The 140285-nt window shown below is 38.3% G+C and overlaps 8 protein-coding genes and 3 long non-coding RNA genes across 20 annotated transcripts in view; 5 read left to right on the top strand and 6 right to left on the bottom strand.

Moving 5' to 3' along the window:
- LOC145237173 (coronin-7-like) overlaps window positions 1-18587 on the top strand; it is a 61023-nt gene extending 42436 nt beyond the window's left edge. The window contains exons 8-23 of the mRNA XM_080099941.1: window positions 6450-6504; window positions 7645-7702; window positions 8489-8634; window positions 9186-9281; window positions 9475-9715; window positions 10194-10372; window positions 11679-11868; window positions 12537-12649; window positions 13094-13228; window positions 13295-13380; window positions 14295-14436; window positions 15215-15421; window positions 16190-16325; window positions 16862-16953; window positions 17174-17257; window positions 18121-18587. Of these exons, the coding sequence (XP_079956067.1) occupies window positions 6450-6504; window positions 7645-7702; window positions 8489-8634; window positions 9186-9281; window positions 9475-9715; window positions 10194-10372; window positions 11679-11868; window positions 12537-12649; window positions 13094-13228; window positions 13295-13380; window positions 14295-14436; window positions 15215-15421; window positions 16190-16325; window positions 16862-16953; window positions 17174-17257; window positions 18121-18132 (1972 nt within the window). The 3' untranslated portion in view covers window positions 18133-18587. The remainder of the gene's footprint in view (window positions 1-6449; window positions 6505-7644; window positions 7703-8488; window positions 8635-9185; window positions 9282-9474; window positions 9716-10193; window positions 10373-11678; window positions 11869-12536; window positions 12650-13093; window positions 13229-13294; window positions 13381-14294; window positions 14437-15214; window positions 15422-16189; window positions 16326-16861; window positions 16954-17173; window positions 17258-18120) is intronic.
- Window positions 18588-45232: 26645 nt separating this feature from the next.
- Window positions 45233-47161, bottom strand: LOC145238496 (uncharacterized). Of its 2 annotated transcripts, XR_013862133.1 has the most exons (4): window positions 47016-47161; window positions 46821-46890; window positions 46668-46744; window positions 45233-46509 (listed from the first exon to the last, which is right to left on the bottom strand). It is a non-coding gene; the product is annotated as an uncharacterized LOC145238496 (long non-coding RNA). The 2 variants fall into 2 exon arrangements; XR_013862132.1 differs by lacking the exon at window positions 47016-47161 and having other exon boundaries at window positions 46821-46953.
- A 1185-nt stretch (window positions 47162-48346) lies between these two features.
- LOC145238555 (uncharacterized) lies at window positions 48347-49963 on the bottom strand. Its single transcript, XR_013862143.1, has 2 exons — window positions 49762-49963; window positions 48347-49261 (listed from the first exon to the last, which is right to left on the bottom strand). It is a non-coding gene; the product is annotated as an uncharacterized LOC145238555 (long non-coding RNA).
- A 1022-nt stretch (window positions 49964-50985) lies between these two features.
- Window positions 50986-58492, bottom strand: LOC145238105 (laminin subunit alpha-4-like). The gene is made up of 13 exons (XM_080101168.1): window positions 58397-58492; window positions 58148-58281; window positions 57848-57994; window positions 57312-57482; window positions 56931-57085; window positions 56220-56354; window positions 55498-55612; window positions 54355-54604; window positions 53805-53973; window positions 53439-53588; window positions 53169-53306; window positions 52337-52462; window positions 50986-51845 (listed from the first exon to the last, which is right to left on the bottom strand). The coding sequence occupies exons 3-13, from the start codon at window positions 57982-57984 to the stop codon at window positions 51700-51702; spliced, it is 1692 nt and encodes a 563-aa protein (XP_079957294.1). The 5' UTR covers window positions 57985-57994; window positions 58148-58281; window positions 58397-58492; the 3' UTR covers window positions 50986-51699.
- Window positions 58493-59225: 733 nt separating this feature from the next.
- On the bottom strand, window positions 59226-85912 carry LOC145238103 (laminin subunit alpha-5-like). 6 transcript variants are annotated; one of them, XM_080101159.1, is made up of 65 exons: window positions 85635-85864; window positions 85299-85555; window positions 84239-84475; window positions 83705-83875; window positions 83535-83629; window positions 83341-83456; window positions 83059-83268; window positions 81821-81955; window positions 81657-81680; window positions 81363-81500; window positions 81101-81273; window positions 80927-81029; window positions 80731-80851; window positions 80382-80601; window positions 80135-80278; window positions 79694-79896; window positions 79322-79478; window positions 78778-78937; window positions 77512-77631; window positions 77248-77434; window positions 76810-76959; window positions 76607-76739; window positions 76310-76473; window positions 75791-76006; window positions 75302-75513; window positions 75101-75228; window positions 74888-75028; window positions 74522-74647; window positions 74220-74419; window positions 73990-74149; window positions 73760-73902; window positions 73542-73656; window positions 73291-73440; window positions 73096-73189; window positions 72815-73006; window positions 72551-72711; window positions 72081-72219; window positions 71770-71937; window positions 71355-71558; window positions 71048-71224; window positions 70797-70934; window positions 70402-70553; window positions 70211-70324; window positions 69748-69849; window positions 69172-69318; window positions 69037-69054; window positions 68625-68766; window positions 68054-68263; window positions 67382-67596; window positions 66855-67007; window positions 66562-66705; window positions 66391-66487; window positions 65975-66139; window positions 65560-65720; window positions 65287-65472; window positions 64855-64994; window positions 64515-64692; window positions 64167-64297; window positions 63580-63618; window positions 63059-63233; window positions 62503-62690; window positions 62018-62110; window positions 61706-61838; window positions 61441-61578; window positions 59226-60201 (listed from the first exon to the last, which is right to left on the bottom strand). In XM_080101159.1, the coding sequence occupies exons 1-65, from the start codon at window positions 85750-85752 to the stop codon at window positions 59692-59694; spliced, it is 10131 nt and encodes a 3376-aa protein (XP_079957285.1). In that variant the 5' UTR covers window positions 85753-85864; the 3' UTR covers window positions 59226-59691. The 6 variants fall into 6 exon arrangements, with proteins under 6 accessions (XP_079957285.1, XP_079957288.1, XP_079957290.1 ...); XM_080101162.1 differs by lacking the exon at window positions 78778-78937 and adding an exon at window positions 78175-78298; XM_080101164.1 differs by lacking the exons at window positions 78778-78937; window positions 81657-81680 and adding an exon at window positions 78175-78298.
- A 39-nt stretch (window positions 85913-85951) lies between these two features.
- Window positions 85952-95377, top strand: LOC145238104 (uncharacterized). 2 transcript variants are annotated; one of them, XM_080101167.1, is made up of 15 exons: window positions 85952-86356; window positions 86715-86850; window positions 87100-87225; window positions 88223-88349; window positions 88844-89162; window positions 89670-89831; window positions 90352-90630; window positions 91108-91295; window positions 91373-91439; window positions 91791-91891; window positions 92484-92653; window positions 93860-93984; window positions 94046-94115; window positions 94466-95005; window positions 95303-95377. In XM_080101167.1, the coding sequence occupies exons 1-15, from the start codon at window positions 86253-86255 to the stop codon at window positions 95375-95377; spliced, it is 2589 nt and encodes an 862-aa protein (XP_079957293.1). In that variant the 5' UTR covers window positions 85952-86252. The 2 variants fall into 2 exon arrangements, with proteins under 2 accessions (XP_079957293.1, XP_079957292.1); XM_080101166.1 differs by having other exon boundaries at window positions 89655-89831.
- On the bottom strand, window positions 95000-99015 carry LOC145238107 (fatty acid hydroxylase domain-containing protein 2-like). The gene is made up of 8 exons (XM_080101170.1): window positions 98626-99015; window positions 98290-98381; window positions 98076-98179; window positions 97678-97799; window positions 97322-97524; window positions 96938-97043; window positions 96420-96586; window positions 95000-95907 (listed from the first exon to the last, which is right to left on the bottom strand). Exons 1-8 carry the CDS (start codon window positions 98629-98631, stop codon window positions 95748-95750), a joined length of 960 nt encoding a protein of 319 aa, XP_079957296.1. The 5' UTR covers window positions 98632-99015; the 3' UTR covers window positions 95000-95747.
- A 1281-nt stretch (window positions 99016-100296) lies between these two features.
- On the top strand, window positions 100297-105287 carry LOC145238106 (fatty acid hydroxylase domain-containing protein 2-like). Its single transcript, XM_080101169.1, has 8 exons — window positions 100297-100693; window positions 101054-101145; window positions 101426-101529; window positions 101684-101805; window positions 101950-102152; window positions 102419-102524; window positions 102778-102944; window positions 104167-105287. The coding sequence occupies exons 1-8, from the start codon at window positions 100667-100669 to the stop codon at window positions 104333-104335; spliced, it is 990 nt and encodes a 329-aa protein (XP_079957295.1). The 5' UTR covers window positions 100297-100666; the 3' UTR covers window positions 104336-105287.
- On the bottom strand, window positions 101370-102842 carry LOC145238108 (uncharacterized). Its single transcript, XR_013862080.1, has 2 exons — window positions 102776-102842; window positions 101370-101822 (listed from the first exon to the last, which is right to left on the bottom strand). It is a non-coding gene; the product is annotated as an uncharacterized LOC145238108 (long non-coding RNA).
- Window positions 105288-112326: 7039 nt separating the features above from the next.
- LOC145238280 (uncharacterized) lies at window positions 112327-124400 on the top strand. Its single transcript, XM_080101403.1, has 7 exons — window positions 112327-112538; window positions 118599-118912; window positions 119530-119656; window positions 119916-120017; window positions 121300-121401; window positions 121798-121899; window positions 123046-124400. The coding sequence occupies exons 1-7, from the start codon at window positions 112499-112501 to the stop codon at window positions 123075-123077; spliced, it is 819 nt and encodes a 272-aa protein (XP_079957529.1). The 5' UTR covers window positions 112327-112498; the 3' UTR covers window positions 123078-124400.
- An 875-nt stretch (window positions 124401-125275) lies between these two features.
- Window positions 125276-138736, top strand: LOC145238267 (uncharacterized). 3 transcript variants are annotated; one of them, XM_080101384.1, is made up of 16 exons: window positions 125276-126144; window positions 126575-126770; window positions 126828-126905; window positions 127440-127507; window positions 127572-127687; window positions 127957-128165; window positions 128337-128552; window positions 129089-129226; window positions 129596-129931; window positions 130379-130574; window positions 130921-131816; window positions 133196-133337; window positions 133521-133625; window positions 137127-137181; window positions 137853-138147; window positions 138557-138736. In XM_080101384.1, exons 1-16 carry the CDS (start codon window positions 125456-125458, stop codon window positions 138641-138643), a joined length of 3822 nt encoding a protein of 1273 aa, XP_079957510.1. In that variant the 5' UTR covers window positions 125276-125455; the 3' UTR covers window positions 138644-138736. The 3 variants fall into 3 exon arrangements, 2 of the variants coding, with proteins under 2 accessions (XP_079957510.1, XP_079957511.1); XR_013862093.1 differs by lacking the exons at window positions 137127-137181; window positions 137853-138147; window positions 138557-138736 and adding exons at window positions 134457-134531; window positions 134890-135042; window positions 135549-135613 and having other exon boundaries at window positions 125282-126144; XM_080101385.1 differs by lacking the exons at window positions 137127-137181; window positions 137853-138147; window positions 138557-138736 and adding exons at window positions 134457-134531; window positions 135549-135738; window positions 136303-136654 and having other exon boundaries at window positions 125296-126144.
- Window positions 138737-140285: the final 1549 nt, after the last annotated feature.

The following is a 140285-nucleotide window of genomic DNA, read 5'->3' as shown; positions in this document are numbered from 1 at the left end:
ACAACTTGAAATTGTCTGCATTGGCGAACTTGTGATTGCAAATGCAACGATGTGGAGTTAATGGGCCCACAAAGTGTCCAAAAATTTGGCATTCGAAAACACATACGATTTAGCTTTTGATTGAAAAATCTGTTTACAAAAGGTTGCTGAAAATGATCCATGTCAAATGCATTGGTTATTAACATTTAACAAATTCATGACGGAGTTATTACAGCGCAGGAGCCGGTACTTTAGCTAAACATTTCACTTTAATTTTTGTACGCGCCGTATACTGTTACCAAACACCTAAACAAAAAACTAACACCAGGACCACTGTCCCAAAACAAACACACTTTGGGCAAGAATCTACCATTTTCGGTGCAACCATTATAACCCATGGCTGTATGTTACCAGCGTAGCTGTTAGCGTTGATGTTGCTTTTGTCAACATGGGCGCACGGTTTTAGCCCAGACCTGTTGTTTATACTGAACACAGTCTCCGGGGGTCTTGGCTGTTGTTTCAACGTGTTATGCTTGAGCCACGTGTTCACAGCCGACTGCCTTGCTTAGATTTCCCGCCTTTTTTCTTAGTTAATCTTCGTCTCGTGTCTGGGCGTTGGAATTTCTTGTCAAGGCAAATGACCGACTTTTTGCATTAACAGATCCTTAGGTAAAAGTAATTTATGTTTTGTTAACATTCGACTTGAAACGTAAGTAAATCATTTGAATATTGTAAAAAGCTTGTGAAGTGAATACATTGTAGTGCTATTTTATTTCTGTTTACGATACTCACTAAGATATGTCCAGCGTCTCTGTTTTAAGAAAGTTTGCTTGAAAAGTTGTCATTACTAATTGTCGTGGATGACAATGTCATTGTCAAAAACGGATCTTCTGACCTTCTTTTAAATCATTACATTAGGAAGGGTTTGCTACCGCCTTGGCCTTTCGACTTTCCTGTTTTTTCCCTGATTATGTCCCTTTGACCCATTTTTTGACATTTTAAACGCCCGAAGTGAATCCATCTTTTTGTTCGCCCAAATGTACTGTTATATTTAGCAGCTTCATACAATAAGGCAGGGGTCCGCAAATAGTGGGTCGCGACCCAAATTTGGGTCGCGAGACCTTCCAGTCTGGGTCGCGAAATATTTCAAAATTTCCCATGAATATAAGCATCGCATCTACAGTATTAATGAATTTCAGCTTTTTTAACCCCCTAATTAGTATTGCATTGTTACATATGACTACGTACAGTCTATGTAACAATGCAATAAGTTAAGCACTATCTTATATTAAAAGCTAATACAGATCAAGATTAGAAGTAGAGGACGATCTTCGGCTTACCGTCTCTCAAATTAAAACTCGAATTTATTTGCTGTGTTCTCAACACAGAGCCCACCGTTCTCATTTGTTAGAATAAATAGGTTCGTTTACCTACTGTTTTATGTGAAAATAGCAACTGACAATAGCATAATAGCAGTCCTAATATTGATATTTAGTTGCATAGTATTTTTCACAAACTTGCATGCTAACAAAATGCTTGGGTCGCGAGAATTTAGAGCAATTTTTTTAGGGTCGCGCCAAAAAGTATTTGCGGACCCCTGCAATAAGGTATCGGGTTTTTGGGCAGTAAATACCAGCTTTGATTAATCCCTGTCACAAGCAGAGACTGCCCAGCTTGGCCTTCACGTGGTCAAAGAGGTAAAAATCCCGTCCACACCTGCTGCCAAACCCATCACCTGTATCCGGGTTCGTTATTATATCATTTCTCACTTTAGATTATCATTCCAGACTTGATGGTAACTGACTGGATTGTCATATGACAACGTGCAATTTAGGTCGGGTTGTTATCGTTTGGTGACCTTTTGTGTACGTTTGCAAGGACATTGAATTTGATCAGTGTTTTTTATTTTAGTCGAAATCGGAGAAAAAATTTTTGGCAAACGTTTTGAAAGTGACAGAAAGCGACAATGCTTCTGAAAATCAATCAACAAAAAACGTTTAAAATCGACGTTTCTCTTTCAACTGTAGAGGCATCGCCAGTCTGTTTTCAATTTTATTAAATAAAATTTTTTTTATTGAAAGTCAAGTGTAATGTCAAGTTTTACTTCAAATCGTTTTTTGGGAAAAATTTTGTATACTTAAGTTTAAAAAAACTGGCTTTGACAATCAAAACTGAAATAAGGCATTGCGATTGAGGAAAGATATCATTATGTGCAATAACACACACATTCATTCTTTGAATACGTTATTGATGCACTTCTCTGAAACCGGAATGAACCACTTCCGATTCAGGCTGCGGCGAGTCTATATTTGACTTGCGGTTGGCGGGAAATTTAATCACAGCTTTCCACGTGGTGGTTCGGCCACCACAGGAACCAAACGAAATTGGCTGCCAACCAATATTCATGAAATATTTGTGTGAACGCATTCATTTGTGGGTGGCCCACCAACCACGATAAAGATGGTTTAAATAGTGAACTGAAATGCTTGAACCCGGAAATGTGGAAGGATTTGACAATCGAAGTTGTACATTGAAATCAAACCGTCACGTCGGGTTCGGTTTCGACTCGCCTCTAGTTTAAAAAATACTTGATTTGGGCCTGACTTTATACACTCGGTGTTTTTTGTGCCGCAATTTTACCAATTTTTGGTTCTAATTCGGGCCTTGTTTCAAAAAAACAGTTTGTGTTCCGGGTTTGGGGCTTTTACTCTCGAGTTTGGGCCCAAATTTTAAACCTGCTTACAACTTGTGAAGTATTTTCCATGGATAATTGTGTGTTTTTAACGGCAGTCTTTGGGTAATTTGTACCGTCGAACCTCAAGACTTTTACATTTTATTCATTGGACTGAAATGTCAGCAAAAAATAGGAATAATTTGGATCATTTGTCAGATTTTAATGATACGCCCTTTCTTGTTTATCAGCAAAATCTGTTCTTCAAGGTTTAGCTTTGAAGTATCAGATTTTTATTATCGCAAAGATCTGAGAAGCCGATCGTTTATGTTCCTCATGGGATTTGACCTCAATTATTTGCCCTGAACGTCCAGATAGGAAACGCCAGTCTCGAAATACCGGCGCCCTGGCCCTAATATATTACAACCAGGAATAGACAGAAGTACAGACAATATCCAATGATAGCGTTGATCCATTAATCGCTCAGTGAACACTTTGAAAAAATATTTCTTTTCTGATATTTAATTTGTTCTAAACTCGTGCAAGTGGTTTACCCTTAAGAGGTTTTTTGTAACTAACCGCTTAAGGTGACAGTAAATTTTTGAATAGTTTATATTAGCAACCTAATTTGGACATAAGCCTTTCTGCGAAGTGTTGATTTGGTCGTAGATTTTGGTTGTTTGGTTAATGGTGTGAGTGAGGATATGTGTGATGGAAACGCTCAATGAGTAATACAATTTTGTCTCATGGTAAAAAAAAACAGTTACAACTATTAATGTAAGGTTTTGACAAAGCATGACGATAACAAAAACAGGATAAGTTATTTTTACGCAAAACGCCACGAAGACATCAACAGATACGTTTAATGCCATCGGTTCTCAGTCTATAAGGCAAAAATCCTCTTACTGTGACAAATGGCCCTGCATATTGTGGATATCGCCTAAAACGGAATTTTCGAAATCGATATACAAGCAAAATGACCGTTGGTAACCTCGCACAGGTTTAAAGTTACTTGGTTAAATGCAAGCACATTACTTAGCGCACCTGTACGTTTTCTCTCCCGCTGCGCCCAGCCTGCTAGCGATAAAAATAAACAATCTCCAGTGTAATCTTACCGTCCAAAGAAGCGATTTCATAGAGACAAAGTCGATCAAACCCGCTTCAAGATGTTTCACGTTTGTGTTTTGTCTGACATGACCTGATTGGGCCAGCTGTGGTATAGACACGGGACAGCCTATTTTATTGCCGACTAACGATGACCTATGGTACATTACGAGGTGTGACGAATCAAAATGATGATGCCTTATTGTCGTCACTATGGGCGATGACGTCATGATGGACGAGCTACGATATTTTGATGAAACGTTTTTAGTCTCGATTTCGCTTTTTCTTGAAGTTTTTCCGGGCCCTTTGTGTTAAAAAAAAATTTGCATTTTAACATTTTATCCTAATTACTTTAAATACGATCATTGTGCTTATTTACTTTTCAGATATTGTATAACCTGTTAGTTCTCATCCCTAAATTTAAAGATTCAAGTTTTGTGTTAAAAACATTAGCATATGACTTCGCCTTTTAATTTTTAATTTGTTATTTTGCACCAATGTTAAACACAAGGCAGGTTCAGAAATTGATTACCCTCCCCGCGGGACAAACATTGCATCCTGCACAACAAAGGCGATTCCAAAAACCGTTACCCTGAGAAAGCGTTGTTTCAATACCAGGTTTGGCACGAGCCGTAATTCTACACCGAGAATGGGGTCGTTGAACCGTTACGGCATTCCGTCATGCATGACGACGCACGTGACCGTCTGCGTTACCGCCGATCGACCTGAGGGTGGAATTCGTAAAATGCGATCGAAATTTTCCAATTTTATGTTAAAGTCAATTTGCCATTAAGTTTTGTTTGAGCAGCTTGGACAGTTAATTAGACTGGCTTATAAGGTGGTCAGTTATTACAAGATCTTATAATTAAATGTGACTTTTTGAAAGATTTTGAACAATCTCTCGTTGACTTGAGTCCTCAGATCTGGTATTATTACACAAGGCAATGTTTCCTTCAAATTTGTGTGTTGACGTTATGCACGCAGGCACGCTCTTGGGTAGAATGAGGACTACTGTGAGCAGCATATGTTGATTTAATTGAATTATAGTTCGTGTTGAGTTTTATTCTTGTGTGTTGAAATGTACAAATGAGCCCAGCTTAAATAGAACATTAAATTTTGATCGATGGCTTTTGGTCTTTTGTTCAACATGTTTTGAAATTTTATTTACTGTTTAATGAACAAAATTTGGTGCAATTATTGGAAACTTATGAAACCAAAAATCTGTCCAAAAACTAGTTTTTGGTGCATTAGCAAAAAATTCAACTACTTGGTACATTAGCAAAAAATTGTCCAGGTGAAAAAAAGAAGTTCCACCCATCAGCATTTCGAAGAAGTTGACGCATGATTAAACCCAACTTGTGTTGAGTTAGTTCAGTGCTTGTGTGTGTTCCTGTATCACATTTCCTCACACCTGTCGCACGCAGCATCCCGAAATTCACGCATCGACGATAATCGCCTCCACTCCCCAACGCTAAAAATGTTACTCTTTGTTGCCCTTGTGTGGATTTATATATTTTTACCACCTTCATAGTATTTGTATGCAATTATAGTAGAAGTATAACTGCGTCTTGCGCACCCAAGGACAGAAACAATTCGTTAAGTTTGGTATTGAACTGTCAGGATTTGAACGCCTATTATTTAGTCTTTTCGAAAGCAAATTACGACGTATTTGAAACTGCGTTTGTCCCAACGTTACTGCCAATTTAGTGACCTTCAAATATTCCCTGAAGTGATGTTCCATTTTTGTTTGATTTAGGACATTTTACTTTGTACAATCGTCATCTGGATTTTTTTCAATTTATTTCTACTGTGCACAACTTGGAAAGTTCACAACCTGCGTTTACATTCTTGGAAGAGCTTATTTCTTTGCGAACTGTTTCCATCGAATTTACTAAGAGAATTCAAGCTTGATTCCCGATCAAACTATCATTTGATTAGAGCCCCACCCATTTGAACAACTTTTCGTAGCATTTTAAACCAGTTATCTCTTTTCCGAGAAACGCAATCCAACGAACCAAAACCTGACGTCCGAAGCAGACAACCACTGACTCTGAAACCGCAACCAATTTCATACTCGACTGGTTAATATAATTCGGAGCCGGGCATACCTCGTAATGCATGGTTGCTTCCATTAGCCCTTACAAAGCACAGACGGACTTGAGACCGCAACTATATGGAAGTTCACTTCACCTTGCCTGAGGTTTGCGTTACTGATTATCGGCTGTATTCATGTTGATGAAAGAAACAATACCGAAGGCTTGGAGCAGTTGAGCTTCCCTCATCGTCTGTTAAGTCGCGGTTATGTTCTACAAAAGCGCGTTTGTTGTTCGTCCATCAAGCAAGGGGAATGGTATCCTTCAAATCTAAATACCAACTTTTCGTCGGGTCGTTTTGTTCTTTGCTAAAACCCACATCACATTCCGATTTGCAGCGGCCTTAGCGAGTATTTACGGCTACACAGAAATCAGCTTTTGAATTTAGAAACGATTTTCGGATTTCCAAAAACAGTTCCTAATCACACTCACGCACCGTTTTCAATATTTCTCAAATACACTAAAATTACAATTGTTTTAGGCATCAAACGACAATTGTCGTGCACTTTTGAAAACAAAACACAACAAAGTGTATAAATAAGCCTTTTATATAACTTTTGTGTCGTGATCCAAGTATTTTTACAACGATTTGTTTGTTGCAGAGTTTTGATGCCATTCTATGACCCCGACTCACGCCTTATTGTAATTGGAGGCAAGGTAAGACCCAGTTTTGTTTTTAAAAAACGCTTTTGTTGACACAGCAATTTTGCAAAATGGGATAAGTTGAGTTTATTTTGTTTCGTGAAAGTGCACATAGCGACACCATTCCACTAAAACAGGGGTTCCCAACCTTTTTACGATCTCGTACCACTTGGACGCTCTGTACTGCCACGCGTACCACTTTGTACAGAACAACTAATTTGATCGAATCATATTTAATGGAGAAGAATAATATTGTCCTACTAAAACAACACTAACGCACCACACCTAAATTTAATGAGATTTTTGCTACATGCATTTTCGCTGCTTGAGATAATTAACGCCTACTGTCCAACAGCGTTGAACGGTTTTTCAAAGCAACTGTGCTTCTTGTTGACAATTGACATAACCTGTATTTTGAATATCCTAATGATACGAAACAACAGGAGTAGTTACGTAACAATGAGAATAGGCTTGGGAAATAATTTTGGTAAACAAAACCAGATACCGTAAACAAAATATGAAGTTGTAAATCCAGGTTTTTGTGAAAAAAGCAGAATCTACTTGCGTACCACCTGAAAAACCTTCGCGTACCACAGGTTGGGAATCCTGCACTAAAATAATCACCAAGTCGTAAGTAGCAACACAATGTTGAAAACGTTATGGAATGCAAAAAATAGGGTGCCAGTGGTTAATAATGGCGAAATTGCATGTAGTTTGTGGTGAAATTAACGTCTACAGTTGCAGTTTTACGGTGATAACTGTTCTTTCCACAAGCTTAATCTAAAACCCATTGCACCTATGCCATACAGAATGGACCGTTAGCACTTTTTTCAGCATATATCTTTCTCCCAAGTTTTAGGCATCTCTATTTCCTTATTCAAATAGAATCTTTTACATTGATGTATATGAGTGTACATATATTTGTTTAATCGTGTTTTTCGTTAATGTCTAGACTAGACATTTCAAAATTGCTGTGGGAAATGTATAGCACGATAGACTGCGCAACAACAGCTAACCACTTTGTTTTGCTACCTCCCTTAACAAATTCTTTCGCCCGCCGTAGACACCCAGACACCGCCAAATTCTCTCCACTCTCTATAATTAGTTGATTACCTGCTCAATGAAGCGCTAACCACATGCTATCTTCCACCGCAGGGCGACTCGTCCCTGTCCATCTTCGAAGTCACCGACGCCGCCGAGTGCATCAGCAAAGGTAATTACCACCTTTTCGGGATGTAGGCCCCACTGTTTGGGTAACATGCTACACTGCGTTCAAATTGATCGCCAAACGAACCGACCTCTCTGGCTCGTGTTCGTCGTTAAGGTTAAATGAACAAGTTCAGTAGTGGCTGCCGTTGTTCTAGTGGTCATTGTTTGGTTCGGAGTGATGTATTTTTTTAGTTCTCCACAAAAATTGCGGGTGTTTTTTTCAATCTCTTAAGTACAGGGGTCATTAGAATACTGCCTTCGGACAGGGCCGCAAACATATATCACCCGTGCCCGAACTTGTAAAGTAAAGCGTTCAGACCACCTTGTGGCACATCATTTTTCCATAGAAGCTTAGGGAGACTGATGCTTTAAATGTATTACGTATATTTTTGGCTGTAAAGTAAATTCTGTGAAGCCGTTGATAGCAGTTACTGTATTCTGCCGAATATTGAGTCAACTTTAATCCATAGTTTCCTGAACAAGCATTTATACCAGAATTTTAAACGGGTCTGTTTGGGCCCGAACCTGAAAGTACAAGCCGAAACCCGACCCGAACTCGAATAAAATAAAAACGAATTAGGCCCAAGTGTTGGCACGAATAAGGCCGAATGTGAAGTCAGGCCTGAATCAAGCCCGTTTTGTTAAAACGTAAAAAAGATCGGCTCCACTAACAACTCTGATTTAAAAACAATGGCGAAAAAAAACGTTGAAAGCTACATGCAAGCATCACAATCCAAACTACTGGATCGAAACCGACATGTCTCATATTTTTTTACTTTTTTGTACAAAGCAAACCAGATCATGCTTCCCGACCAAACTAAGGGAATGGGAATGGTGCCTAAGCTTGCCGTTGACGTTATGTCTTGCGAAGTGACGAGATTATTTCAACTCTGCTCCAAACAACTGGTCCCGATCAGAGTCGAGGTTCCGCGCAAGGTACATATCGTGAAGGTTGAACCTTTGTTGTTTTCTTGTAAAACTGGTAGAAGCTTGTTGGCAAACTTGTATTGCGACTTTGGAAGGCGGCCTATAAATTTTACCTGCTTTCGTGTCTGGCATAGATTTGCAGGACCTATATTTGTTTATACTCGTGTGTTTTTTGTCGTATAGTTGTTTTTATCTGTTGACAAATCGGCAAACCCATATTAACTGTAGATTTATGCATAACATTATTTGTTGCAAACAAATTTATGAACAAGGAACAGTAGAACTTTAATTTTTAAGCAACATAACTTTTTCAAACCCAATCGGTTCAAAAATGTTTTTGTTTTTACCTTAAAGCGCAGCCATTGGTAACTTGTGCTGAAACAATAAAAACACTATTTTAAACAGAATTTGCAAATTGTGGTTTAAACCCTGTAATACTATAAATTTCTTTTTGTTAAGAAAACTTGTCCAGAAAAGTTTGTTACTGGGAGATTTATTCCCAAGTGAAACCGTGATACACCTCTGACCTCTCAATAGTTTTCTAACAAATTTATTTTCAGTCGCATCGCGATTTCGCCTCTGATCTGTTTCCTGATACGGATTCGGATGAGATCGTGCTCACCGCAGAAGACTGGTTAAACGGAAAAGATGCACAGGTACTAAATTAGTCATATTAGGATAAATGTTCTATTGAAAAACTCGCTTTTAAAATCAGTAATACACCAGACAAAACGGTGTAAATATTTTGTGCAAAAAAAACATATTTAATCTTCGCAATGTTGAATGCCTTTGAAACAGTTTAGAAATTTGTAAAATTTATTTAAACTTTCAACCTTCGTTTATTAACAGAGAACTAAGTGTAGTTTGGATCCGGCGAAGCGAAAGCCTTTGGCCGGTGAAGCGCCCACGAGTGTGACGTCAACAACTCAGAGTGTGACGTCACCTACTGACAATACCAAAGAGGATGACGCAGTGGCAGTTAAACCACAGACTGCAGAAAAATCAAAACCTGCTGCAAAAGTTCAAGAACCTGAGAAAGACAGCTCTCCTAACGGTGTTGCTGCGGCTCCTGTTGCCAAAACCTTTCCTGGTAAGAAAAGTTTTGTTTTGTGTAGTTAACGGAGTTATGTTTATTTAGTTGCACAAGAACAACCACTATGGTAGGAATTAGTTGCGCAACATTGGGACGTTATGAAACGCAAAATACCAAAGGGGGCAATTGGTGGATCGCCTAATAACGCTGCAGACATTTTAACATTTTTTCCAGTTAACGTAAATGAGGTGTACTTGATTCACAAACTTTTTAAACAGTAGGTTAGTTTTCTTTGTTGTCTACATGAATTTTTTTTTGTCCCAAGATCTTCCTAATTTTTAAGACAATTCTATCATGATGTTAAATTACTTGTATGCTTTTAAGACCCAACCTGTAGTTCTAAATGAATAATCGCCCAAATTGAAAAATAATAGTGTTTTTTTCATATTGTCAAAAAGGTAACCATGCAACTGGGTTGACCCAAACTATTGTCAGACTTCCTTAAAGTTTTTTCAGTAAATTTGTTTTGTGCTAGGTGTTCGTCAGTGCAAGTTCAGACACTGGACCTCCACAACTATGCACCCCTCCACTCACGTGACAAACATTCAAAACCTCAGCAAGTCCTTGCCGGGATCATGTGACGGTTTCCATGTTAACGCCAAATTTGCCGCTGTCCCTTTGTCGACATCTGGCGGCCATATTGCAGTGATAGATGTAAGTGGGAAAAATTGTTCCAGTTGTTTTACTGGCGACCATACCATTAAAACATATTTTATGAAGAGTTTTTAAGTTCATGTCAATGTAAATACGTTCTTGAGGCAGTGGTTTTCTACGATATGCCCTCGAAGGTAGCCAGCTGCGTATTAAGAAATGGGAAGAACTCTTAATATGTGATAATCATTCTATTTTATGACTTTTTCCTGTTTATGTCATCCGTGCGTCACGAAATTGTGGAGATTTCGGAAGCGCATTGTAGGGTAAAAACTTTTTAACCTGCCTAAAGTCATAGATTTTGATCGATCGTTTTAGAATCACAACCTAAAAAAGTCAAAGGACATATGGCGCAACTAAGCCAATGTTTTGGAGTTGCTTTAGTCCGCGACACTATTTATGCATGCTTCGAAATAATTTAGAGTGTACAGTGAATCTCAGTTAATCCAGACACATTTGGACCCAAAAAATTGTCCAGATTATGCGAAAATCCGGATTAACCGATGTCGATTAATTAAAGCCTACCACATTACAAATCATTTGCAGCTCGAATTTTTTACGATTTAGGCGAAGATCCGGATTTACAGATGTCGATTAGTTGAAGCCTTAACACATTACAGATCATTCGTACCTCATGTTTTGTCCAAATTAGCCGAAGATCAGGATTTCAGGAAACCAAATCCGGTTTAATCGAAGTTTACTGTATATCAGGGCTACTCAAATGGCGGCCCGCGGGCCATATCCGGACCTTTGGGGCGTTGGATGTGGACCTCGACGCTCTTTTGATTACGGCAACATTTAGATACATATTTCATTTGTGTGTTAATTACTTGAACATTGCTATGTTCAAGCAGTGTAAAGTGTTTCCAAAATCTCATATGAGCTCAGATTGTCCAACTGTGACGAAAAAAGGGTCGATTATTCCACTATACAATTGACGATTGTTCGCACGCAATTGTATTTGTGATGTAATAAACTCAATTTAAATCATTACCTTGTGAAACAATACTGCAAATTCAGATAAAATGTATTCTGTATGACCTTGTGCCAATCTACTCTCGCAAGGAGTAAATTCACGTTTAGTGCCTCATTCAAGCTTTAATCTTGGTCCGCGAATCTCCCCCTTAGCTATAACCCAAACCGGCTCTTGCATTTGCATTTTCGACAGAAGTGTCCGGACCTTTAGTAATTCTTACCTTTTCCATCGGGACCCTTGGCAAAAGTAATTGAGTAGCCCTGCTGTATATGCTAAAAAAACGCTTTGGCCTTTCATACAGTTCTGTGCATTTGTGTTATGTTTCTGGTTCAGGTAACCAAGCCTGGTCGCATCACCCAACCTTGCTCGTTGCAAAACACCGCCAATCCGACTGACTTCAAGTGGAATCCTTTCGACAACCATCAGTTGGCTGTAGGTCTGGATGATGGTGTGGTAAAAATCTGGAATATTCCGGAATCGGGTTTAACCGAAACCGCTTCGGAACCAGATATGGAGTTAAGAGGTAGGTCATATATGAGTACTACATGATGAGTTTATTGCGCAGTTTTATGTATTTTACTCTGGTTGGGTTAAATCTCTATTTTATTGTGCGCTTAACAAACATGAATACTCATCCAAAAAATCAGTTTATGAACAAAATTTCGATACTGGGATAAGCCCTGAGTGTCTATGCAGACCAGCAGTAACGAATTGGCGACCCCTTCTACCAAGCTGACATATTGTAGCATACGGGATAGGAAACTTTGCTTGTGATTCGGCTTCCGATGGGCTCACCATTGGGCCTGTGTATCTCAATTGGTAGAGCGCGAGTCCCGGAAAGCCCCCTTTCGTGGGTTCGAATCCCGATGTAGGCTAGATGTTTAGATTTTTCTTGTCCATCTCTGTCATATCTGGGAATGCTTGGTGACCGACTGATTCGGTATGACACCTTCAACAGGCCTGGCGTACTATGACTTATCTATCTAATCAAGTAATTTTGGTTATTTCGACGAATGTGTGGGGTAAGGGTTTGAAACTGTTGTAAAAATTTCCGAATACAATGACAAATACTTCGACTCTTAAAACGCTAAAGATTCATAATTGGGCTATGATACTACATTTGTGTATTACTTAACTATTATTACTTAACTACTGTTTTCTGGCTGATTTATCATATGTTTATTTGGCCAGCTCATTACTCAAAAGTCGTGTGTCTCCAATTTCACCCGCTTGCCAGGAACATTCTCGCAACTGCCTCGTTCGACAACAAAATCATCATCTGGAATCTCGACACTGGGAATGAGGTAAGTTTAAACAGGGACCGATAAAAACTATGATGTGGGTTTAACCGACCAAAAAGGTTTAGAAAAAAAACGAAAATTAAACTATTAAACAATTTTTTTTTTTGTAAAATTCCGATGAAAGGCAGTTTAATATCCGAAATCGCTTGATAGTGGCTTTGTTTGGTCATTCTAAAAAATGTGCAGTTAAAAATATAATACAGAGTAAAGAGAAAGTTGGACACAATGCCTCTTTAAAAAGACAACATAAGCAGTTGGATGGTATGTATTGGTAATATTTTCTGCTTAAAAAAATAAATCCAAAGGTCATAAACCGGTGCCAGCGTATAAGCCCAAACCATAGTCGATTTTTATGTTAAAGAGTGCGTTTTGAACAACAAGCTGTCAAGGGGGTGGTACAGAAAATATTTTGGAAACACTGTTTAAAATGAAAAAGTTATTTTTTAGGAAATTACACTTACCGGACACGAAGAGGAGATATTGCACATGGCTTGGAGCAACGATGGAAAGTACCTAGCAACTGTTGCTAAGGACGCCAAGATCCGGGTGTATATGCCCCGGAAATCGACGACACCAAGCAAGGTTGTAGTTCGTGATATAATTTTAGTACTCCCAAATGTTGCGAGTTTAACTGAGTTACATACACAGGTTGGACCAGGACCACTAGGAAGCAGAGGGGCTCGAGTTGTGTGGGCTTGTGGAGACAAAATACTGTGTGTTTCCGGCTTTGAAAAGTAAGTTTTAAAGTGTAACGAATGTGCTAAAAAAAGTGTTTTTAGCTGCAGACAGTGTACATCTGAGTTCTATGCGGGCCTGACATTGGGCCCCAACTCAATATTTTGTTAAAACAAAGCCTGAATTCGGGCTAAACGTAAAGCTAAAAGTCCGGCCTAACGACCCTGATGCACAGTTTTAATCAATAAGGCCTCACCAGTGCAGCTGGTGGCAAAACATTGGTTGCAAGGCTAAAAGTCATCTCTCACGCCAGCTTTTCAAAGCTCATGTTGTTTTTTTAAATCTTCTCCAGAACCAACTTATTAACCGATTTATCTACATTTTGGCACTACCCATTTGTCAAGTAGCTAAGTTTCGGCTTGCTTTCTAGGACTAAAACTACACTGTACACAGATTCGAGTTTTTTTCAACTCTTCTGTCGGATAATAGGATTTGAAAAACAAATGTGTTTTGCAAAGCATAGCGGTTTGAAAATATCTTGGTTTAAACATTTAAAATATTTTTTGCTGATTCTCCTGGAAAAGGGACAACATGTCGACATTGAATGTTAAGCGACCTACTTTAAACAAAATAATCCTAGATGTTGAGATCTGTGGTAGAAAAAAATATGATTAATTATGATTTTTTCATAAATTATGTAAGCAGGTACACTATTCACGGTTTTGAATAATCCGAGCAAACAAATCAGAGCCAATATATTTGAGTAAAACATAACGACGTTTCGCTTTTAATTCTTATGACCTGATGATGTCAATATCATGTTGTCGAAACGTCGTTATGTTTTACACAAATCTAATTTTTTGCTCACATTATGTAAGTAAGTTAATAACTATTATCACAGTTCATTATCATATACTATAGACTAAAATCCTAAACCAGAGTCGATATTCAAACATATATGTTTCATTTGTAGAAGTGGCAAAAGAAGACTTGGCGTTCACAGTGTCGAAAAGCTGAGTGACAAGCCGCTAGAGGTCGTTGAGCTTCCGCAAGCTCCATCCACGCTAATACCATATTTGGATGTTGAAAACAATACAATCTTCCTCACTGGAAAAGTGCGTCTGTAAATTATACCAAAGCTTTAAGGTTAAACTTAAATCAGATTGAATTCTGCCAGTAAACGTTAAATCTTCAAGTGTGCGAACTTATTTAAGTCTTACTGAAAGTTATACTCTAAATTGGTTGTTTGTGCAATTGGTTATAGTCATACACAATGGTATGATTTCAATTTGCGGTTGTAGCGTATGTTTAAGCGACAGGCGACAACACTGGCGAAAGCTATTCAATAGTACGCGTCGGGGTCACCAGTTGTGGGCACACGTTGTTTTATGTCCGTTTATTGCGAGGCTCCAAATTTGAATGACGTGTACACTCAATAGAACAACGCAAGTGAAGGCATTGTCGTTTAAAGATACGCCACACGGTGATGAGAGCTTTCTTTGTCGAGTTAAAAAATGTTTGTTATATTACATCAAAGGGTTAGGCTTCGTGTACTTTCCGTAAGGTAGTGAATCGCGTATCCGCATTCCACAGTCAGGTGATTCGTTAATTGTGCTGCATTCATTACTGTTTTGCCTGTAGTGATTACTTTATGTAAATTGGCAGTTATCCAAGCCAAAAACGCTCGTTTCGTTTAATCGTTATTCATTCTATTTTACTCTTCGAGCGAACAACACAACGAAACACAACAAAAATCATGTCCAAAGAACTGCATCTAAACTGGCTAAAATTAATTTGTGGTATTTTGAATGTAATTTTGAAACTTGAATGCGGCCAAAATGCCTTCTAACTTCCACCACAAGTTCATTGACTGACAAAATTACACACACACAGGGAGATTCGACCATGTTCTCATACGAAGTCCTTACCGAGGAGCCTTACCTGGTTGCTATGGCGACGGCGTCGTCGGATCAACCGCACCAGGGATTCTGTTTTCTTCCCAAAACGGTCTGTGACGTCAGGAAAGTGGAATTCGCTAGAGCGTGGAGACTTGGAAAGTCAAATCTTGAACCCGTGTCGTTTAAAATACCCCGAGTTAAAGTGAGTAATCATGTTACTGTCCGAAAAATACACTTGTTATAATATGCAAGGCTATCACATATGTAGGATTTATCCAGTATAGATCAATTGGATATACTTTTAAGTTATGTTTGCTTGAAGTTATAGGTATTCTCCATGGGATAGGACGCATATTGTTTTCCTGCCTATTTTTCTGTCTAACCCTGGTTTGTTAAAGTTTGGTAAAAAAAGAGTGCTTTAAACTTTTCAAATTTACACACTTGATAGTTGGTTATTCGAATTTGATCCTCTAAACCGGAATGCTTTAAAAAAAAACTCTGTTGAGGTTTCTCGCGACCCTTGGATTTATTTAATAACGGATTCGGTGCATTATTAGCCAGACAACAAACAACGTAGACGTCACAAACGAAATCAATCATTAATACGTCAAAGAAAGTTGTTTTGAAATTGTCATTGTGCAACAGTTTGAAGCATTGGGAAAATAAAATAAGATGGCTCTTGCTAAACAAACAGGCGTTCCAAAAGACTTTTTAGGCAACTGAAATTTGGGTCGCGACCCATAGTTTGGGGAGCACCGCTCTAAACCCATCGGTTTAACCACATCAGGCCCTATACGCGAAAATTTTAACACGGGTCTACTTGATGAAGCACTTGATTACTACGTTTTACATATCGTTAGTCGGTGCATTACATAGTGATTCGATGCATTTTGTAACTTTTTGTTAAATTCACGCATTTGTTATCATATTTTTGTGACTGTTATTTTGAAGTCTGTCCCGTTTTTTGTAGATGGAATACTTCCAAGACGACTTGTATCCGAAAACTCGTGTCGTTGACAAACCATCCATGACGGCTGATGATTGGTTAGAAGGTTCAAACGACCAACTCCCATCGGTCAATCAGCGACCGTCCGATATGAAACCACGTAAGGACATTGGGGTTTTCTATTTCTTTCGTAAACCGTATAGTAATAAGCGTTTTATGTCTGTTGGTACTGCTTTTGATAACGAATGGGGCGAAATTCAATTGGCAAACGTTTTCAATGGCTGTATTTATACTTCACAATTAAACCAAAAGCCACGTTATACGTGTGGCCTTATCTTCAAATGAATATGATAAGATAAGGTATCTGACTGTTATTTGTTTATACCCACTGCTTATTTATTTTAATGCACTGGTTCTCAACCGGAGAGGATTTTTCTTAATTTGCATATGTGGTTTGTAAGTAGACACTTAAGCTATGGAAAAATGACCTGTGAAGTTAAACAAAGACTCAATTTTACACAATGTTTGTTGTTGTTTACCATCTGTGTATAAAAAAGATATTCTGGTCTCTTACGCTTTAAATTTTTTGATCTACCCAAAACGATTTACAAAGTTTCCAACTTATTGGTTATGTAAAATAATTTCAATTGTAGGGAACGTTGTATAGTGCCCAACTAATTTGTGTGATTTCATTAGTGAGCGAGGCGCCCAAGGAAGCACCGAAAGCGAGGAAATACGAATCTTACGATCGGGATACTTACAAAACTGATGAGCAAAAGAAGGAAGAGGTTTACGATTTAGTTTCACAAGTGTTATGTTTGTTGTTTGCAAAGTTTGCAACGAAATTTTGTGACCTAATTTCAACCTTGTGTAGTAACTATAGCGTCTGAGATTCAAGAGCGTTAAAAATAAACGTCCAATGACACTTATAAACGGGTATAAAAACGGGTAATTTGGGTTTCGCAAAATTCAGTGTCGTTATTACAAATTATACAAAATTGAATACAGCTTGTCTCTGCAATGTCAAACAAGTTGGATTTGGACAAGGAGTTGGAGCAGGACACCATGGAAGGGGTCGACGAAGATGAATGGGTAAAAATATAAGTGGTTTTGAAGAAAACATTAGTTAATAAATATTCATATGGTGGGGGGTGGGAGATAAGGAGATAACGGCAGGTTAAAAGGGGAAGTTGAAATAGGACGTACTGCTGGGTTGTGATTACGGCGAGTGTAAACTTACCGGTTCCTTGCGTTGTTTACATATCGTGGTCAATATTCACCCCCAAAAAGTTGCAAACCCTAAAAATAAATGATTTCTCTCACTGTTCGTCTTACATATAATACAATAATACCCACTACGGTACATTTCCATCGTGATTATTCATTGAAATATTGGAGAATTTCTAAGAAAGATAATAGAATAACATGAGAAAATCATTTTTACTCGTTAAGGGGGTGCATGAGTGTCAAAGGCTTCTTGGGGTTTTACCAAAAGTTGCAGTAGTATGGTACAAAAACTACATATGATAATTACATATGTACCACCATTCCATTACACTTTTGTTTTATTAAGTAATAACTTACTACTTTACATATGTGTTTTTAACCTGACGATTCTTTTCACGTCTGCAGACTTATCAAAATATCAAACCGCTTTAGTGTTAAAGCACAAGCATTTATTGATAGCAACATCTGTTGTAAGGGGTTAGAAAGCACAAAAATATTAAAGGGTACTGGGTAATACAATGTGAAAAACCACTGCATCGGGCAATCACAAAAATGGGCTGATCTGACTTTTCTAGGCACAAAATGCTTGACAAGTTTTAGTGGTTTAGTTTTCAACATTTAGAGCGCAAAGTGAATGTAGTTGGCGACCTTTTGCCTGTAATCCAAGATTGTACTACTAACCAATGAACGACAAAATTTAGCATCTAAATGTACTGTTTTTGTTTTAGGACGACTATTGAGGTTTTATGAAGAGTCCTGGCCGCGATGCTTTGGCTTATTAGGAATTTTTGCTGCCAAATATTATTCATTCAAGATCAGAGAGCTGACCAAACATTTGTAGTGCAATACAAACGTAGCGATCAATATATATTTAGTATGTGGCATGATTCTTGTGGTTTTGTGCGGCGATTGTTGATATCCTTTGGGGCTTATTCCTCTGTATATAATCAGTTTATTTGATGAAACGTTTACCAAATGGGGTAGAAATTCATTCAAGACTCCTTTTTGACTTTCTTGTTAGAATTTTTAAAACCGTGAATTGTGAGCTTATACCTAATTACATCAAGAAATCCCACAAAACTATTTTTAGGATTTGAAATTTACAAAAGCGTTTTTTGTCGATGGATTTTAGTGAAACCAACATTGATTGTACAGCGCCCACTGAAAATATACGTTAACTTGTGGCTGTTTTTTATCAAGCAGATATTATTTACGTACAGCATTTGTCTTTCAGTATCATACATTATATTCATAATATGTAGGTCAACATGTATATTTTTGGCATGCAGTTTTTTGTATCTTGTGTTAGATCAGAGAACAGCGCACTTAATTAACTTTCATCCATAATATGTTCCACTGCAAACAAGAATATTTCAAAAAATTTGTCTCTTGTCAAGTTGGTGTATTGTCACAACATTTGCGATTTTGAAGGAACAGCATATAAGCAGTTAACGACCTCCCAAATCGGATTTCGACGAGCCAAAAACAAAAAAACAAACGCTTCAGAACGTTTGCCAAACTGAATAAAACTTTGACTTTCCAAAATTCTTGTTTGGTCGATCGAAAGAAGGGAGAACCGACAAACCACGGAAAAAGAAATCGGCTTAAACCGTAATAGAATACATGAAATATTGAACTGATTATCAAAAAAAAAAAAAAAAACGGGATATGCGATTTTTTGGGCTCAAAAAAATCCAAGAAAAATTCCGTTTTCGTCGGAATATTCCAGTTTCAAACTGGTTTTGACCGGTTTCTGCCTCCTACCGAACCTCGAAACCGGTTTGAACCGGTTTTGAAAATCGAAAATTTTGACCCGATTTTTGAAAAAACCCTAAGGCTTTTTAGGGGTCAAAAAATCGAAAAAAAATCCGGTTTTCGGTGGGTTTTCGCCGGAATATTCCAGTTTCAAACTGTTTCAACCGGTTTCTGCCTCCTACCGAACGTCCAAACCGGTTCAAACCATTTTCAAAAATCGAAAATTTTCACTCGATTTTTGAAAAAAACCTAAAATTTTCACTCGATTTTTGAAAAAACCTAAGCCTATATCCTTTCCGTTTTTTCGATTTTTCGGGGTCAAAAAATCGAAGAAAAATCCGGTTTTCGGTGGGTTTTCGCCGGAATATTCCAGTTTCAAACTGGTTTTGACCGGTTTCTGCCTCCTACCGAACCTCCAAACCGGTTTGAACCGGTTTTGAAAATCGAAAATTTTGACCCGATTTTTGAAAAAACCCTAAGGCTTTTTAGGGGTCAAAAAATCGAAGAAAAATCCGGTTTTCGGTGGGTTTTCGCCGGAATATTCCAGTTTCAAACTGTTTCAACCGGTTTCTGCCTCCTACCGAACGTCCAAACCGGTTCAAACCATTTTCAAAAATCGAAAATTTTCACTCGATTTTTGAAAAAAACCTAAAATTTTCACTCGATTTTTGAAAAAACCTAAGCCTATAGCCTTTCCGTTTTTTCGATTTTTCGGGGTCAAAAAATCGAAGAAAAATCCGGTTTTCGGTGGGTTTTCGCCGGAATATTCCAGTTTCAAACTGGTTTTGACCGGTTTCTGCCTCCTACCGAACGTCCAAACCGGTTAAAAAATAGAAAATTTTCACCCGATTTTTGAAAAAACCCTAAGGCTTTTTAGGGGTCAAAAAATCGAAGAAAAATCCGGTTTTCGGTGGGTTTTCGCCGGAATATTCCAGTTTCAAACTGGTTTTAACAGGTTTCTGCCACCTACCGAACCTCCAAATCGGTTTTGAAAATCGAAAATTTTGACCCGATTTTTGAAAAAACCTTAAGGCTTTTTAGGGGTCAAAAAATCGAAGAAACATCCGGTTTTCGGTGGGTTTTCGTCGGAATATTCCAGTTTCAAACTGGTTTTGGCCGGTTTCTGCCTCCTACCGAACCTCCAAACCGGTTTGAACCGGTTTTGAAAATCGAAAAATTTGACCCGATTTTTGAAAAAAACCTAAGACTATAGCCTTTCCGTTTTTTCGATTTTTGGGGCTCAAAAAATCGAAGAAAAATCCGGTTTTCGGTGGGTTTTCGCCGGAATATTCCAGTTTCAAACTGGTTTTGACCGGTTTCTGCCTCCTACCGAACCTCCAAACCGGTTTGAACCGGTTTTGAAAATCGAAAATTTTCACTCGATTTTTGAAAAAACCTAAGGCTTTTTGGGGCTCAAAAAATCGAAGAAAAATCCGGTTTTCGGTGGGTTTTCGTCGGAATATTCCAGTTTCAAACTGGTTTTGGCCGGTTTCTGCCTCCTACCGAACCTCGAAACCGGTTTTGAAAATCGAAAATTTTAAACCGATTTTTGAAAAAACCCTAAGGCAATAGCCTTTCCGTTTTTTCGATTTTTGGGGCTCAAAAAATCGAAGAAAAATCCGGTTTTCGGTGGGTTTTCGCCGGAATATTCCAGTTTCAAACTGGTTTTGACCGGTTTCTGCCTCCTACCGAACCTCGAAACCGGTTTGAACCGGTTTTGAAAATCGAAAATTTTCACTCGATTTTTGAAAAAACCTAAGGCTATAGCCTTTCCGTTTTTTCGATTTTTGGGGCTCAAAAAATCGAAGAAAAATCCGGTTTTCGGTGGGTTTTCGCCGGAATATTCCAGTTTCAAACTGGTTTTGACCGGTTTCTGCCTCCTATCGAACCTCGAAACCGGTTCAAACCGGTTTTGAAAATCGAAAATTTTCACTCGATTTTTGAAAAAACCTAAGGCTACAGCCTTTCCGTTTTTTCGATTTTTGGGGCTCAAAAAATCGAAGAAAAATCCGGTTTTCGGTGGGTTTTCGTCGGAATATTCCAGTTTCAAACTGGTTTTGGCCGGTTTCTGCCTCCTACCGAACCTCGAAACCGGTTTTGAAAATCGAAAATTTTGACCCGATTTTCGAAAAAACCCTAAGGCTATAGCCTTTCCGTTTTTTCGATTTTTGGGGCTCAAAAAATCGAAGAAAAATCCGGTTTTCGGTGGGTTTTCGCCGGAATATTCCAGTTTCAAACTGGTTTTGACCGGTTTCTGCCTCCTACCGAACCTCCAAACCGGTTTGAACCGGTTTTGAAAATCGAAAATTTTCACCCGATTTTTGAAAAAAACCTAAGACTATAGCCTTTCCGTTTTTTCGATTTTTGGGGCTCAAAAAATCGAAGAAAAATCCGGTTTTCGGTGGGTTTTCGCCGGAATATTCCAGTTTCAAATTGGTTTTGACCGGTTTCTGCCTCCTACCGAACCTCCAAACCGGTTTAAACCGGTTTTGAAAATCGAAAATTTTCACTCGATTTTTGAAAAAACCCTAAGGCTATAGCCTTTCCGTTTTTTCGATTTTTCGGGGTCAAAAAATCGAAGAAAATTCCGGTTTTCGGTGGGTTTTCGCCGGAATATTCCAGTTTCAAACTGGTTTTGACCGGTTTCTGCCTCCTACCGAACCTCCAAACCGGTTTGAACCGGTTTTGAAAATCGAAAATTTTCACCCGATTTTTGAAAAAACCTAAGGCTATAGCCTTTCCGTTTTTTCGATTTTTGGGGCTCAAAAAATCGAAGAAAAATCCGGTTTTCGGTGGGTTTTCGTCGGAATATTCCAGTTTCAAACTGGTTTTGACCGGTTTCTGCCTCCTACCGAACCTCGAAACCGGTTTAAACCGGTTTTGAAAATCGAAAATTTTCACTCGATTTTTGAAAAAACCTAAGGCTATAGCCTTTCCGTTTTTTCGATTTTTGGGGCTCAAAAAATCGAAGAAAAATCCGGTTTTCGGTGGGTTTTCGCCGGAATATTCCAGTTTCAAACTGGTTTTGACCGGTTTCTGCCTCCTACCGAACCTCCAAACCGGTTTGAACCGGTTTTGAAAATCGAAAATTTTCACCCGATTTTTGAAAAAACCTAAGCCTATAGCCTTTCCGTTTTTTCGATTTTTGGGGCTCAAAAAATCGAAGAAAAATCCGGTTTTCGGTGGGTTTTCGTCGGAATATTCCAGTTTCAAACTGGTTTTGACCGGTTTCTGCCTCCTACCGAACCTCGAAACCGGTTTGAACCGGTTTTGAAAATCGAAAAATTTGACCCGATTTTTGAAAAAAACCTAAGACTATAGCCTTTCCGTTTTTTCGATTTTTGGGGCTCAAAAAATCGAAGAAAAATCCGGTTTTCGGTGGGTTTTCGCCGGAATATTCCAGTTTCAAACTGGTTTTGACCGGTTTCTGCCTCCTACCGAACCTCGAAACCGGTTTGAACCGGTTTTGAAAATCGAAAATTTTCACCCGATTTTTGAAAAAACCTAAGGCTATAGCCTTTCCGTTTTTTCGATTTTTGGGGCTCAAAAAATCGAAGAAAAATCCGGTTTTCGGTGGGTTTTCGTCGGAATATTCCAGTTTCAAACTGGTTTTGACCGGTTTCTGCCTCCTATCGAACCTCGAAACCGGTTCAAACCGGTTTTGAAAATCGAAAATTTTCACTCGATTTTTGAAAAAACCTAAGGCTACAGCCTTTCCGTTTTTTCGATTTTTGGGGCTCAAAAAATCGAAGAAAAATCCGGTTTTCGGTGGGTTTTCGTCGGAATATTCCAGTTTCAAACTGGTTTTGGCCGGTTTCTGCCTCCTACCGAACCTCGAAACCGGTTTTGAAAATCGAAAATTTTGACCCGATTTTCGAAAAAACCCTAAGGCTATAGCCTTTCCGTTTTTTCGATTTTTGGGGCTCAAAAAATCGAAGAAAAATCCGGTTTTCGGTGGGTTTTCGCCGGAATATTCCAGTTTCAAACTGGTTTTGACCGGTTTCTGCCTCCTACCGAACCTCGAAACCGGTTTGAACCGGTTTTGAAAATCGAAAATTTTCACTCGATTTTTGAAAAAACCTAAGGCTATAGCCTTTCCGTTTTTTCGATTTTTGGGGCTCAAAAAATCGAAGAAAAATCCGGTTTTCGGTGGGTTTTCGCCGGAATATTCCAGTTTCAAACTGGTTTTGACCGGTTTCTGCCTCCTATCGAACCTCGAAACCGGTTCAAACCGGTTTTGAAAATCGAAAATTTTCACTCGATTTTTGAAAAAACCTAAGGCTACAGCCTTTCCGTTTTTTCGATTTTTGGGGCTCAAAAAATCGAAGAAAAATCCGGTTTTCGGTGGGTTTTCGTCGGAATATTCCAGTTTCAAACTGGTTTTGGCCGGTTTCTGCCTCCTACCGAACCTCGAAACCGGTTTTGAAAATCGAAAATTTTGACCCGATTTTCGAAAAAACCCTAAGGCTATAGCCTTTCCGTTTTTTCGATTTTTGGGGCTCAAAAAATCGAAGAAAAATCCGGTTTTCGGTGGGTTTTCGCCGGAATATTCCAGTTTCAAACTGGTTTTGACCGGTTTCTGCCTCCTACCGAACCTCCAAACCGGTTTGAACCGGTTTTGAAAATCGAAAATTTGGACTCGATTTTTGAAAAAAACCTAAGACTATAGCCTTTCCGTTTTTTCGATTTTTGGGGCTCAAAAAATCGAAGAAAAATCCGGTTTTCGGTGGGTTTTCGCCGGAATATTCCAGTTTCAAATTGGTTTTGACCGGTTTCTGCCTCCTACCGAACCTCCAAACCGGTTTAAACCGGTTTTGAAAATCGAAAATTTTCACTCGATTTTTGAAAAAACCCTAAGGCAATAGCCTTTCCGTTTTTTCGATTTTTCGGGGTCAAAAAATCGAAGAAAATTCCGGTTTTCGGTGGGTTTTCGCCGGAATATTCCAGTTTCAAACTGGTTTTGACCGGTTTCTGCCTCCTACCGAACCTCGAAACCGGTTTGAACCGGTTTTGAAAATCGAAAATTTTCACCCGATTTTTGAAAAAACCTAAGGCTATAGCCTTTCCGTTTTTTCGATTTTTGGGGCTCAAAAAATCGAAGAAAAATCCGGTTTTCGGTGGGTTTTCGTCGGAATATTCCAGTTTCAAACTGGTTTTGACCGGTTTCTGCCTCCTACCGAACCTCGAAACCGGTTTAAACCGGTTTTGAAAATCGAAAATTTTCACTCGATTTTTGAAAAAACCTAAGGCTATAGCCTTTCCGTTTTTTCGATTTTTGGGGCTCAAAAAATCGAAGAAAAATCCGGTTTTCGGTGGGTTTTCGCCGGAATATTCCAGTTTCAAACTGGTTTTGACCGGTTTCTGCCTCCTACCGAACCTCCAAACCGGTTTGAACCGGTTTTGAAAATCGAAAATTTTCACCCGATTTTTGAAAAAACCTAAGCCTATAGCCTTTCCGTTTTTTCGATTTTTGGGGCTCAAAAAATCGAAGAAAAATCCGGTTTTCGGTGGGTTTTCGTCGGAATATTCCAGTTTCAAACTGGTTTTGACCGGTTTCTGCCTCCTACCGAACCTCGAAACCGGTTTGAACCGGTTTTGAAAATCGAAAAATTTGACCCGATTTTTGAAAAAAACCTAAGACTATAGCCTTTCCGTTTTTTCGATTTTTGGGGCTCAAAAAATCGAAGAAAAATCCGGTTTTCGGTGGGTTTTCGCCGGAATATTCCAGTTTCAAACTGGTTTTGACCGGTTTCTGCCTCCTACCGAACCTCGAAACCGGTTTGAACCGGTTTTGAAAATCGAAAATTTTCACCCGATTTTTGAAAAAACCTAAGGCTATAGCCTTTCCGTTTTTTCGATTTTTGGGGCTCAAAAAATCGAAGAAAAATCCGGTTTTCGGTGGGTTTTCGTCGGAATATTCCAGTTTCAAACTGGTTTTGACCGGTTTCTGCCTCCTACCGAACCTCGAAACCGGTTTGAACCGGTTTTGAAAATCGAAAATTTTGACCCGATTTTCGAAAAAACCCTAAGGCTATAGCCTTTCCGTTTTTTCGATTTTTGGGGCTCAAAAAATCGAAGAAAAATCCGGTTTTCGGTGGGTTTTCGTCGGAATATTCCAGTTTCAAACTGTCTTTGACCGGTTTCTGCCTCCTACCGAACCTCGAAACCGGTTTAAACCGGTTTTGAAAATCGAAAATTTTCACTCGATTTTTGAAAAAACCTAAGGCTATAGCCTTTCCGTTTTTTCGATTTTTGGGGCTCAAAAAATCGAAGAAAAATCCGGTTTTCGGTGGGTTTTCGTCGGAATATTCCAGTTTCAAACTGGTTTTGACCGGTTTCTGCCTCCTACCGAACCTCGAAACCGGTTTGAACCGGTTTTGAAAATCGAAAATTTTGACCCGATTTTCGAAAAAACCCTAAGGCTATAGCCTTTCCGTTTTTTCGATTTTTGGGGCTCAAAAAATCGAAGAAAAATCCGGTTTTCGGTGGGTTTTCGTCGGAATATTCCAGTTTCAAACTGTCTTTGACCGGTTTCTGCCTCCTACCGAACCTCGAAACCGGTTTAAACCGGTTTTGAAAATCGAAAATTTTCACTCGATTTTTGAAAAAACCTAAGGCTACAGCCTTTCCGTTTTTTCGATTTTTGGGGCTCAAAAAATCGAAGAAAAATCCGGTTTTCGGTGGGTTTTCGTCGGAATATTCCAGTTTCAAACTGGTTTTGGCCGGTTTCTGCCTCCTACCGAACCTCGAAACCGGTTTTGAAAATCGAAAATTTTGACCCGATTTTCGAAAAAACCCTAAGGCTATAGCCTTTCCGTTTTTTCGATTTTTGGGGCTCAAAAAATCGAAGAAAAATCCGGTTTTCGGTGGGTTTTCGCCGGAATATTCCAGTTTCAAACTGGTTTTGACCGGTTTCTGCCTCCTACCGAACCTCCAAACCGGTTTGAACCGGTTTTGAAAATCGAAAATTTTCACCCGATTTTTGAAAAAAACCTAAGACTATAGCCTTTCCGTTTTTTCGATTTTTGGGGCTCAAAAAATCGAAGAAAAATCCGGTTTTCGGTGGGTTTTCGCCGGAATATTCCAGTTTCAAATTGGTTTTGACCGGTTTCTGCCTCCTACCGAACCTCCAAACCGGTTTAAACCGGTTTTGAAAATCGAAAATTTTCACTCGATTTTTGAAAAAACCCTAAGGCTATAGCCTTTCCGTTTTTTCGATTTTTCGGGGTCAAAAAATCGAAGAAAATTCCGGTTTTCGGTGGGTTTTCGCCGGAATATTCCAGTTTCAAACTGGTTTTGACCGGTTTCTGCCTCCTACCGAACCTCCAAACCGGTTTGAACCGGTTTTGAAAATCGAAAATTTTCACCCGATTTTTGAAAAAACCTAAGGCTATAGCCTTTCCGTTTTTTCGATTTTTGGGGCTCAAAAAATCGAAGAAAAATCCGGTTTTCGGTGGGTTTTCGTCGGAATATTCCAGTTTCAAACTGGTTTTGACCGGTTTCTGCCTCCTACCGAACCTCGAAACCGGTTTAAACCGGTTTTGAAAATCGAAAATTTTCACTCGATTTTTGAAAAAACCTAAGGCTATAGCCTTTCCGTTTTTTCGATTTTTGGGGCTCAAAAAATCGAAGAAAAATCCGGTTTTCGGTGGGTTTTCGCCGGAATATTCCAGTTTCAAACTGGTTTTGACCGGTTTCTGCCTCCTACCGAACCTCCAAACCGGTTTGAACCGGTTTTGAAAATCGAAAATTTTCACTCGATTTTTGAAAAAACCTAAGCCTATAGCCTTTCCGTTTTTTCGATTTTTGGGGCTGAAAAAATCGAAGAAAAATCCGGTTTTCGGTGGGTTTTCGTCGGAATATTCCAGTTTCAAACTGGTTTTGACCGGTTTCTGCCTCCTACCGAACCTCGAAACCGGTTTGAACCGGTTTTGAAAATCGAAAAATTTGACCCGATTTTTGAAAAAAACCTAAGACTATAGCCTTTCCGTTTTTTCGATTTTTGGGGCTCAAAAAATCGAAGAAAAATCCGGTTTTCGGTGGGTTTTCGCCGGAATATTCCAGTTTCAAACTGGTTTTGACCGGTTTCTGCCTCCTATCGAACCTCGAAACCGGTTTGAACCGGTTTTGAAAATCGAAAATTTTCACCCGATTTTTGAAAAAACCTAAGGCTATAGCCTTTCCGTTTTTTCGATTTTTGGGGCTCAAAAAATCGAAGAAAAATCCGGTTTTCGGTGGGTTTTCGTCGGAATATTCCAGTTTCAAACTGGTTTTGACCGGTTTCTGCCTCCTATCGAACCTCGAAACCGGTTCAAACCGGTTTTGAAAATCGAAAATTTTCACTCGATTTTTGAAAAAACCTAAGGCTACAGCCTTTCCGTTTTTTCGATTTTTGGGGCTCAAAAAATCGAAGAAAAATCCGGTTTTCGGTGGGTTTTCGTCGGAATATTCCAGTTTCAAACTGGTTTTGGCCGGTTTCTGCCTCCTACCGAACCTCGAAACCGGTTTTGAAAATCGAAAATTTTGACCCGATTTTCGAAAAAACCCTAAGGCTATAGCCTTTCCGTTTTTTCGATTTTTGGGGCTCAAAAAATCGAAGAAAAATCCGGTTTTCGGTGGGTTTTCGCCGGAATATTCCAGTTTCAAACTGGTTTTGACCGGTTTCTGCCTCCTACCGAACCTCCAAACCGGTTTGAACCGGTTTTGAAAATCGAAAATTTGGACTCGATTTTTGAAAAAAACCTAAGACTATAGCCTTTCCGTTTTTTCGATTTTTGGGGCTCAAAAAATCGAAGAAAAATCCGGTTTTCGGTGGGTTTTCGCCGGAATATTCCAGTTTCAAATTGGTTTTGACCGGTTTCTGCCTCCTACCGAACCTCCAAACCGGTTTAAACCGGTTTTGAAAATCGAAAATTTTCACTCGATTTTTGAAAAAACCCTAAGGCAATAGCCTTTCCGTTTTTTCGATTTTTCGGGGTCAAAAAATCGAAGAAAATTCCGGTTTTCGGTGGGTTTTCGCCGGAATATTCCAGTTTCAAACTGGTTTTGACCGGTTTCTGCCTCCTACCGAACCTCGAAACCGGTTTGAACCGGTTTTGAAAATCGAAAATTTTCACCCGATTTTTGAAAAAACCTAAGGCTATAGCCTTTCCGTTTTTTCGATTTTTGGGGCTCAAAAAATCGAAGAAAAATCCGGTTTTCGGTGGGTTTTCGTCGGAATATTCCAGTTTCAAACTGGTTTTGACCGGTTTCTGCCTCCTACCGAACCTCGAAACCGGTTTAAACCGGTTTTGAAAATCGAAAATTTTCACTCGATTTTTGAAAAAACCTAAGGCTATAGCCTTTCCGTTTTTTCGATTTTTGGGGCTCAAAAAATCGAAGAAAAATCCGGTTTTCGGTGGGTTTTCGCCGGAATATTCCAGTTTCAAACTGGTTTTGACCGGTTTCTGCCTCCTACCGAACCTCCAAACCGGTTTGAACCGGTTTTGAAAATCGAAAATTTTCACCCGATTTTTGAAAAAACCTAAGCCTATAGCCTTTCCGTTTTTTCGATTTTTGGGGCTCAAAAAATCGAAGAAAAATCCGGTTTTCGGTGGGTTTTCGTCGGAATATTCCAGTTTCAAACTGGTTTTGACCGGTTTCTGCCTCCTACCGAACCTCGAAACCGGTTTGAACCGGTTTTGAAAATCGAAAATTTTGACCCGATTTTCGAAAAAACCCTAAGGCTATAGCCTTTCCGTTTTTTCGATTTTTGGGGCTCAAAAAATCGAAGAAAAATCCGGTTTTCGGTGGGTTTTCGTCGGAATATTCCAGTTTCAAACTGTCTTTGACCGGTTTCTGCCTCCTACCGAACCTCGAAACCGGTTTAAACCGGTTTTGAAAATCGAAAATTTTCACTCGATTTTTGAAAAAACCTAAGGCTATAGCCTTTCCGTTTTTTCGATTTTTGGGGCTCAAAAAATCGAAGAAAAATCCGGTTTTCGGTGGGTTTTCGTCGGAATATTCCAGTTTCAAACTGGTTTTGACCGGTTTCTGCCTCCTACCGAACCTCGAAACCGGTTTGAACCGGTTTTGAAAATCGAAAATTTTGACCCGATTTTCGAAAAAACCCTAAGGCTATAGCCTTTCCGTTTTTTCGATTTTTGGGGCTCAAAAAATCGAAGAAAAATCCGGTTTTCGGTGGGTTTTCGTCGGAATATTCCAGTTTCAAACTGTCTTTGACCGGTTTCTGCCTCCTACCGAACCTCGAAACCGGTTTAAACCGGTTTTGAAAATCGAAAATTTTCACTCGATTTTTGAAAAAACCTAAGGCTACAGCCTTTCCGTTTTTTCGATTTTTGGGGCTCAAAAAATCGAAGAAAAATCCGGTTTTCGGTGGGTTTTCGTCGGAATATTCCAGTTTCAAACTGGTTTTGGCCGGTTTCTGCCTCCTACCGAACCTCGAAACCGGTTTTGAAAATCGAAAATTTTGACCCGATTTTCGAAAAAACCCTAAGGCTATAGCCTTTCCGTTTTTTCGATTTTTGGGGCTCAAAAAATCGAAGAAAAATCCGGTTTTCGGTGGGTTTTCGCCGGAATATTCCAGTTTCAAACTGGTTTTGACCGGTTTCTGCCTCCTACCGAACCTCCAAACCGGTTTGAACCGGTTTTGAAAATCGAAAATTTTCACCCGATTTTTGAAAAAAACCTAAGACTATAGCCTTTCCGTTTTTTCGATTTTTGGGGCTCAAAAAATCGAAGAAAAATCCGGTTTTCGGTGGGTTTTCGCCGGAATATTCCAGTTTCAAATTGGTTTTGACCGGTTTCTGCCTCCTACCGAACCTCCAAACCGGTTTAAACCGGTTTTGAAAATCGAAAATTTTCACTCGATTTTTGAAAAAACCCTAAGGCTATAGCCTTTCCGTTTTTTCGATTTTTCGGGGTCAAAAAATCGAAGAAAATTCCGGTTTTCGGTGGGTTTTCGCCGGAATATTCCAGTTTCAAACTGGTTTTGACCGGTTTCTGCCTCCTACCGAACCTCCAAACCGGTTTGAACCGGTTTTGAAAATCGAAAATTTTCACCCGATTTTTGAAAAAACCTAAGGCTATAGCCTTTCCGTTTTTTCGATTTTTGGGGCTCAAAAAATCGAAGAAAAATCCGGTTTTCGGTGGGTTTTCGTCGGAATATTCCAGTTTCAAACTGGTTTTGACCGGTTTCTGCCTCCTACCGAACCTCGAAACCGGTTTAAACCGGTTTTGAAAATCGAAAATTTTCACTCGATTTTTGAAAAAACCTAAGGCTATAGCCTTTCCGTTTTTTCGATTTTTGGGGCTCAAAAAATCGAAGAAAAATCCGGTTTTCGGTGGGTTTTCGCCGGAATATTCCAGTTTCAAACTGGTTTTGACCGGTTTCTGCCTCCTACCGAACCTCCAAACCGGTTTGAACCGGTTTTGAAAATCGAAAATTTTCACCCGATTTTTGAAAAAACCTAAGCCTATAGCCTTTCCGTTTTTTCGATTTTTGGGGCTCAAAAAATCGAAGAAAAATCCGGTTTTCGGTGGGTTTTCGTCGGAATATTCCAGTTTCAAACTGGTTTTGACCGGTTTCTGCCTCCTACCGAACCTCGAAACCGGTTTGAACCGGTTTTGAAAATCGAAAAATTTGACCCGATTTTTGAAAAAAACCTAAGACTATAGCCTTTCCGTTTTTTCGATTTTTGGGGCTCAAAAAATCGAAGAAAAATCCGGTTTTCGGTGGGTTTTCGCCGGAATATTCCAGTTTCAAACTGGTTTTGACCGGTTTCTGCCTCCTACCGAACCTCGAAACCGGTTTGAACCGGTTTTGAAAATCGAAAATTTTCACCCGATTTTTGAAAAAACCTAAGGCTATAGCCTTTCCGTTTTTTCGATTTTTGGGGCTCAAAAAATCGAAGAAAAATCCGGTTTTCGGTGGGTTTTCGTCGGAATATTCCAGTTTCAAACTGGTTTTGACCGGTTTCTGCCTCCTATCGAACCTCGAAACCGGTTCAAACCGGTTTTGAAAATCGAAAATTTTCACTCGATTTTTGAAAAAACCTAAGGCTACAGCCTTTCCGTTTTTTCGATTTTTGGGGCTCAAAAAATCGAAGAAAAATCCGGTTTTCGGTGGGTTTTCGTCGGAATATTCCAGTTTCAAACTGGTTTTGGCCGGTTTCTGCCTCCTACCGAACCTCGAAACCGGTTTTGAAAATCGAAAATTTTGACCCGATTTTCGAAAAAACCCTAAGGCTATAGCCTTTCCGTTTTTTCGATTTTTGGGGCTCAAAAAATCGAAGAAAAATCCGGTTTTCGGTGGGTTTTCGCCGGAATATTCCAGTTTCAAACTGGTTTTGACCGGTTTCTGCCTCCTACCGAACCTCGAAACCGGTTTGAACCGGTTTTGAAAATCGAAAATTTTCACTCGATTTTTGAAAAAACCTAAGGCTATAGCCTTTCCGTTTTTTCGATTTTTGGGGCTCAAAAAATCGAAGAAAAATCCGGTTTTCGGTGGGTTTTCGCCGGAATATTCCAGTTTCAAACTGGTTTTGACCGGTTTCTGCCTCCTATCGAACCTCGAAACCGGTTCAAACCGGTTTTGAAAATCGAAAATTTTCACTCGATTTTTGAAAAAACCTAAGGCTACAGCCTTTCCGTTTTTTCGATTTTTGGGGCTCAAAAAATCGAAGAAAAATCCGGTTTTCGGTGGGTTTTCGTCGGAATATTCCAGTTTCAAACTGGTTTTGGCCGGTTTCTGCCTCCTACCGAACCTCGAAACCGGTTTTGAAAATCGAAAATTTTGACCCGATTTTCGAAAAAACCCTAAGGCTATAGCCTTTCCGTTTTTTCGATTTTTGGGGCTCAAAAAATCGAAGAAAAATCCGGTTTTCGGTGGGTTTTCGCCGGAATATTCCAGTTTCAAACTGGTTTTGACCGGTTTCTGCCTCCTACCGAACCTCCAAACCGGTTTGAACCGGTTTTGAAAATCGAAAATTTGGACTCGATTTTTGAAAAAAACCTAAGACTATAGCCTTTCCGTTTTTTCGATTTTTGGGGCTCAAAAAATCGAAGAAAAATCCGGTTTTCGGTGGGTTTTCGCCGGAATATTCCAGTTTCAAATTGGTTTTGACCGGTTTCTGCCTCCTACCGAACCTCCAAACCGGTTTAAACCGGTTTTGAAAATCGAAAATTTTCACTCGATTTTTGAAAAAACCCTAAGGCAATAGCCTTTCCGTTTTTTCGATTTTTCGGGGTCAAAAAATCGAAGAAAATTCCGGTTTTCGGTGGGTTTTCGCCGGAATATTCCAGTTTCAAACTGGTTTTGACCGGTTTCTGCCTCCTACCGAACCTCGAAACCGGTTTGAACCGGTTTTGAAAATCGAAAATTTTCACCCGATTTTTGAAAAAACCTAAGGCTATAGCCTTTCCGTTTTTTCGATTTTTGGGGCTCAAAAAATCGAAGAAAAATCCGGTTTTCGGTGGGTTTTCGTCGGAATATTCCAGTTTCAAACTGGTTTTGACCGGTTTCTGCCTCCTACCGAACCTCGAAACCGGTTTAAACCGGTTTTGAAAATCGAAAATTTTCACTCGATTTTTGAAAAAACCTAAGGCTATAGCCTTTCCGTTTTTTCGATTTTTGGGGCTCAAAAAATCGAAGAAAAATCCGGTTTTCGGTGGGTTTTCGCCGGAATATTCCAGTTTCAAACTGGTTTTGACCGGTTTCTGCCTCCTACCGAACCTCCAAACCGGTTTGAACCGGTTTTGAAAATCGAAAATTTTCACCCGATTTTTGAAAAAACCTAAGCCTATAGCCTTTCCGTTTTTTCGATTTTTGGGGCTCAAAAAATCGAAGAAAAATCCGGTTTTCGGTGGGTTTTCGTCGGAATATTCCAGTTTCAAACTGGTTTTGACCGGTTTCTGCCTCCTACCGAACCTCGAAACCGGTTTGAACCGGTTTTGAAAATCGAAAAATTTGACCCGATTTTTGAAAAAAACCTAAGACTATAGCCTTTCCGTTTTTTCGATTTTTGGGGCTCAAAAAATCGAAGAAAAATCCGGTTTTCGGTGGGTTTTCGCCGGAATATTCCAGTTTCAAACTGGTTTTGACCGGTTTCTGCCTCCTACCGAACCTCGAAACCGGTTTGAACCGGTTTTGAAAATCGAAAATTTTCACCCGATTTTTGAAAAAACCTAAGGCTATAGCCTTTCCGTTTTTTCGATTTTTGGGGCTCAAAAAATCGAAGAAAAATCCGGTTTTCGGTGGGTTTTCGTCGGAATATTCCAGTTTCAAACTGGTTTTGACCGGTTTCTGCCTCCTACCGAACCTCGAAACCGGTTTGAACCGGTTTTGAAAATCGAAAATTTTGACCCGATTTTCGAAAAAACCCTAAGGCTATAGCCTTTCCGTTTTTTCGATTTTTGGGGCTCAAAAAATCGAAGAAAAATCCGGTTTTCGGTGGGTTTTCGTCGGAATATTCCAGTTTCAAACTGTCTTTGACCGGTTTCTGCCTCCTACCGAACCTCGAAACCGGTTTAAACCGGTTTTGAAAATCGAAAATTTTCACTCGATTTTTGAAAAAACCTAAGGCTATAGCCTTTCCGTTTTTTCGATTTTTGGGGCTCAAAAAATCGAAGAAAAATCCGGTTTTCGGTGGGTTTTCGCCGGAATATTCCAGTTTCAAACTGGTTTTGACCGGTTTCTGCCTCCTACCGAACCTCCAAACCGGTTTGAACCGGTTTTGAAAATCGAAAATTTTCACCCGATTTTTGAAAAAAACCTAAGACTATAGCCTTTCCGTTTTTTCGATTTTTGGGGCTCAAAAAATCGAAGAAAAATCCGGTTTTCGGTGGGTTTTCGCCGGAATATTCCAGTTTCAAATTGGTTTTGACCGGTTTCTGCCTCCTACCGAACCTCCAAACCGGTTTGAACCGGTTTTGAAAATCGAAAATTTTCACCCGATTTTTGAAAAAACCTAAGGCTATAGCCTTTCCGTTTTTTCGATTTTTGGGGCTCAAAAAATCGAAGAAAAATCCGGTTTTCGGTGGGTTTTCGTCGGAATATTCCAGTTTCAAACTGGTTTTGACCGGTTTCTGCCTCCTACCGAACCTCCAAACCGGTTTGAACCGGTTTTGAAAATCGAAAATTTTAAACCGATTTTTGAAAAAACCCTAAGGCTATAGCCTTTCCGTTTTTTCGATTTTTCGGGGTCAAAAAATCGAAGAAAAATCCGGTTTTCGGTGGGTTTTCGCCGGAATATTCCAGTTTCAAACTGGTTTTGACCGGTTTCTGCCTTCTATCGAACCTCGAAACCGGTTTAAACCGGTTTTGAAAATCGAAAATTTTCACTCGATTTTTGAAAAAAAACTAAGGCTATAGCCTTTCCGTTTTTTCGATTTTTCGGGGTCAAAAAATCGAAGAAAATTCCGGTTTTCGGTGGGTTTTCGCCGGAATATTCCAGTTTCAAACTGGTTTTGACCGGTTTCTGCCTCCTACCGAACCTCCAAACCGGTTTGAACCGGTTTTGAAAATCGAAAATTTTCACCCGATTTTTGAAAAAACCTAAGGCTATAGCCTTTCCGTTTTTTCGATTTTTGGGGCTCAAAAAATCGAAGAAAAATCCGGTTTTCGGTGGGTTTTCGTCGGAATATTCCAGTTTCAAACTGGTTTTGACCGGTTTCTGCCTCCTACCGAACCTCGAAACCGGTTTAAACCGGTTTTGAAAATCGAAAATTTTCACTCGATTTTTGAAAAAACCTAAGGCTATAGCCTTTCCGTATTTTCGATTTTTGGGGCTCAAAAAATCGAAGAAAAATCCGGTTTTCGGTGGGTTTTCGCCGGAATATTCCAGTTTCAAACTGGTTTTGACCGGTTTCTGCCTCCTACCGAACCTCCAAACCGGTTTGAACCGTTTTTTGAAAATCGAAAATTTTCACCCGATTTTTGAAAAAACCTAAGCCTATAGCCTTTCCGTTTTTTCGATTTTTGGGGCTCAAAAAATCGAAGAAAAATCCGGTTTTCGGTGGGTTTTCGTCGGAATATTCCAGTTTCAAACCGGTTTTGACCGGTTTCTGCCTCCTACCGAACCTCGAAACCGGTTTGAACCGGTTTTGAAAATCGAAAAATTTGACCCGATTTTTGAAAAAAACCTAAGACTATAGCCTTTCCGTTTTTTCGATTTTTGGGGCTCAAAAAATCGAAGAAAAATCCGGTTTTCGGTGGGTTTTCGCCGGAATATTCCAGTTTCAAACTGGTTTTGACCGGTTTCTGCCTCCTACCGAACCTCGAAACCGGTTTGAACCGGTTTTGAAAATCGAAAATTTTCACCCGATTTTTGAAAAAACCTAAGGCTATAGCCTTTCCGTTTTTTCGATTTTTGGGGCTCAAAAAATCGAAGAAAAATCCGGTTTTCGGTGGGTTTTCGTCGGAATATTCCAGTTTCAAACTGGTTTTGACCGGTTTCTGCCTCCTACCGAACCTCCAAACCGGTTTGAACCGGTTTTGAAAATCGAAAATTTTCACTCGATTTTTGAAAAAACCTAAGGCTATAGCCTTTCCGTTTTTTCGATTTTTGGGGGTCAAAAAATCGAAGAAAAATCCGGTTTTCGGTGGGTTTTCGCCGGAATATTCCAGTTTCAAACTGGTTTTGACCGGTTTCTGCCTCCTACCGAACCTCGAAACCGGTTTAAACCGGTTTTGAAAATCGAAAAGTTTGACCCGATTTTTGAAAAAACCCTAAGGCTTTTTGGGGCTCAAAAAATCGAAGAAAAATCCGGTTTTCGGTGGGTTTTCGTCGGAATATTCCAGTTTCAAACTGGTTTTGGCCGGTTTCTGCCTCCTACCGAACCTCGAAACCGGTTTTGAAAATCGAAAATTTTAAACCGATTTTTGAAAAAACCCTAAGGCAATAGCCTTTCCGTTTTTTCGATTTTTGGGGCTCAAAAAATCGAAGAAAAATCCGGTTTTCGGTGGGTTTTCGCCGGAATATTCCAGTTTCAAACTGGTTTTGACCGGTTTCTGCCTCCTACCGAACCTCGAAACCGGTTTGAACCGGTTTTGAAAATCGAAAATTTTCACTCGATTTTTGAAAAAACCTAAGGCTATAGCCTTTCCGTTTTTTCGATTTTTGGGGCTCAAAAAATCGAAGAAAAATCCGGTTTTCGGTGGGTTTTCGCCGGAATATTCCAGTTTCAAACTGGTTTTGACCGGTTTCTGCCTCCTATCGAACCTCGAAACCGGTTCAAACCGGTTTTGAAAATCGAAAATTTTCACTCGATTTTTGAAAAAACCTAAGGCTACAGCCTTTCCGTTTTTTCGATTTTTGGGGCTCAAAAAATCGAAGAAAAATCCGGTTTTCGGTGGGTTTTCGCCGGAATATTCCAGTTTCAAACTGGTTTTGACCGGTTTCTGCCTCCTACCGAACCTCCAAACCGGTTTGAACCGGTTTTGAAAATCGAAAATTTTCACCCGATTTTTGAAAAAAACCTAAGACTATAGCCTTTCCGTTTTTTCGATTTTTGGGGCTCAAAAAATCGAAGAAAAATCCGGTTTTCGGTGGGTTTTCGCCGGAATATTCCAGTTTCAAACTGGTTTTGACCGGTTTCTGCCTCCTACCGAACCTCCAAACCGGTTTGAACCGGTTTTGAAAATCGAAAATTTTCACCCGATTTTTGAAAAAAACCTAAGACTATAGCCTTTCCGTTTTTTCGATTTTTCGGGGTCAAAAAATCGAAGAAAAATCCGGTTTTCGGTGGGTTTTCGCCGGAATATTCCAGTTTCAAACTGGTTTTGACCGGTTTCTGCCTCCTACCGAACCTCGAAACCGGTTCAAACCGGTTTTGAAAATCGAAAATTTTCACCCGATTTTTGAAAAAACCTAAGGCTATAGCCTTTCCGTATTTTCGATTTTTGGGGCTCAAAAAATCGAAGAAAAATCCGGTTTTCGGTGGGTTTTCGCCGGAATATTCCAGTTTCAAACTGGTTTTGACCGGTTTCTGCCTCCTACCGAACCTCCAAACCGGTTTGAACCGGTTTTGAAAATCGAAAATTTTCACCCGATTTTTGAAAAAACCTAAGCCTATAGCCTTTCCGTTTTTTCGATTTTTGGGGCTCAAAAAATCGAAAAAAAATCCGGTTTTCGGTGGGTTTTCGTCGGAATATTCCAGTTTCAAACTGGTTTTGACCGGTTTCTGCCTCCTACCGAACCTCCAAACCGGTTTGAACCGGTTTTGAAAATCGAAAATTTTCACCCGATTTTTGAAAAAACCTAAGGCTATAGCCTTTCCGTTTTTTCGATTTTTGGGGCTCAAAAAATCGAAGAAAAATCCGGTTTTCGGTGGGTTTTCGTCGGAATATTCCAGTTTCAAACTGGTTTTGACCGGTTTCTGCCTCCTACCGAACCTCCAAACCGGTTTGAACCGGTTTTGAAAATCGAAAATTTTCACTCGATTTTTGAAAAAACCTAAGGCTATAGCCTTTCCGTTTTTTCGATTTTTGGGGGTCAAAAAATCGAAGAAAAATCCGGTTTTCGGTGGGTTTTCGCCGGAATATTCCAGTTTCAAACTGGTTTTGACCGGTTTCTGCCTCCTACCGAACCTCGAAACCGGTTTAAACCGGTTTTGAAAATCGAAAAGTTTGACCCGATTTTTGAAAAAACCCTAAGGCTTTTTGGGGCTCAAAAAATCGAAGAAAAATCCGGTTTTCGGTGGGTTTTCGTCGGAATATTCCAGTTTCAAACTGGTTTTGGCCGGTTTCTGCCTCCTACCGAACCTCGAAACCGGTTTTGAAAATCGAAAATTTTGACCCGATTTTCGAAAAAACCCTAAGGCTATAGCCTTTCCGTTTTTTCGATTTTTGGGGCTCAAAAAATCGAAGAAAAATCCGGTTTTCGGTGGGTTTTCGTCGGAATATTCCAGTTTCAAACTGTCTTTGACCGGTTTCTGCCTCCTACCGAACCTCGAAACCGGTTTGAACCGGTTTTGAAAATCGAAAATTTTCACTCGATTTTTGAAAAAACCTAAGGCTATAGCCTTTCCGTTTTTTCGATTTTTGGGGCTCAAAAAATCGAAGAAAAATCCGGTTTTCGGTGGGTTTTCGTCGGAATATTCCAGTTTCAAACTGGTTTTGACCGGTTTCTGCCTCCTACCGAACCTCCAAACCGGTTTGAACCGGTTTTGAAAATCGAAAATTTTAAACCGATTTTTGAAAAAACCCTAAGGCTATAGCCTTTCCGTTTTTTCGATTTTTCGGGGTCAAAAAATCGAAGAAAAATCCGGTTTTCGGTGGGTTTTCGCCGGAATATTCCAGTTTCAAACTGGTTTTGACCGGTTTCTGCCTTCTATCGAACCTCGAAACCGGTTTAAACCGGTTTTGAAAATCGAAAATTTTCACTCGATTTTTGAAAAAACCCTAAGGCTATAGCCTTTCCGTTTTTTCGATTTTTCGGGGTCAAAAAATCGAAGAAAATTCCGGTTTTCGGTGGGTTTTCGCCGGAATATTCCAGTTTCAAACTGGTTTTGACCGGTTTCTGCCTCCTACCGAACCTCCAAACCGGTTTGAACCGGTTTTGAAAATCGAAAATTTTCACTCGATTTTTGAAAAAACCTAAGGCTATAGCCTTTCCGTATTTTCGATTTTTGGGGCTCAAAAAATCGAAGAAAAATCCGGTTTTCGGTGGGTTTTCGCCGGAATATTCCAGTTTCAAACTGGTTTTGACCGGTTTCTGCCTCCTACCGAACCTCCAAACCGGTTTGAACCGGTTTTGAAAATCGAAAATTTTCACCCGATTTTTGAAAAAACCTAAGCCTATAGCCTTTCCGTTTTTTCGATTTTTGGGGCTCAAAAAATCGAAGAAAAATCCGGTTTTCGGTGGGTTTTCGTCGGAATATTCCAGTTTCAAACTGGTTTTGACCGGTTTCTGCCTCCTACCGAACCTCGAAACCGGTTTGAACCGGTTTTGAAAATCGAAAAATTTGACCCGATTTTTGAAAAAAACCTAAGACTATAGCCTTTCCGTTTTTTCGATTTTTGGGGCTCAAAAAATCGAAGAAAAATCCGGTTTTCGGTGGGTTTTCGCCGGAATATTCCAGTTTCAAACTGGTTTTGACCGGTTTCTGCCTCCTACCGAACCTCGAAACCGGTTTGAACCGGTTTTGAAAATCGAAAATTTTCACCCGATTTTTGAAAAAACCTAAGGCTATAGCCTTTCCGTTTTTTCGATTTTTGGGGGTCAAAAAATCGAAGAAAAATCCGGTTTTCGGTGGGTTTTCGCCGGAATATTCCAGTTTCAAACTGGTTTTGACCGGTTTCTGCCTCCTACCGAACCTCGAAACCGGTTTAAACCGGTTTTGAAAATCGAAAAGTTTGACCCGATTTTTGAAAAAACCCTAAGGCTTTTTGGGGCTCAAAAAATCGAAGAAAAATCCGGTTTTCGGTGGGTTTTCGTCGGAATATTCCAGTTTCAAACTGGTTTTGGCCGGTTTCTGCCTCCTACCGAACCTCGAAACCGGTTTTGAAAATCGAAAATTTTAAACCGATTTTTGAAAAAACCCTAAGGCAATAGCCTTTCCGTTTTTTCGATTTTTGGGGCTCAAAAAATCGAAGAAAAATCCGGTTTTCGGTGGGTTTTCGCCGGAATATTCCAGTTTCAAACTGGTTTTGACCAGTTTCTGCCTCCTACCGAACCTCGAAACCGGTTTGAACCGGTTTTGAAAATCGAAAATTTTCACTCGATTTTTGAAAAAACCTAAGGCTACAGCCTTTCCGTTTTTTCGATTTTTGGGGCTCAAAAAATCGAAGAAAAATCCGGTTTTCGGTGGGTTTTCGTCGGAATATTCCAGTTTCAAACTGGTTTTGGCCGGTTTCTGCCTCCTACCGAACCTCGAAACCGGTTTTGAAAATCGAAAATTTTGACCCGATTTTCGAAAAAACCCTAAGGCTATAGCCTTTCCGTTTTTTCGATTTTTGGGGCTCAAAAAATCGAAGAAAAATCCGGTTTTCGGTGGGTTTTCGTCGGAATATTCCAGTTTCAAACTGTCTTTGACCGGTTTCTGCCTCCTACCGAACCTCGAAACCGGTTTAAACCGGTTTTGAAAATCGAAAATTTTCACTCGATTTTTGAAAAAACCTAAGGCTATAGCCTTTCCGTTTTTTCGATTTTTGGGGCTCAAAAAATCGAAGAAAAATCCGGTTTTCGGTGGGTTTTCGCCGGAATATTCCAGTTTCAAACTGGTTTTGACCGGTTTCTGCCTCCTACCGAACCTCCAAACCGGTTTGAACCGGTTTTGAAAATCGAAAATTTTCACCCGATTTTTGAAAAAAACCTAAGGCTATAGCCTTTCCGTTTTTTCGATTTTTGGGGCTCAAAAAATCGAAGAAAAATCCGGTTTTCGGTGGGTTTTCGCCGGAATATTCCAGTTTCAAATTGGTTTTGACCGGTTTCTGCCTCCTACCGAACCTCCAAACCGGTTTGAACCGGTTTTGAAAATCGAAAATTTTCACCCGATTTTTGAAAAAACCTAAGGCTATAGCCTTTCCGTTTTTTCGATTTTTGGGGCTCAAAAAATCGAAGAAAAATCCGGTTTTCGGTGGGTTTTCGTCGGAATATTCCAGTTTCAAACTGGTTTTGACCGGTTTCTGCCTCCTACCGAACCTCCAAACCGGTTTGAACCGGTTTTGAAAATCGAAAATTTTAAACCGATTTTTGAAAAAACCCTAAGGCTATAGCCTTTCCGTTTTTTCGATTTTTGGGGCTCAAAAAATCGAAGAAAAATCCGGTTTTCGGTGGGTTTTCGCCGGAATATTCCAGTTTCAAACTGGTTTTGACCGGTTTCTGCCTTCTATCGAACCTCGAAACCGGTTTAAACCGGTTTTGAAAATCGAAAATTTTCACTCGATTTTTGAAAAAACCCTAAGGCTATAGCCTTTCCGTTTTTTCGATTTTTCGGGGTCAAAAAATCGAAGAAAATTCCGGTTTTCGGTGGGTTTTCGCCGGAATATTCCAGTTTCAAACTGGTTTTGACCGGTTTCTGCCTCCTACCGAACCTCCAAACCGGTTTGAACCGGTTTTGAAAATCGAAAATTTTCACCCGATTTTTGAAAAAACCTAAGGCTATAGCCTTTCCGTTTTTTCGATTTTTGGGGCTCAAAAAATCGAAGAAATATCCGGTTTTCGGTGGGTTTTCGTCGGAATATTCCAGTTTCAAACTGGTTTTGACCGGTTTCTGCCTCCTACCGAACCTCGAAACCGGTTTAAACCGGTTTTGAAAATCGAAAATTTTCACTCGATTTTTGAAAAAACCTAAGGCTATAGCCTTTCCGTTTTTTCGATTTTTGGGGCTCAAAAAATCGAAGAAAAATCCGGTTTTCGGTGGGTTTTCGCCGGAATATTCCAGTTTCAAACTGGTTTTGACCGGTTTCTGCCTCCTACCGAACCTCCAAACCGGTTTGAACCGGTTTTGAAAATCGAAAATTTTCACCCGATTTTTGAAAAAACCTAAGCCTATAGCCTTTCCGTTTTTTCGATTTTTGGGGCTCAAAAAATCGAAGAAAAATCCGGTTTTCGGTGGGTTTTCGTCGGAATATTCCAGTTTCAAACTGGTTTTGACCGGTTTCTGCCTCCTACCGAACCTCGAAACCGGTTTGAACCGGTTTTGAAAATCGAAAAATTTGACCCGATTTTTGAAAAAAACCTAAGGCTTTTTGGGGCTCAAAAAATCTAAGAAAAATCCGGTTTTCGGTGGGTTTTCGTCGGAATATTCCAGTTTCAAACTGGTTTTGGCCGGTTTCTGCCTCCTACCGAACCTCGAAACCGGTTTTGAAAATCGAAAATTTTAAACCGATTTTTGAAAAAACCCTAAGGCTATAGCCTTTCCGTTTTTTCGATTTTTCGGGGTCAAAAAATCGAAGAAAAATCCGGTTTTCGGTGGGTTTTCGCCGGAATATTCCAGTTTCAAACTGGTTTTGACCGGTTTCTGCCTCCTACCGAACCTCCAAACCGGTTTGAACCGGTTTTGAAAATCGAAAATTTTAAACCGATTTTTGAAAAAACCTTAGGCTATAGCCTTTCCGTTTTTTCGATTTTTGGGGCTCAAAAAATCGAAGAAAAATCCGGTTTTCGGTGGGTTTTCGTCGGAATATTCCAGTTTCAAACTGGTTTTGACCGGTTTCTGCCTCCTACCGAACCCCGAAACCGGTTTTGAAAATCGAAAATTTTAAACCGATTTTTGAAAAAACCCTAAGGCAATAGCCTTTCCGTTTTTTCGATTTTTGGGGCTCAAAAAATCGAAGAAAAATCCGGTTTTCGGTGGGTTTTCGCCGGAATATTCCAGTTTCAAACTGGTTTTGACCGGTTTCTGCCTCCTACCGAACCTCGAAACCGGTTTAAATCGGTTTTAAAAATCGAAAAATTTAACCCGATTTTTGAAAAAACCTAAGACTATAGCCTTTCCGTTTTTTCGATTTTTGGGGCTCAAAAAATCGAAGAAAAATCCGGTTTTCGGTGGGTTTTCGCCGGAATATTCCAGTTTCAAACTGGTTTTGACCGGTTTCTGCCTCCTACCGAACCTCGAAACCGGTTTAAACCGGTTTTGAAAATCGAAAATTTTGACCCGATTTTTGAAAAAACCCTAAGGCTATAGCCTTTCCGTTTTTTCGATTTTTGGGGGTCAAAAAATCGAAGAAAAATCCGGTTTTCGGTGGGTTTTCGCCGGAATATTCCAGTTTCAAACTGGTTTTGACCGGTTTCTGCCTCCTACCGAACCTCGAAACCGGTTTAAACCGGTTTTGAAAATCGAAAAGTTTGACCCGATTTTTGAAAAAACCCTAAGGCTTTTTGGGGCTCAAAAAATCGAAGAAAAATCCGGTTTTCGGTGGGTTTTCGTCGGAATATTCCAGTTTCAAACTGGTTTTGGCCGGTTTCTGCCTCCTACCGAACCTCGAAACCGGTTTTGAAAATCGAAAATTTTAAACCGATTTTTGAAAAAACCCTAAGGCAACAGCCTTTCCGTTTTTTCGATTTTTGGGGCTCAAAAAATCGAAGAAAAATCCGGTTTTCGGTGGGTTTTCGTCGGAATATTCCAGTTTCAAACTGGTTTTGACCGGTTTCTGCCTCCTACCGAACCTCGAAACCGGTTTAAACCGGTTTTGAAAATCGAAAATTTTCACTCGATTTTTGAAAAAACCTAAGGCTATAGCCTTTCCGTTTTTTCGATTTTTGGGGCTCAAAAAATCGAAGAAAAATCCGGTTTTCGGTGGGTTTTCGTCGGAATATTCCAGTTTCAAACTGGTTTTGACCGGTTTCTGCCTCCTACCGAACCTCGAAACCGGTTTAAACCGGTTTTGAAAATCAAAAAGTTTGACCCGATTTTTGAAAAAACCCTAAGGCTTTTTGGGGCTCAAAAAATCGAAGAAAAATCCGGTTTTCGGTGGGTTTTCGTCGGAATATTCCAGTTTCAAACTGGTTTTGGCCGGTTTCTGCCTCCTACCGAACCTCCAAACCGGTTTTGAAAATCGAAAATTTTAAACCGATTTTTGAAAAAACCCTAAGGCAATAGCCTTTCCGTTTTTTCGATTTTTGGGGGTGAAAAAATCGAAGAAAAATTCGGTTTTTGGTGGGTTTTCGCCGAAATATTCCAGTTTCAAACTGGTTTTGACCGGTTTCTGCCTCCTACCGAACCTCCAAACCGGTTTAAACCGGTTTTGAAAATCGAACATTTTGACCCGATTTTTGAAAAAACCTAAGGCTATAACCTTTCCGTTTTTTCGATTTTTTGGGATCAAAAAATCGAAGAAAAATCCGGTTTTCGGTGGGTTTTCGCCGGAATATTCCAGTTTCAAACTGGTTTTGACCGGTTTCTGCCTCCTACCGAACCTCGAAACCGGTTTGAACCGGTTTTGAAAATGGGGGTCAAAAAATCAAAGAAAAATCTGGGTTTGGATGGGTATTAAGCGAATGTTAAGCGAAGGTATGTATGTCAAAAAGTGGATGTAGACATGAAGGTTGACGCAGCTAAATTTCTGATGCAAAATTATAATTTCTGTATGCTGACAAAGGAAGGATACATATGTTATGTTGTTGTTTTTTAATTCGTACTCTCTTTATTAAAACACTGTGTATCATGCCATGCGTTGCTTCACTGATGGAAGCATTTGTTTTTTCACATATTTTAATTACAAGATAGCAACATTGTTTTCATACAAAGTAAATTGCCTGCAAATTTGACAGAAGCAAATCAGTGGTAACTAAATGGACACAAACCATCTACGATAGATAATTTGGGGCACAGAGAAACAATAAATAGCACTGCTAGGTAAGTTTGGTTTAATATTAGCAGAAGAAGTGTTTAAGGATACACAGGGCTGGTTTGAAATATACTTTTCTTAAAACTTGAATGTTCAGAGGTGGCATACTGTTATTGACGGCAAAACCTTTTGCCCGTCTTTGATTATGCCATATATTTCACAACTATTTCCAGTTCACCACCAAATAAAATAAACTTCCTTTGGATAACCAGTAGGGCTGTTACAAAGAAATAATTATTTGATTAATTTGAATTTTGAATTGTTTGAATTTCAAATAATTAAATAAATTTTCTGTTTACAGCTTTAAAATAATGTTCATCGCCCAAATACCCATTCTACTAAAAATATTGGACAAAAAACATGCCAAGTTACTGTACATTCAGGTATTAGTTGCACCCAGCAGTAACTAAGGTTATTCAAGTAAGTGATTAAATTTTTATAGAGCACAATTCAATTCAGCATGTATCCAATAATAGCTGTTAAAATAAAGCGAAAAAATACCTAGGGAAACAGACATGGTTCTACCAAATTACGGAGAATAAGTGAAGCAGTTTTTTATTTTAAACAGAAAAACGATGTAGTCTAGATGTAATACAATTTTCGTTTAGCTATTTCAACTATCCTTATTTAATAACCGCCCTGGACCTTTTCCCCAGATATTCTAATTTATTTGAATTACTTGATTATTTGATTGATAAGGAAATATATTATTTGATTATTAGAAAAACTAAAAACCTTTGTTCGGTGACAGCCCTAATAACCAGCAGTTAAGAACCGTTGCTTTACAAAAAAACTAACGTTTTAAGGCATGTATTGCACCATTTAAACAAGAGTATTAAAACAGCATAAAGCAGAACTTGATTAAGATATAAACAGCAAACGGCAGAGTAAAAAATATGCACAAAGTTCTTGATATTGGATGCACAAATAGAATGAAACAGAAGTATACAAAACAACCATAAAAGCAAATAAATAGTACAATGAAAGCATGACTGTCATCTCAAGTCATAAAGTGCATTTAAATACTGCAGGATTTTGTTAAATTGTAAATACATTCAATGCAGCCCTTAAAAAATATGTTTCTTTGTTTTTACAATTTAAGGGCTGTATTGCATGTATAAAAGAGAAAAAACAAAAAAAGGCGAGTGAAAGAAAAAACATGCATGGCATTTTAGATGATTCTCAAGACACAAAAACACATTTAAACCAAAAACACAATTAATCACGTGATTAGCTACAGAGGTATTGGTGCTGTACATAAGTTAAATTATAAAACAAGTCACAAATATATCAGCACCACTAGAGCATGATATGCACTTTCGTATACAGAACATCGCGCGAAAGTAAAACGTTGGGCACTAATAAATTAAGCATGATTAAAAAACCTAATTTTTAAAACCTCTATAATTAGTATGTAACGCGGACACAAAACACACATAAACACATAGCGACACCTTGAAATATTGTGCTTTTGTTAAAATAAAATACGTCCGAATCAGGGTTGTAAAAGCAAGAAACCCGAAACAGTTGTTTTTTTAGAAAACGAAGCCTGAATCAGGCCCGAAAGTTAAATGAAAATGCAGCGAAAGTGATGCCGATTGTTAAAATTCAACCCGCATTCAACCCGAACCGAAAAGCGCAACTCAATTTACAACACTGGTCCGAATGTTACACGCCGCTGTGTTAGTGTTTGTGATTTCACGTGTAACAAGCGATAGCCGAAGTGTTCGGTTCAAAATTGTTGAGCAACAACAATTTCGCAACCTGCTCGTCAACATGACGTCAGAGTGATGTAGAAGCACAGTTCAACAGAGAAACGTCTGGGGCAGATCACCGAATAAGACCGTGACGTCACGATATTTACGTCATAGAGGCGTAAGAAGTTGTGAAGCCAGATACAATGCTTAGGATTGTCGGTGACGTCACTTGAGTTACGTCATTGTGACGCAGGAGGTTGCCATGGCAAAATGGAAAGACGAGTTTGATGTTGTGAGAACGTCGGTGATCACGTCCAGGGTGAATTCCCGTGATGATGGTTGCCTTTGTCTGGAAGCAGTGTGATATGCGGCGTCTGAAAAAAGAAAAGAAACTTGTTTTAAGCAACAAACCAAACAAAAACAAGCAAAGTAAGTTAAACACAAGAAATCGGCAACATGCAAAGAAAGCTTTTTAGGTTGGTTGACATTTTAAATGTATCCTTCAATAAACAATTTAGGCACATTCGGTCACCTTTTGTCTTCATGTTGTAAAGATGGCCGTCATGGTGGTTGTCGTCGTCGTCGTTATTTGCCTATGACGTCATTCTCCTCCGCGGTATCAGAAAAATAAACAAAAAAATTTACCATGTGAAAACTACGTAAATAGAAGTTTTAGCATACTTACTTTTGTTTTGTTTTTAAATGTCATTTTTTCCTTATTACTTGATTTCAGCAGTCAAAATTATATGTAGAACCTGTAAAAACAGAAAACCTAACTTTCTAACCTCTGAAAACCTTAAAAACGCTGAAAAACAAAAACAAAGTTCGGTAAAACCTGCAAAAGAATGAAATACGTTAATCATTAAAATACCTAACATACCAGAAATCATAAAAAACTGAAAAGTATCAGTCTACAAGTTAAACACAAATTTACTTTTAATAGTATTAGTTTTACTCCTATCCCTAAAAACCTAAAATCTGTAAACAAAACAAAATTTAATGTGAAACCTGTAAAAAGAAAACACATATTTTCCTATCACCTGCAAAACAAAAAAAAGTTTACTAAAATTTTTAAAACGTAAAACCCTAAACTGAAAAACAAAACAAGGTAAAAGTTAGTTCTGTTAAACCTGCAAATAATTCCCTAGTTCAAAAAAGATTTAAAATATCCTAAAACCTGAAAAACAAAATATATTGTTTAAAAAATTATTTTACATAAAAATGCTTCTGAAATCTGAAAAACAATAAAAGTGTTAAACATGTGAAAAAATAAAAAAATCTGAAAAACAAAACCAGATTGAGTTTAAACCTGTGAAAAGGGATGTTAATTGCTTCAAAATAGATAATATAATCACAAATTTCCAAATACCTGATAAACCCTAATTAGCATTCATGGCTTTGAAATTGTTGGTTTTAATTTTTTTTCCATAAATTTTACTTTAAAAACCAATATTTTGATGCCAAATCTGTAAAACAAAAACAAGTTAGATTCTGGAGGTTAACGAGATAAACAACAAAATACTTACAATTTAACATAAGCTGATTTGAAAGGGAACAGCAAAAACCTGACTACTCAACTTTTCACGTCCTAACACTTAACGATGGCGGTTCGCATGGTTAATGCGAGCGACGGGCGATAAAAAATACACAGCAATAACATGAAGAACCTGAGAGCTGATGTAAAAAGGCACAACACCCCCCAAGAACTGGTCTATTTAAAAAGAAAAAAAAGGATAGAAAAAGCGGACTCCGCACACAGTTTTGTTGATGAAAGAGGGAAGACGAAAGACTTATATACGATTTCGTAGTGGGTTATAAAAAATCACTAAATTTGATTATAATTGCAAAAGAAACGGCGGGAACTGTGCTTATCTTCGGCAAAAATAAAATGTTCATCTGCTTCATTGGATAAGTTCCTGAAAAAACGTTGGAACCGCCATCGTCCCTGCGCGTCCGACGTAAAAGTACGCAACACAAGCTTGCCTCAACTAATTGCCCTGCATACAGCCGCCGCAAATTAGCCTAGAAAAGTAGAAGGTGAGTCTGTCGTGTTTTACAACCACCCAATATGTCATTGCCCCATAATGACTAGATGGCCGGGTCAAGCAGGAAAAACGGAACTGGAGTTGTAAAATAAATAAGCCTAAATCCACACAAAAATGGGTTTGACCAGCAGAAAGGGAAATTTGGGGCTTTTTAATCGGCGAAATATTAATTTAATGTAAACACTATATTGCGAATATCAGGAGTTATTACATCACATGCCTGACATTCAAATCGCGGTCTCTTCTTAGTGAAGAAAACTTTGAAACGAATGTACAAGCATGGATAATAATAGCTGGTCAAGACCAAAAAAAATCCACAACGTCCCTAATTTTACAGTTAGCATAGGCGCAAAGGTTTGTTTAAAAGGGACAGTGACGATTTAGGGCGTATAACTCAACAACATTGTGTCACTGTCCTTTGCCCCCACGAGTCCCCCCTCAATGACCCAAGGGTTTTACGCGAATGCAGGGCTGGAAAATTTAGCAACAGTTTGCGCCCTATCAGGGTGGATCACGAGACTTTTCGGGCAAAATGCAAAGTCGGTCTCCTCTAGCCCACGAGCCTGGGCTTTCATTGGAAATAACGGTGTCCCTACTCCGTCCCGCCTACACCGCGGCCAATGCAATGCGGTGGAGGCCGTACCCAGGCCGTGTTTCTATGCGCACCTTATTTTAGCTAAAACCATTTAGCAGCGCGCCACACCTAACTAGAAATCGGTCTAATGTAAAGTCCCTAGGTGGCGCGCGGATCCCAAACGTACCCCACCTATGTTACCTAACCTAGCCTTAGTTAGAGAGTGCTACTCTAATTCTAACCCTAGCGCCAACTTGCTGGTAATAGCACTCCTACCGACTTGGACCATTAATTGAACGAGGAAGACAACCTCTATGGGTCCCCCTCGGACAAAGAATGGGTCACTCAGCCCTAGCGCCAGTTAACCTAAGTTAGGCCTAACAATTCCACAATCCCGGTTGACCCACGGCAGACTCCTATATGTTTACATACAAATTAATAATTGGTGTTGAGAAATATTGGTGATGAATAGGTTGGTGACATCGTAGAGCAGAAAAACTTTCCAATCTGTAAACAAAGTAATATTAACTAACGTGTAAAACGATGCAGCAACTGTGATTATAAACGTAGAAAAAAGTTCAATCCAATTACCCTAAGCATAAGCGCGGTGCAGATTTCACAAACGGCATCAATTTAAAAAACGCACACCCGCGTGTGTGACGTCACAATACCCAAAGCAAGTTGCGTTGAGTTGCGACTGCATCTTGTAGTAAACTGTTTTTTAGCTCTTATTGTTACTAGTTTAGTTAGGTTGCAAGCATAACTAAGCTTCAATTTATTTATTCATTGCCTTTAATGCTAGTTTTCTAAAGTGTTCTTAGTACAAATACGCACAGACACACATATATAAGTATAATATTTATGTATATTTATAAATATAAATGTGTATCATATGTATGTGAGCATGATTTAGTTTAAACATGCAAAGCAAGTTACTTTAAAATCGAATAATATGCAGATAAAATGTATCGGTTTGCAAAATCAATAAAAACATAACTTAGATTTACCTTGATGCTTCTAGATGTTTCCACCTCTGCACGTCACAAACACCACGAGATAAATGACTTTGTCAGGAAAGACTTTGGCACGCTGAAAAACTTGAGGATCGCTGATTGGTTGTGTCTATCCATGCGTGTCAATTGATGATGTGGCGCGGGGTTTGATTCAAAGGCAGTTTCGGTTTTTGGCAACATAAACTATTATCTCCTAGGGGTAATAATTATTTTCGAAACTTTTTGTCCCAAACATTTTTTCAATTAATTCTTCCTAAAAACGTGCAGTACCACGTTTGCTCCCTTGATTAAATATGTTTAGTATTAATAGGGAATGGAGTGTAATAACGGATTTTTTCAATTTTTTAAACTTCAAAACCAAAAATATGGAAAAAATTTCAAAATCTTCACTTCGTTTTTTTCAAAAATCGAGTGTCAATTTAAAGTTTCCGATTCCGGATTAAATCAGTTTGGAGGTTCGGTAGGAGGCAGAAAACAGCTAAAACAGTTTGAAACCGGAATTATCTGACAAAATCTACACTAAACTGGATTTTTCTTTGATATTTTCATTACCCCCCCTAAAATATCAAAACTGTTTTTTTTAAACTATCGGGTATAAATTTGTTCGTCCGATTCACGTTTAATTTGGTTTGGAATGTCGGTAGTAGGTAGATATTTGACTTAATGTTTTGAGACGTTTTTTTTTCAACTTTTCACAGTGTAAGCTACATCCATTAAGATTCAAGTGTTGCTAGGGTTTGGATTTGGACGATAAAAAACGCTTATAGCGCCACAAAATCTTTGTCGCCTCATAATAGACACATATTTTACCTGTACTTTTACAACGTGCGACATAATTTGGGATGTGCCTACTGCAATGTTTCTTAACCTGGGGTCGCGACCTCCAAATGGGTCACCAAGAACTTTCAAAAGGGGTCGCGAAGACGATTTTTTATCCGATTTTATCCGCTTTATAAAAACTGTTCCCGTGATTTCTATGCAGCATAGCAACTCACACGACAGTTTGATTTCGAATAGCCACAACATAAATTTGGTTTTTGGTTTTTCTTGACATAAAAAGCACGAAATAGTTTAAGGATTTATGTTGATGTGAGCCATGACCACAATTTTAAGGAATTACTGCAGTACAACATACCGAATTGTTGCAGTGACATGTGATACATAATGACATTTCTTGTAGTGAAACTTCATTCATTTGTTTGTAAAGGGGTCGCTTGTGTCAGAAAACCTTTAAAGGAGGTTGCAAAGTAAAAAAGATTGAGAACCACCGGCCTACTGCAATCAGAAATTGCCATTCGATGACTGTATACAAAAAGTGTTCGCGGGCCGCACAAATACGCATGTTTGGAGTTTTGGACTATGGTGCTGTTCCAGTTACTATTTTACTTTCTAAATCTACGTATTTTTTACATATGCAGTGTATATTTATTTATACAAGTGAAAACACAACATAGTGACCTGTAGCCATGGGCGCCGGCAGAAAATTTTCCAGAGGGGGACAAATTTTGATAAACACATACTTATGGATAGATTACTAAATTAAGTAATTATGTACACATAGGCCTAAAATATTTGCATTAAAATTGCGTACACAATGTAAAAATCCCCATACGACCAAACGAAATATGTTAATTTTAAGGAACCTAAACATTCCAAGGGGGGCAAGTTCCCTCTCTTGCCCCTACGTGCCGGCACCCATGCCTGTGGCACGTTAACATGGTATATATACGTTATAAACAATACATGTCCAACCCATGTGTTCTTAAAAAACGATTTGCTTCCACATTCACATATTTAAACTATTTTACGGAGTTAGGTTTGGAACTTGTGGTGTCGGCTATTGCAATTACGTTACTTCATGAAAGAAAATAGCAAAGTATACAAAAACATGAGTGAACCAGGGTTATGTGATGATTGGCAAGCAGCAGATATTTAAAACAGGGGACATATGTTGGTGGTGATGTCGCCATTAACAGACATAGCTGTTGATGGGTTAATCGGTCGGAAGTCGAATCGCATTTTCCGGATGCAGCCGGCGTACTGACTATTTGTCAGCAGTCCTTCCACGAAAACACCATCTAAAATATAAATAAAAAACGGAGCTTATAGGTTACACATCCAAAATTGGCTTTGGTCTTATGCAGCAGGCTTTATTTTTGTAATCTCCTTTTTTTGTCTAACTCCATAAGTTATAACTGGAAATCATCAGACTCATCACAAGATCAGTAAACAATGGGTTTACCCAAAACTTTGGTACCAGTTTCGGAATAAAATGTCGTTTTTATTAGTTTAAATGATATTATCTCATAAATCCTTATACAGTATTTGACTTTTTTTTCACGGGGTTCGAACCCAGGACACACCCGAGGACGAATCCCGATCAGTTTTTTATGTCTGTATGTGGGTCAGGCTTCACCGTTTGGTGGCTTTTTCAAATTTTGATCCACGACATACATATTTTCACCATTGCTTTTTGATTAATTTAGCTGAAAAATGTTGCAATAGATACACCCACTCTGCTAATACGTGGTAGAATGATTGTGAAAAAGTGAAAGACAACCCGACTAACCTTGTACACCACCAACATAGAGTGCTCCATTGGTGTTACAGTTTCTGTTCTGTAAGTCTCCTTCCTCTAATGGTGCAACCAAATTCTCGTCGACAATCAGAGCAATAATGTTCTTTGCTTTGCTGACTGTAATTTAGTTTAAGTTTATACACAAGCGTGTAAAGTGTACACAGGTAAACAGTTAAAGTTACTTAAAAGGAATATTTGCCAACCATTTGCTAAAATGGAGATTTAGAAACTTGATAGGCTCTATTTGTAAATCCAAATTTAGATTTAGCTTCAGTTAGAATATATTGTGCATTACAACTTAATAATTGTTTACCCGAGTAATAGTATCGAGAATGAAAGGTCCTGGTCTAGACGTATCATCAAGAAACATTTCTTTACATTCAGTGGACAAAATAACTTGCTCGATTTTGGCCTGACTTTACATCCAGCCTCATTATTGCCACAATTTCACCAGTTTTCGTGCCTAATTCGAGTTTTTCTTGTTTAAACAATTCGTGTTCGAGACGAGTTTCCGTTGTAGGTGGACTGCCTACACGCAGTGGTGGGATTTAGCCGGTTCGCACCGGTTCTTTAGAACCGTTTCACAAAATTGTATGAGATCAACGAACGGGTTAGCATTACTGGTTACTGTCAATGGACTTTTTGTAACAGAATCGGCTGAAACATATGACTTTTGCGGCAGAACCGGCTGACAAAAAAATAAATCCCACCGTTGCGTGCACGGTTTAGTATTTTCGTGTTGGGTCAGGTTCGGACGCTAATTTAAGGCCCGCTTACAACTACAATTACTACTTAGCCAAGCTATGTAAAAAAGGGAACTTACTTTTTACGGAATGCCAGGCTCCGTCACACAAGCTGTAGCCATACATGGTGGAGTCATAACGAGTAAATAGCGTTTCACCGCCTTGCCGTAGACGTACAGCGAGACTTCCATCCACCAAAGCAATATTGAAGAAATCGCCTGAAATAACAAGATATGAAAAATGTACAAATTTCTTTCGATCAGTAAATGCCACTTATTTAAAGAATGTTAATGACACTACAAGGTCATATGGCGTTCTGCAAAACTTTAAAGTATGCAAGTACTGATTACCTGTTGTTCCACCGACAGCAAGAATAATTCCATCTCTGGTTCGTGGTTTAATGTCCATTGTAATTTCTACGTTAACACCAACAGTGTAAGAGCTCATGGCAACCATGTATGCCGACGGTTGGTGGTCTTCCTTGTAGGGAAAGTACATGCCTGAAATAAAAACGATATCGTTTATAACTTTATATGCTTTCCTCTGCCCAAAAGTTAAATTTTTAAAATAGAACTTTTCAAAGTATTCAAAAAATGGGTATTTTATTTATGAACCCCTCTATTCATGGCAGCAAAATCACACACAAACGCCAATATTTAAAATGTTTAAATCCACTGCAGCTTAAAATTGACCACAAGCATAACACAACCACCTACCAGGTTCGGTGCCGCCGTCGAAACAAGGAGACACATGGATATGAAGTCCAGCTCCTGTTCCAAGGCTTTCTATCGGCTGGTTGTTAACGTTGAAGTCTTTGATGCATCCGGTGAAATCGGACAAGTGCTTTCGGTTGATTTGATTGGCCGCGAATTTCTTCGGCACCACCTGAATAAGTTGCACCATATTAGCGTCTAGATTGGTATTATTGAAATGATATTACCGATAACAATTTTGTTAGAGAACTGTAGGGGACAAGATACATGGCAAAGCAAATTCAATAAATGATATTAAACGTCGTTAATATTTAAGTACTAGATATTTATTCTTTAGGTATTTGAGGACATTCTGGGCACAGAACTACATTTTGGTAATTTTCTGGGCCCCTGCAACAAATCCAACACTTCGGAATGTTCGCAAAAGTCTTACACTGCAATACAAAACAAAGTTCATGTAGTGTTGCATACATCGATACTGTATAATACCACAATTAAAAGTTCAGAACCTAGTGGTCTAGATTTGACCGCTATAAAGATCTAAAAAACATACGTGGAGTCCGCCGACGTGGAAAGGCATGTTAGCTGGGAAGTATTGCGATTCGTTGTACATGAGTCCCATGCTCTCAATGCTTCCGTCCAGCATCAACTGCGTCACATTTCCATTCCTCTCGAACGTCACGTGATGCCAGAATTCGTCGTCATAGCGATTAATGGACTTCAACCGAAGACGCTCACCGCCGAACATAACACTGAATGCAAGTTTTCCTTTGACCAAGTACAGGGCAATGTGCTCGTTACATCTGTAAACAACAGGAGTCGAATTAGTATCTAATATTCTGATGGTTGTTCCACTAATGCAGGGTTGCACAACCTGTGCTAAAATAAATTTATGCGGTTGTGAACGTATTAAAATACACGTGCTGATGACAGTGAATTGATTAATACTATGTTGCTAAATATTTAAAAACTGGTTTGAATTGATTTTTTCTGGGATGGAAACACATTATACCAGCCCCCTATGCATCCGCGGTAGACTTGTAGTATGCCTATTACGTGCAAACAAACAACGTAGCAATATAGTAAGACGGATTGCCAAATCGCTCAGCTAAATCAATTTTTAAGTAAAAATCTAACTGGACTTTTGGGCGCCGGTTTATGGGAAAGTATAAGTTAAAATAAATTCTACTTCTTTACATCATTATATCTAAACGAAAAACATGGAGATGCTTGGCGGCCGTTGGTAAAATAGAAATCTGTAATGCGACCGTCTTCGCGAAAAGGTTGTGAACCCTACACTGATGTAATAAGTTTATAGCGGTTTATTGTAGCGTATTTAGAGTTTAGTTTTGTTTCTTGCCAGAAAAACATCTGTGATAAAAATATGCCTACAAAACTCTACCACAAAGACTTAATGGTACACCTGCAATACACTCATATATGTAAAGCACAAGAGCCTTGCTTTTAAAAAAATATTAACGAATGTAGGCAAAAAATATGATTTTCAAACGCTTTTCGAATGAGCAGCAATGTGTTTTAACATTTGAAAAGTAATTAAAATTTAGTAAACCACACAAAAACTCTGTGAAGCGTAACGGACTGTTGACAGGTATTAGAAACATTCCAATTAAGGAATTCATTCCATTGCACAAAAGTAAAAAATAACCTACAAGGTACATACACTTACACCACCTACCCAGTATCAGCCATGTAGAATAATATTCCACTTCTTTCCCTTGTTCTCATGACAAGCGAGAATCTCCAGCTGTGCGGGTTGAAACGTTTTACGTAGTACTTCGAATAACCGTCACCTGCAAGTAAAACGGTGCAAATATACTTTTTCATACAAGGCGAATTACTGAGCGAGCTTCATGCAACCAATAGTATTCAATTAATTGTTAAACTCTGCTAGACGGGTGCTTGGCACGAAGTAGTAAATCAACCGCTTTGTGAAGGTTGCGGGTTCCAATCCCGGCTAGGGTATTCTGAGTAACAAACTTAAGTGGTATTGCTACAACCTTCCCGGTTCAGCTGCAACGCGTTCGGCCATTATCCACCAATTGTGTCCGCCACTGTTTTGCGCCCCATAAAGTTAAACGTTGCACAACTATTTCCGGCCTGGTAATTGTTTCATTGCAATTGCGTTGCTATGGTGTCTTTCACTAAGCGAAATAAACTCAACTCAAACCAAAAAAAAACTACTGATTAACATAACTGAAGTCAACAAAACACCAAACTCTTTATAAGTCAAAAAAATCCTCATAAAAATGATTCAACTTGATTGTGGGCATAACACATCCCGGCATTGCCCGCCCACCGAGGATAAAATGAAACTTATGCCATATTAGCATATGTTTCGATATCCTTTTATATTACTACACCTACAATTGCAGTATTTTCCGTTACAGTTTTACTCACCGACGTATCTATGTCCACTAGTTTCAGCCCTGTACGGCAGAACGCATCTGGCATCAAATCCATATGGCTCATAGTCATCACGGGAAAGGATAATAGGTTGGGGCTGGATCACACTTTCGGCTCGACCCACAGGACCTGTGAACAAATATGCAATACTTAATACGGCAAGCACGGATTCCTAACTTGTCCGTAAACTATTCGGCATTTTTGTCCACTGCTGCTATCGGAATTCTCAAAAATGAAACAGTAGCCTACATATTGGCTGCGTTGCCAACATATTTTAGCTTCTTATAGGCGTACTGTGAAATGAAGTGTTCGTTTGATCAATGTTAGGTCATACACGCTCTGTTTGATAGTTTATCACCTTTACTTGTTGTTTTACATGTTTGAAACAAAAAAAACTGATATTCAAGAAAAGAATGGTGTTCTACGTTCTTAAGCAGAGGTCGGACTCGGGAACCTATGACGCGTGAGCCAGACGTGGCTCTTTGCATTAGATTTATTAAGTATAACAGTGTTCTTAAACAAAGTAATAAACCCGAGGGGTAACATTATACTCTACATTTGTAGGGCTGGATTAAAAAAAAACCATTGTATTGTGTAGCACTAGAGGTAAAAAAAATGAATATTGTATAGCTCTCACGGAAATCGCCTTTAAACATATGTGAATATTGAACTTCTCAACAAAAAGCTGATTGTTTGATTTTATACCTTCCATCAGAGCGCTATCATGACCATTCAGAGTCTCTTCGTTATTTTCTTGTTCCGGGCGACGGCAGCCATTTATTTGGGGTCGACCAACACAGACTGTTCCCTGAGTTCCACATTGAACATTTTCAGCCAACAAACGAGGATGCATGGAATCACTAAATCAAAATCAAACATTTTTTAGTCTATTACACAAAATCAATATATGTCTGACCCTGATATGCAAGTTTGTTGAGTTCTCAAAATCTTCAAAAAATTTGTTTGTCAGTTTTCACACAAAAATGCATACAGTTAATCCATGATTGATTTTCTATTGTGCATGTTCATTTTAGGCAAAAGCTTTCCCACAAAAAAGCTGCTATAAGCTAAGTAATAGTAACTTACTGCCGAATAAAGGGCTTCATAATACAGCCTCTGAACATTGGTAGGTCATCTCCTCCACCAACATAAAGAACAACATTTCCATTTGGACTTCGCCTATGTCTTAACAGTGCTGCAACTTTGCTGGGGTCCTGTACGGGACCTTTAGCATTGTTAATGTGCTGCCTGAGGATTCTGCAACAAAACCCATAGATATTTTCGAGTTATAAGAAAAACATTTTTTCAATGTGCACATCAGGATACAAAAATGAAAAATCCAGTTTGTTGTTTTTAAAGTCTTTTTGCGATGAGAGTCAAGTCCCAAAACACAGCATATTGTTAGAATTTGGACTCCTATAAATGATGTAACTAAAGTAGTTGTAGTAAAGTGCTATCCATAACAACAATCCCTTTGTCCTGAGCTTTACGCTCAAACTTTCATCGTAAATTTGTAAAAAATGAGACGACAAACATTGGTTATAATTCATTACAAAACAATTTGATAATCAAAGAGCCAAAAATCACAGATTATCCTTTTATCAAGTAACATCAAGACATACCCATGAGAATTTGTATTCCTGCCACTAATGTAACTAATAACTCTTGCATTTGGAGCGCCTCTTTTTCGCCTGCTGAATTCAACATCCTCTATGATGGGAACCTCTGAAGTTATTCTTTCAGTGTTGTCGATTTGCATTGTAAGAGCTCTTTAATTTTTAGAAATATGTTTTTATTGACCATGTGTAAAATATTACATCTGGTTATGCACGAAGATTCTTATGTTTTGTTGTTTGGTACTTATGTTACCACTTGTTGGTTACATGTTTTAATGTATATCACAACCATTCAAAATATTTTACCCATTATCATTGCTGTTGAACTTGATTAAATGTGTTTGGCCATCAGCATAAAAGTTGTCGGAGGTAATAGTTTCACCATTTTTGTCAAGAACAATCCTACCATTTTCCAGTGACAAAGTTACTTGGTCATTGGTCTGCAAACCATTTGATAAAATTGTATTTGCACTTTAATCCACCCACATTATTTAGTAATTATAAAATAAACGTTATGGCATGAAAAAAATAATGCTGTCAAATAAAAAGTCATACCTTTCACAACTGAAGTGAATGAGTTGCGAAGTATCCAAACTAAATTTTGAAGCTGGTACATTGCTGCAGCATGCAACCAAAAATAATGCATTATTCTATCCCTATCACATTTTTTATTTTATCCAAAAACAATAATTACAAGCAAATTTTTTTAAATTTAAATAAAAGCCTACAGCACTAGCTTTTTTCACTCAAGCTGCATTCATTTACTGAAAACCAAGTGAATGTTGTGTATAAACCTTCCTTGTTACCATAATAGCTCTACACCAGTGGTTCCCAAACTTTTTCATATTTTTTTCAAAACGGTCCCTTTGCCATTATTTCGAGGGCTCGTGGTCCTTAAGCCTAAATGTGTATTTCATAAAAACGAAATTTGATTGCAGGATTTTAGCTAGTTATGCAAAATTGCGCATAACAATCATCCAAAGACAGCATGTGACATCACAAACAGGACAAAAACATTACGATTGTGCGCGAACAATTGCATTTTTGATATAGTTGTCATTCAATAAAGGCCATTGTTTAGCAATGGAGACAGTCGATTCTCAATTCTACTTTGATTTAAACTTATTTAGTGGCACAAACTGACGCCAAATAAGATTATAGAATTACTTCAACCGCTTCGCGGTCCCCCCAAAATTGCCTCACGGACCCCTAAAGGACCGCGGACCCCAGTTTGGGAACCGCTGCTCTACACTGTCTATTCTACATATCAACTATTTTGGTAACATTTAGTGCATATTGACTGACTCAAAAACATAGAAGATTAGCTCTCTAAGTGCTGCTCTATATAAATCTATACGATGTCCTAAAACATTTGACAGTAAAGTCTATGTACAGATTTTTTATTTGCAAATTATTCAACTGCCAGCAAACTGCTGATGTTTGATAATCCCAAGTGAGGTAGACAAAAGAAATACTCGAGTTATAACTGTAAAATAACATGAAATATCATCAATTGCAGTGCTGGCAGGGCAAAAAACTTAAGCACCGTGTTATGCTGATTGTCACAAGCAAGTTATATACAAGCAATATATAGTTCTATTAGGTACCTTTTAAATTTATGTGATGGATTTGTATGCAATATTATGTATTTTGTACCCCCAAGAAACCAAAATTAAGTGTGTTAGAAAAATTAAACTATAAACTGGTAACAACCTGGAACAGGCAAAAATGGTATTAGTAAAACAGATATCTGTACAAGAATATATGCTGATGTGTGGTACCGTATGGCATGAATATGATAGACAGCAATGATATTAATACATAAGGAAATACAAAAAGTACACAGACAATCACCAGTCCATCTGGGCAGTGCGTTGGGCCTGCACATCATTCAGTGGCGTTTGCTCTGGGGATGCTGCAGCAGGGGGAGGTGGGGCAGCACCTCCTGACACCAAACTGGATTTAAGTAAGGCAGACACCACAGCTCCAATCAGAACAATGGATACAATGACACCAATCACAATCAAGACTACAGGAAGAAGTGTACCAGTGGCAGCTTCTGGTTGGAATTCATCGTCTGTTTTTGTGTCTGGTGGCAGAGCAAAGCGGGCAAACTCATCTCCAATTGGTGGTATGATGTGTGTGCTTGGTTCTGGTGCCTCGGTGTCTGCGGGTGGGGCATTGTCGGGTTGCTCAGCGGCAGCATTTCCATTTATTTCAACGTTCTCAGCTGATGATGCATCTGTTTCAGTTTCCGAATCCAAGCCATCATTAGAACTGTCTCCCCCACCCAGGGCAGATTCTCCAGGGTCATTCGGATCAATCATTTCTGGGCGAATGACCTCGGTGTCTACTGATACCTATTTGAAAATGGATCATAGCTGTTTACCACTACGTATTGGAAGATTCATGTTTTTAACTCTGAAGGATATCCACATTCCAGCTTGTTAGTTTCATGCAGAAATGTGCTTTTGACATTTCAGCCATGTAAATACATGGTAAAAGCAGACACAAAGCATGGTTGATACCACCATAAGTGGAAAGCATTAAAGATAAAGCCAAACCACCAGAAGCATGAGAGTCACACCAATTTGAAAGAGGAAAAGTTCTGAAACTAAATTCTACATAAAACACCACTGCACCTAACTTTGCTAATGAAATAAATGTGTGTTTATTAAATGCAAGGCACAACGCCTTCTACTTTGTTCTACAGTGATTCTACTTCAACTTGAAATGAAGTATCTAACTATTTCAAGCACTATGTTGCAAAGTGAAACATGAAGTCAAGCAACTGCATGTAGTGTAGGAGTGTAGGAAAGCAAGACAGAACACCATAGGTATAGAGAGATCAGAGATCATGCAGATTTTGTTTTTATTCATCACCAATCGTAGACATGCTGTGTATGTTACAGTGTAACAGTGCACCGACAGGCTGACTTGATACAGATATTACAGGCACAGAATTTGCATAATCACTAACGTGAATTATACGATGTTTTTTAACACAATACAGTACACATTACATGTAAACAGGCATTAAAAAAATATTTACAGGTTTTAAATGACCCATGAGATTTTCACAGGTTATGCTGATTTTATAGTAAGACTTGTAAAAAAATACATACAAATTCTTAAAAATGAAAAAAAGCATTATTTATTTAAATTTTCAACTGTTAGTGAATAAATCCACTATTTTGGCAATGTTTTTTGACAATAAAAAAATTAAAATTCAGCCACCATGCATGCAGGTTAAATGCAATAAGCACCAAAACAGGAGCCACAATGAAATAAAAAAATCTTTATGATTTGAAGTTAGTAACATGCTAATGAATCAGTAGTGCGTGGCAAAATGATAGAATGCATTAACAAATGCTCATTATTAAACAGTGAAATTTTAAATGTAAAAAATACATTCAAAGGAATGCACATTTTCAACCAGATTTTATCCAAGACTTACTACTCTTAAAACATACATACTATTGTATACTACACTTTTAAACAATGCATTAACATGTGCATATGGCGGAAAATTAAAAAAGTGATGGCAAATGAAGGCTCCGGAGACCCTTGCATTTTTGGGTCTACGGTATTTCGCCTACCACTGGGTCTTTAGCTGCTAAAATGGTGCCAGTCGGTGAATCAGACTCAATGGCCACCATTCCATCAAGCTGTGCATCCCTTAATGCAGATTCAGTCATAATGTATGATGTTCCTTCAAGTGAAAAATCTTCAGCAGTCTGCAACAAACAATTTTTTAAATATTAATACAAAAACATGAAACAAACTACATTTTTATAACTGTACTTCCAAGTGTAGTTAAACAATGTAGTTTTTAGAATAAGGTCATTAATGCTTGTAACATACCTCTTTTCTACATCCACGTGTAACACCAACATTTTCAATTGCATTCTGGATGTCAAACGTTTGAGAGTTGAAGTTCAAACTGGACAGGCAGCCTCGATAAGACACATTCACATTTGACAAAACATCATAGAAACTGCAATAAAAAATTCAAACTTCACTTTAACAGTAAAAGCATCAAGCCAGTATTTGATAAGATGCAGACAAAGCACACTTACTTCAATTTATGTGATAAAAAAAGACATGAACAGTATTTTAGTCTGGTACGTTAAATTTGTTAATTTGAAATCTATTTGGTTTGAAACTAAATCTCACCTTGGGTTGATATCATTATACCACATTCCTCCAAGGTATAAATCTCCAGTGATATTTGGACTTCCATTCTGGAATTCTTTCTGAAGTTTCAGTCTGAAAAATAAAGACAAGATGTTATTAACAGGAAAACAGAGCCAGTATACAAGTTTATGTCACAAAAAAATGCTATTTTATGATGCAACATGCTAAACTAGTCCACTCAAAGCAAAAAACTAAGTTAGGTTTTCAATCAATTTCTACTTAAAACTAAGTTATGAAGTGTTGTTGTACAAAAATACTTTCAAAGACGAAAATAGTAATTTTTTTGTTTAAACTTACAGCAATTCATTTATTACCATCTTCGATATGTGTGACTTTACAACAACACAAGTAAAAAATAATACAAGATGCTTGTAGCACAGTTTAGCAATGATTCAACCCATTGGCAATCCAGAATGCTACAAACATACTCTCAACAGTATTTTACTCTTGAAAAAATCCCTTACCTTAAGTTAACAGACATAACAATCATTCTGTAGCGAGGCGCAACACCAGCTCGGATACGGATTGGTGACTGAGAGGCATTCACATCTTCAATATCAGCCACTGTGGAGCTTGCCGGACCATCAGGGAAACCAAAATTCCACGACATTTTTAGCTTACCATCAACCACTTCAAGTGCCATGAATTGTTCCTAGTAATACAAGTTTTAATAGATTTTGTCTGAACAAATTAAACTAAAATCCTTGCTTTTACCACAGTGCTTAAACACGCCTTACTTTAAACGGATTAGTCTAAACAAACCAAATGCATAACCAAGGAAAAAGTTACATTTCCATTATTACATTTGAAGACCATACTGGCACGATGAAAGTTAAATTATTTTAAAGAGCTGGAAAAAGCAACTACTGGGCCTGCAGCATTAAACAGTGTAATTGCCACAACACATTTGCATATTCTGCATGCTTTCAAAATTACTTTCAGTTCAAACACTGTTTTAATTTTCAACATTTTTAAGATAAGTTAATGTAGCACATATTTATCAACAAGGTGTTTACTTACTGTGCTCTGTCCAACTAAGAAGAGTAAACTGTTGTCCTGCAAGGTTTCCATGGTAAAACCGACAAAATGAGCTGGAGCCTGTTGGGTAGTGAGGAATGGGGTGTCTTCCCTGGCAATCCTAATGTAACTTCCCAAACCACGGAACCTCCAAATTTGTTGACTGGGAAGTCCAGCTCTGTGATCATCATCAAAAAGATTAATATTTTGCATTGAAAAGATTTAATACAACTTCAGGCAGCTTAGATTCACAAAAGTTACAGTTTTTTGTTTAACAAGGACCAAAATGACTTTAACTTTTGAGATAGGAGGTAAATGTACAATGTTTTGCAGTTATTATTTCCACTTAAAATGGCCAAAATGGCTTTAGCTTTTGAAGAGGCGAAAACAAAAAAATTATCAGACATTTTTTTTCCAGTTACAACGACATTCACTACCAGTTTTGACTGTCTGAGATATTCTAAGTAGAATTCAATGAACTATGAAAACCAAAAAACTACAAGAAAACATGCATATAGCCTCACCCATCGTCAGTGGTTGGTGCAGCAAGCAGGCCGGCAGGTCTTTAGGATGATTAAATGTAAAAGCATGATTAGTAAAATGCAAGGATGTGAAAAATGCATGCAAAGAACATGAAGCATTTTGGTGAGAAAATGTGCTTTTTGAGTCGTAAAATGATTTAGTGGTTTAAAAAAGATGATTTTATGGGATGAAAAGCTAATACATAATATCTGGTGTTTTGAAAGCTGCATAGGCTTAGCAAGCTAGGTTTGGGGCACATGTTCAACTCACCCAAATGCTTCACCAATTCCGGATCTATTGTTAGTCATAAGCTTTATCCCTTATAGCAGTATTAGTAGAAAATAGTGCAAAGAAAATAAGGCATAATCACAAATTATGGGAAAATTAGTTATTAACTTGAAATAATAGCAAAGTGAAAAAACTAATTTTAACCAAGTCCAATGAAACTTTGTTTAATCATGTGAATTTTACACAAAAATTGAAATGTCTGTAAATTAACGTAAATTGATAATAACAGTCAAAGTGAACTCAAATTAAGTTTTGGTTGTAGAAGTGTTAGTTGCACTAAAGATGTTTAAACAAGACTTACGAGATGAGACAGTTCCTTCCTGGTTTGGGTCCAGAGTAGGATTTATAATTCCAGAAACCCATGCTTTCGTGGTTAAGTGACAAACCACTAACACAAGCATCTGCTTGACGGTTCTGCATCACGTCAGGGACCTGTAAAAACCAAAGATTGTAAAAACAAGTAAAACCAAACACCCTTTATTAGTTCCAAAGTTTCTTTGTATTTCAACCAAAGTACTCTTTCATAAGCATTATTTTCAAAGAAGTTTGTGATACTTTTCATAGACTTTTGTTTGGTGTTTTTGATTTTTTTGGGCAGGGTCTTGTGTACTTTTTTGCATAAATTTTGGAACTGGAAATGTATAGTTACCATTTTTGGAACACCGCCCATAAAGAATGCTATGTTTTTAGCCTTCATCGTAGAAACCAAGTCATCACTATTTGTCCGTCCAGTCCACTCCTTTTTGATTGAGCTAGTAGAAGTGGAATCGCCCCTAGGCGAAGTAGTTTCTGGATATTCAATAATAAGCCGGCCCTCGTTGCCAGTTCTGTTCAAAACAAAATAAAGGTTTAACACCAATTTTGTAGTGTAATAGTAATCGGCAGACAAAGCAAATAAAACATCAGAAAATATACACATCTTGCATTTAAAAAAGTGAAAATTGCCATAAAAACGTTCTAAAAAACTGCTTTTTTTCAGCAAAACCTACCTTTCAACCACTATCTTATGCCAGATGTCGGTATTGATAGGTCTGTCACTTTCAATGGTAGCAATTCCCCCGCCTACTTTGAAATGGTAGAAGACATTTCCACCACGTGTTTCCAAAGCCATGTAGTCACCACCAGATTCCTAAACACACAATATTGTGAACAAATTTTGAACATTTGTAACTTGATAGTCGCACAAGCAGGATAAGTAACACTTGTTTAATTTTGAGATCAGATTATTTAAACCAGGAATGCATAAACAATTGCTATTGGATCCTGTTTTAATCAGCCCAGTTGCAGAAAAATGTAACTTTTCAAGTTGTTTGACCTGTTAATAAAATGGCTGTTGAACAGTAGATATGGGGGCAAAAGTTTGGGTACATCTAATTTCAACAGTTTTATCAAAAAATACAAAAAAAATCATTAAAATTTACCTGGCCATCACCAATCATCATAATTGAGTTGTCAGTAGCCTCAGGAAGCATGCTGACCAAAAACTCAGCTCGTACATGGTCTTCTGTCCTTACAACGGTTACCGGTGTTCGGAGTTCAACATATTCAGGTGGATTATCGGCACTGATTGGTGATGTCAGCGGCACAAATTTAATGGAAGATTTCACCTAAATCCCAAAGCAAATCATGGTCAACATTTGAAAAAATTTTTGGAAACACTGCTCATAGTTTCGGGAGCATGAAAATGTTCTTACGCTGTTGGCAACATTTCTGGTGAGTGCGATCTTCTTTTGTATGTCTTGAATCTTCTTTGGCATTTGAAGATCATTGTCAAGGTTTTCAAGAGCCTTCTTCTGTGCGAGCAGTTCATTTGCCAAACTGATTGCAGCGGCCAGGTCAGTTGGAACGTCCCCAACTAAAATATCAATCAATGTTTAAATTTTTATACACTCACAAATCACTATGCTAGAAGCTGCATGATGATTTGTCATATATAGAGAGTAAATCTCAGTAAATCTGAAAATCCGAAAAAAAATTTCCACTTCAGGCAAAGATCTGGGTTAACCGGTGTCGATTCGTTAAAGCCTTACCACATTACAAATCATTTGTACTTTGAGTTTTGTTTAAATTAGGCGTAGATCCGAGTTAACTGAATCTGTTGTTACTTACAGGCTGCCCTGGTAGCTTCAAGTTCACGTCCAAGATCGATGTTGGTGTCAGGTGCGCTGGCAATCTGGGCTTGCAACTCATCCGCTTGTGTGTTGGCTTGTTCAGTCAGTGCAACAGCTGATTCAGTTCGGGTTCTGGCCAAGTCCAGATCTGCATCAATTCCATCTGAAGACAATGCAAATGTGGTAAACCATTCAGTTCAGAATATGTGTTATTTGAAAGTACAGTAATACGGTAACCTTGGTTGGACCAGAAAATTTGTCTGGATTAGGTAAAGAAATGGATTAACCGATGTTGATTAGTTAAAGCCTTACCACATACAAATCAGTTTCAAATATAGACAAAGACCCAGATTAACCTGATAACCTGAGGTTCACTGTATGTTAAACGTGAAATTATCAACCATGGATACTCACCTCTGTTCAAACCATTGATTCTATCTTTAATAGCATCAAGTTCAGATTGACGATCATCAGCCGTACCATCGGCCGCATTCAAATTGTTCTGCACATCCTAAAAAAATACACACAACTTTTTATCAACTGCAAATTGAAGCTAAAAACTTCACTGTTTTGCTGTTCACAAACCTCCATGTCTTTTTGAAGTTTGGCAAGCCCATTCTGTTGAAGGTCTTCAGTTTCTGCCAAAAGAGTACTGCTCTTTTGATCAGCCATCTCTGCTGCCTCTTGAAGATTTTTATCAGCAACATCCATTTCAGCATTTATAGAAGCCTAAAAACATTTACATTTAGTAAAATGATAAAAAAATCCAAATCCAACATAAGTAACTGACAAAAAAAAACATACGTATAACTTTCCAAATGGTCATAATCTAAATTTAAGTTAACTTTAACACTACAAATCATGACAAACTTGCTTACATTGAGTGCTTTTTCAGCTGCATTAGCAGCATCAGTCATGGCAATGACAATTCTCTGGTAAGCATTTGCAGCATTTTCAGGTGTTACAACATTGTCAATGATGTCCTGAAGTGCTTGAACGTCAGCAGCAAGTTGGCTTGCCTTTTCCATCGACTGAAACAAAAAATAAATTGTCAAAATTATCTAGACCACAAACATAGTCCAATGCAGTGGTTCACAACCAGGGCGAAATTTTAACAACTTGAGCGGAGAAATTTACTTTTTTTTATACATACAGTTCTTAAATAGACACTTAAGCTCTGCAAAAGTAACCTTTAAAGTTGATAGAAGACTCAATTAGAAATAATATTTGTATGGTTTTGCATCTACTATGTACTACATTAGGAAGTTATAAAAACGGTTTGAATTGTTAAGGAGGAATTCATCAAAAAAGGTTGGGACCACCGATCTAATGCATTGTACTTGTGCATGCCTTTGACACAAATTTCTAAACCCAAATCACGTTTCTATTTAACAAAATGTTGTACCTGATTAACCAAGGGAGCCACTTTTTCCAAATCATTGTTCAATAGGTCAGTATAAGGTTGAAGTTCACCCATGGCTTGGTTCAGGCCTTCCTCTAGGTTATCAAGTTCACTGATTCCATTTGTGATTGGACCATTAACTGATGCTTTCGTTGCATTAAGCAGTTGCTCTGCATCACTGAGCAAATCAGTGGCCATGCCAGCATCAGTGTTGATGTCTAATACAAAAAATGTGCAAGGTTTTTGTTTTGTTTTGGATTCTGGTGTTTCAGTTTATAGCACAGAATACATGCAAAATTTGTTTTCTATTAATTGTTTCATTACTTACTTGCGTTTTTTAAATCTAAATTTAGCCACAAAATTATAACACCCCAAAATTTAGCACAGCACATGCAGTAATTATTGTCTGAGAAGCCATGCATATAATCACAACACTACAATCTACTGATCATTTTGAAACAGCAATTAACTCATTTTCATGCAATTTAACTTTACTGCTAACAATCCATAAACCAGTCCCATGTATAAAATCAAACTTCACCAAAAGTTACAATTGATAGCCTACAAGTTTTGTTATTGTGGCAAAGTCATTTACTGTAAAATATTGACAACTACAAACAATTATTACAGGCAACAAGCAAAAAACATGCAAAGTACCAGGCAGTCCCCACTCACTGTTGAGAGCCTCGCTTGTCTCGCTCAAGTTTTTGCGGTTAACGGCATTAGCTGTCGTTGCGTCGTTGATTTTGGCAGTAGCATTGTTCATTTTGTTGCGGAGATCGCGCAGTTTCATCTGTTTGTCAGAGAAGTCGTTGCTAAGGGTTTCGACTTGGGACGAAACATTAGCTGCTGGTTCACTGAAGTTTGTCATCACGTTGTGCAGCACTGGAACAATAAAAGCCATTTTAATTGTGATTTTAATTTTTTGTATTTTTAATTATGTATTATAATTTTTATCATAATTTAGTTTTAGTCAGTGGTGGAATTCAAATTTTTTTTCAGCCGGTTCTATCACAAAAGTCATATTTTTCAGCCGGTTCTGTTACAAAAAATCCATTGACAATAACCAGTAATGCTAACCGGTTCACTGATCTCATAAAATTTCATGAAACCGATCTATAGAACCGGGTGAATCCCACCACTGGTTTTAGCTATTTTTTTTTATATATAAGAAAAAAGCAAAAAGCACTTGGTTGGACAGTTTTGAAAATTTGCTAGGGGCAAAAAGATAACAGATGACACTTACAAGCCTGAGCTGCTGTGAGTTCAGTGTCTGCAACCATCATCATTGGACCAAAATCTCTCTCGTTCATTTCTTTCACCATTTGTTCAGCCTCTGCAAGTTTTTCTTCATAATCATCAGAATCGCCAGTGGCCTCCTTCGTCAACTGATGGAAATAAACGAAAAATCATAAAAAAGTTCGAAAATTTTACTTTTTAGCAGTTTTGTTCAAATATCATATGTTGGTTTAGTTAATTTTTGGATACCAATGAAATGCTGTGCTTGCATTGACTCTGAAAAGTTATAAAACTCAAGATATTTGAAATCTTGAACATTGTGCAAAAAACTTTGTAATATTGGTTAATAGTAAATCTGTTTAAATAGTTCATTCTGATTCTGCAAAAAGCGGTTCAGAATGAACTTACGATTCTCTTACCTTTTGAAGTACAATAAACTGCAATTAAAGAATTTACAAAAAGCGTTATTCTTATTTTTTTAGGGCTATCAACATTAATTTGTTTTAGTTCAGAGTAAAAGATTAATATCGTGGAATAGAAATTAGATATCTTACCCGATCTTTTAAGTCCTTGGCTTCATTCATAAACTCAGCTGACAAACTATCAAGGGCACGAGCATTTGCCAAGGCACCCATTGTCTCATTTTCTGTTGACTTGACTTGTCCAAGAAGTACATCAGTATGGTTACACATCTGAGAAACCTGTTCAGCCAAACAAATTTTTTTAAGAACTGACTCCAAAATCACTGTCAAAATTTAGTTGAATATGAAAAAATTTTTCATATGAAAGTTTTTTTTGTAATGGATACACATCACAGTACATAGCTTGTTTGTTGAAACAAACTATTAAGGAATGTTGTTAGCTTTTCAAATCCACCCAATCAAGTCAAAAAAAGATAATTTAAAATGCACTCCGATTGAGTAATGGTAATGCCTACTGAAAAGCGCCAAACAGTTAAATGAATAAAGATGGCATATTTTTTTATGAAAAACAAAATAATTATTGCTCCATTGGCAAAAAAATCACGCTCATAATCTCCTATGAAGTGTAAAAACAATTATGGGCCACTAAACGTTCTACTGTAAAACAGCAATGCATGCAAGCAGTGGTGACAATGGGGAGTTACTCACAGAAGTTTCGATTTGAGAAATCTCATTGTCAAGATCAATTATCAGCGAGCTCCTGATTTCAGCCACTTCGGAAGTTGTACCCCCAGAAACTTCCTCAAGCCCCTGTGTGGTGTGGGCAAATGCCGCAAAGCAAGCAAGAAAATCAGTATATTTTTTGATCACAGTTTTGTGAGCAAAAAAGGTAGCACTCAAAAAAGATGATTGTTCTACTTGAACAACTACCAACATTCAAAAAGCAGCTACCGAAAAATTAATTACAGCAACAATTAAAGCAACACACAAAGCTTTGGAATAATTAACAATCTAAACTTTTGGCAACTAAAACCAACAAACATAATCATTTTTTTCAAAACATGCAATAATCCTTGAGACTATTTGTCCATCTATGAGCAATACCAATTACACTAAGTGTAGCAATAAAAAGCTGTGATAAAACTTCAAAGCAGTGTTCAATTGTACTTACGTTCGCGCCACTACCAGAAACCATCTCATCGAGAGCATCCAATCCACCATTAAGCAAATTGCCAACCGTATCACTTCCAGTTGTAATCAATCCCTCTTCCATATCCAAATTGGCCTGGTCAAGGTAAAAAAAAAACATTATTAGCACACAAAGTACACATTTTAGCTTGATGAAGTTGCTGTAGTTCTCACCAAGGAGTTTTCAACTTCATTTTGTAATTTCTCCAGTCTTTGGTAAGCGACCACACCTAGGGAAACATTAGCCAATGTATCCAGCGTTCTGGTGACCCTAGAGGTCATTGGTTCCACTACATCGAGCAGGTCATCAGTACATGTTCCACATCCTAAAAACATGTTTTCTCTGTTTAGTCAATTGTCTAATACCTCTATTAAATTTATAGTCTATTCATGGTCAAACAATGTCACAAAAACATCTTCGCGACAATAAGGAATTTAGTCTCATAACAGCACTATGCCCTCTGATTCAAACATTGTTTGTTTCTGAAACAAAGGCTTAAGTCAAAATACAGTAAACACGGATGGGTGGTTGCTTTACTCTGAATAGGTATGTAAGTTTTTTCTCTTACTTGTGCATTCTTCTTTTCCTTCATGCAAGATATGTCTGGCTAGCTCACATTGGTCACACTGATCTCCAGTTATTCCTGGTGGGCATTCGCATTTTCCATTCTTGGGGTTGCAAGGGCCATTGTTTCTACACTTGCAGGCTGTGAACAACACAAAAAAGGTTAAACATTTTTTTCACAAAGTTTCAAAACCCAATAAATCGTTCAGCTTACAGATATTTTATATAATGCATAAAACAAAATGTAAAACTTACGTTTGCAGCCCATTTCAGAGTATTCATAGAAACCGGGAGCACATCGGTCACAACGAAGACCAACAATGTTGGGAGCACAGGTACATTGTCCTGTTGCAATGTCGCATTCCTTGCCAATTGCACCTCCAGCGCAGTTGCAACGTTGACAGCCACTGCAGGATTGGAAGTTCCAATAACCTAAAAAGCAAATGCTCTGTTTATACACCACACATAAGACACCAAAAATAGATTCAAGTAAACCTAGTTTTTTTTCTATGTCAAACAACGCCTTATATTGTTAGCTCAGTTCTGTAGAGAAAATCCTTACCTGGTTCGCATGTGTCACAAAGGTGTCCAATCACATGAGGTTGACACGAGCAGTGTCCCTGATAGTGGTCACACACGTCAGTTCCACATGAGCTACAGTCACATTCTGTGCAGTTTTTGGCCGTAATTGCATCACCATAGTAACCGTCGGCACATCTCTCACAGTACTTGCCCCCAGTGTTAAACTGACAATCGTAGCAAACACCTTAAAAGAAAAAAAAGAATGGTCAAATATTGTACCAGTGAGACTACATGTATTTTACAGAATTTTTTATTCAGTTTCAATTTTTTTAAATGGCAGAAAGGTTGAAAGTCTCTGCTATACGGCTTCATATGTTTTTCTGAATTTTCTAATAAGTTTTGCGCAATTCAATTGTTTAATGGCACAAAGATTTACACAAAGTGATCAATTTTACCTGTAAGCGGGTCACAGTCTTCCATTATAAGGTTGGGGTCCAGGTTATCATGACAGTTGCATGGCTGACAGAATCCACCATAGACCGCAGGATTGCCGAAATATCCATTAGCACAACGTTCACAGCGCTCTCCAGTGTAACCAATTTTGCAGTGGCAAACCAGATCACCTGAAATAAAAGAAAATGTTACCCCAAAAACCAAGAGGTCTACATGTTTACACATAACTGCCATGTTTTTGAATGTCTAGGTCTTGAATATATGATTTTCTAAACTTTATCCTTATATCAAAGGGCTGAAGCTTATAGCATACCGTCTAACTCTTCACAAGTGTCAGCAAAGTTGCCATCAACATCAGGGAAGGGGCATGGGCATGGTTGACAAGATTCAATATCACCACTAGTTGTGTTCTTGATGTAACCATCTGTACACCTTCCACAGTCCGGTCCAGCCTGAGAAAATGAAAAAACATTGTTCTGTGATATAGTTGCAACTTGTGCTTGAAAAACTGTTTTAACTGTGTTTTAAGCAGGTTAGTTATTCCTAAACTGTTATAAACCATGTCCCATTGAAACATTGCTATATAAATTGTAAATCCATTTCACAAACAATTTTTTTTAATTTTCGCAAAATGAAATGGTGATAAAACAAAATGTCACTGTTAACAGTTTCAGATGTTAAGTTTGTCAGGGTTAGCAACTATTTAATCTAAAAAAGTGGTTTAGCAACTCATTAATGAAAAAACTGGCTTAGCAACTAGTTTATCTAAAAAAAAAAACTTACTGTGTTATGCATGCATGTGTCGTTTTGTAGAAGGTTTCCGCTTTCGTCACAAGAAATGCAGTGTGGAAAGCAGTTGCACTGAGTGCAATAACCCAAGTACTGACCGCGGTCATCACGTCTGTGTCCAGCGGCACATTCCTCACAAGAGTGACCAACATAACCTGCAAAGTAGGCAAACATATTAAATTCCTGTTTTTTTGACAATATACTTCAAAAAACAACTTTTTTGGCAATAATTGTTTATAGTGCTGCTAAAATTATTACCTGGTGGACATGTGCATTCTTCCACGGCTGGAATGGATGGTCCTGAGCCAATAGGAAGGGAGTAATCAGTAGTTGTCATAACTACATCATCAAGGGAGATGCTTCTTATGTTGATTTCTGGGCTTGCTCTAATGTGAAGTGACTGCAGGTTGGAAAGGATCATCATCATGTCAGCACGAGAAACCGGGTTTCCTGAAGAATGTAAAATATAAGTTGTTATTCTCAAAAACTTCGCTTTGGCAAAAGAAACAACTTTTCAAACAGTTCAACATGATACGTACCACTCTTATCATGAAGGAAGTTTCTGTCTACAAGTTCCAATCTAACATTAGATGAAGGATTTGGGTTAGTCCAACCGACCACCAAGTCATTGCCCTGAACAAAAACCATAAGGTTACAGTCATGTTATGTGTTAAGACAATAGATTTACACACAAACCAAACATGTTAAGACAATAGATTTGCACACAAACAAACCTTTAGGATCACATCAGGTATAGCACCAAGCAAAGGAGCAGGAATGGCAGAACCACCAGAAGATGAGTCGCCACGTCCACCACCACTCGACCATGTTGTTGTGTAACGAAGTTCGCCACCATATGAGCCTACCAGTTGTCCAAGGTAAGTCTAAAATCATTGATAATAGTTTCACATTGTAATGAAAAAATGATCTGTCAAAGAGGGTCAACCCAAAAAGGGGCATAGACTAATTGTCAGGTTTTGCTTACCCTTGGTGCTGCCCAGTATATGTTGGGTCTGGTAGGATCCTCTTGGCCACCAGCTTGGTCAATGTTTACATTTATTGTTGCACCATTGTTGGTAGGGACGATTTCTGGTTCATCACTAATAAACCAACAGTGAAAAGTTCATATATATTACAGGATGAACGAATTTAGTACAAGTCAGTGGTGCATTTAGAATTCTAACTAAATCTAAAGATACTCACTTGACTAGGTTAAGTACAATCCACCCTTCCATGTCACTGATTTCAGTAGCCGGATACTGTGAGCGACTACAACCAGTTCCAACTCCAAAGCAGAAGCATTCGGTGCATCCAAGTGGGTTATTGATATCAAGGTAAAAAGTTCCCTGTAAAAAAATTTAAAACAGTGCAAAAATCTGCCATCTAAACCATTTGACTAGCATTGTTGAGAGTTGCTTTTATATAATACTTACAGCTTTGCAGACATTGCATTGAAGGCCTTCTACATTTTCTTTGCATGCACATTGTCCATTGATTGGATCGCAGCCATCAGCAGCAAGAGCTCCACGTTCATCGCATGTACATTTTTGGCAGTCTGGAAATCCGAAATACCCAGGAGAGCATCGGTCACACCTAGAAGAAAGTTAGTGGTATATTAAAAACCTAAATAGCCCAAAAATGTTTAAAAATTTGTCATCTTTACCTTTGGCCGGAAACATTTTCTTTGCATTTGCATTGTCCGTCAGCGGGATCGCAACCTTGGTCAGCAACATTGATCACACCATGTACATTGCAATCACACTCATCACAGCCAGCTTCTGGGTGGAATGAATGAGTGAAAGGCACACAGGTGTCACATCCAGGTTTCACTGTGTTAGGTGGGCAAATACACTCTCCAGTAATCTGTTGAAAAGCAGAACATATTTAATCTATGTTTTACACCAAGAGAAACACATTTACCAAAAGTGGAGATGATACATTAGGTAAAAGGGTTGTAAATGTTACCTTGTCGCAAAGAGCACCACCGCAATCGCAAGCCATACAGTCTGGGTAGTTATAGTAGCCTGTTTCACACTGGTCACATCGTCGTCCAATTACATGTGGCTTACATGGGCATTGACCACCATAGTCCTGTTAAATCAATACACAAAAGACATGGTCAACACATTGTTGACTTGCAAATGAAAAAACATAGTTTTTGATTGAAAAAATGTTTGTGTTGTATGAAATGATCTGAGCCAAAATTGAAGTGCAGTAAACCTTGGTTAATCCAGGCCGGTTTGGACCAAAAAGATTGTCCCAATTAGGCTAAGATCAGGATTAACCGAATCCGGTTTAACTAAGGCTTACTGTGAAAAAAATTTGACTTACCGCACAGACTGCATCTCCACCTCCAACTGTACCAGCACCAGAACAATTGCATTCCAAGCCACCATCATTGTAATCCACAGTTAATGAAAAGATAGAGTCTCGGCAAAACTCAGATGGGTTTTCAATGGTGTTGTAGAAACTCTAAAAAACAACATGACATATAACAACTGGCACAAATGCAAAGCGTAGGATTGGTTGCTTGTGTATTATTACCTGTTGTCCATCAGTGCTGCACATCAAAATAAAGTCAGTTGACTTGTCAATGGGGGCGAGATCCAAAAGGCTTTGGTCATAAATTTCCTCAGGGATTGCAAGCACATATTCAATCCAAAATGCCTTGCCTATAAAACACAAAGTTATTTTTCTGATCTGTACAGATCTGTACATAGTGTTACAAAACAATAGTTTTCTTACCATCAGGTACAGTGATAGTGAACATAGTTGTTGGTACAGTGATGTCGACCAAAATACGACCATCATCAGTTGTCACAACACCGCGGCAGCCATCACTGAATGGGCAGTGAGTAACGTTAACTGTGCCAGTCGATGTAACACCACCATCGATAACAACGCGAGGTGAGAAGCTTGTAAAGTCAGGGTTGTAGTAATGCACCAAAAACACATATCTGTAAAAGTTTGAAAAATTTAAAAAAATAAATTTGGCATGCAGGTTTTTACTTTTTAGCTATCTTTTACATGACCAAAGTGTTATGAAGGGTATAACTGATGTGGTTTCCCATATCACTGATGATGGCATAAGCATTTGCCGAAATGTTTGATTGATAAAACATGTTGCTTTTTAAGTCTATTTGGGCCGGTAGTTTTTATAATAAACTTGTGAACAAATCCGTGTATAGTGTTCCTGAGCATAAAACAGATGACAACTATCTAATAGCAACTCACCGTCCTGGCTGCAAGTCCATGGGTATTTGCAAAGCTGTTGGACGACCAGATTCTTTGTCAGCATCATCAAGGTACACCACATCCACATTTTTGTCCATGGTGTCAGGAAAGACTGGAGGTATCGGTTCTTCATCACCACTTCCACCTGCTTCTTGTGCTGGAGGAACGTTGAATCGTGAAGCCCCGAGTGGGACATTGTAAGAGGTTGCAACACATCTATAAAAATGTATAAAGTTTTGAAATTATTGACAAAATTATGTACCAAAAATAGACTGCTGTAAACCTTGGTTAAACCAGATGGTTTATCTAGATATCCACCTAATTCGGTCAAAACTGGGAGACAAATGATTTGTAATGTGGTAAGTCTTGAACTAATTAATGTCAGTAAAAGACAATTTTTTGGGTCGAAACTGGTCTGAATTATTTACCAAGTAGTTGTATATTTAAATTAGCATAGGCAATTTTCACTCATTTCTTTTACAAATCAGCCATTGTACTATGTTATAATAGTCAGCAAACCTGTCAAATTCTGGCCCAGACATGGTAATACATCTTGGTTTGGGCTCTACCAGTTCCATGGTCCAATCAGCAAGAGGAATAGCTGTGAGAGATTTCACATAGAATGACGTTCCGCTTTCGGTTGTGATTGACACTCTCATCACAGGAAGGGACATATCAAACACCTTGAAATAAACAACCATAAATTTCATGACCATCTTCAAATTTCAAAGCATTTTATAAACTTTGGTTCAAAAAAAGAACAACTTTTTTGTATTCTTAAAATGGCCACTTTTTTACTGAAAATCTGTACCATACCTGTACATCATTTAAAACTCCAAGAGCAACTTGTCTGCACAAGAAGGAATAAGGACAAGAATAAACGTTAAACTTGACATTGTCATAGTTATTGCTTGCTCCATCAGTCACAGTAACTTGAGCAGTCTGGAATCTAAAACAAAACCCAAACATACATTTAGTTCCCTGTCTGTCAATGTTGACAAGTTTTGCCTCAAACTTACCTATCTGCATTACTGGCATATTCCAGGACCAAAATGTATTTTCCAGCTTGTGGAAGAGCGATTTTGGTGCTGAATTTTGACTGTTCAATGTCTCCAACAGTTGCATCAATGTGAACCATTTCAGGGTGTGCAGTTGATGGGGTAGCAAGTCTAAAAAAATTGCCGTTAGAGGGATGTTTGTCGCTGTGAACATATGCTTAAAAATGGAAAACAGTTCAGAAGCAACCATTATATTACTGTACATGACATTATCAAAAGTAAAGATTAAATGCAAAAAAAAAGTTTAGCTTAGTCTAAAACAGCATTATACAGATGTTTGCATCTTCAAATAAAGGCCTTAAGAGGCACGTTTTTAAGAAGAAATTTTATCACCATGTCATTACAACAAGCAAAAAATTCTAGGTGTTACGCTGAAGGTTTATGGAACCCTTTACATACCTGGTTCTGTCCACTTGAGAGGGTAAATCAATCATCGTGAATGAATCGAGGTTGGGATGTGAAAACATAACACACTCTTTGCCATTGGGTGTTGTAGTGGGAATGCATGGCGTTGTTGTTGACAGTTGAAGGATGCCGGGCTCGTAAAATTCAGACGGCAATAAAACAAGGTAGTCTACCAACAGTCCTGAAACAAAAATACAGTGTCAGCTATGGTATAAAAAATATGGATTGGTAAATAGAAAAATATGTTTTTTCACAAACCTGGTTGAGCTTCTATTACAACAGTCCAGGTACCACGGTTTAGGACAAATGGATTTGGAATAGTGATGACTCTTGGCTCAGCCGAAATATCAAAAGTAACTGGATAACTTTGCTCAGTGCCTATATTTTCAGGAAAAAGGTTAGTTATCGTATATAGCTTACTGCAAAATTTTATCAAACATTTTTTAGGGAAGTTTAATTTAAGGTTTATCAATTTAGGGTTAGAATATTGGGGAGAATATATATAAGTTTTCGATTTTACATCTGTTACATCTAGATAGGTGATTTTTAACTTAAGGTTTATCAATTTATGAGTAGAATATTGGGAAAATATGATAAGTTTTTAATTTACATCTGCTACATCTATATAGGTGATTACATGCCGCAACCATTATGGTCGGGAGTGAAGTATTTCATTCAAGTCCATGCTTGATTCCTTTCCAACATTTCAAATCATCCAAAAACCCACACAAAGTGCTACACTGACATGAAAAAGACTCACAACACATGCAAAATAGAAATTTGAAAATTACACATTCTACAAAATTCCGTCTCTTTCCAATTGATTTTAAAGTTTTTTTGTGGAAAAAATTTTTAATGAAGACAAATTAATTTTGTAGAATGTGTCATTTTGTCTTGTAGAAAACTTTGTATGTTATCAACCTGAGGCCGATTGTGGTACGACTGTTACATTCACTTTGATTGGTGTAGTTCCGGAATTCACGTAGCGGAACATCAGACGGTAAAGACCATCGTTGAAGATGGTGATTGGAACGTTTAGCTGACGCTACAGTTATGTGAAAGTTTAGGTTAATTACAGAAACTTGTGATTACTTTGTGACTGGGAAATTTGATTAGTATCAAGGTAAAAAGTTTTTATTTTTATTTTTGAGCAAATCAAGGTCTTGGTTCCAAATTTTTGAATATTTTTACCAGTTCTACAAACCAAACCTCCCAGTTAGTACACTTCTGGTCTGTGGTGGTGATAAAACAACATTGTCATGCGGAATTCCGGTTAAAACAGGCAATCATGCAAATGTGATGTGCAACTTTGTTCGTTGCGAAAACACTCATTTCATAAAATTTATTGCTGCCAATTTTTTCAAGTCTTACCAACAGTAGGACATTTCCAAAATTCTGCAATCAGGCCTAACTTTTTAATACATGCTTGTTTTAACTTCGCAACACAGTGACAAACAACATGAGCAATTATCCAAACATGCAGAACTCCTTTGCTTTCAATCAGTTCAGCGTAGTGCGACTTACAATCCAGGCATTCTTTGGCCGATGTTTCGCCTCCGGTTCCATCGAAATACGTTACAAACGATACAGTCCCGGTTAAGGGAGTTGTGGTCGGGTTAACGTAACGCACCAGAACTCGGTAAAGGTTATGCAAATCCACAGAAATATGCATCACAATTGTCGGCTGCGTAGTTAGTATATTTGCACAGTTAGATTTAAAGCAAAACATATTTAATTATGTTGTGCACCTTTGCTAGGACTAGATGAATGCAGGTTTTGTATTGATCTAGCATTGAGTTAGGCATATACACTTATAACTAAAGCACATTAAAGTTGTTAGATGCATTTACTTGGGATTTTAGGGTTTATCTTTTACTACTTTGTGACATCACAAAAGCAAGTCCATTTTGCATTGCAAAAGTAAATTGTACAATAACAAAAAAGCATATCAGCCAAAAAAATCATTGTTAAGTCACTGCCACAGACCAAAAGTTAATTTAACTAACAAAATTACACAAAAATTAAAAATACACATAAAATATTGCACAGTGAAAATAAGTAACCATACCTGGACTGTAGAGAACTGGGCATACCCACGCATGGAGAAGTTATGAAATTCGGTGTTGTCAAAGCCGTACCGCAAGATTGACCTGTCAGGGGTACTACCATCTTCCAACTCATATTGGTTTTGGTACAATGTTGGGAAGAAGAAACCATCAACAGCCCTGTAGGGTAAAACACAAGTGCATAACTAACTTTACGATCCCAAAGTCAAGCCACTAATATTTTTATAATGTAAAAACTTGCGTGTGCTCACTGAAAACACAGAGTAAAAATGCAATGATAGGCCAAAACTTTTAAGGAAGATAGGTGTTTAATTACTATTTAGGTCAGTACATGTGCTTCAAACTATACAAAAAAGCCTGTAATATTGAAATACCTGTTGCAGCGCCTGCCACCAATTCCGTCTTTGCAATTGCACTGGCCAGAGTTCTTGTCACAGTGAGCGGTCATCGCACCACCGATGTCACATTCACAACTGGTGCATCCCAAGTAGTTACGCTCTTCAAGGCTGAAGAAGCCATCCTCACACTGAGAACATCGCTGGCTGCAGGTGTATGGTCGGCACCAACATTGACCATCCTAAAAAGTTTAGACATTGTTTATAGTTCTTAGGTGTCAATGACAAATGACATTGTTTATGGACCAAAGTAAAGTTTTTCAGAGTTTCTTAGTAGCTTTTCCAGTCATTTTACTAGCTGCACTGATGATCTTATAGGTCAAAACAGTATCCACTGTCTACAGTTTATTTATCATGTAACAGCTCTATGTCTTTATAGTAGGTAATTTTCTTCAATCAGCTATGAACTGTTCTACTTACATCAGTGTCGCATTCACCAACGCCATCAAGGGTGCCTTGTACAAAGCAGTTACAGCTGACACAGCCACGGTCAAGGTCGTAGTGAAGTGGCTTGCACATGTCACAATTCTTTCCCATCACGTTCTCTTTGCATTCACATTGACCCTGTTGATAAAAAGATAAATAGTTACAAAGTTTGTTCCAGAAGCTTCTAGATGACACATTTTTGAAATAATAAATCACCTAATTTTAACAAAATCAAACTTACAGTGGTAAAAGCCAGGCAAACGCCAGGAACAATTGATTCAATTCCTCTTGCATCACAACTGCACTCCTCGCATCTTGGAAAGTTAAAGTAGTCCGGTGTGCATTCATCGCATCTCTGTCCACCAATGTTTTCCCGACAAAGACATTTTCCAGTCACAGGGTCACAAGTGGTCTTTAGAGATCCATGGATGTCACAAGCACATGACACGCAATTCGGGTAACTGTAAAACAACACATTATTTCACAAACTTTAATTTATAGGCATATTTTCCTAATATGCATATTTTTCAACCTTCAAGGAGTTGTAACATTATGAATATTTTTTTAGTGTGTCAACTTTTACTAATTACCCATAAAACTCTGGAGCACATTCTTCGCATCGGTCACCCCGATAGTTGGGTTTGCAATAACAGCGGCCACTTTGTGTGTCACAAGTGTTGTCATAGCTTCCCTGGCCGAAACACTGGCATGCTGCAAAAATATTCATTATTTGATATAATATCACAAAAATTATTATAAGGAAAACAGCATTAAGCCGATACACACCTTCGCAGAGAGGGAAACCATAGTAACCAGGTTTGCAGTCATCACAGCTTTGACCAGTGAACTTCTCATTACAAAAGCATTCGCCAGTTGTTATGTCACAAATCTGAAAATGGAAACCAAAATGATTTCTACTGAACTGGGGATTGACATGACAGAAGTAAAAGGAAATTTTACCTCAGGTGTGGTTCCTACTTCACTGCATGGGCATCTCTGGCACAAAGGATAGTTGAAATATCCCCTGGCACATCTGTCACATGCAGGTCCTGCAAAGCCATCAGCACAAGGACAATCGCCAGTGTATGGGTCGCAGACATCAGTTGAGACTCCTTCACCATGGCACTCGCAAACTGCAGATATTAACAAACTGATTGAAGTAAACTGTTCATTGAAATTTTAACATAAAACGAAGACGCTATGCTATGTTGTTGGTACTTACCGTCACATTTGGGGAAGTTGAAAAATCCTCTTGCACATTCATTACAGTACTTTCCGGCATAATTGTATTTGCATGGGCAAGCATCATTAATTGGAAGACACACGCCATCCAAAGTTCCATTGTAGTAACAGTCACACACTAAAAAATGAGGTTGTTAAAGTTGACTGCACACTTCTGGCTCATCAAAGTGCAACAAACAACACAAAAAATCTTGTGTGTATGTGAAAAAACAAAGCAAAAGTGATAATTGTGATGTTTATTTTAATACATTTTTGAACAACACTGCAAGATTACCGATATCTTGAAGTTCTTTCCAAGCTGACAAGTTCAAACAAATAAGTCAGAATCATTAAAATACTCATTCTGTTTTGAGTTTATGATTAAAATAGTTATTTAGATGCAATACATGGTAAAAAAAATTTATGACACAAGCTGTTCAATTAAGGAAACCAACTTACATCTGCATTCAGGAAAGTCGTAATAGCCTGGGGCACAACGATCACACCTGTCTCCAGCATATTGGACTTTGCAATAGCACCTTCCAGTGTTCGGTTCACAAGAACCAACGGTGTAAGCACTGTCACAGTCGCAAGCTGTAAACAAAGAAAGAATATTATACCACTGAGTACATTGTCCGAATTAAACGTAATGTATTTTTGAAACAGTCTTAATGGTCTTTTGAATTTTGATATCATGCACTTCAAACTTGCTTAACATGCCAAACACAATGATAAAGTGCAGCTCAGTGAAAAAAATGAAGGATGGTCATGGTTTCAATACATTGTGTGAAAACGTGAGTGTGTTTGTGTTGAAAACAAGGCTTCAATCAGTCCAGTGGTAAGCATCTGTAACATCTTGTGCAGCAGCAACTAGCTTGCAGTGGAGTGACCAATGACAATACAGTAAGCCAGGCCAAGTCATCTTATAGCATCCCAATGTCATCTTAGGCAGCATGGAATTCAAGGTTAGTTTGTGGTCACTTAATAGGCGTGCAGATATATAAACCCACAGAGCTGTCCAATGGATGTAAAAGGGCCATCTAATTCATCTACATCTTCTTGGTGTGATAAAGAGGGAATTAGAGTGGGAAAGAAGACTGTGTCAGGAATTAGAAGTTCAGCTTCAATGGAAGAAGAATTTGGCGTTGCTGGTGCCTCCTCAGAAACTGATGGGATTTCAGTTGTGAATTGCTTATGACCAGAAAAATCAAGTTCTTCCATAGGAATAGATGGTGGACTTTGAGAAGTCAGCAGAACAGGCAGATAGTTTATTCCTGTTTCAACCTCTGTGTCACCTTCTTGGTTAACAAACATTTTCTTTCCAGATCCTTCCAAAAATTGTTGTTCAGAAATGTTTGTTGTTGTGTCAATAAGGAAAGCATTAGGGGTAGGTTGGGTGTGCAAAGAGTTATTGGCTGCAAGAAAGTAAAGGTGCCTTATATAGGAAAAGAATTTGCTTTTAAGCATTAAGCTTTGCTCTGCGTGTGTGCATAGCCTGGCAGCCTGCCAAGTAGCCTTGAAAGCCTCGGTTTAAAAAATCTACTGTGTGGAATAAAGAGTGACACATTAACAAAATCACACAATACAAAACCAAATCATGAAGCATTATACCAAACTTAAAGTTAAGTTATGAAGATGCCCAAACATTAAATCACAAACTGATAAAAATCGGTTGATAAAAGTATGTTAAATCTTACGTCTACATCCATTTGGATCATGGGGGTCAACATGGCTTGGACGCCAATATCCAGCAGCACAAAGTTCGCAGTTGATACCAGCTGTGTTATGGGTGCAATTAATACACACACCACCACCCTCGTAGTTTCCAGCCAAGTCAAGAGACAGTCGCCTCTTGGCTACCTCCTCATCATAGTAACAGGATGTACTGTGTCCATGGCAGTTGCAAGCTACAAAAAGACACAGTTAAGTATGCAATTGAAGTTAAGTATTGGCAAAGGTGTAAATGTGTTGTATATTACCTTCACACTCATTCGTGGATCCCGGAACCGCAGCTCTCCAAGCCTTTTGTTCAAATCCAGGGCAGCAGTATTCACAACTACTACCGCAGGTGTTATGCTGGCACAAGCATTTGGACCTAAAGGAAAACAAAAGCTGTTTGCAAAACACAGCTAAACCCTTTGAAGTACTGCAATAAAATGATGAGACTACTTACTTATAGAGATCAAGTGGATCAGGTCTGCAAGTGTCGGCATGGCCATTGCACACACATCTACCTCCAATGCTAATATCCTTGATACTGTAGTAATACTGATGACAAAAAAACAGGAGTTCAGAAAAGCATATATTTTTGGGTATTTTATATCCGAAGAATTTTTTTCTTACTCGTCTTGTTACTGTTGGATCCTGTTCGGAAACTGCCATCAAGTGACCAAGTAAAGTCTTGGTTCGCAAAAATCGAAGTCTGACATTTGTGGCTTTGCTCCATTCTTGCAATACAGGGGCATAGGAAAAGTTGTAAGAGCCTGGTCGGCCTTTGACCATTGAAACAATGACCTAAAAATGACAAAATGCAACAGTTTTAAATACATTTTTACACATCAAAAAAATATATTTTGTGGTTTGCATTAAAAATATAACATTTCAAAAATCACTATTTGCAATGTATTTGAAGCATACAAATTACAAGTTAGTTTGTATGAAGCACATGAACAAACTGAGTACATTCATGTAAATGTCTTCAGGCAATACAGGAAATCCTGGCAATCGGAATCAATTGAAAGCTACTCTCGTTTACAGACGCCTACGTAACTGACACAAATGTGCGCCAGTGGTTATGCGCATTGCCTATGCTAACTTTGGTAAAGTCATTAAAACGCAAATAGTCAAAGTGATAATGTCAGGGCCATTAAACCTTACCTCTCCATTCTCCAGTGGCACAACGCTTGAATAGTCCGAGGTGCACTTAACGCTGTCATCTCTGGTGATTTCTTCCAGACTGTCCATTCCAAACAAGTTATAGCAGTCGCTGTTGGTATTTGCGAAATACTGCCATGGTTGGTAACTTGCTCCATAATCAGACGATCTTTCCAACACCCAAGTACCAGCTCTTGGCGAGTTTGCGAATTTGATAAGAACGTAAGCAACATGGAAAACCTGTACGACGTAACCAATACATTGGGTTAGTTGTTTACACTTGCTGCACCGTTGTAACATAAGTTACGAGTGTTATTTTAAGGCTTGAAACCCTTCAAAACTTGTGGATCGCTTTTATCGCCAAGCTTTTAAAACTGGTGGTACAGTGGCTTTTGTGTTTGGGCACGGCTGACACCACCGTTTGAACTCTCCTACAAAGTGATTTGTATGATTGATTTGTCCTACTTTAGGAGCGTAACTAGATCAAAAAATAAGACGGGGCAGTCTCTGCGGGACCGCAGTGACAATTTGTTCCAAGTGCAAAGAAAAGTTACTCAACACATAGGGCTGCAGTGCGACATTTCGGGTGTTTTAAGCAGGAAACGCATTCAAACGTTACATACTAGGAAACCAGTGGTAGAATTTCCTGGCCGACAGTAGCTTATACCTAGCGCAGAAAAACGAGACACCTTCGCGCCGGACTAAGAAAAAAGGCGACGGCGAAAGCTACGCAGACGCGCCAGGCCGCAAGCGGAAACCAATTTTCGGGTAATAGCGGGATACTTGTCCGCCAATTAATTGCGGTTTTCCTGTACAAATTACATACTAGCCCTTTTGTATTTCTTTGCAATACTTCATATTTGCCCTGTACCGAGCTGCGCTTTTAAAATGCCCAGTTAAAGAATGAAACAAACGTTCCTCTGGCAGTAAATTGATAAGCTTTCCCTGGAGACCGAGCAAAACCCGTCCCTTGTCGCTCTTTATTGCTCAATAAACGGCAGGCATATCCAAATTCAAGCATATACCTGTTAGGTTTATAAAGCAAATAAAAATCACTGTTTACCTGCCCAAGATGAATGGTCATGTTGACTTTATTGAACTCGTTACCACGGGATAAAGGGGGACTCTGCCACCATTTCTCGGTGCCATCAATAGCATTATTGGCAGGATGAGATTTCCCTGGGGTGTTGCTGTTGCATACGTCACAAACTTGTCCCTGATGGACGCTGTTTGAAAACTCAAAGTTCGTTCCTCCAGTAAGCTTACAGAAAAGTTCGGGACCTCCTGTTCCGCAGGTGGCTGTAGCTTCAATATGTTTTCCTGTCGTGGAAAAAGTAATGCTAATGATTACAAAATGTTCAAAGTAAATTAATCGAAGGCTGTAAACACTTTCACTTACCTGATGCAATGTTGAAGTATGGGGGACTCAAAATACCCTCTTCTGTCACTATTAAATCGGTATTTAACTGGGCAAGGCATTGCCAAGCCAGCGTTAATGCTATCGCTAGGCGCAGCATTCTGCTGTAATATCAGTGTTGCACACAAAATTCTACACCAGTAAACTTGCTTGTCGTCTCTCGTGCAAATTTATTCTTTATACGCCTTGCCCTTCGTAATCGACGACTTTTTGCACACTGACTGATTTTTCCACAATCAGGCAACGTCTTGTACGCTTCACTGCCTGTCTGTAACGAAAAAAGAGACGTCGGCTTTTCTCTTTTCATGGCCGGCGTTTTTCCACCCCGCCAGCTGACCTTTCGAGCGAAACGTTTGTTCAGAGGCGACGGCCTATTCTTTCTGGCAATAAAGGCTTGAGCGAAACCGCACTGAAATTGTCGCCTTGTGACCCAGATTGTATTTATGACGTAACTGTCTATTGTCTCACGTATCACAATGCAATTGTTCTCAAATTGTTTTATCACATAAAACAAGTAGATAATTGTCGCATTCAGTGATGTCATAATATGCCGGTTGAGTTTGCTTTATTGATAATGTTTTTAACACATACATTTCAATCATGTTAAAACAGGAGTTATTAGATTGTCTGCATTCAAAAGTACGTTGGTACGCAATCCACCAAAGCAAAAAGGTCAGTTTCCAGATAAACCCGAACCTTGAAAGGTAAACATTACTGACATAACTTTCTAACGTTGTTTGGTCTGCTCAAAGTAAATAAGATTCGCATATTTCTAAAATTCTTTTGACATTGCAAAGTTTATAATGTTACTATTGAATAGAACTGAAAGCAAACACTAATATCATTTAACTTGACAGCATATGGCTTCTCTAAAACACGCAATCTAGGCAAATCTACTAAACGTATTGCAACTTTTGTAAATACTGACGGTTAGGGCTTTTGGGTTAGGGTGAGGATTTGAAATATAATATAACATAAGCAGATAACCCTATGGGGATAATGTTCTAACATGTGCAAACTTCTTATTTAACTAGTATATCAACGTACTGTTTAATTGTGTAGAAATGAAGACTTACGTAAGGCGGTTCACGCCCTGCAGTTCGTGCCTGATTATGAGGAGGCGGAAAAATCTCATTCCGACGTTTTCGCGGAAGTTTATGGAAAGAAATATCCAATTCTCACAGTTCATTGCATGAAGGTTTGCGAACTAGAATATTTTAACAAGGAATTTGCCAAAAAAATGTGTTAATAATTTGTCCATTTAGTTCAACAATGCAATCAACATACTTTTTGCGTCACAAAATCTCCAAGTTAATCTGAATTTACTTTCCAAACTATCTATATTTCATAAAATGATTTTTTTACCCGATTGTATCGCTTCGTATCAAGTGCACATTATTGTGGGACTGTGTTCTGTAGAAAAATGTGACGGTTCTTGTATACATAGGAATATCAGTTCTGGCCTTTCGTAGCCAGTGAAAAATGGGACGGCTGTACATCACTAAGGGTGACCGAGGGCGATCTGCTATCCACACTTATGGAAACATACCAAAAACTAGAAGAGACCGGTCATGTAAGCATTGTAACTATACCTTATATGTCTACTGGTAACCGACTAGTGCGACCAATTTTGTAAGTTCGTTTGTAGTTTATGCTCCATACACACTTTTTCGACATAAAGGGTCTTTATCAGTGCACCTTTTGACCACTAGGCATTGACCGTATAGACTAGTGTAGTCACATTACAGCACTCCAGTTTTTGGAAGGACTGTTTGTTTGCCGGTGTAAATTGACTTGTATTCATCTTAAAGACTCACAATAAAAAAGGCTACAACCAGAATCATTTCCATGAGTATTTATTTGTAACGGTTAGATTTGTTAAATTAAAGTTCTCATGAACTATTTTGGGCCAGATTTACGCAAAAGTCAAACAGTCAAGGTCTTACTGTTAGTATAGGTGCGCACCTTAAATCACGTGGCCTCGAAATGTGTGACCCGTTAGTGCTAAATCTCCAACCAATTATCCCGCAGACATAGGTCCAACCTCATGTCTCACAGAGGCGAGAATTTCCCACACAAAGTAAATTTTATTTGTCTGTCCCACTTTAGGGGTTATTGTAGGTCACCGGGTGCTTTTTACACTTTGGTGCAAAATGTCCAGCGGATTACGTAACGGTTCACCGATTACGTAAAGGTTTTAGTCGCACATTTTGCTGTATGGTGAACCGTATTTGTTTGTGGGGTATGGGTTACGAACAAAAATGTCAATTTGTCATTGTTTATCGGATTTTCTCCTTATTTTTAAAGACAACGCCTTATTAATCATACTTGTACTTTTCAAAAACGCGTCATGTTTGTCCTGGTTTTAACAGCCTTGGTTTATTGTAAAGGCTAATTTTGCCCAAGGACAAATATATTTTTTGACAATCTTTTGTTTACCTTTTGGTAGAAAAAGTTGCATTTTAGCTTTGGATCTATCACTTTATAAAATCTAGGCCTATTCTACTGCTTGCCATAATACCCTGTTTTTGGTAGAAATTTGCAAAGTGTTTATGCCACTTTCAAATCAGGTTCTTCGCTTTACGACAAACATTTATGAAACCGTTTTGTTCGAGCGTGGACGGACCTGCTTGAAAAACGCCAATGCCAAACAACTTTCGCGTCACAGCCCGAACTCAGACGACAGTGATTATGGGGGTAAGTTTGAACTTCATATGACAAACAGTTATTTTGTCGCAAAAACTTGTTAATAGCCTTTGTTTGTTTCAAAAGTCGAAATGGCTCCTTAAAAGTCATTGCATGGTATGTAAATGTCTCGAGGTTATTAACAAAGTTGTTTTTTCAACTGTAATGTTTATGTAGTTGATTACAAAGGTAATTTTAAAACATTTTTAAAATCGACAGGGGCTAAAATGTAAGTTGAGTTTGTTTCGCTTGGTGAAAGAACAACATAGTGACACAATTGCACTAAATGTGACTAAAACAATCACTAAGCCGGAAATAGCCACGCAACGTTTAAAAAGCAAAATACTGAAGGGCATGCAATTGGTGGTTCATGGCTAAACGGCTGCACACTATATTAAAAATATATATGCGAATTAGAGCTCACAAAAATGTTAAGTTGGCGCATTTTCGTTAATAAAAGATTTTCACTTCTGATATAAAACTAAAGGATCCCTTCTATTAAACAGAACCTGCGCCACAAGGGAATGAGCTCACTAAAATTGCGTTCACGTATTACGGGACGAGCGCTGAACAGCTGCGTCGGATTCTGCGCAGCGAGGGTTTCAAAAAGGTCACAGTTGACGAAATTATGCGACAGAACTCCACCACGCCGTCTAGCGGAAATCGTAACAACGACGGTTTGCCCAATTTAAAGGATTTGTGCCGAGGCGCAAGAGGATCAAAGTCAGAAATTGGTTTGATGAAACTGGGACAACCAGAGGCCGATGCTCAATCTTCGCTTTTGTTTATGGATTTATCAGGAAGACAACAGAAAGTGATTAAACGGTAGGAACCATGGGCCCTGAAGAAAACATAAATATGCTGGTTGAGACGTTTTCTGATCGATTTTCAACGATAAACAAAAATACAGTCCAGAAACTAGAGGGCCCTCATTTGTACCAAACATTATGATCCTAGAGATGCTTTATTTTGCAATTAACCGCAATGTTATTCCGCTTCTAAGCACAAATATGCAGTTCAGTACCCATTTCATACTTGATTTCCACGGGCTCATTTGACTCATGTGGCCCTGGTGCAGCGCAGCGGCTTTACAGCCCTGTCGTCGGGCCTGATATGAACTATTTCCATTAGGAATTGCGCATTGTTTAACGTAAAAATTGAAAATAAGAACAACAACCAAGTTTCCGTTTGATCATGAAAAAGCTGTGTCATTTTATCCAGAAATGAGTGTGGATATTTTAATCATTGTATATTAAGACTAAAATACCACCACAATCCATATTGACGTCAAGCATCAGACCAATAAACATTTTGAAGCAAAGCTTGTTGCAGAAAGTTTACTGTTGGCAACATATCCTGGCCGAAAGAACAACAAAATAGAGACAAAATCCTCCCCCGTGGCAACCAAGTGTCCATACTGAATCCACTTAATCGTCACGTGATGCTCGAAAAGAAGAAAACACAACGCGAGAAAGCTGCGCGCAGAACAGAACTGTGAGTATCGCCTTCATGTGTTTCACCTTTATGCTCTTTTTCTTTGTAAAGGTATTTGCTTCGCTTTTTGTCGCTAAATTGCAGCACTAAACATTTTAGAATTTTTAAAAAGCCACAACAATTCTTACTACTGAAAAGTTTTGCCTCTTAGCTTTTAAAATCGTCTATTGTTTTATTTGAAAATTAAATTAGTTACAAAGAGACCTAAATCACGCCAAACCTGCTTATTGACTGAAGCTGAAGGGTAATGTGCCGTTTTTCAGAAAAAATATCGCTCGAAACAATTACGAAAATAATAAGATTCTATTGAAAACAGCAAGAACATTTGATTTAATTTCTTTTCAAGTCCGTGCGTACTGTTTCTTAATAAGATTCCAACACTAATATTATGTTAGTTAATTATCAGACAACCTTTTCACGGTGTGCGAAGCGTACGTGTTGCTGGATAAAAATGTTGATTAACAAAAAAATAGTTAAACCTCAAGCCAAACTGAAATCAACCCCATTTTGATGTTTGAAGGCACTCTGTGTTAAACGAGGCTTTCGAACGTGCAACGACTCCTTACGAACGTTGGTGGTTCAAAAAACGAAACTACCGAAACGTTGTGAGTATACGGGAGTCTGAGAGTCCGGACAGCGCCGATATGACGAAGACCGGATCAGGGGAAAGTTCTGATACGTCATCCCGATATGCTAATGACACACCGTCCACAGAACTTGAACACCCCGTGCTGCCTAGAACCCCAAAGAAGAATAAGCCGATTGTGGTGACGAACGTTGCAGCTGTGGATAAATGGACGTGAGTTGTACTGGATTTAAGAAATGTTTTTATGGTGACTTTGCAATTTGCATTGTATTTGTATTTTAAACATTAAATCGATTTTTAGGGCAAAGATAATCTGCGCTAACGCTTTTAAATAAAGAATACATCTTGACAATTTCGTGCCGCCAAATCTTCGCTGTTAGTTTGAAAGACTTGTTTATATTTTTCGTACAAAATTTCATGTGGCTGCATCTTTGCGTCTATTTCCTACCAGGGCATTTCTAAGCAGGTCAATGCACTAGTGCTATTTTTCTACGACCTAACAATGTTGCAAGACTTATTTGCGATTTTTTTTGCTGGTATAAATTTTATATTTGGTACGCAATAAAGTAAGTTAACTGTTATATGCGGCCCTAGATATACGCCTAATTGTATTTGGTACTTCGGAAAAATGTTTCCCAATTTCTGTGCTAGATATTATTTACCCAAAATGCTTCCGTTTTATATCATTAGATGCGAATGCGATGTGTGTACTGGTCGCCTTCTGGGCCTGGACATGTCGTGCAATTCGCCCCTTCGTATGCTGTACAAGCGATTGGGCAGGTCAGGGGCTCTGCCGCATCATCTAGTGGAACCGCAAAGCCCTCACTTTCCAGAGGAAAAACGCCACTCCTCTGCCGCTGAACGTCTTTTCCAGCGAGGTGTATAGACTGATGCAAACTTGTATTTACGTTTAACAGTTATTTGTTTAAGTGTTTAGTGTTCTTGTAACGTATAGGTGTGCAGCGTAGCTCTCCGAAAGCACATCATTCGAAGATGTCCACTAAGAAAAAGACATCTGCGCGGTAAGTAGTTGTCAGCTTTACTCTTGATTACGCAACGCTAATGCACGTTTGCATTCCCCAGCTCTTTAGACTCGGTTAAACCAGATTCGGTTAATTCGGTTTTTCGCCTAATTTGTACAAAACTTGAGGTACAGATGATGTGTTATGTAAGGCTTTAACCAATTTCAACATCGGTTAATCCGGATCTTTACCTAAACCGGACATTTTTTTGTCCAAACGGGTCCGGATTAACCGAGGTTTGCTGTATGTTCGACAATGTCTAAAATGTATTTAATTACGTACCCCATCTCTGACATCGTTAAAATAGTTGTGCTGCTTTGGTGCAAAATAATATCAACTGTTTTGGTTTAGTAAGAGCCACAAGAAAGCTCCCCCTGTTGACGTTTGGTGGAAATCTGTGAGCACGTACAAGACGCCGTTTTGGCAAAAGGACAAGAAAGCCCATATGGATTGTAAGTAAATTAAGTGGTGCAATTTTGACAACATATTTGACTGCCTAATTATTCAGCTGTTTCACGAGCAGTATTTTAAAATATCGCGAGTGATATGTAACTGATAATGGTTCAAAGAAATGCAAGTGTGCAACATTACGATCTTAGAAAACTTTATACCGAGTGAAACAAAAAAGCTTAACATAGCACCAAAAAAAACGTTTGTTCACACATCAAATTTGGAACAATGATTGTTGTGTGCAAATTATACCTCATCTCTTGACATTGACAATTTGAAGATAACATTGATTTATTATTTGTTTGTAGTTAAGTTTAACTTGGAATCTATTTTGGCTTTCCGAAATCTTTTTCTTTTTTTCAGGCCTAAAATACAGAGAAGGGTTTGGGCTTAAAATCGAGAAATTCGGGCTTTATTTGGGCTTGTCTTTCCACCTGGCATATTTTGTGCAAAAATTTACCAATTTTCGATTCTTCGTATATAAAACATTTCTGATTCGGGTCAGATTTTGTGATTGTTCTTTCAGTTTGGGCCTTAATTTCTACCCCTCTTATACAGTTCTAGCCTTTAGTGTACGTGTGTATTTTCTTGCAGCATTGGCAGGTTTCGATTGGCTTCTGAAATCAGCCGACGGTTACGGTTGCGAAAGTAGTGGAAAGAGTGGAATCAATCCGCGAACGTTGAAGCTCAGTTATAGCTTCGATCGTTTACGAGAGGCAAAGCAGAAAAAGGAGACCTCCAAGCCCAGTGAAGAAGATGGCCAGGTTTGCCCATTAATTTATTGTTTGTAAATGACAGAAATCATAGGCGCCGAGTTTTACAAAACTGCAAGGTGGCGGATGTAAATTATGACGTCACTTTTTGTGTCGTCACTAATGCGTACAACCACACGAGCTCCAACTCAAAGCACAATAAACTTTCAGTAGAATGCAACGTTTGTCAAATTCTTAAAACGTTTAGAAAATGTTTCGTCAAGTTGTTGCTCTTGTATCAACTAAAATAACCATTTAATACAGTACAATCGCATTGTACGCAATAATGGCCATACATTCACTGCATAATTGTGTGTCAAAGCACTAACCAAAACAGGTTGCAGTTGCGACCCGTTTTATTGCTTTTATGCCAGCATGCTTGTTTAAAGGAAAACTATTCCCAAATTTCTTCAGATTTTACGATGTTTCGTACTATACCGCTACAAACAAATCAAAATATTCACGGTGGCCGCCACCGTGCTTTACAAACCCAAGGTGGCGGTGCCACCCCGCCACCGCCCACTCGGCGCCTATGACAGAAATCATAGTACACCAGGCCTGTTGAAGGAGCTATACCCAATCAGCCGTTCACCAGGCATTTCCACATGGCAAGGTATAAGCGAATAAAATCTAGCCTATAGGCTTTTACTGTGGTGAGCGCTCTCAACTGCACAGACTTAGTGGTAGATACGAGTGTGTCGTGATCGCTGGTCTGCATGAACGCTTCTGGGCTGATCCCAGTGATGAATTTATGTTCATCTTAATTAAACAACAGAAACTAATTCAAGCCCTTTTGAGATAAGTTCATTGAAAACTATTATGTTTTTGGGCGAAACAAAAAAGTAGATGAAAAGCTAACGAATAAACGGAAATGTAAGTTCTTTTTGTAAACGTTAAAGCAAATTTAACTTAAAAGTGCTTGTGCTAGGACAGTTAACAAAACGAAGTTAAAAAACTGTCTTCACAATAGGTATCATTTGAAACGTAATTACATCATCATTCCGGTCAAACTTGTTCTCATAAAATATTATTAGGCCTGAACCGGGTTTTGGGCTGGAACTTTCGAGTTCGGGCACACATATGTACATCTACATAAGACTCACGCACTTGTACACTTATGTACATCCTTACACAACTGGTACGCTAAAATGTTAAATCCAAGGCAAAACCTTGAAATACATTTTTGACGCTCTTCCATTTTAAGCTTTTGTGAATTAGACTGAAATCGAAGCACTAAACCGAGAAGAGGAAACGAAAAAAACTGAACAATCCAATCAACAGAATCAAACAAAAGATGAATCACTCGATCTTAAAGCATTGGATGTGCACGGAATCGTTTACAAGTAAACTGTTGAAATGTGGTATCTTAGAATTGTGACTATTGACTCTTAAATATGTGTTTAGATATCAACCTGGACAGGGACACGAGTTTACTAAGATTAACACAACACTTGAAAGCGAAGTAAAAGACACGGTAGGTGACAAATTAAAGATTATTATGTCCAGATATTTTCAAACATGGTCCCCCACGGGTGCTGTGCGAGATTTCAAAAAATTAAAGGGTTGTGTTTTATTTATTTTTCGTGGATTCACAGACTTAATAGACATAACAGCATATTTACTATAGAATCTCTTTTTAAATCTTCGGTTTTTACCTATAGTAATTTATCTTGCACTGTTTCATTAAATTTTAGTTCGTGCTACATAAACTCTCCAAAAGAAATAACTCGCTGTTTAAGTATTAAAAGATAAAGTGTTGTTTGACAAGACACTACTGATTGTTATTTCAACTTGTGTATTTTAATAAAATTAATAACGTCTAAGGTAACTACAAAGAATCCTGAAGTTACCTCCACCGATGTCACTGAGCCACAAGACACGGCCAAAGATACACATGACGCGGCCAAAGAACCACAAGACGCGGCCAAAGAAACATCAGACGTGGCCAAAGAACCACAAGACGCGGCCAAAGAATCACCAGACGCGGCCAAAGAAACATTAGACGTGGCCAAAGAAACCACCACAGACGATCAAAAGACCGACAGTGCCCCCAATGTTAAACCTATTTTGGCGTGTGTGGTGAAAAAATGGAAACCGAAGAAAAAGCCAATAATACCAATGCCACCTGACAATGAACTTTTGGCCCCAGAGCAGAAATGTAGCGATTTCCTCACTTCGGACAAATCACGTTCATTTATGGCTCAACCGAATGACCTTTCGACTTCGCCAAGCCAAACAGTAGTGGGCGCACAAGAGCGATTCTTCGAAAGCAACGTGCCGGATGATTTTCCTTTACTTTGTTTGGCTGCTTTACGTGACTTCGTTGTACGGTCGGAGACAGTAATCACAAGTAAAACGTACGAGGTAGGAGATTAATTTATTTCTGTTTGTGCGTTAAACGTGGCTTTTTGAGGTGAAACGTTTTTGTCATGCAATTCACAAAGTGATTCATGTGAAAAATTACACAAAGTATTTCCAACAAAAAGTGATAGTTAACTGGCTATTAACAATAGGGGAGCTCTAAAGAAGGGTATTGCAGTTCTTAGGAAATTTTGGGTTGCCTTTTTTTATGCTCAGTAGCACAGTTAGGCACACAACGGCCAATCTATACTGAAGTTTAGTAATTTAGCAAAATCGACCGGCATTATTTGTTTTCTACAGAAAATCGAGAGTTTAACAGTGAACAGAACACCGCTTTGTTCATATGGAAGACGCGAGCAGAGCATCATAAGATAGTCATGTACAGGCAAAAGGAAAGGATTTAAACAAAACAAAATACACTCAGTTCGTTGATTACGTTTAGTGTTTTACATGAGTGGACCCAGAATTGTCCGAAATCCACAGGAAAAGTGGCATATAGGCTAGTACAAGATGTATTTCAAAATGCAATAAAAAGACCAAAAATCTAGACACGTACAGTGGATTAGGTAAACTGAAACTACGCCTAACATGATATTATACTGTTAAAACTGGCAGTGTTAAAAAAGTGACAATATTCTTACAAATGTCAAAACAAGCAATATGCTATGGATGTAAATTATGTTGTAAAGTATACAGATGATAGTTTTACAAATTTCAAAAGCAGCCATCATGCAACGTACGGGTGTTATCGTTGTTTTCGGCCATTTTCGGCAGGTATAAGTTTTCTTATAGGCGTTAAGCTGTAAAAAACTTTGTTGCGTTGAGACTGAACACTTTTGGCGAACTTCATGTTCGTGCCGTGAAGGTGGTCAAGAATTCCACTGAATCCGTAACATTGGTTAATACTAAAAAGAGAAGTTAAGGTTTAATGAAATAACACACCAAATCAGGGAAACATGTATATGGAATTGATGTGTGTTGACCCTAATAATACCTTTCGTATGCTCACACCGTTCGTTCGGTTATAAGAATGATCTCTTTCATTTTTTTTAATTGACGTTATAATCATGAAAATACTTTCCGTCGTATTTTTCACTACAATACTTTATTTAAGTGATAAAATTTGCAGTTATTATAGTGTATTTTGCCAATCATGCTTACAATTGCAAACTTAACATTTATCATGCGTTGTAATGAGCGAACCAATAAATATTGGGACTAGGTGGTGGGAAAAATATACACCAAGTTCTCAAGCAATTTTTTGGGGGGCTTGTGCCTCTCCTTACAAAATGTGCGCCTGTATGATTTGTTCTCATACGTTGTGCAATGTACATGCTTTTTCTCTCCCCCAATGTATATGTTACAGTGAAATTTATCATCGCTGCGACATGTCTGTTACAGCAAAATTATTACTTACTATACGTGGTGGTAATCGTGACTTTCTGGTGACGGCATCCCGGGAAAGTGATAGCCGCTGTGCGCGTGGACAGTATTAAGCGTTGCCATGGCAATCCACACGCACGTCGTGAACACGTGACACCGGACGATCGTGGGAGCGATGACCACTGTCAGTATATTCACCATCTAAATACATAAGAAAACCTGCTAAGCAACACTACACTTTGTCGGAAGAATCGATACTGGCAGAGGCACAAACACTCGTGTTGTATGAAGGAAAAAGTTTGTGTGGTGTTCGACGTGTAACGACGGTAAAAAAATCGCTAGTTTAACACTATGATGAAAAATAGGCTTTACTTTTATGAATGCAGATGTCCAATATCATCAGTTTAAACGTTTTATCGTGATTTGCTTCAGTCTTGTTGTTACGTGACTCAAAGTTAGGTCGAAAACAATTGTCGATAAATTGAAGGCTCAAATCGTCTAGTAACGTGCGATTAAAAGATAGGCCCACAGAATTTTTCTAGCTTTGCTTACAATATCTTCCAGTGGATGAGCGTAGAGAGCGGAAACTGCGATCGGCGCTTTCCACTCGTGATGAACTTTATGAATGTGCTTGTACAGAAAAGGAATATGCAAAAGTCTGAAAAAGTTTGATAAAAACTTTGAAAAGGGTATAGGCTTCCAACAACAAAAAAAGCTTGTTTAAAAAAAAAAATTGGGGATCTAGAATACATGCTATAATGTCAGATATTGTTACAAAATAAGCGTAACTGTGTGGGATTATGATAATTGTGCACAAAAAGGACTTCAATTAAGGATTAGATCTAGCAAGTGATCAGCCGCTACAACTGCAGGATAACTTACTATCTTGTATATATTATGCCGTACAACTTTATGTAAGTTACTTTTAAAACTTGCCTGTGCACATAATAAAACATTATTTCCTCCAAAACCACACATCCCAACAGCTGTGCGACCAAGTTTAACAAGTTTGGTAGTTGTTCAGTAAAGGGCAGATCTCTCCAACAAAATACGGGAAAATACAAGAATACCACCAGAGCAACCAACACATTATTTGGTATGACAACCCGCAGGCATTTCCACAAGTCTTCCTTTGAAAGCTGTAAAAGCGCAAAGTTACTTTTAATGATTCACTTTTGCAAGTATTTTTGTATTTTTGTTGAAGTAAATCCAAAAACCATTGTTCCAGCAACAATAGAAAATAATGGCATACTGTTAAGACATTTTAAAAGCGTGCTGCAAACTAAACTTACTGGTTGGTTTCTGTCGGTCTGGATTTTGTATTTTGTCAATGCGAGGGGCTTTCCCGTTAGGTCCAGGACAAGATAGAAACAACTTGGAATCCAGTAACACAGAAAGTAAACAGTCAAGAAAACTGCAAGCAAAAACCAATAAGTGTGTCATTCTATTTCATTTCGTTTCACAATAAAAACTTGTCATTCACGAAACGTACCAAAAATATTGTAAAAAAATATTATCTGCCCAAGGCAAAAGATAAAATATCATTTTGTTATTTTGCGCATGCAACTAATGCGACGAAACAGAACTCATATATAATGTACATCAAGTAACCGGATATCATGACGTGGATCCTAATTCTTTACTGAAGCTGCAAGCAGTAAATTTTAATGAGAAATCTAGACTTACTCACGTTGATAGTACATGGCGAATTGTGTGGTTCCGAAAATACTGAGGGTTTTCAGCCAAAGGCTTTCAAAGAAAGAACCAATCCACGCCAATGCAGCTTGCAGCAAACTAAATGCAGCAATTTATTACATAACAAAAAAGTGTTTTCCAAAAATGTTTATTGCCATCATTACAATATTTACGAGGAAAAGAGTTTCTTGCTGTGTTTGTAAACTTACTTGCTTTGCACTTTTTGTGAACCAGCAGCTATCAGCAAAACACTGACTGCTATCATACCCTTCCACTGCATGTTCGACATTCCAAGTATATCCTGTCATGAAATGTTTCATTAAACTGTTCTAATTTGAGCCTAAAAGTTTAAAATTTATTAAGGTAGGCCTACTAGATAATTAAAAACAGTCAACTAAAATTAAAAAAATTAAAAAGCGGGTCTAGTCGCTTTTTTCGAACTCTGTAATACCATTACTTTGAAACAGTTTTTTATTGTTAGCTTTTGTTTGGTCAGTTTTATTCTTCATCTACAAACACATCAAAAGTACTATAAATTTACCTACCTTCATCGTGTTGCTGCACTTTCGACAACACCCAAACTACACTAAAATATCGCATCCATGAGACATTTCCGATCACGACCTGTCGTTTCTATCATTAAAAAAATGCCTTGCAGAGCATATGGCCGTTGTTGTTTACAGTTCTAAACCCTGTTTTGTTCAATATTTGTCAACAGCTTTTAAGCCCATCTCCTTTTTACTTATATTGTCAAATGTTCAACGTTCATGCGCTGCGATTCCTAACAAAGTTTCATCGCCATAAAAATTGGCAAAAGAATAACGATTGTTTTTTTGCCGAGCGTATTCTGTTTTGCGTTTGAAATAGCCTATAACGCCTTAAAATTTATTATACTTTTGACTGTGAACATTGCTACTGGGATCACCCCCGAAGGTCTAAGCGTTTATAAAGACCAGCGATAACGACGCATCGGGCAATAGGTCCTGTAAATGTAAATCACAATTTACCGGGGGCTACACCTGCTGGGTTGTCAACGGACTTGAAAAGTAATTTGATCATAAACATTACTGCCAGAGTACTGGTGTATATAGAATACATCGTTCAGACGTTTCGACATGCAATCTCTGTTGTCATCATCAATGCAGGTTGTCAATCAAGCTGTAGAACACGGTATATAAAGCACTTATACCGAACGTTGTGCAACAATAAACAAAAAGTAAACACTACGCAAATCAAAATTCTTATCAAAACAATCTGGCTTACCACAGTTTACACAAAACTAAGAAAACCACAAAACTAAACATTTTAATTGCGATCAAGACAGACAATTACAACAATCTACAACGATTTATCATGTGTAGTTACGAATTAAGTTGAGCGCTCAGTGAGTTAACACAGCTACGAAAAACTTATAATGTGAACCATAAACAAGACTTGCTTGGTTTTATGCGATTAGCTTTGAGGTATATCGATGCATAGCCTTCATATAGAATCTTTGTAGCAGGATATTACGTTTGCTTCATAAGGAAAGGTTGTTGCTCAAATGTTTAAAGCGAGTTTAAAGTGTGCCCATAAAATAATTAACTTTTAAAGCGACCACTTTTTCAATTACGCAGTTGGTGACATAAAAACAAGACTTCAGTGGCGTTATTTACGCTCAAGGTATCGCATGATTTAGTAAAGTTTCGAGATAATATTGTATCATATAGTGCAGGGGTGCCCAACCTGTCGATCGCGATCGACTGGTCCATCTCGGACTGATTTTAAGTCGATCGCGAGGGTTGCAGAAATTATTTAAAATACAGTGTACAGTGTACATAGATGACTTTATTGTGTGAATTAATCATCATAAGGATATGTTAATAAGTTCTTAAGTAGGCGCTTTGTTACGTTACAATAGTAATAGTTGCAGTAGTAATTGTTATTTTGTTCTGGTACTCGCTATGTCTTTGCTAATTTGTATTGGAATGGTAGATCTCGAGAGTTGGACTACCTCAAAAGTCAATCTTGAGTCAAAAAAAGGTTGGGAACTCCTGATATAGTGGCTTGCGGAAAACTCGTGAAAAGCCTTTTTGCTTGTTTGAAACATTTGTCTTGTAGGCTAATTAGAAAAAACGCATTAAAACAAAATATGCTATCACGAAATACGCCATGATTACCATTTTTACATGTTATATTGTTACGACTGCTGTAACCTCATAGCTGCTCACATATGACAAGATACGATGGTGTTGCTCATTTTTACGTGAGCAGATTACAACTGCTGTTGTTGCAGCTGCACCCCGTACGTTTATTTAATGACAAATATGTTTCTGATATGTTTTCTGTAACATGCACATGCAAGCGACTTTGACCGGACTTTCAACGTGACCATGGCAACGTAGAACCGCCCCCACGTTCTGCTAATGGAAACTGTAGGCGTAATCTGATGTGCAGCGATGCGTGGGTTTCGTCACGATCAAACAAATTGTTCGGTTCGCTCCCTTTGTCTGAGTTGCATAGGGTACAAAGTACATTGCTTGCACGTTTGGTGTAACCGTTTTAGTTATTACTTGTTAGGTAATTGGTGTGTATGCAGTGGCTAAAATGGATTTGGCTCAAATCAAGACCAGGGTAAGGTTTAACTTTGGTCATGCAATACCATTATTATGCATTTTTTTGTCTTCAAGTTTATAGGATACCGTTGTGCTTACCCTTGCTTAAACCAGGTCGTAGTTTGCGTTTTTACTAGAAATTACCTTTGTTGCATACTTGTGCTATTAAGTTTATAGAGCTCTTTCTGGAAAATGTATTTATTTGCTCTGAAAAATACATTTGCCAGGCAAGCTCTATAAACTTGATATTATGCCTGACAGCAATAGCTTATACATGTGTTAGTTGTTTTTTGTGAGATGCATCTATGTCCAGGGCAAATATTTTAAATGTGTCCTGTTGATTTCTTTACATTTTTACGAAATCAACACTTTTTTGCAGCTTGTAAGCTTCTATTCAAGTATTCAAAAGGCAGTGTTTATTATCGGTGGTTCCATAATTGTGCTAGCTGCAGCAAGGAACTCACTCACATGGTATGTATTTTTGTTTTCAATGTGGTCAAACAGCACAACAAAACAAAAGATTACCAACCTATTCATGTTTAGTAAATTGTTTGTACACAGACACAATTTGTGAGCATGACGATTAATGAAACCAAATTGACTTGAGAAATAGTTTTAGATCTACAAAACTTTTCATGGACTAATTTAGCAACCTCGGCCTGCGAAAATACTGCTCTAGAACAAAAATGTGTTAATACAGAAGTATTTCTTTAATGTTTGCTTGACATATTTATTTAAACTTTTGCTTTAGGCATTTAACACGTTTGTGGGGGCTATCTCATGACTTCTGGCAGGAATCATGGTGGAAAGTTATGAACATGTGTGGAAATGATGATGCCACAATAGCCATTATAGGTACATAATAGTTTGGAAAAAGATAATAATATTTATAAATTTTGTTTACTATCTGTAAAGTAAATATTGGTTTCGTTTTTTTTATGACACTTCAGTTATATGGAGTTTATTTTTGTTTTTATTTCAGTCTGTACTTTTATTTTGTTGTGTTTAGGAACAAATATTGCATCAATTTCCATCTTTTGGGGTTTCAATGCATTCCTGATATACATAGATGTAACTGGAAAGCCTGTATTCTTGCAAAAATACAAAATACAAGAAGAAAAACAAGTCCCTGTAAGTCATCCTCAAATCTGCAAATAGAAATATATTTAACCTTATGTAAGAAGTAGGTCACAAACACATTGTTGTACAACTTTGTTCAGTGCTAAGAAATTAAAAATTTATAAAAAGAAACAATTTTCTCTTTGTATTTTGCAGGTGGACAGGGCGAAGCTTTTGCGGTGTATAAAAGTTGTAATCTTTAACCAGTTCCTCAGTTTCGTTTTAACTGCTTTGTTTTATCCACTCTTTAAATGGAGAGGAATGTCAACTGGTCTTGCTCTACCAACCTTTCAAGTGGTATTGTTCCAGCTTGGTGGTTTCATTCTAGTTGAAGAAGTGCTTTTCTACTACTGCCATAGGTGAGTTATGTAACTATGCAGATTTTTTTTACTTTTTAAAAATACATGTGCAAAATAAGGACTACATATTATTACCTTTTAATTATAATAAACTGCATTTGGATGTGGAGCTTTCTTTAAAATCATGAAACTCTGCAGTATGTACTGTGTTTACCTGGCATGTCACCCAATAAATGTCAGTTGATTTGTTATTTGAGTATTAATCCATAAACTAATAATGCATCACAACTAAGTCACTAATATTGTGGCAATGTTTTGCTTTTCAGACTTTTGCATCATCCAAGAATCTATAAACATGTTCATAAAATGCACCACGAATGGACTGCGCCTATTGGTATTGTGGGAATTTATGCTCATCCCATAGAACACATAGTAAGTTGTCCGAAAAAACTCTTTTTCTTTTTTTAAGTGTATAACCGTTGTGTCCTTTACAAAATCTGTTTACAGCACCATTCTGGTATAAGTAATGTCTCAGTGATTGACTGATATTTGTAGGTACACATGATAAAAACAGGAAACAGTTATGTCATATGCCCTACATCGTTTAATGTCGCACATGTGATTGTGTTGTAAGCACTGGCTGTTGTTTAATGAACACTTGTTTAATGAAAGACTATTCTTACAGTTCTCCAATGTAATCCCAGTATTTACCGGCCCTCTACTCTTTGGTTCCCATTTTGCAACTTTGTGGTTGTGGACTGTCATAGCACTTGTAAATACCTCCAACTCTCACAGTGGGTATCATTTTCCAGCTTTTCCATCTGCAGAACAACATGATTATCACCACTTAAAGTAAGTTATCTATTAATACAACTTACCCAATGATGTTTGTAGCCTTTTGTGTAGATCCAGATATATATGATTATATCAATGCAATAGCAAGATCATAAAATATGTTGCAAATTTTTTTTGGGGGGGGGGTAAAGTTTTTTTTTTGTAATGCACTGATAAATAAATATCAATTTGTGTTGTGTTTATAAATGCTGTTTAAAGTTGCTCATAACATTTGTATAATTGACAAACCAGTTGACACAGAAATTTTGGTAGACATTGAATTTTAGCAAAAGGTAAAGCTGTCAAAAAATTTGTTTAAGAATACTATGCAACATAATTCACAGTTTGAAATATTATCTGAAATATATAGCAGAAAAAAGCATAAATATTGGTAAAAAGGATATTATTTCTACTTGCGTAACTTGAAATGCACTGTTATCTCATTGAACCAAGTGGTAAATAGAATACTTGTCAATGTTTTGAAACCGACATGTTTCCCTGAAGTTCAGCATCATATGGCCATCACTGCTGCTTTCACAACATACACTTCCTTCCGTATTTTGCACAAGGTTAATGCACAAAACCTTTCTTGTAATAATATGAATCACAGTACTATAGTAAAACTCACGAAATATATTTGACGAAGTAAAATTTGTGTAAAATAATTTTGTTGTCTTATTCAAATAGAATCCATACATAATAGATTTTTCTAGCCTACGTCTTGCCATATTGTGGTGAATGCTTGGTGACCGGCTGATTCGGTAAGGCGCCTTCAATGGGCCTGGTGTACTGTGATGTAGATACATAATACACATATTTATAAAACATACATATAGTAGTTGACAAAGGAATGCATTTAAAGTAAAAAACAATTGAACTTGACTGATTGGGTTTCATGCAAGTTGCCTCTTGTTAGTTGTCACACAGACAAAATCAGTCATGCATCAGTCAATCAGGCATAAATAAAAAATAACTGCTAATCTCAGACAAATTTGAGTAAGCTGCCGATAGTTCACACTGTTTGAAACAAAAAGGCCTGAACTTAATGTTAACAATTATTGACCTTATTGACTGCAGATCACACCATGTAGAAAATACAAGCACTAGTATTAATGAAATAAAATACAAAATTGTACCACTTTACCACCATAAAATTGCAGCGTATTATAATCAGTATATGTTTTGCAAGCGTGCAGTCACAATGACGTCATAATTCGCTACAACGCAATATTTTTTGCAGATTCAATCAGTGTTACGGGGTTCTTGGCATTTTGGACAGACTTCATAACACGGACGGAAATTTTAGGGCCAGCAAAAATTACCAGCGTCATATCATGCATTTTAGCTTAGAGCCAGTGAAACAATCTTTTCCGGACGAGGTTCCACCAAAAGCCGGAAAGTCATCATAAAATGCGTGTCAGTTGTTTATGGTATATGCCTTGTATCCCTGCTTGCCAATTTAAAGAGTAATCTTATTTTTGCTGTTTAATTATGCACATATCGTTTTGTAGCCATACTTTAATCCTACGTAAGAATATGCACGTTTTTTGCAAATCTACCAAAGCCGTCCAGTATCTTTAACCTACAATTCGGCGAACTAACGGTATTTTGAAAAGTTAAAATTCAATATGTTTCCATAACATGCCAATCTAGGTACCATGTACTCATAACTAATAAAGTTCAGTTTGGGAATTTTTTTACATTCCATGAGACAGTACCATAATGTTATAAAGTCGGTTTATAAGTTAAGGGTGTTTGCCCTGAGTTTGTTTAGTTCAATTGCATTGTTTGTTTGTTTGTTTGTTTTACTATGCTGTGTGGTGTTTGTGCAATGTTACCTGAGATTATACATACACTTCAGCAAAATTAGTTTTGTTTAAAAAAAATAAATTTAGCACTTGACTTCTATTGCTTGACTTCCATCTCACCATAAATTGGCCCAAAACGGTTCACTAGAATTGTCCCTCAAAACCATTTTTGCTAAGATGGTAATATGCTGAAAATTACCCTAAGCTCTATTTTTGTTGGAGACTCGCATTTATTTCACCAAGTTTTTGACTATGCCCCACTCGTTGAAAAGTATTACACTTTCCGTAAACCATCCACATGGTACATCGCTTTTTTTTCAAAATGCAATTTTCAGTTTTAATTACGCACTACGCTTCGTGAAATATGTACTGCACCTCAAGTTCCATTCGCTGCGCTTATTGTCTACGGTTGTAAGTATCGCATATGTGGTGCAGTACATTTTGTACACAGCAGTTGATGTATGCTATGTATCATGTCGTTCGTTTGTTGTTTCCATTGAACTTAGGCTTTGTATATCTACCAATAAAAGCAATTTGTAAAGTGTTAACATTATAGCAACGATGGCAAAATGGACTAGAACAACCATCCGTTAGTTGATAAAAGTCTCAAGAGAACTTTAGCAAACGAGTTCGATTCGGCCGATGGCTAAGACTTAACCATAAGTGATCCTACACCTTGAAGTCACTAAACGTTACGGTGTACTGTCGATTAAAAATACGATTTAGACATTTAAATATGCTGCGACGTGAAGGGCAGTAAAATGCATTAAAGAAGTCGACCATAGTACGTCAGGCCTGTTGAAGACGTCATGCCGAATTAACCGATCCCTTAAACCAGGGGTGGGCAACCTTTGTCACCGTGGGGCCAAATACAATTGCAATAATTAGATCACGGGCCGCACCTTTATATGGCACAAGGTGATTTTACTTCGTTGCATACCAAAAATGCCTTACTACAAGTAAAATTCGCATTTGATTCTCGCTGCATATTGTCAGGTCGCAGAAAAATAGCACCAGGCGCACTAATCTGCTCAAAAATATAGAATAATTGCACTCGTTTGCCAGTAGAATCGAACCCACGGCAGAAGCCTTGCCGGGTTTTGCGCTTTACCTATAACTGAGCTTTACAGGCTTACCACTGAGCCCGTCGGAAGTCGAATCACAAGCACGCCATCAATTGCGAGCTTGGCTTACTATGACTTGTAATAAGTGTGCTGTGATCGCTGGACTGCAAGAACGCTTCAAGTCTGATCCCAGTTATGAATTTATGTTAATCTTAACTAAACTAGTCAACCAACTAAATAATTAAGATCGTGTGACATTAGGGGTGGTTGGGCGCTTGGTTTTATTTGTCGCACGAGGGCGCTAGCAAGCGCGGAATTCTCCCAATTTCGTACTGCTGCAAGAACTAGGCGGAATAGGCTAAATCGTTTACCTCACACAGACAACAGAGGGAAAAAGATCAGTATTCGTTTTTACAAGCGCCTGGGTTTGAACCCTGTAAAATATGGCACAGTTTCAAATTGCCACGACAAAAAATGGTCTAACAAGTCATATGACTTGGAACATTTTTCTGCAAGGCTTGCTTTATTCTGATTATACACATAGGTGTTTTTTGCCTTACACAATGCATTTTAATATTTGTATCTTAAATACAAAGGCCTAACATTACAAAACAGCGCATGTTCAATTAACACATGTACCAACGCTGTACTATTAAGTATTTTAGGGTCGCAACAACCCGGAAATCCCCCTATTTTCATAATTCGTGTTGATCATGTACAAAGGACCACGCGACTTGTAGGAATTCAATGGGAAGTTGTTGCGAATGCATGTGTCGAAGTTGAAGATGTCCGACATCATGCAATTGTTGTCAATTCCGTTGCGCACGGCCCTTTAATCCGAGCGGGGTGCATATCAATGTTGTCACATGTCGGTTTGTAACAGAAGAGTGATGAGTGGTAAAAAATGAAGTTAAATCCTGGATCAAAACATAAACTGTACGCAACATTACATTATAGAATCCGTTAAGATTTAATTTCTCGTCAAATGTAAACAAATTGCACACTGTATGTACTGATACAAGGCATGAGATTGGTCGAAACTGATACAAGGCATGAGATTGGTTCATATAATGACCAACATGAAAACAATTACTGAAAATAATCTTTAGGTCTATGATACAGTAAACCAGGGGTTCTTAACCATGGGTACGTGGGGGAACGAAGCACCAAAGCAGGGGGTACAACATGAAGTATGAAATTATACGCTTTAGGCATATCTGTGAAGAATGCGCAACAAGTTACTTTGTTATATGTCTTTGACTGATTGTTTGGTGTGTTGTAAATATTGTTGAACTTGCAAGACTGTTTTAGTGCATGCATTCAACATGAAAGCTATAAATACACTTAGTTTAATTCCTATTATTGCAATTGTATTTACTTCCGTCGGCCATTGTAGACAGGGGGTACGAGAAAATTTCATGAAAGCTCAAAGGGTACGAGCGCTAAAAAGGTTAAGAAACACTGCAGTAAACGATAGTGAATATATGATGCGCGTTGTTTGGTTGTGATGATTATGAAAAGTGTTCGTTGGTAAATTTAACTTGTGCATTTTGTCAGTATGAAGAAAACAATTTTGAAGTTTTTCAAACGGCACGGACATTACTGTAGACTAGGGTCAGTTAAGCGTCCAGTGATGAGATAGAGTGCTTGGTCGTTCTTTTCGAGTAACGCAATGTTGAAGGATTGCAACCAACTGTGAAACTGCACTCGAGCGAATAGTAACGCGTAGCATCTTTTTCGAGGGAGTGCTCTTTTGGTAACAAAATGTTAAATGTTTTTTTTTTCAAGTCGTTTATTTACCATGGCATAATATACAAAAAATAAAGTAGGAAAGCTAAGTAGAAACTTCGTAAAATGTTTTCATTTAGGGTAGCTTGCAAACGTTGCGACAAAAAAGGGATAAAAACCGATGTAGAAAAAGTCCTCAGTGGCGCAAATCAATATTGACTTTTATGTCGTCTCCTTTCCTGGTTAAATGAGGACAAATATATCAGGTAATGTCTAGGGAAATGGCGCCTAAACAAGAGGCACGTGTGTTTCTATACATCGTGTGGAAAAGGGTGGTTTAGGTGCCTGCCACATAAGCATTTTGCGTACACTTTAGTTTCAGCCAACGCCTGTAGTGATTTATGTTTGTCCACAGGGAGTTAATGAGACACATTTAAAAATGTATTATAGTAGAATGCTGTTTTAAGAGCTTCTCCCAAGGGCTAAAAAGTTGCCAACAACATTACGATTGTATTGACGAAATGAGATTAGTGAGGATAGATAAAAAAGCAGCTTTTAGGTTGTTATATCCATTTCGGACAAGTAGTAGATACCCAAGATGTTATATTTGAGGTTAGAAAGGCGTGTCCTTACAAGCTTGAATAATTTAAAATAGTTAACTCCCTTGCACGTATGTGAGAAACTTTCGATTTTCTGTTCAACCCAAAATGACATGTATACTTGGACATCTTTAGGTAAAGTCTAAGGGTTGTGTCTTTGTTGCCTAAAAACGAGACCAATCTGGACTGTCGCAAGGGTTCAATTCACTGTAGGCGATGTAACGCCGAAAGCACGCAATTCCTTTGTGCTGTAAGCACCCAATTGTAAGTTAGTTTTCTTGTTGTAGGTACAGACATACCACGATAGTACCAGCTTTTGCCCGAAGGCTAGACGAGCGCGCTGAGGCGTTTCGGCGCTTCTGAGCTTATCGTGCTTTTTTTGCTTTGCTCTTTAACTTTTTGTAGCAAACACCGTAGATTGCCTGCCGTGGCGCTTTTGCCTTTGCTTTGTAGTGTCAGCTTACTTACTGGAACGGTTTGTGTTTCAAGATATGCGGCGTGCGATGTTTTAGTTGATCTTTAGCTGTCTGTGGTGGTTTTGTCATGTTTTTCAGTTAACACAGCATTTTTCATATAATTGTCTAACTTTTATCATGTAGCCTAAAATCTTTACATCAGTTTGTGTCAGTCATTTTCTTTTTTCGTCCAAAAATGGTTGCTACCTGTTTCTGTTAGCAATTTGTAACACAAGAGAAAATACAATGCGTGGCAAATGCAAGGTGTTTTTCCGGTCAAACGTAACTAAAGCTAAACAATGTTTGCCCATTTTAGCAACAACTATTCCGCCATGTGCGATATATATCTCGAAAATAATAGGGTTTTTTTCCGCTGCAACAGCCAACCATATGCTCTTAATTTTGAAAGTCTGTGGAGTCTGTGGCATTGGTCTGTCATATTTATTTTAAGATAATTATAGAACGTCCGCTTTAGGCGGTAGTAAAACTTTCGCATAAAATATTGCTGTGTTGTTGTGTGATACATATTTTATATTTCCAAGCCGTTCAGCCATATTACCTTTCACCCACGATTTCTGCCATTAAATATCGTTTGTAATACTGATAGATAGTGCTGCTGTATATCAAAATTATTGCTTTTAATTTTGTTAACTTTGTTTTGTTAACATCTACGGTAATTACGCTTAAGAACTTGGGCCCACGCGGTGCTTAATCTGAATATCAATTCCCGCCATTTGTCGCCTTAGGCTTCTCTCTTAAGGCCACCAATTAAACTTTGCATAAATACTTCTTTGTATGAGATTAAAATTTAAAATAATTACGCGCAGATTGCGAAACATCATGCACAAAACCGCGTACCGGTTGTTTATACAAGACTGCAGGTTATAAGAACTAATAAGTTTTAGAGTTGTACATTACCTATGTTGAGATTGCGTTACAACTGTACAAGACTGCAGGCTACAAACAACTGAAAATTTCAATGTGTACATCAAATATGTAGCGAATGCTTTACAACTGTACCCACCTCTCTTGCAAAGGATGGGAAATATGCGTCATATTCCATGGACAAAAAACATCCCAATAAATATCGCAATATTCGTGTGTTCCGAAGACTGTTGGGCATCCTTTTTGTTGAAAAAAATTACTGGTGAAGTGTATGACTCACTCAGAGCATTTATGGATGACGGCTTTGGCTTTGTGTCGCCTTTGAATCAACAAAAACCTCGCCTTTAGTCGTCACCCCCAAGGGTAATTGAGATTTGCCACGTGTATTGCCTCTGAACACGCTGGGAGCGCGATTAACAAAACAAGTCTCTTTCACATCTACGTGACCAGAGCATGGCGCGGGTCTGTGGTGTTGTATGACGTCATAGACCACGTGGATCTTGAATGATCAATAATTCAGCACTGCACAAAATGCTGTGCTTCATTATTTTTTGCTACGAGGTTTGATCTCACTGTCAAGTTTCTTTTTCTGGCTTGAGAGATTTGTAGATTGCGTGACGTCGACGTCACAGAGCAGACGCTACGCCTGAATGCCCACAATAGAGCAAACGCCTTGGTTAGAAACAGAAAGAGTTGTTTTTGCGTCTTATTTCGCCTTGGGGTGCTGAGACCTTTATTAAAACTAGTTTTAAGGCTTTATTTATTTGACAGTGTTGTCGTGTGTGTTATATTTAAGTACAATGCTATACTTCAGAATTTGGTGAATTACAGTTTAAATCAGATTTAGATAGCCGCGCGTTTAAATATGTTTGGGCTTGTTATTGAGCAAGCAGTGGAATGCGTATGGAATATGGTAACTAATGTTTGTCAGTAGCTTGTTGTTTGCTGATGGAGTTAGCTATTTACTACGCGTTTGTTGACACAGGCGTTTTTTTCCGACAACAAGAAATGAAGTTGGAAAGTTAAAAGAAACCAAAAGCCAATAATACAAAATTTAGTTTTTGTTCTTGATATGACTATCTTAAGGTCAATATGTGCATGCTGGAGTGTTTAAAATATAATCTTGCAAATGTTCTTTAACTATTGTGGTGCGCATTGGTTAAGTCTGTGTCGCTGCGAGCATATGTTCCACTTCTAAACCTATGTTGCGAAATAATGCACCACTAAATGGATATGATTGCTTTTACCAGGAACTTTAATTGTTCAAAAGTTAGTTAAAACCATGTTAGTGCGTTGACTATCTCAGGGTAGGAATGTATGTAAAACATGCTAAGCCATGTTGCCACTAAAGCTTACCCAAGTGGTCACCGTAAACGGATACAACTTGTACAAACTAACAGAGCGTTCACACACACACTCGGGACTGGTCAGTGTGTAACCAAGTTCAACATGCAGCCTGGCTGCACAGGAAATTGCGTTGACACGCAGCGATTCAGCATTTGGGCCAAATCATTGAGCGCCAGATTTGTTGTGATGTGACTGGTGTGCTGCAGCAACGTTGGCACTTCTTATTCAATATACTGGATAGCTGTAGGCGCTTAAAGTGTTTTGTAAATTACAAGGAGCAAGTTACGCAATACTTTTTTCAGTTTAGCAAAGAATTAGCAGTATAAAACAGGTGCCCAATTCAGAGTACGTTTTTAGACTTTGAAATTGCTCATAATGGTTTAACCCTGACTTTCAACAGCCAAATATCTGAGATTTGCGTTGATCGAAACAGACATGAAAAACGCGTGTAAGGGTGCAAGCAGGTAGCCATTAGGTAATGTATATCCATCACGAGTTAAAACTTGTTCGGTGTCAATGATGTAATGTTTGCATCCTACCAGGCCACATGTTCAGATTATGTAAAAACTTAGCCAAAGGCATGTCCTTTTACCTATTTTACACGAGTCGCTTTGCGATGGCTTGTTAGGAGTTTATACCAGCTCAGCCACATTGAGTTGTTCATTTGTGTAGGTTTACGTACAGCAGTATTGCATATGCAAATTGCAAAACAAAGAAAAAGTTGTATGTTAACAGTTGGTGCATGATTTAGGGCCGATGGTGCAACCGGACGTCAGCCAGCAATACAAAGCACATGACAGTTTAACGATCGTAGCCAGATAATGTCGTAATTTATTTTTGTGCCAGTGACGTTAATCCATGAAAATGTTTACATGGGCCTGTACCGTTAAAATGGGCAAATGAATTTCCTCATAAGGTCGTCTATTCCTTAAGATCTTCGGGTCGTCTATGCCAAAATATCGTTGCATAAAACGCACGGTACCAGTTATTGCTGAGACAATTCGCTATATTAATTATTGTAGGGTATGTCCCTTGTTTTGTTTATGAGAAATGCACCCTTGACGGTTTAAGACAGTGGTTCTCAACTGGTGGTCCATGATGACTTTTTGGGTGGTCCACAGGACGTCCACTAGATTTGTTGATAAATTAGATACCATTGCATATCATTTATTGAAAGACTATCAAAATGTAAGCTGTTTATAATTGTATCTCACTTCTTTAAAATCGGTTTTAAAGAATTGTGTTTCGAGCCCGAATGGTTGTTTCGTATGCGTACGTTAATTTTGCTCCAAAAAGAAATGGTCCACGACGTTATTTTTACTGGGCCGGTGGTCCATGGCCCGAAACGAGTTGAGAACCACTGGTTGAAGATGTTTTTTAAATATTTTTGACGGCAAATAGCCCCACCGAAATAATTGCTACAGAAAACAACTGCAGTGTAATCTGAAGCATCCTTTCTAGGACGTAAATCTAGCAGGTTTATTACGTGGGCCGCAAAGTTCACATGATTCTATTGTTTTTACTTTCCAGTGTTCCCATTTAAGGCATCTGTAGGCACTGCACGCTGCGTCTGTAAAAGTGGTCAGGTGCATTACAATAGGCCAAAGAACCCCGGTTTGAGATTGTCTCTCGATTTACGGAAGAAGTGTCATATATTCATACAAAGCGCACGAACTCCTTTTAGTCATGGGAAATTTCTTCGGCAACAAGAAGGCTAAGACCGAAGGTAAGTCTGTGTTTTGCTTTTGCTTGTTTTATGAAATAAGCTGAAGGGATAAATCGTTCACTTTCGCTGTGTAACAAGTGAATACTGAGACCCAATTCGCACCGCTGCTTAGTTTATAAACCACAAACGTAACTCACTCTTGCATGTTTTGCATATATGTAAGTTGCCTGGGCATTTCAGCTATATCTGATAAATATAAACGAACTTTTTGTGTCCTATTGTCAGAACCGTTTTTATTCACTCAATAAACGCAACGTATTTTGTTCTGGTAATGCACATTCAGAGTGTTCATTTTTAAATCCCTTGAGCTTATCTTAACTCTTACTGTTAACGGGGTTTTAGAATATCGACGGCGCCATGTTATCGAATTATCTACATATATTTTGAATATCGGAAAATGACTCTTGAGGGGGTTTCCAACAAAATTGGGCATCGTTAGAACATGCTTATACCAGGAAAGAAAATGATTGTCAGTTTTTGTTTCAGTATCTGTTTTTCAAGTGTCTATCTGTTAAATGAGAAGCCACTTCATTGGCGGTATACTGCAAATTTTGTTTGGTTTTTGTGCAATATCGACATGGTGTATATGCTACAGCTTAATTGGCCATGTCATAACATGCGTGTCAAGTAACTTTTTGCACATGTCCGGTTTACCAGAATTTACCAGAAATTATGCGACTTTGACCTGACATGTTATCTGTAAGGTCAAAGTGGTTTCTATCACGCAATGATGCACGCATGAAACACGAATCGTTGTACATTTGACTCTCCAGTGGGTAACCTAAACTTTCAACGCCGATTACGTCCGAGGAGAAATATGGATGAGTCAAGTTTACATTTCCTAGCATCCCGGAAACGTGTTTTTTACCGGTTGCCATGTAACCGTAACAGATACTTCCAGGTATCCGCCCATACCCTTGTTTTAAACACAATGTCCTTAACAGTACCAGTTGGTCAGATTCGTCTACAATCATAAGGTTTAGTGGTTTTAAAACTGTGGTTCGTGAATGACTTTCTTGTGTTACGCAAGCATACTATACTTTATTTTGATTCAAAAACTAATTGTTTGATTCATGTGTGGTATGTGAGCTCGGTAAGAAATCTCCAAGTGGTACGCATGTAAAAAAAGTATATGAATCACTGATTTAGATCATTGTAGTGAAAGTAATAATTGAATATTAATTTAATGCAGATAAGCAGATCATACATTTGATTACCAGTTAGGTCTGGGTCGCACCTACGTGTTAAACAGTTTTCAGCAGATAGACCTGATAATCTAGCCTCGCGGCTTTCGGCAACAGCTATACGAAACAGTGAGAAGATACAGGATGCATAGAACCAAGCAAAACAAGTATAAATGTTAACCCTATTCCCACGACTTGTATATATTACTATTTGAAAAATGATATGTGTTGGTTATATTCAAGATAAAAATGTTTAAATTGACAAAATATCGAAACAACAATTTACCTTAAAGTACCAATATAGCTTTATTTAAAAATGCTATAAAGTTTGACCTTGCTTAATTTTAAAAATCTTTTCTCAGATTTTTTACCTTATTTGACCGTGTGTTGATTAGACCTTCTAATTTGGAGATAATAATCTTCATCTCATGACTAAAGAAGTCTTGCATTTTTGTTTTAATGTTGCATAAAGCCACGCGAAATAGCCTATGTCGCAATAATTACGTAACTCTGTTGTGACGTTGCTGCAAAACTTTCGACATCGATTGACTCTCTGTGTATTTTGTCGTCAAAGGTGTTGCGGTATTTCCCTGATAAATAATTCATAACGTTTGACGCTGTCAGTGTGGAAATTCATTCCGCTGTGGAACGTTTTAATAAAATCGTCTCGACAATTTGCAAATCTGCTAGTTTGACATTTTTGTTCTGTATTATAGGCACCTGCAAAATCCTTTCTAAGTCTGAATACCATTATGTCCCTTCTGCTTGCGCGTTTTTTTCTTCAAAATAATTTGTTGAATAAAAGTAAATGTTGGTGTACCATAGTGCCAAGTGTAAGACTTGTTATTAACCATCATGTAGGCTTAAACGCTTTCATTAAAAAGAACATGTTCACTTTGCTTTAAATAAAGCAGTCATTACCTCGCAAGCTATGCTCTGCCGACAAAATCACAGGAAAAGTAACATTAGGTCCTATTAACATTCATCATTAATAATAACTGCTGCAAAAAAATCGTTTTGTACTCACAATTAAGCACCAGATTTTTTGCACGTTTTTTGTTGGATTTTGTGCCGCCAAAATTAATCAAGCGTAAAGCGCGACCATCTAGGCGTGTTAAATGAATTTTACGCTGATCGCAGAAGATTTAACCTCCTAACTAAAATATGTCACGTATGTTTTGCGTTCCGTTCGGTCATGTGAAAAAATACTATCTTCACTTACGCAATGGTTTTTCGCATGGCTTAGCCGGAAAATTGCTCTTCGATATAGTATCGCTGGAATCTCGTTTTTTGTGCAATTGTTTCTGGGGGATGGTCGATTTTGTTTAAAATCCAAGAATTGTTGTCAAAACTACACCAACGTTGTTAACTATCATTAGACACCTACCAACGTAAACCTTTTTACCCAACCGCAAACTTTCTTGAAAAAATGGAACTATTTTTCGCACTCATCGCTACTACAGCTAGCTGCTCGGTTGGCAAATTGCTTGCAAGCGCGTTTCGTCTGTAGACTCTGTACTGATAAATTTGTGTTCTTCGTCTCTGTAGTGTCACCAAGCGTCCGAAATCTGCAAATATTTTTAACGCAATAAGACGTTAATGCGCACGTTATTTTTGACGCGAAATAACCTGTTTCACATTACCATAAATGTATACTCCTGTCAAAATGAAAACTATTAAATTAAGTAGTTAACGTGATAAAGATGGCCACAAACTTTTTATTGTATACTTCGGTTACTTTTGTATGTAGGCCTCCTGTAAAAATAGTATCATAGCAAGTAGAAACTATTTCTGTTTATTGGGATCTGAACAACTTTGCAATGTTTTTTTTTTACAATTGTACGCCGTTTTGTAGAAGTTGAAAACCTGTATTTTACGATTTAACATTTCGCATAACAACTAAAATACACCGCAAAATTGTTGTTCTACCAACTTTCTGATTGAAATTGATTATTATGTTCAAACAAGGCCCGCAATCGTATGCTTTCAAAACCGCTTGTCGCTCAGTCAAGGCTTAAAATATGCTGTGACGCAAGCAACCGCTTGAAATTTCTCTTGAACCCAAATTTGGTGTTGCACACTACTCTGCGATTCAAGCTCAGTCTTCTCTTCAACTCCCTTTTGAGGTGCTTGGTTAGGCCCGTCTATGCTATGATGTCACCGTGAAGCTAACGCTTGGATGGCATTGTGTTCAAATTTATTTTTTCAACGCCGATTTATGGTCCAGACTTTTTTTGCCGGCTTTATGTATGTTTTGAATTCTTGTTATGCATACGGAAGCAAAGCTTAATATATAGGTGTTTTTTGGCAAGGTAACCCACTGCCTTTCTACTTCGAGTTTTAGACGTATAAAGCTTATGTATGTTCCAACAAAATAGGAAATAGGGTTTTAATAGTTGTCCTTATCAAAAGATTTCATCCAATTAAGCAGAATCCAGCAGCCATCAGTAACTGCGCCTCAACAGTTTAAGTGACTCTTAGCAAAATCAACATAATCTACAAATGATGGGGCCACTCAGCGTGGTCGATATTACTTATGCAGCGAAGCGTCCAATTTCAGTGATAGCGGGAGCAAACCAACCCCTGGTGCTGCGCGTGAAAGCTAGGCAAAAAAAGCCTTTTTGGGAAGAAGCTTCAGTATTTTTAGCCACAGGAATGCGCGTTACCTCGCTCCAGGCGGCTTAAAATTGCTGTTGGTTATAGCAGGGCTGTTTTAGCCGTGCAGTGCTGCCAACTGACTGCGCTTGTAGTGGTTGAAAGTTAGTGGTCTTATATCATTGTTTTGGTATTGTGACGTTATACAATGTATTATTGTGTTACAATTAAACTTAGAATACTGCTGCTTTTTGGTTGCAGTCTCTAGTAGACTTTGCCTACCGAAGTACGTTTGTTTGTTTATTTATTTATACATTGTTGGTGGCGTAATAAGATATATTTGGCAAAATGAAATGACATAATGCAGGGTAACGTAACACAGCCCTTGGTAAATAACTGTATTGTTCGGGGCGGCGTGATATGTTTCTCCTTACTTTGTTATTTGGCAACATATGCTGATATTTGCCAGCTATATATACCACTTGGTAACTGGTTAACGTTGGTTGGCAGCTTTTTATTATCCTGTAACTAGAAGTGGCAATATAAAAATATTATGATTGTAACAATTTTGTGTGACATTTCGCGTCTACTAAACGTTAGTAGCTTGAAACGTTATCTGCAATATGCAGAAACATGTAACGTTTAATGAATGACAGGAAATGGAAAATTGCATGACAGCCGTAATGTATGGACTCGTAAAATTAAAACTAAACAAATTAGACGCAATAGAACCGGAATAAAACTACAGGCTTAAATGCTTTTGCACGCAATTAGCCTCTACTTTGAAGGGCTTAATGGCAACGGGATCCATTTTAACAACACTGTTGTTGAGTTACAAGGCCCATTGAACCTTGTTGACATCGCAGACTTACATGGCCAATTGTGCAAGACTTTCCAGTTTTATGAGCATTCGATAAAGCTGTATAGTGTTGCCGCTGGTACTGTACAAGCGATGTTTATATCCAGTGAATATTAAGGGCGATATTTTAGTAAGATTAGGTTGCCAAAAACAGCAATCGGTTCACAAGGAAAGAGTGTTTCTGTGCGCAGAAAGTAAATGATTGACTACCTGGCCAAAAAAACGCGCCAAAAGTTATCGTTAAATGTTGTGTAAAACAGTTACCATCGTTGGAATTTAGTTGAACGTTAAAAGTTTTCTAGCTTGGCCGCGCCCGTTTTATTTGCTGTGCTCTGTGCAAACATTGCAGACACCATATTGGACGCGCATAGGCAAACGACTGTATACGATTGTGGGTATTTCTCGTTTTCACAATGATTCAACAGGAAAGCTGCCTCCGGAGTGACTATCATAGTCCGTTAGTCGCTATGGTTGTGAGAGAAGATCAACTAACGTTTGTTGAAATTGTTCATTGCTTTCAGAGAGTCACATTTTAAACCAGAGCGTTTTAGCAAACAAGTGTTAAGTGATGGTGTGTTCTTAAGTGTGTGAAATGGATTTGCAATTGTAATTTCGCTGGAAATGTATAGTCAGTGACCCAGATAAGCACATTCGTTAATTATGCGGCTTCGTCGTGTATTAGGATATCCAGTGTGCAATTAATTTCTTGCACGGCGACTAGTTCCGCCATACCACCGTGCGATTATGTGTTGGTAATTGCTTGTCACGTGATATATATTGGAGCCCGGGTGGCCACTAAAGTCCTTTCTTTCGCATCCGCTGATGTAATGGCTAATGGACCGGTACCTTGAGGCCTCGCTACCTTTCTTTTTTACTCATTTCGTTGGTGGGAAATAGGAGAAACGACTTTGCTCATCTCATATTTGGCTCCTCAGTTGGTCGTAGGTAGCATTTAGAGGTGCGCTGGTGCCGATTTATGTTCGCGATTCCTTTCACGCAGCAGGAAGTCAGTACAACAGGCTCGAACGGGTTACGCTTTAACGCTTGTATGGGATCTAAGGTTTACCGGTTTACTTAACGTAGCACCAATAAGTCGTGAGCATGGTGATGTTGCTTGGTTGCGGATGTAAGGCAAAAGCAAAACGTTTTAAAAAATGCAGCTCAGTGTTTTTTGTGCTCTCTGTCAGTCGTAAAAAGCAACAGACTGTGCAAAGTGCAATAGGATTTGTTTCGTAGCTATAAATTATGATAAAACCTGTTTAATCTAGTCACAAGCCTTGGTATTTGTGCTTGCGAACAGCATTGTAGGAGATTGATGGAAGTTTCCATGCTACCAAGTCGAAATTTTCGCTCAAAACATTTTGGCCTACTTTGCTACATAGTTTCTAGCTGTTTAACCACCCCGTTGTCTTCCGTTTTTAGGAGGTAAAAATAAAAAGAAACCCGAAGGCGAAGGTAACGCTGACCCAGCATCAGGCGAAAATCAAGCAAAGACTGAAGACCAAGCACCAGAACAAGCACCAGCAGAGGCTCCAGTAGAAGAAGCCCCTGCCGAACAAACCCAAGAAGAACAAAGCCCAGAGGCAGAGCCACAAAAGAGTGAACCTGAAGCTCCAGCAGAAACTCCAGCAACCGTTGAGCAGTCAGCAGTTGAAGAGGTAAAAACAGAGGAAGAGACGCCAGCTGAACAGACTGAGGAAGCAAAGCCTGTCGAAGAAGAACCACAGCAATCCGAGGTAAAAATAGTTCCATTTTACAGTAGTTTTTTTAAGCCCTTATGTGAACCACCATTGTTATCGAAATGTGGAATTGTAGGCCTATAACTCAAATTAGTTTAGGATAACTTGGTTAGGTTCTGTTTTATTAGGTTTAACTGGTCATAATTGTATGCGTGTATTGGAAGATTGACTTATTAAACTTTGAGCGTGCTGTTATTATTCGGATGTTGATTGTTGTCTTGGTTTATGACGTAACAGCGAGGTAAACGTTAAGCTCCACTCATGATGTTTTTCTCCACTCTTTATCAGCTCCTCCCGAAAGCAAATATTGTGGGTGTTGTAACTTGTAAACTTGTAAAGCAACAACAGTCGTGCGAATTTGTCTAGCAATAGAATGTTATTGTGCTGATCGTTCACCGCCAATAAAGCCTGTAAATATTTTGTATTAGACAAGGCAACAGTCATTGGTTCTGTAATAAAGTTCAAGGCAGTAAAAAAGTGTAAACCATATAAAAAGTATGCCCGTGCACTTTTAGTTTCTTTTTTAAATTGTTTTGTCTGTCTTTCCAAACCACGTAAACCTAAGATGCATGATATTTTGTTGAATATTGCAAGGAAGGCTTGTTTGTGTGCAGGAACCACCTAAAGTCGAAGAAGTCATCATGTCGGACAAACCAGATATGTCAGGAATCTCTGCTTTCGACAAAACCAACTTGAAACATGCCGAGACGGCAGAAAAACAAGCACTGCCCACCACAGCACGTAAGATACATATTCAAGCCACTTAGGCTGTGTTTGCCTTGAGCTACAAGCATGTTTTACTCATCAAAGACACGCTTCTTATTTCTGCTTGTGGAAAATAAATGACTAGTATGGTGTTGCGCGAAATATTTAGGCAGTTAAATTCAATAGCTAGAACTTTCCAAAAAAACTGGTTTCAATATGCAAGACCGGTTTCGAAAAGCTGAGGAAAAATGTAAATGCAAAATTTGGTTGATCAGCTTCCGTTGTATTGTTTTAGAAATCTCCGATGAGAAAGTGCGTCAAGAAGCTGCTCAATTCGACCAAGCTCAAATGAAGCACGTCGACACAGTAGAGAAGACAACGCTGCCTAGTCAGGAGGGTAAGTTTAAGGATAGAACAACAACTTGCTGAAGTAATACAATAGTTGTGTGAAGTGAGCATATGGTCTTAGACATTTCTGTGTCAAAACACGTCGTATTGGTAGTAATACACCTCGATTGACATGTCAAATGGAAATTTTCTACATAAACGTTAGATATGTCATGTGGTAACATTTCCACCAATTCACAAGCCTTTTCTGTGGTACAAGCTCATTTCAAACACTTACGCACAGGCGGCGCTCTGCTGGGAAACCAAATACTGTGATAATAGGTTCGCCGTGCCGATAGCAGCGACAATATGCCTTCCGGCTGCATAGCGGCGCTGGCTTGCCTATCTGTTATCCGCACCGTTTAGTATATGTTCTCCGCGTATGCTGTGTTGTGGCATGGCTTAAGAACCGGCTTGTCCGTAGCAAGCAGCGCGGCTTTGTCATTTTCTGCTTTCCTGTTATTATGCAGCAACAATTATACGCTTCTTATACGCACAGCACTTTGTGTAAAAACCCGCACTAAGCAGTTTAACGTTGATACGAAAACTTAAGACGGTTTTTGCCTGTAATGTAAAGAGGTCTTTAGTTGGCATCAGTTCTTTCACAAAGCTGTTGCCTAAAAAAATTCTCCTGCCAATTGTACCAGTATTATTTACACCTTTTTAATAATAAAACAGGCCTAAGTCGCGTATTTAAATGTGTGTACATCACTTGAATTCCGGCAACAAATTAAAACAATGGACCAATATAAACAAACAAATCGTACATCACAAACGAACCAGGATAAATGTACCATCATTTTTATAACCGACGGAAACAAAGGCAATATCCGACAGTATATTACTGCAGTATAATTTGCGGTTTTGGCCCATCTAGCCTTCAAGGGCCTACGGCTATGTCAGTAGCACTTTAAAACAAATGGAAAATCATGAACATGCCGAACAAGCAAATGTGTACATCCTTTGTACTGTACATGTCCATGTTAAAGCCTAATTACAATGTCAGAACATATTTTCCATCTTTGGAGAGAGTTCTTAAATTTTAAATCGCTTCTGAAATGACAGCGCGTCTTACCTGTTAAAAAGGTCAATCGTTCTTACACAACAAAGGAAATTAACTGAGACTTCCTGATTTCGCTATACCGAAAACAGAGCTTGACAAATCGTTGGGCCCGGTGACCTCAGCCACACAAGTAAACACACATTCAACCCAGCACGCCAACCCATAACAAAAATTGACCAAGGCGCAATTCCGGGCATATTTTCAACATGTTACTCCTTATGCGTTTCAGACATTGCCAGGGAGCGCGTCCCACTGCAGGCCGCGTCTGTTTGCAAGGAGAGTCTCAAACACGTTGAGCCAGAGGTGAAGAACCCCCTGCCAAGCGGTCCCGGTAAGTTTATGACGTCATAGTGTGGTGACGTCATATGTTGATTTTGTCTCCTGGAAAGGCTGCCTTTGTTCTTTCGCCCGTCTGAATGTCTGAAAATTTGCGACAACTGTAATGTTTAACTTAAGACGCTATCTGATTACATGGCATGTTTTTTCATGGGGCATACAGACGTGATTTTATAACAACTGATTCGTAGAAGAGTGTGGTGTACCGATAGCATACTCCCTGTTACTGGAAAACAGGGAGGCCGGCTTGTCATGATTCGTAAGAGAAGGTGCCAGTTGATGCTTTCATGACGATTTTGCTGACAAAATTCCAGTTTCCAGTACATACACACTTGATATTGTGTTTTTGTTGGCACAATTGGTTTAATTACAATTTTACTGATGTATGCAGATATTGCCCAAGAGAAGACAATTGAGAACATCAATTTGTTCAAACGCGAATCGCTCCAGCACATTGAAACTGTCGAGAAGAATCCATTGCCGACAAAAGAGAGTAAGTATCTTACCAGCAATGGTGAATCTCATATAAAGCACCTAGGGTCCTAGAGTATAGACAAACTTCACAATCAAGGCACTGATTTTCACTTTTCCCAAACGGCGCCAGTCGTGACACAGTCCGAAACCGCTAGACACTGCACGCTTATGTACACAAGCAGCCTTGATTGCTTTCCACCGTGAGGCTATTTACACTGTTCAGCCCACATGTCGCAGAAGAGCGTCTCTTTGCGAGTCGGACAAACAACGAATCGCGTTTTGGCGTGGCCTGCAATCTTTGGCCGGCATTTCCGTGTTTGCTTTCTGGGCTAGGTCGCTGGGTAAAACGCTCGCCCAAGCGATTATTGCCCGTCAGGTATTAAAGCCCACGTGTTTGACAAAATGCCTTTCATCAGATAGCTTTTCATTATAGCAAGTTCTCTGCTAAGAGGTAAACCACAAACCAATGCAAGTGATAAAGACGCTAAACAAATAATAAGTTAAATGTTCCCATATAAAAATTAAAGAGACCCAGTAAGTAGCATACAGGGCGATATATGGAGAGATGGTGCTATATTTTGTATTTTAACCCAATAGAATGAGCAGGGATGCGAAAAAACGTTGTTGCTTTAGAAACGTTTTACTTCCCGCCAGGCAGTTTTCAAATTTAGCCGAATACGACACGTATGCAAACAACTCGTTTTCTGCACCTGGTGTATACTTTGGGTCTCGTATTCAGGTTTTGTGGCGACAGCTATATTTCCTCTGCAAACTTTAAGCATTATCTTCTATGGATTGTCGTAAACTTCGACCTTTTTAATATCACGCTTGTACATACAAGTCTTTTACATGTCGAAAAGGGAAATCTCAACTAAAGGCCTATGTCAGTGGTTCCCAACTCGGCGAATTTCTCACTTAAAAACGTAAAACATCCCAATAGACTACATAGTAGTTGCTTAAGCATACAAAGATCATTTAAAATTAGGTCTTGTTTCAACTCCACAGATTACATTCCCAGAGCTGAAGTGTCTATTTACAAACCACATGTACAACTTACAATAAATTCCTCCCCGAAAGTTTTAAAATTCCCCCCGGTTGGAAACCACTTGTCTATGTAGTATATACAAGTAACTTTCAAGACAATAATTGTGCTATTTTTTTGCAGCCATTGAACAAGAGAAAAGCGAAACCAGTTAAAGCATCTGCCACTGAACACTGTTCACGGAGCAAAGTGATTTGACAAATTGGAATCGGAAAGTTATTTGGTCTTTTGCCGGGCTTATGTAATCCCTACACAGTTTCAAGCTTCCGTAGCAGGGCACAGTTAGCCCACCACTTAACCTTATATACGCCACATTCCTTAACGATAGCGCTGTTTTGTTTGTTCTATGATAAAAAGTACTCTGCGGTATCAGGGGCGTAACGTTCTTGCGTTCACGCTTGGTCAGTTTTTACGCTTTGTTGATTACCCGCAACATTTTGCGATTTTCTGTGTGGGCCAATATGAGGTCCCTGGCAAATCAGTGTAGTGTAAAAATTCTGACCTAACAAAAAGTGGTTTTTGTGCATTTTTTGAGGCATTTATGTGCGCAGTGCATTACTATTACCATCGACACATGGCAATTATATGTCGTTGTGTATATGTGTTACGGAGCCGAGTCCATGCTCTTATACAGCGTTCTGTTCCGATGGTGACCTTTAATTCCAGACGTACAATTGAAGACATGACTGCGTAAAAGACATTTATAAAAATTGATTCCCGAAGTTATAGACTATACAGGAACCATTTAGTTGTAAATTTGAAAAAAATGTCCTAGTTAAGTGCTTTTTTTGGAAAAAAATTGTTTTGCTTTATGGTTTGCGCCTGGATTTAAAAGTTGTCATTTGAACAACGCCTATGTTTAGCGTATTCTATATACCCACTTTATATCTACTTTTTTGTTTATTAATTCGACTTTTTCCAATTTCACCGTAGCGTTTTTTCACTTCACTTCCAAACAAGTAAAATCATTCCAAATCTATTGATTACTCGCACTTTTATTTTGACTTGATCAAAAACTTTAGAAGTCTAACCCCGCGTAATCATGACGTAGTACACCTGCTTTGGGCGATAATTGGCCTCATGTAATTCCCTCATGTATGTATTGGTCTTAAAACACCAACAAGGGCCTCTCGTGACTGCCAAAACTTTAGAGCACACCGCCCAATAATGTCGAGACTGACTGCTTATGTGAGATTGTGACTCTGAAATTGAATGCCCTGTTTTTGTGCTGTACATATACCACACATCTGCCTTGCATCGTTACTATTGACTACTGGGCGTTGTTGTGTGTGCCCCGGTACGTGCCGCAGAATGCCGCTAATGAATTGATTCTATTTCATAAGCCAGCCTCTGGGTGGCGCTATACTCACTTATCCCCGATTACTTGCTTTCGTAATGCTTTTGGCGTAACAACGTTTCGAAAGAACTGGAAATGTGATGCATTGTTTTGTGAAATAATAAATTTGCAAGTATATGAAGCAGGCTTGGATGCTGTTTGTTTAAGTCTTAAGTTATAAGCAATAGGATACTACCCGTTTGGCAGGAATTACCATATGTACATACACTTCAACGGAAGGAAGGTCGAGCAGGATGTCCCAAAAGTCATTCAAGAAAGCCACGGTTACAGACCATCTTTATCTTTGATTTTTATTGCCCACAGCTTTCAGGTAAGTGGTTCTCAACTGCTGGTTCCACTAGTGGTCCATGATGACTTTTTGGGTGGTCCACAGGACGTCCACTAAATTAAGTGATAAACTAGAGTGGATTGCATATTACATGTTAAAGGAGTACCAAAATGTTACCTGTTAAAAATTTATTTCACCTCCTAAAAATTAGTTTCAAAGGATTATGTTAAGTCCAAACGGTTGTTTCGTATGCGTTACCCCAACTTGCTCTAGATTCTAGAGTCTAGAATGAAATGGTTCACGATATTATTTTTACTGGGCCGGTGGTCCATGGCCTGAAACGAGTTGAGAACCACTGTTTTAAGCGTAGGCTACACAAGCAGTAGGCCTACTCGAACTGACTTAAAATTTTCTCAACCGAAAAGTTGAAAACTGTAAAGTTTTAATAGTGTATGGTAGCATTAGTGGTTCTGGCCTGATTAATAGTCTTCTTGACTCAAAAACTTTGCCATTCTAGAAAAAGAAAACAGCGATGGCTATAGAATTTAAAAATTAATCATTAATAAATATTACAATTTTATTCGGGAATTCCCCTCCATAAACGGCGCGAGACTCGTGGCTTTATTGTTGTTCCTTCAGATTCGCAAAATGCAAATCATAAACTAGAAAGCTATATTGTGTTGCAGTTATGATTTTTAATTGAGACACATGAGTGCAAGCCGCTTTTACATTAATTTAGCGTTTTTGTGTGCATCCCGTGGGTTATTTCTCTTTAAACTCGGAGTTCTGACAATTTTAGACGTTTGTTCTGTACAACAGCCTACAACCGGAAGGTTACTGTTACTATGAGTAATAGTAGTGTTGAAATTCAGAAAAGTTTTAATAAATCTGTGCAATAATTGTACAACATGGATGACTCAATGGAAGCTTTTGAGTTGCCCAGCCTGTCAAAGAAAAAACTGTTTTTGTCAAGAAAAAGGAGAATCATATCACCACTGGCAAATAAAAATGATTCAGACACACCAAATATACCAAAGGATTACCACAACAATATTCCACAATCCTCAACTCAAAACAATGACACACTTTCAGGGATACCTGACTTAAGTGATGATAGTGGTGTCACTGAAGAAAGGCATAATAAAGAAGCAGTTCCTCTAAATGTTGAGCAAAAAGAAAATCTTAATAAAGATGTTTGCTTACCGGTATCCCAAGAAACTGATAAAAATTATTCACCAGGCGGTTTTTGTAAGATTTGTTCTAAGAAGATACCAGCTGAAGAATGTAAGACACATTACATAAACTGCATGGCAGAAAATTTTGCATCAAAGAAGGATTTAAAGCTAAGAATTGAAAGGAAACTAACATGTGGACACTGTGGAAAATTGGTTGATGTTAAAAGTTACCAAGATCATTGTGAGACCTGTCCAAGCAAAGATAAAAAAAATGTTGAAAAAGTTGGTGACGAACCAGTGACATCTTCTTACTTTAAGCAAGGGAATAATGACGAGATAAAAAGAGGCAAGGTGCCTTGCCCGAGTTGTCACAAAGACTTGGCTGGGCGTACTTTATCTGCTAGACAATCCCATGTCAACAGGTAGGTAAATGTTTTAGTTAAATTAAAATCACCTTTACATCTAGGATTTTACTGGTGACAACTGGTTTGGATATGATAACATATATCAGTAAAAGTTTTTGCTTTGTGAAATGTTCGCAGTTGATGTATTGTATGCCATTTACAACCAATAAAGGCACAAAATTAGTTTCATGATTGGACATGTCAAAGCTGCAAACACATTGCACTTAGGTCCCAACAAATGCATATTTCACACAAAGAAGCTTTTGTCTGTATAATTTTGTTCTGTTAGAAACGCTGGTTAAAGAGTGTAAAGACCAATAAAGTGTGAACATGCTATTTATTGAAAGGCGCTTAATGGATGGTTTATTGCTTTTCTAACAAATCTCAAAGCCTCCAAAACTGTTTTGAGTATGCTGTTTTGGTTTAACTGTTTTTTTAATTGCACAAGGTGTCTTGACAACAACAACTTTGGTACTAGTCAATCACCGAACAGAAGTACACCGAAAATAAGACTAAAGCAGTTAAAGGTGTCAGGAAATGCTTCTCAATCTGATCCTAATACTTGTTCAAAATGTGGAAAAACACTGAAGACTAAGGGAGGTTTAAAACGGCATGTACAGTCGTGCACTGGGCCATCAAGTTCTGTAGGTTTTTTGATTCTTTAAACCTTTCCAAATTGTTTTAATTGCATTTCATTTTAGAAAGCTGGCAAAGAAAAAAGAGAAAGAAGAAAAAGAACTGCAAAAGTACCCAGGAATGCAGAGGATGAAATTTTACAAGTGTGTAAATTATATTAAACTGTTAAGAATAACCGTTGTGTTTGAAAAAATAATCATTTTGTGTAAACTCAGGAACACACAGTGAATGTTTAATAAGTAGTTTCACGGTCTGTGCAATGAAACTAATTTTTACTGGAATGCAAATCAAAGAATGTGTCATTTCCTTAATGCAGCATTGGATGGTATAAGGACCTACACATAGTAGTACTAGGGCGCCAACTTTGGCTCCTAGGATTTTTTTCTGGTAGTTACTCAGAATCTCTCAGAACACTGGTATCTATAAAGCCTACAACTAAAAGTTGCAATTTCTGGTGCCAATTACATCTGTGCATGTCTAAGGGTCCATTTATTGGGCTTTTACGTGATTCACCAGTAAAAGGTACACTTTTACTGTGTTCATAAGGACACCAGAAATTAGACTGAGTTGGATAAAAATCCTTGCATTGAAAGAGTACGACCCCATATCCTAATCCCACTAAAACCTCTGACGCCAAAAACGTGGTTCAGAGGTAAATTATTTATTTTATGCTACAGGTAGCTAAAGCTTTGTCTAAGTCAGAGGATGATGAAAGAAAACGCTCAAAAAGAGAAGAAAAATTAAGGTATATTATTATTGATTTTGGATGTAAAACATTTTTTTTACTTAATAGTTGTTTATTTCTACAGAAAAAAAGAAATTGGAGTGCCTGTAATGCTCCAGGATAGTCCAGCTACTAGAAAAGCTGCTTTGGAAACTAAACTGGCACAAATGATTGGAAAATCTGATGATGCAGCAACTTCAAGTAATAAAACTGTTGTTAATTGTTAATCATAGCATGTCATGCATATAAATCCAAAAAAACGTACATTGTTTTGCATAAAATTTACATAGTCATTTATCTAAACCATGTTCAACTGTTTGGAAAGAGTACTTTTACTGTACTATATTTACAAGTATTTACACCCTTCATGGCAGCAAGAGCATTAAATTCTGCTGGTTTTAGACTCAACAGGAAGGATTTTTGACATTTAAGTTACACCTTGTTGCCAAATAGAGCTTTTGTGTTTAAAGCTAATGACTGTGAGGTTCCTTGCACACCAGTAATACCATTGGCAAGTAAATGGGAAAAACATTCAGACAACAGTTTGAAGGACACGCCAGAAGCCACAGATGATCTGAAACCATTTGTTGTTTTACCACAATCTACCTTTAGTGAAAAAGGATTTGCCAATGGAACTGATGACCAAACAGACATAAAACAAGCAAACGAAATTGATTCAGTAAATATATGTTGTATTTCTCTTGAATTTAAATGTTGTTAAAACATGATGCTTAATAAGTTTCATGTATTGCTTCACATAGTATGTGGCAACTGATTTTATTGAAAGGATGTTGCTACATGTAATACTGATAATTAAAGTCAATCATAACAACATGCCATTGTTTCGCAGGCCAATGAGGAGCATGCACCCGTGTCCAATAAGTTCCAATCTATTGCAAACAGCAAATGGGGCTTGAGTGGTGGAAAGAGTTCATGTTCTGTAGATTACCGAGTATCCGGCCTGCTCACACAGTTTGATTCACCAGCACCGAAAAGGGCTGTAGATATCCCAGAAAATATTCCTGATTGTCCTGATGCCATTGAAGACAAAGAATTGCTTTATCAGGTATTGTATAGTTTGGTTTCTGTCCACTTATGCCAACACTATTACAGTGTGTAATTAATCACAGGATGTGTAGAAACACTGGTAAAAAATGAGCATTTAAGCACTTTAATTAATCCAGAGGGTCCCCAACTTTTTTATTCAGTACTCAGAATTTTTGTGTGTGAATTTTGGTGCACTGTGAAATGGTCACTGACAGTAATTTACTTTAATTGTAGTGTCACAGGCACAGCCCACAAAATGGGTGTAATTAGTGTGACCCCTTATATCCCTGATGATGGCATGAGCATTTGTCGAAGGATTTAAATAATAAAGCATACGCCAATTTGGGTCACTATAATCACAGTAAACAGCCCAAATTTTTTGAAAGGAAATCTGTTTTAACCGGAAACCAGACAGGTTATGAACTAGGAGTGTACATGCTGTTCTATGTTTATGGTGCAATTCAAACATGTAACTCAGATTTTTTTAGCTAATAATGCATCTGATATAAATCTATACAAAACAGCATATCAGAGGGATAACACTTGTCTTTAAAGGTGATTGACAATGATGACAATGTAGACTCAACTTTGCAACAACTTATTGAACTTGGGGGAGGCTCAACTGTTGAACATGCTATTCCAGAAACAAGTTTTGATAAACATGAAGATGATATGAAACTTAATATTACTGCTGTAAGTCGTTGGTGGTTTGTTGTATGTGTGGTGTATATATACTTGGTGGGTGGGATAACAACGGTTACAATGAATGCACTGTCGAACTTTCTGCCTCACTGCATCTATGCTAGGTTTAGTTGTAGTATGCTTCAAACCATGTAAGCTTATGGGTATAAGGCCTTCGTATTAGCCTTTCAACCATCTTGGCCATTGTCTGTTATTGTTACTTATCCTGGTTACCAAGTGGCTATATCTGAATGCAGGAGTAACTTATTTTAGTTTGAAGTTTAATAGTGTTTATTTTTGTAGCATATATTAACTATTGTATTAATATAAAATGTATTAGTAGTTAAACATACTTTACCATATTTAATTTACTTTTTCCAGTCTGATGAAGAGGATCCACAATCAGAACCTATTTGGACAAACACTAGTAACATTTTACCAGAGACACCACAAAACAATAACAACAACAGCTATCAACTAAGCGAAGAAATGGCATCAAACCATGCAGTAACTACAGAAAACAACCAAACCAATATAAGTGGCACGTCATTTGGTGAAACAAGGGCTGAAAGTTACTCATTGATTCAGCAAGACTATTCCAAACTTGTGAACTGCCAGTCATACAGTGATTTGACATTGAGATTTAATGACGACCGTGCTGATGATATTGCTGTGCACAAATGCATTCTGTTGTGTCGAATGCCTGCTCTGTTACAGGTAAGCATGAAAAAGGGATAAGCATCCATTTTGTGTTCAAAAACCTTTAACAAGTACAAAAAGTTCAAAAAACTGAAACCTTTGATTGTCTTTTGTACATAGTTATCGTAGGTGAAAATCTTTTCTTTGTCAAAAAACCTAAGATGCAATTCACCAAAAATCAGGACAACTGTAAAAACTCATGCGCTTTTCCTCATGAAATTGTTATTTCATCTACTGTTTTGTGATTTCAATTTTAAACATTTGGTCACCCTATTTGCACTTTTGCGTTGCATATTGCCTTTTGCGTTGCATATTGAATTCAGTGATGTAGCCAAGCAGTGGTCATAAGTTACATAAAGATTCACACCTACTACAATTGACTTACATGAAGATTTCATTTCCAGGCTAAATTGTAGCCATTGCCAGTGTATGTAAATATTGACTTTGTCATGTTTGCCTCTGCAGGTGTTTGAGAACGGAAGTGTGGGTGGCATATATTACATGCAGCGCTGCGACAGAGAAGAGATGCTATGTTTATTTGACCATATCTACACCGGGTCGCTAAAGAAAATATCAAAATTGCAGGCAGAAGAGTTGTACCAGCGACTTGGATGCAATAACGAACAGAGAAAAAATGCGTCGCAGTTTGACGAACCAGTTGGTACGTGGTTTTGATTTTTTGTTGATTACTTTCTTAAATGGATCCATTTTGATTGTAACTTTGTTTCAATTTTTTCTGCCGTTGAAAATAAACGTGACATGTAGATGTAATGTCGGATGAAACCTTAATTAATACAGACCCGATTACACAAACAAATGTCAGATTAGGCTAAGATCTGGATTAACCGATGTCGATTAGTTAAAGCCTTACCACACTACAAATCATTTATACCTCAAGTTTTCTCCGAATTAGGCTAACATCCGGTTTAACAAAATCCGGTTTAAGCGAGGTTTAGCCTACTCTACGTTTATCTTCATTTAATAACGATCTTTTTGCTGTGTTACAGATAGCTGCGATGAAACCCAGCCTCACAACTTCCAACCAACCCCTGCTTCGTTTGTTCCATCTGATGACGATCTTTTTCACGACTCTCCAGTCCCTTGCAGCGGTTCTATTCGCGGGGGTTCCCCAACAGTACGTCTAACAGATTTCCGAAGTCGCCTTGACGAATCCATAGAGATACGAATGGACGATGACGAAACCGAACGTATCTACGTCACCAACGTTGACAGTGACGTAGACAAGGCTACATGTTCCAACGCAAATGTCCCGGATAAAGAATTCCGTCCCTTGGTTTCGAGCAAACGCAGATCGGCACATTTTACCCCGTTGCCAGGCAACCGACATAAGTTTCGTCGGATGACCGGCAGCACCCCAAAATCGCCATCGTCAACAACGCGCCCTCCAGTGTCAGCGCACGACACTCCCGCAGACATTCACGACTTCTCGTCTATCGCATCGCATAGCCCTCATCCAAACCTCTTCAACTCCCCGATGTTAAAACCGCGACCGTGCAACTCTGATTCCCAATATGACGTCAGGGACATCGATGACATCACTGATGACGTGATGCAATCGCAGCCGGCCAAAGTTGCCACCCCTGAAGATGAAGTGTTTGTAACAAGCTTTTCACAACCAGTCACATCCAAATATAAATTTCGGGATCCGCCCGACCACATAAAAACACCCGCAGACCCATCCCCCGTGTTTGATTTCTCCGTCAACGATTCTGTGCTGCTCTCAGCTGCAGTGGGTCACGTGACTGGAGCCGTTGACGCCCCAGAACCCTCGAATTTCAAAACTCCTGTCCCTGTCCGAAAACCTCGTCGTTCGATCGTAAACGTCCCTTTTACGCCGATGCTGAACTACAGCGACATGGACACACCGAATATTGTCAAACAGGTACCTTTTACCCATTTGTTTTTTGTATCTTTTCTTGTAAGTATATGAAAGCTAACCCAATCTCATAGGTCAATGCCTTAGTCTAGCTGAGATGAATACACTCTTACTGGTATCAGCCCTGAAGCGTCTTTTAAGGCAAGCGATCTCGACGCACTCATATATAAATCATATTACGCCAGCACTATTAAAGGCGGTATACCGAATCAACCTGTTTTCCCAAGCATTCCAATATGGCAAGGCACACGCTGAAAAAAAATCTTGATTTAAAGCCTTAGTGCAGTGTTTCTCAAACTTATACGGATCGCGTACCACCTGACAACTTTTTCTATCGCGGCGTACCACCTAAACCAGTGGTTCCCAACCATTTTGTAGTCACGGACCCCTTTTATAAATCTTAAGTCTGCGGACCCCCAACGTAATTACCAACAGGTCTTTTTATGACCAAGTATTGCTCATCCAGCAGTTTTATTGTAAACAATCGACGTTTCGACGTCCTATACAAGACGCCTTCATCAGGATAATGACATAACTTGCAGGACAAATTTCCTGCTGGATGAGCAATATATGTATGGTCATACATTATGCCTGGCAGCAATAGCTTATTTCAGGTCTTTTTATGTTTCTCGTTTCTTGCATTATACGTTATTCTGCTTTTGAAGCATTTTCATTCACCTTCACAGTCCTTTAATTTCGAAGAAGTTTCTGTATTGTAGCGGCCAACACAACAAATTGATACATTTTCTGGTATATTTATTTAACTTGACATAACACTTGTCCTATAAAGTCTTTTGACCACGTGTGTTATGATGTCACAATCGGAAAAACAATCACAAAAAGTAACTGTTCAGTGTTTCTGGCCCAATTAAGGGGTGATCAATAGTTTGCATTTGTATGCAGGATTGTAAAAACGGTGGAGAAACTTAAATATATTTTTCTGTTGGTAAATGATACTAAACATATTTGCCTGCATGGAACCCCTGAAACCATCTCGCGGATCCCTTTGAGGTTGAAGGCCACTGACCTAAACCCGGTTTCAATAGAGCGTTAGAAATAAGCCTACTTTCTCGAACCGACTTAGCGTATTTAGCAATTTCAAAAGACTGTCCAAACCACGAGTATCGCCTAAACCAGGGCTGATCAGTTGGGTCAGTTGAGGTGCAATTTTAAATTGAACTTAAATTAGGTATCACAGAATTTTACTCGCGTACCACCTGAAAAGTTCCGGCGTACCACAGTTTGAGAACCACTGCCTTAGTGTAATGTCGTAATGTGACTAAACTCGTGTTAACGCAATACATTTCTTAAATTTGTTTTCAGATTTAGCGAAATATAAAATAATGCCTGAGATCAGCATTTTATTTTTGAAACGAAATGTTTAGGGACAAAAGATGGGTCTCAAGCGAACACTTGGCAAGAAGAAACTGAAGGTCAAGTTGAAAGAGTTGTACGCATACCGCCACCAAGTGATATCATCTGACGAGGAAGAAACCAGTGCCAATAACGTCACTGCAAAAATACAGGGTATGAAGGTTTTTTTACCATTTTCAATTATCACGCGCTTACCTCACATTGAGTATACTGTGACCAGGTTTATGGATGTTATATTCTTGAGTAAAAAAAACTGATCTTTTGTGTCTGTACGTAATTTGTGGCGGTGTTTTGAAATTTCAATGCTCTCTAGAAAATTTCATTTGTGTTATGTAGCGCCCCCTAGCGATACACCTACGAATGTGAAAACTCGTCACAACAAAGTGGTGCAAGTTGTGGAATCTGACAGCGACGATAGCAGACCTGCTTTGGCATGTCCAAGTAAGAAACAATGAAATAATCTTTAAACTGTTTCCTGTTGACATTGCCATACGTTATAACCCCACAAATTGTCACTTAATTTTTTAAGCCAGTGGTTCTCAAACTTGTCAAGCATGTGGTGCATTAACAAGCTAAACTTTTTTCTGTGGCACACTTTCACAATAGTTGTCCAAAGAAGGTTAATTTGCAACTTTTTTGATGACATAGATGACTTCTTTTATTAAAACGAAAAAATGAGCTTTTAATGCTGTTGTGCATGTCTGTATTTCGCCATTAAGTCCTCAAGCACCACAAAAAGTTGCACTTTTAAATAAGCAAAGCGACACACTTGAAAATCTCTCACGGCGTACAAGTATGTCCCGGCAGACAGTTTAAGAATTACTAGTTTCACAAGCATTTGGTTGCAATTACTGTTGTCGATTTATTGCTTGGCGAATTCGTTTTATGCAATCTGTACTGACAAGCGTTTTGAAATGCCAACTGCTGGGCGGTATAGGAAAACGCACTGCATTAAACGATTTTAGTGCGAAAATTATTCGTGAATCGCGTTAGTGTGAAATAGCAGGATAATTTTACTCACAGTATAGCGGCTGTAACAGTTTGCATTAAACCAGCGTGCGATAGTGTCTATGGCCTGTTCCGTTGGTTGGTAATTTTGTGCTACGGCACCACGCATTTCCTCGCCCTCTGTGCAAAGAGCAATCGCCCAGTCGCAGCTGTTTCGCTTGCTGTGAGCGTTATTCTACTGCACGCATTGCACTCATCGCTTGGTAGGCGTTATATAACAGGTAACGACTTTATAAGTGAGCTGTGCTCTGTTATACTGACTAGATCGAGTACAGATCATGAAAACTGAGCAGCACACCCGAAGAGCGATACAGGCCCTGGAGAGCTTGACAACAGCAGGTGGGTGGGTTGTGTATGGTTAAACCAGTGGTTCTTAACCTTTTTAGTGTGGTTTCCCACTAAAGTCAATCACCAACTTCGAATTTCCCCCTCTGTTATTTTTATAATCATGTTTACAAAAAAATATTCTTTAAATGACATAATTTTGTGGAGCGCTTTGGTCTGGATCCTAAAGGTCGATCTTGCTGTGCTTGCATTAGTCATTTTTTGCATCACAATCTACAAAGGAAAGGCTTCTATTCGCGCACAACAGCAAAGTCATTGATGGTTTCAGTCTTGTCTGTGATGTAACAAACGGTCTTTGGACTTGTATGTGTCTTGTAAACCTTGGCTAAATCAATCTTACATGTTGTTGCAGAAAATTTGTAGTAATGTAGCTTTCAACGGTTAATTCAAAGCCGGTTTCGACCATCGAGCCCGAGTTTGCTCTTTTCAAGCTTACATAATTTCCCTCCGAAAACATTAAATTTCCCACCGGTTAAGAACCACTGGGTTAAACCATGCTTTCAAGGTAGGACTAGATTTATTTTTGGCCTGCTTTAAAACAATAGACCCTTTGAGTTTTCGAAGTCAGTAATTTGGCTGTAGATATGTCATATTGTTTCGACTTATTAGGCCTAACTATTGCAGCTGGTAATACGATATTTAACGTTTACTGTAGTCACATTATGACACACAAATTGTTGGGAGTAACCGGTTAAAAAGCAGTAATTTCAACCATGTGTTTTTAAACAATTTATTATTGCATGTAAAATTCATAATGAATAATGCCGAAATCGATTTTTTTTTTGCATCTGTATGAGTACCTAAATCTGTAAAAAGTGGTTAAATAGAGTAAATACCTGATTGAAAGGTTTTATGTTACTTGAAGTGCAAATTACTTACGCTGGCTATGAAAAACGAAAACCACTTTTCCAAATCCCCTCATTACCTTTTTAGATGGCAGAAGGTTACCTGCGTTTTAACAACATAATAAAAATATCCAGAATTCCAAAACTGTTCCTTTCTTTTTCTCAGAATTCGAGGAACTAATCCGTCGTGCGCTTACCGGGATGCGCGAGAACGGCACGATGTTGAAAGCGCTACAGCGGGCCAGGGAGTGCTCAAGGGGGACACCACGTGGTTCAAGTGCAGACGTTCAGAAGTGGCTCAACAGCGTCACGCCAGGTTCACCGCACTACAATCCTGAGTTCACTGTACTAGCCAGGTATGGATCATATGTTAAACCGTGTTTACTTTGTATCCACACTTAGCAGGTTATTAAATGAGCACTATCTGTCTGATGTCAGAGACGTACGGCTTTGGTTTTGTTTAACTGATAAAAATGGTTTAAACCCAGCTGGGGCCCTTAGCATGTACTGTAGCCTGTATTTCTAGTAGCTGCATTAGAATTTTAGCTTTACGAAATAAACAAGCATGCAGTATTGCCAGGGTGGCGGTTTTCCCGCCCAATTGGGCTAGTTTTCGACATCGTGTGGCGGGTTTTTAATCGCTAGTAGCGTTTGCATTTTTTTGGGCGAGACACCCAATTGCATTTTTTTGTTATGTAGAATGCTTTGTGATATCTTTGCAAGCAGGTAAACGACGGTAAAATTGGGCTTGCTTTAAATTCACGTCATGACAACTGAAAGACCGAGCCTAAACTTATGGTTCTCTGGTGACCAGATATAGGCTGTATGGACTAGTAGTGTACCAAGATAGATCAAACTTCAATCAGTGTTTACTCTATGTAGCTTATTTATGACTAAATGCATGTCTTTGTATTTTACAGTTTGTGTTCGGACAAACAACAAGTAATAGTGGAGGCATTATCCAACTGCGTAGTGAACGACGAAACGATAGCACCATTCCAACATCAAATGTTTGACATACTTCCCACGGTGTACCGAGTAATGGTCAGGCTCAATCCCTCACTATTGGCATCATAGATTGGTTAGCCAAAATTGGCAATGATTTTTGATTCATGTAGTGTCTTCCCTTCTAGTGTACCATGCAACGACGTGGCTTATGTTTTGACCCTCTAGAACTTGTTTTTGACGAAGCTTTTCTTTTTCTATGATTCTTTTCTGTTCGTTGTAACAACTGCGGCTGTCTTTGACCAAAATAAAGCTTATGCCTCAAGATTTGTGATTGTGTTGATGGACAAGGTTTTGACAAAATAGAGGACACAAATACACTTTATAGCAGGGGTTCTTAACCAGGAGTGCGAGAACTGTGCCTAGGGGGTGCGGGGATGCTGAATCATTAAGGTTGGTTAGGTCTATTCTATACGAATACAATTACAGAAGGGGGTGCGAAAAATGGTTGGTGATTTAAAAGGGGTGCAGCAATGAAAAAGGTTAAGAACCACTGCTTTATAACAACTGTTCTTTGTGTACAGTTTATTTACCTATATTGCAGTTATTAAATTCATACCAATGTCTCAGAAACGTTTAAAAAATTCGTGTCAATGGCTGTAGCTCGGCAAATAAATCTTGGTATGTTACAAACCTAAAAACGTACAAAAATAAGCTTGCATCCATAGAGGTTGCAAACAAGTAATTTGACTGGTTTAGAAATACGATATCTCTTTAGTGGCGTTTTTTGTTGTTGCAGTTGCAGAAGTGTTTAACGTGGATTCATCGGATGAAGAAGTGGGCAATGAAGGAAGGTAGGTGTACTGTCACCCACCAGTTAATCTAGCTTTTTTAATTGATTTGTCAAAGCAAAACCGATTATACCACACTAAGCTTTAGGACGTAATACAGAACCAAGCCAATCTCCCACGCATTGCCGCATATGTTCATCTTGGCATATAAAACATTTTTACCTATGATTTGGTTGTAAAATTGGGTAGGCCTAATTCTTATCTGCCGTTGCATTCAGTCCAGAATATAGGGTTACCATATAGCAAAATTTTGGAGGTTTTCAAAAAATTTGCTTGGCGACGCAAAGTTTGCGTTATATTCAGTTATTAACCTTGTTGTTGTACGGTACCAACCAAAATAGTCCCGTTTCTTTTGCAAAATGACATTACTATCGAGATAAAAAAAAAACACACCAAATCGCATTTAGGCTAAAACTCATGCTGATTGCATCTGTGTAGGCTGCATCAAGCAACTGCACAGACAATAGGTAAAACGAAAAACCTTTTCCCCCAGAAAAAAAAAGGTCTGAACTATGTAGGTTAGGTTACTAGACGCTAAAATTCAGGACATTAATTAGAAGTATTTAAAAAAAATATTTTCGGACACAGATTTTACGCGTAAATTCCGGACGTCTAGTAACCTTAGTCTTGACCAAGAAGTAAATTTTCTCTTGATGTCGCTCTATCGCTTACAGTGAAATCGAAGACCTTCACACGACACACTTTATCCCTTGTGCTACAAGCACGTCAGACCTAGAGGGCGCCCCAGAGCAACAACCCACCCAATCGAAACACAAAACGAAAAAGCTGAAACCGTCTGGCCCTGATGAGCTGGATTTGCTAATGCACGACGTCATCACCAATGACGTGTTGTTGTACCGCGACATTTTGCGATACAAACCGATATACTTAAGCAGGTTTAAGGCTTTACTGAAGGAAGCTACGTTTTCTTGCAACGCCAACGACCTTTTGGATTATCTGGATCGACAGGTCAGTGTTTAGTAGCATGGATTGCTCGATGAATCACGTTTTTAAAATGCTTGTACATATGGTTTGTAAATTGACAATTGGGAATATAACCCAAGAATTAGATAAATTATCCAATTTTTAAATGTCTTTGTAAGGTTTAGCATCTACAATGTAGTCTATTAGGGAGGAATGAAAATGATTGAATTGGTAAGAGAGGAATTCGTCGATAAAGGTTGGAAACCACTGACGTAAACCGTAATCTGTTGCTCCGATTTTCAGCAAGACACTGTTGTTTTCATCCGTAAGCCTTGTAATGGTTCAGTGTAGTCATAGGCGATCAATTTACCACACGCGTAAATTTGCCAGACATTGGACTCCGCACCACAGATGTTTTTCTGTGGTTTGCTTTTACGCTGAAAATTATGCGCAGGGAATCACGTTTACGACGGCGGATGAGCGCAAGACAAATAACACGAGGACAAAGAAACGACGGAAACCCAAAAAACCTGGAGCGTGAAATAGAGAAGCAATGGCTATGGTGTTTTTTGTTCACTGCGTAAAATGTATTCTGGTGCTGGAATGTGCAATAAAAAATGTTTTGGTTTTTCAACTTTGGCCAATAAGAGAATTGAATTATGGAAAATTGTTTTTGGTTCCGTTTTAGGCTTACATTTCGGCTAAAATCATGAAACAAAGCATTTTTATCCAAATAAGTGATATATTTACAATTTACCGTAGCCAAATTTTAACCTGTTCTGTAAACCTAAGCAGTAAGTTTGCAATTACAATACATTTTCATAAAAATCCACGCCTTGATTTTGTGTTTAAAAATCTTGTAACAAATAATTACAACCCAAAGAAAGTTTAAAGCATAGGAAAGCCTGGCTGTTGGAAAACGCTAATGCCGCTATTTTTTGGGGGAAAAATATTGTTTAAACCATTGTACAATTTGCCTTTAAATCGCAAACGCCAAAAGTAGCAACTCAAATTAAAATATTTGCTTCCATAAATCCCATTCTTAAATTTCAATTTCCTTTTCACAAATAGGAGTAACCAAACAGCTTTAGTTTTAAAGCGACCCGACACGACGTTTAAACCACAGGTCAACAGGGTGCCGTTGTTGCCCAAACACGGCTGCGGCAATCAATAGAAACACAAAAGCGTATTTTCGGTTAGGAGCTACGTGCCCAAAATCGTTAGGCCTAAAAGCTTAAATTAAAAACGTTTAACGGGAATTTTATCCGATCGTTTTGCTCAAAGACTAGTCTTTACATAGACATTTACGGCAAATTTTAGCCCAAGTGATGCGTTGATTATTCCTTCTGTGTCCCTGCACAAAAAAACTGACTATTACCCAATGCGTCTTATTATATGCATATCCTGTAAATGTATGAATGTAAGTGCAATTTTCAAAATCAATTGCTTTTCTGATATTCCGTGTTTGTTTTGTTGCTGTTTTAAAGCTTACTTTTATGACTTTTTTGTGATATTAACTTCAGCGAAACTGAAAATTTTATAGACCTACTCGGGATCTAAACTATGCCAAAACCGGTGTTGTTGCAACAGACTTTTCGTATGAGTTGTGAAATATGTTACGTATGTATGTAGATATTCCTCATAGATTTAACATTTTATTTGTTTAGTAGAGCGTTTCTTGTCTTTTGTTTTTAACAGACCGAATGCATTGTTTTACATGATTATTCGACCGAAGCAGCATTACGATGTGACTTCATTTGTTTGCCACTGCAGTTTTTCAAACATAGGCCTTTCCGGAATATAAAAAAATGTTTACTGCGTTGCTAGGCAAATGATCCTAACAATGCCAAAGGGTAGATTTCAAATGCAAGCATAAAAAGGGTAAGGGTATATTTCGAATGTAAATATATCAAGGACAAAGGTATTGTGTAATGACTCGAGTCGTCGTAGAGTAGGTCAACAATTATCCACACCAATATCGATTTATATGAAACGGTTTTACCTTTTCGCTAAAGGCATTTTTGGTCGCGTCTTTCAACAGGAACGCCCGTGTTTCAATATACATTTCGATCCAGTTTGATTCGATGGCGTTGACAAGTGCAATGGTAAACATTATCCTTCGGTGAGTGTAGGTTTGATAAGCAGTGAAAGCCAGAGCTAGTAAAAAGCAGCTCATGTTTAAC

This window comes from Phallusia mammillata, chromosome 7 (genome assembly GCF_965637545.1).
Source record: "Phallusia mammillata chromosome 7, kaPhaMamm4.hap1.1, whole genome shotgun sequence".
Lineage (NCBI taxonomy): Eukaryota > Metazoa > Chordata > Ascidiacea > Phlebobranchia > Ascidiidae > Phallusia > Phallusia mammillata.
This window is presented reverse-complemented; position numbering and strand designations above follow the sequence as displayed.

Coding starts and splice junctions, on each gene's coding strand:
- LOC145238105 (XM_080101168.1), bottom strand. CDS start 57,984: ATGCAAATCGACAACACTGAAAGAATAACTTCAGAGGTTCCCATCATA. Junction 54,605..55,497: donor TTCTACATGGCTGATACTGG/GTAGGTGGTGTA, acceptor TGTTGTTTACAG/ATGTAACGAGCACATTGCCC. Junction 53,589..53,804: donor CGACGGCGGCACCGAACCTG/GTAGGTGGTTGT, acceptor TTTTTATTTCAG/GCATGTACTTTCCCTACAAG.
- LOC145238103 (XM_080101159.1), bottom strand. CDS start 85,752: ATGCTGCGCCTAGCGATAGCATTAACGCTGGCTTGGCAATGCCTTGCC. Junction 83,457..83,534: donor GATCCACTTGATCTCTATAA/GTAAGTAGTCTC, acceptor GTTTTCCTTTAG/GTCCAAATGCTTGTGCCAGC. Junction 72,220..72,550: donor ACACATGCATGCATAACACA/GTAAGTTTTTTT, acceptor TCATTTTCTCAG/GCTGGACCGGACTGTGGAAG.
- LOC145238104 (XM_080101166.1), top strand. CDS start 86,253: ATGTTAAAACAGGAGTTATTAGATTGTCTGCATTCAAAAGTACGTTGG. Junction 87,226..88,222: donor AACTAGAAGAGACCGGTCAT/GTAAGCATTGTA, acceptor CTTTCAAATCAG/GTTCTTCGCTTTACGACAAA. Junction 88,350..88,843: donor AGACGACAGTGATTATGGGG/GTAAGTTTGAAC, acceptor TCTATTAAACAG/AACCTGCGCCACAAGGGAAT.
- LOC145238107 (XM_080101170.1), bottom strand. Junction 97,525..97,677: donor AGACCGACAGAAACCAACCA/GTAAGTTTAGTT, acceptor GCGCTTTTACAG/CTTTCAAAGGAAGACTTGTG. Junction 97,044..97,321: donor ATGTTTTATTATGTGCACAG/GCAAGTTTTAAA, acceptor AAACTTTTTCAG/ACTTTTGCATATTCCTTTTC.
- LOC145238106 (XM_080101169.1), top strand. CDS start 100,667: ATGGATTTGGCTCAAATCAAGACCAGG. Junction 102,153..102,418: donor CTTTTCTACTACTGCCATAG/GTGAGTTATGTA, acceptor TTTGCTTTTCAG/ACTTTTGCATCATCCAAGAA. Junction 102,945..104,166: donor CATGATTATCACCACTTAAA/GTAAGTTATCTA, acceptor TATTTTTTGCAG/ATTCAATCAGTGTTACGGGG.
- LOC145238280 (XM_080101403.1), top strand. CDS start 112,499: ATGGGAAATTTCTTCGGCAACAAGAAGGCTAAGACCGAAG. Junction 112,539..118,598: donor CAAGAAGGCTAAGACCGAAG/GTAAGTCTGTGT, acceptor TTCCGTTTTTAG/GAGGTAAAAATAAAAAGAAA. Junction 119,657..119,915: donor AGCACTGCCCACCACAGCAC/GTAAGATACATA, acceptor GTATTGTTTTAG/AAATCTCCGATGAGAAAGTG.
- LOC145238267 (XM_080101384.1), top strand. CDS start 125,456: ATGGATGACTCAATGGAAGCTTTTGAGTTGCCCAGCCTGTCAAAGAAA. Junction 126,145..126,574: donor AGACAATCCCATGTCAACAG/GTAGGTAAATGT, acceptor TAATTGCACAAG/GTGTCTTGACAACAACAACT. Junction 128,553..129,088: donor ACAAAGAATTGCTTTATCAG/GTATTGTATAGT, acceptor TTGTCTTTAAAG/GTGATTGACAATGATGACAA.